General features: G+C 34.3%; 1 long non-coding RNA gene across 1 annotated transcript; it reads right to left on the bottom strand.

Moving 5' to 3' along the window:
* Nucleotides 1-59,984: 59,984 nt before the first annotated feature.
* Nucleotides 59,985-132,022, bottom strand: LOC115894630. The gene is made up of 3 exons (XR_004054776.1): nt 131,900-132,022; nt 71,054-71,115; nt 59,985-60,741 (listed from the first exon to the last, which is right to left on the bottom strand). It is a non-coding gene; the product is annotated as an uncharacterized LOC115894630 (long non-coding RNA).
* Nucleotides 132,023-144,179: the final 12,157 nt, after the last annotated feature.

Here is a 144,179-nt window from a genome sequence, read left to right as displayed (position 1 = left end):
TTGTTTTTGTCTCTCTTCCTGCTAGTAAGTGCTTTTAGGTTCTCAATAGTAAAATAAGCATTCTGTAGACAGAAATGGTCATGCTTCCTTTTTAAAATTATGTCAGATAGAATAATGATTTTATATGTAAATCTTTACTCTGGACTCTCATGATATTAGAACAGAAAGTTTTTGTTATCAGTTCCATTAATTAAAAATAAATAAAAATGTATTAATGAAATAAAAGTGTATTAATCTCAGATTAAACTGAAATGCAAGTATAATGATTTATTTGTAATATCATTTTAAAATAATATACATTTTTAAAGTATTAAGGGGCTCAAATACCATTTTAATGAATCTCTGTCTACATAACAAGGTACAATAACAAATTATACTAGAAGTTTTTCTAACTATCTTTTAAATTTTCTTAGAATTTTCTGAAGATTCGTTCAAAATTACACAAGTATGTCCAGTGGCTTCCTCTGAATGTATTTAATGCCACATAATATCAGAGATGTCCAGTAATATAGAATGGGCCATCACTAATATAGTTCTAACGTTGCACTTATAAGCTATTATAGCCGAGATATTTTGATCTCTTTTTTCAAAAAATGCCACAGCATAATTTTTTTATTGCCAGAACTTTGAATATTTTCTTTTTCTGTGGCAGGAGATATTTTATATAGTAGTTAATCTGCCCCTGCTATTTCTATACTTTATGTTTTATTTGTTTCTCCCACAGAAAATTTGAAGCACTCTAGAAATAGAGAAAGATTTTTCAAAAAGTCTTTTCTAGATTGAATCTATTGCAATGTTTAGCTCTAACTTTTGCAGGACCTCCTGGATCTAAATTTACAATCTCTATGACATCACACAAACAAAAAACAAAAACCTACACATTTATTGTGAATTATTTATTTCCCCAAATTTATAAATAAATTTAAATTTAAGAATTATGTACACATTATTCTAATACTAAAAAACAAAACTATTTGAAAAATCCAACAAATCAAACTTTCATTTTAAGAAAAACTGCATCCATAATTGATGATAATTACAGCAATGATTGACTGTAAAACACAAGTTCATGAGAAATATTATGTCTCTGTTTTCCTGGCAGAAACTACATGTGTTAAAGAAAAATGTTTTCAAACTACAACACATAGGGAAAGATAAGGAGAAAATAAGCTGATATATTTAACTGGCACTAGTGTAACTACATGTGCCTCTGCTTTTGAAAAATTTGTTGCAGAATATTATAACAACATCAGTCAAGGTAAGGACACCCCTCATGAGTGATTTGTATCTAAAAATAAAAAAAAAAAAAATACACATGCTTCCAAAAAAAAAATGGCAACGGAAGAAAGTTGTGTGAAGAATCACAAGGCTTTGTACTGTGATTTAAGAATAGGTTAGTTAAATCTCTCGCTCCATAACTGGTTGAAAGAAAGTGTTTATGGTTTCATATCCTAAGACTCTTATGTGCAGAGTCTTATGTGCAGATATATATACATGTATCTGTATATATAATGTGTATATATACACATATAATGTATAAATACATTACGCATATTTATGTACTTGCATAATGTGTATACATATATTATATGCTTGTGTATGTGTGTGTTGATAGATGGATAGACAGATAGATTCAAATACCTAGAAGATCTATAAGAAATACTTTCTATGAGCACACCAAGCAGCCTGATCATGATGTCTATGTATAAGTTTCCAGTGAAAAGATCCAGAAATCCTTAGGGAAGTGCCTGATTTTTGGCCTGGAGCAGAAAAAATACATGATAATCATGAATTGTACTTTAACCAAAAATCAAAAAATTACTTAAAAATAATAAGGATGTATCAAAAGATATACCTTAAGTAATACACGCCAAGCAAATCAGGAGAAATTTGAGCATTAAAACAGATAATGATATTTACCAATTTTGCCCATCAATTTCAATAAAAATGTTGAGTATATACTGATATAAATAAACTAGTAAACTTAGTCTTTAATGAGTTATTTGCATAGTTTTAAAATACCATCTCATAAAATACTTTATTATAAAAAGAAAAATAGTAATTTTGAAATGGAGAAATCTATTAGGTACCAGCTTCATCAAAGGATCAAAATAACATCATCAATAATTGGAAAATTTATATATTATACAAACTGAGGATGATAGCACTTCAGTGGCATTCTGCACAATCATATTAAATTGTGAAATGACTCAAATTGAGGACATTCTATGAAACAACTCTTTCACAATGTTCATAAGTGACAAGGTTATAAAAGTCAAAGCAAGAATAAGTAGTTTTTCTAGATTAAAGACTAAAATTAAGACATGACAGCTAAATGAATCATGATTCTAAACTGGATCTTTTTACTATAATGAACATTATTAGGACAATTAGTAGATTATGAGTGGGATCTGAGGATTAGATTTTACCAAGATATTGATATTAATTTCCTTTTTTGATTATATCGTTCCCATATAGGAAAATTGTATGCTTACAGAAAATACACTGCATAATATTCAGGAGAGATTGAATAACATATTGGCAACTTATCCTCAAACATTTCAAGAAAACGAAAGTTCTGTGTCATGTTCTTTCAAAATTTTCTTACCTGATTGTTTAGAAATGAAGTATTTATACAAAATTCTACTTCAGATGATAATAATACTGCAAATAACTATTTCAAAGAGCCAAATAGATGCATATGACATTGATATTTGCATATTAATGACACATGCAAGCAATGTCACTAATAACACAGCTCAGTTCTTTACCTCTGTAATGTTTCTATTGAGATGAACTGTAATAAACTAACTTGGGGAACTTTAAAACGGAAAAATGTACATTTTATAACAATGGAAACACCAAACAAAATTTAAATATATTATTTAGTTGCCTATTTTTTTATTTCTCTACTAAAGTGTCCAAAAATGGATGCTGATGCACAGGAGAATATCTTCACAACATTAGAGTGTGTATAACTTCCTAAATAATGTATTAAATAAGTAATGGTATGTTTGATGCTATTTACATGAAGAACTTTATTCCTCAGTAGCCATGATTAAGAAATAAAAAAGGAAGTCTACAGACCACATGGAAGATTACATTAAAAATGAAGATATCTGATAAAGGACTAATTTTCAAAATATGTTTGTATGTGTTTATCAATATATGTATCTGTGTATATCTCTGTCTATGTACCTATGTATGGATCTATGGATGTGTCTGTTTAAATATTATAAAAAAATATCAAATGTACATTGGTTCTGTATATTGGAGAAGGGACAATCTTCAATAAATGGTGTTGGGAAAACTGGATATTCATATATGTAAGAATGAAACTAGACCCCTATCTCTTGCCATATACTAAAATCAAATCAAAATGGAGTGAAGACTTAAATATAAGACCTCAAACTAGGAAACTACTGAAAGAAAACATTGGGTAAACTCTCCAGGACATTGGTCTGGACAATCATTTCTTGAGTAATACCCCACAAGCACAGGCAACCAAAGTAACAATGAATACATGGGACTGCATCAAGTTAGAAAGCTTCTGAACAGCAAAGGAAACAATCGACAAAGTGAAGAGACAATTCACAGAATGGCAGAAGATATTTGCAGTCTATTCATCTGACACAGGATTAATAACCAGAATATATAAGGATCTCTAAAGATGCAATTAGAAAAAGTCTAATCCAATTTAAAAAACGGGCAAAAGATCTGATTAGACGTTTCAAAAAAGAAGATATTAAAAGTGGCAAACAGGCATATGAAAAGTGTTCAACATCATTGATCATCAAAGAAATGCAAATCAAGACTGCAATGTGATATCAGCTCACCTTAGTTACATGCCTTTTATCCAAACAATAGGCAATAATGAATGCTGGTGAAGGTGTGAAGAGGGGAATCCTCACACGCTTGGTAAGAATATAAACTAGTACAGCCACTATACAGAATAGTGTGCAGGTTTCTCAAAAAACTAAAAATAAAACTACCATATGATCCAGCAATCCCACTTCTTGGTGTCTACTGAAAAGAAAGGAAATCAGTATATTGAAGATATCTGAACTCCCATATTTATTGCAGCACTATTCACACTCAGTAGCTAAGATTTGGAATCAACCTGTGTCCATCAACTGATGAATGGATAAAGAAAATTTGATACATAATCACAGTGGAGTGCTATTCAGCCATAAAAAAAATGTGATCCTGTCATGTGCAACAATATGGATGGAATTAGAGGGCCTTATGTTATGTGAAATAAGCCAGACATAGAAAGACAAACTTCGCATGTTCTCATATTTTTAGTTTGTGGGAGCTAAACATTAAAATAATTGAACTTGTGGAGATAGAGAACAGAATGAAGATTATCAGAAGGTAGGAAAGGTTGTGGGGAGGGAAGGGAAAGTGGGGATTGTTAAAGAATACAAAAATACAGTTAGATACAATGACTAATATCTAATATTTGGTAGCACTACAGAGTGATTACAGTCAGCAATAATTTGCTGCACATTTTAGAATAACTGAGGGAGTACAATTGGAATGTTCACAACACTAAGAAATGATGAATGCTTGAAGTGATGCATATCCCATTTATTCTGATGTAATTATTACACACTGTATGCCTGTATCAATATATCTCATGTACACCAGAAGTATATATGGATACTATATACCAATGAAATTTACAAAAAAAAATTAAAAATTAGAAAATGTACATTGATTCTACCAGTTTTGTTTGACATTATCTTTTAAAACTGAACATACATATTGCCAATGATGAGAATGCTCATAATATCATTATTTATGACACTCCCAAACTAAAAGCATCCATATGTCCACAACAGAAGAGCATACACTTTAATTTTGGCTGAAGAAATGCAACTTTCTACTGAGATATTATGTAAATTTTCCCCAAATATATCTCACAATTCAAGTCTTTTAACAAAAGAGGAAAACATGTACATGGGATTCCATGTGAAAAATAATGGGTAGATTTATATTTTATTCTAAACTTTAGATAATAAAATGGTCTAATATACCTTATGTTTAATATTGTTTAAAACTAAGAAATGAGTAATGTTCTAAATTTGTGGAATGTAGAGACATTTATTAGTTCGATAAACATTTCCACCTGAAACAACTAAAAGGTAAACAATGAAAACAAAACTATGTTTTATTAAAAAGAATCACATAAAATTTACATTACTTGTGTGGTTAAACAATTCTAAAATCTTAGGTTATAAGTAGAGTTGGAAGAGGCCTGGAATGGTAGTACCACAAGGTGGCAAGCAGAAGAACACTAGAATGCTCTTTTTTTTTTTTTTTTCTAAATTTGTATTTTAGGTTCTGGTGTACATGTGAAGCTTTTATTTCCATGAGTTATAAATATTAACATTATTATAAATTAAAACTAAAAAATGTGAAAGTCTTACTAATTTATAAAACTAATAAGTCCACTAAATTTTAAGAAGAATATCGTATTATTCTCAAAAGTAAAAATAGTTATTGATAAGATTTACATTTTTTACATTTTGAAAAATATGATTAATGCACAGTTTCATAGATAACAGCTGGAATCTCATATCTGCTTCTCCTTTCAATCTATTATGTATTGTTTTGATAGAAGTAAATGAAAAAATTCCATTTTCACTTAGGTATTTGGGAAAAGGAAAATATTTTAATAATCTTTTCAGACAATTGTAGATATTCTTAGACATACAAAATGGTTAACAAAAGATAGTTTCTTACAAGTTATTTAAAATGTGACCTGACAGCGTGCCAATGAAATTTTTACAGTCAATTTTATTTTAATCAATTTCTCTATCCTGTACATGGAATAGATTGCTAACCTATGAGTGATTTTTGTCACATTGAGCACTGTACATTGGAAAATATTGTTTTATTGCATTATATAGACAACAAATAATGACACATTGCACTTTATTGCATATTGATTTTTAAATATCGACATGAAATGTAATAAATAAAAATATTGAAAGTATTGCTATATTTGGCTATAAATTACTTAATAAAAAGAAAAATATATATCAGAAAGCATAACAAATACACAAAGGATAAAAACCATATTAATGTAACAACTTGGCAAGAAAAATGTGTATTATATATAACAATTTTGACTCAATAACAAAAAGAAATATATGCAAAAGCTACACACAGCCAGTTCACAAAATAAATATTAGTTCACAAACCTATAACAAACTGTAAACAATAAAAATTTCCTCAAAACCATTATATTAAATATTAAATTCAACATAAATGTTATGACATTTTTAACCAAAACAGGAAACATTACATTTAAAAGGAAAGGCTAATTTATATGAAGAGTAATATTTTAGCTTTATTTAAGAATATGTAAAATAATAGAATGTTGTTTCTATTTATTTGGTTTGTGTTGCATCTTATTTTTTATCTTCATGTTTAATTGTACCTCCAAACTTTTCTATTATAATCAATTATTACTTTATAATAGCCAACTTGAATATGATAGTTGTCCTAGAAAACATTATTTTCGAATTGATTTTTTTTAGATAAATATGACTTTATATATAAAGTCAGATGGTAAGGTCAAAGTAGAAATGTCTTTCTGTATTTTTTTACGTGTTACCAGTAACATATATGGCAGAATACTTTCTTCTTATATTTCATATGCATCGGTCTACTTCTCCATTCCATTCATTAGTATGACAACTGTTAAATTTTTGATTAATCATTGGTTAGCTCTGTAAAATACGAACAGGTGTGAATCTTTGAGTTGGAACTATTAGCAAATCACTCATGCTTTGTAAAAAGAGAAACCTTTTCAAGAAACCTTTTCTGTGATTTTATTATGATGGCATTTTAAATATCAGCAGTAGAAAACGTCCAAAGTAAAGTCAACGCTCTTCATTGTTTTCTTATGTCCAATATACAAATAAAGCAAGAATGATATATTTCAATCCTTATTTTAATTATTTGCTTAACCTGGACTAGTATACTTTTGGTAATACCTTTTCATAAGTGTATTTTGGAATATAGAGGCCTGCTTAAATAAAATTCTTGTAATATTATGAAGTACAAAAATGTATTTGGGACAAATTTGATTATGCCTGGCAATGGATTAGTGATACAGACAGGAGGTAGGAAAATACTGGGTAGAAGAGAGCGGGCCCCCAGCAAAGGTTCCACTCCCAAACCTGGAAACAAGCAGCCCTAATGGGAACAGGTATTTCTGTTTTCATGCCCAAATATTGCTTTTTCTAAAACCACTCTGGCTTGCCACACCCTCATCCTGTACCCATAAAAACCCCAACCCCAGACTCTATGATTAGAAGAGCAGAAGAGTGGCAGAGCAACATGACAGAGGAGGAGAGAAGAGAAGGAACATCTGAATGTTGAGAGGAGTTCGGCTGGGTACGGTCAGAGAAGAGATAGGAAGTGGGATGGCCAAACTCCAGGTGGAGATCTTCCTCCCACTCCATCCCCTTTCCAGCTCCCCATCCAACCCCTGAGAGCCACCTCCATCACTTAATAAAATCCCCGCCTTCACCATCCTTCCAGTCCATGTGACTTGATTCTTCCTGGACGCTGGATAAGGACCTGGGTACAAAGAGGGGGATTGTAAAAGGCTGTCACCCTGATGACCCACTGAGCTGGTTACCACTTAGCCATCCATGATGGCAAAGCCAAAAGAGCACTATAATACCAATGGACACTGCTGTAGGGCTGGAGCCCTCCTCAAAAAAAAGTGCCCTCCCTGTCTCACCTGTGTGATCCCCCTCCTGTAAAGGGTTTGAGTGCATGGCGGCCAAGTAAATGAGCCACTCCCTTCACAAGGGTTCCCTGGGAAGGGGTCAAGGAAATTCTCCTGTCTCATTCGTATTCACCAATTTTTTAATTTTTATTATTATTTTTTTTTATTATATTGTAAGTTCTGGGATACATGTGCAGAACATGCAGGTTTGTTACCTAGGTATACACATGCCACGGTGGTTTGCTGCACCCATCAACCCATCATTTACATTAGGTATTTCTCCTAATGCTATCTCTTCCCTAGTCTCCCACCCCAATAGGCCCTGGTGTGTGATGTTCCCATCCCTGTGTCCATTTGTTCTCATTGTTCAATTCCCACTTACGAGTGAGAACATGCAGTATTTGGTTTTCTGTTCTTGTGTTAGTTTACTGAGAATGATGGTTTCCAGCTTCACCCGTGTCCCTACAAAGGACATGAACTCATTCTTTTTATGACTGCATGCCACATTTTCTTTATCCAGTCTATCATTGATGGGCATTTGAGTTGGTTCCAAGTCTTTGCTATTGTAAACATACATGTGCATGTGTCTTTAAAGCAGAATGATTTATAATCCTCTGGGTATATACCAAGTAATGGGGTTGCTGGGTCAAATGGTATTTCTGGTTCTAGATCCTTTTATTTTACTAATAGATACCATATTTTTCCTCACTTAATCCCATCATGCCTTATTCCTCTTTTAATTGTGACAAATAATTCAAAGAAACATTTATAACACAACGTTATTCATATAAAGCGTTGAGTTTAAGAGACAAAATCAAAATGGGTAGTGTAGATAAAATAGTTTGAAATTTATTGAATATAAAAAATTGGTTTACAAACATTTCCATTCATAAATTATTTAACTTCATTTTATATATGGGATGATTCTCTCTATGGAAACAGTAACTTCACATTGCTATGATTTTAATCAGACATTTTAAAAATGTAAGTGAGATACTTGGGAATATTTGAAAATGTAATACATATTACATGGTATGATTGTGTACATACTGCACTTCTTGGATGCCATTGTCATTTTAGTGTTTATGTAGAGGAATGTTCTTTGTCTTAAGGAATGCATATTGACATATTTAAACATGGTGTATTTTAGTAACCTGATGCCTAAAATTTATTTTTCTATGTAACAAAAAAAGTCTGTGTATCCTGTGTGTGTGTATGTGTGTATGTGAAGAGAGAAAAAGAGAGAAGACTGAAATGGAAAAAGAACAAAAAGTGTAAACAAAAATACGTATTTTACATATATTTATACAGAAAAATATCATATAGAAATTATATATATTAATTTTAGGTATAAATATAAAATATAATTAAATATTCTATATAATCTACATAACTTTTTTCCAATTTTATCTAAAAAAATAAATGCTTTTGCTACCCCTTATGAATTATAATTGCAAATTTTGCCTTCTGATTAGTGTTCAACTCCAGAAAATAGTTTATTCTCAACATTTATTTAATTTACTGTAAAACCATGTATATCATCGTTACTTTCATAGTCTTACTTCCATTTGTTCTCTCCTGAAGGTTATCAGTGCTGTCTTCTTTTAAGAATTTTAATTATTTTTTAAAGCCTGCTAAACTCTCAGGAACTTTTACCATTATGAATGATCCCGTCATTCTTAAAATATGTCTTTTCACTTGTCCCCAGACATTCCTTCTTATGATTCTGTCCCCTGCTTCTACTAAATTGCCATCTACCACCCAAGGCTAGGTCTATGACTCTAAAATGAGAAAAATAGATGAGACTCTTTTGTGTCATATTGTGGAATGTATGATTTAAAGCTTGTCACATATTGAAGATGGAAACAATACATCATTATGTTATCTCTATTCTATGTTAAATAGACATTTTAGCCTTACTGCTTAGTCTTCCAGTTTTAGACTTTTTAACAATTTGCTAAAGATCCAATAGTTGATCAGTGCTTCACTTAAGGAGTATTGAGTACAGTATATTACCACCAGCAGAAAATGAATTTCCTTTTTCTTTTGTTCTTTAATATATTTTATTTGTAGACATAATTAAGACATAAACTTATGTGACATATTGAATTTATAATAAATCAAGATTCTCCATTAATAATGTATTACCCTTAATTTGTAAACCTTCCCTACTTCATACTGATTGCCTTGATTTTTTAAAGCTTAATATTATATTTAATATAATCTTTCCCCAATTTCCCTAAGTAGAGAATTGTTTTCCTGTAATCTTTTGTTTTCTGCTTTTATGATCTGTACAAATTTAATTCTTTTTGTATCTTACTTGCTTACCATATTTGATGAATAAGCCCTTTAAATTCCTCATGAGCATAAGCCAGAACTACTTACAGTTTCAAGTTTAAGATAGACTCACTTCTGAAATTACATTGGTGCAGCATTCACCGACAACCAATAATTTCTGGGTAGAATTTTGTTCAGTTAATAATGAAACTTCCCTTTAAATAGATTTTAGTATGTGGCAGGAAAAAAAAGATAAAAATACAACTTTACTTTCAATTATTTGCCATCTATTTAAAGATACGTTGTAAGGGCCTATCTTTATTTCCACATACAGTCTGGTAAAGCTGCCTTTTTTTGAAAAGAAGGAACCTCTTCTGTAGGCCAGATGCATAAACTGCTTGACAGATGTTGTATCCCTGCTTTAGCTTCCCAATCACTCTCTTAGATGGATTTACTGCTTTTCTGTGCAAGAAGTGTTGGGTTTCAGTAAAGATGCCAATAATTTCATATGCAGTGACCTTGGCATGAAGTAACTTTTCCAAAATTGTGAAACAGCAGCTGTGTGAATCTTCTTATTTATCTTTTTTATGCAAAATGTTTACTTTTTTTTTCCTCATAAATATAACTTCAGTAGTTTGGTTACCTTGAAGTTGTACATAAAGGGAAACATGTAAGTGTTCATGGTAATGAAGGATATTTAACTCATCAGGATTCTAACTGCAAGCATTTGCTTTGGAGAAATGCTAAACATTCACTGTGTAATGGGCAGAATAATCATAAAAGATCCATTATAGTGTGTTCCTTACATCCTTTTAGGTTGCCTTAGGGAGTAGACAGCAGGTCATAAAAAGTTGTTTTATTTAAGACTCTAACAGCTTTTCTCAAATCAGAAAAATCACAAACATTGATGTGTGTCCTCACAGTGTTCACATAATTGCCATTGAAAATCATGCTCTTAAAAAAAGTATATCTGTGATGAATACCCAGAAATGAGAATAAGAAAAATATACTCCTAATATTTTCTTCTCAAAATATGTATGTTAAGCTTGATAACATCCGTGTTAATTGTTGACTCAGTTAAATATACAATAACAAGAATAATATTCATCATTATAAGTGAGGCAGTGTGAAATCTAAAAATAAATATGTAATGCAATATAATGGAAACTTAAATTCCCAAAGCTATGATTGGTCATAGTTGGATGATCTTTAATTTTAAAGATTTGACTTTTATAGAGATTTTTTACCTTTCATTCAACTCCATTTTATAGTTTTAGCAAGTTTTGTGACACAATCACTTATATTGAGACTGTGTAGATTTAAGAAAGTTCCTTTTTAACCAGTTTTGTAAGACTTTCTGATCCGAATATACCAAGATAGTTTGATTTTCAGGAAAAATTAAGAGTAGCATTTTAATTTTATATATCTGAAAATGATGGCAACATAAATTAATTGTTATCAGTTACTCCAGTGCCTATGATTATAATTTAATAGAGACTATACAAATCCAAAATTTTATTAAATGTTAGAACATAATACAATGCAGAATCAAACATTTGTCCCTATAAAAATACATTAGTTTTTTGTGTCTGCCACTTAGTTTCATTTTGTTATTGATATATTTGAACCCTCATTCTTTTTCTTTAGAGATAGGGTTCCGCTCTGTTACCCAGGCTAGAATGCAGTGACATGATCTGCAACCTCTGTCTCCTGGGTTCAAGCAATTCTAGTGCCTCAGCCTCCCAAGTAGCAGGAATTACAGGCACGCACCACCACTCTGGGCTAATTTTTATATTTTTAGTAGAGACGCGTTTTGCTATGTTAGCCAGACTGAGCCATCATTCTTTTTATGTGTACATGTGACCTATTAGTGATTGTGATATGTAAAACAATTCAAACAATTAGTAGAATATTATTTTATGGAAAATAACAAATGAGAAAGGCCATAAAGTGATCCAGAATTTATTGAAGAAAACTGACTTTATTCTACTTAGTTACATGTGTAATTGGTTGTTATTTTTCTCATCAGGATAATGTAGATGTGAATGGTGAAGGTTCTGGAGACATCTAATACAGCATTTCATTGAGAGCAATTATATTAGCTATCTTAAGCGTTGGTTGCCTACATAATGAAACTTGTAGAGTAGAAACTGTGTGTGTATTCTAGAGAGGTTGTGAGTATTAAGGAAACTAATGCATATAAAATGTTGCCACTCTATGCTGAAAATATTAAGTATAGTTCATTGTGTTCTCAGAATGTAACTAAAAAATTGTTCAGTTCTGAGTTCAATAAATACTGCTGTTTGTTTTTTTTTTTTTTTTTTATTTGTGGTTATGATGTTAAAACACAGTAAAAATCTATTGTGCCTGTTGGTATCAAAATTTAGCATGTCCTTTTTTTCTTAGCCTTAATTCATGGTTATGTAAAAGCATACATACAAAAGTCTTATTTCTAACTCTGTTTTTCCAAATTGTTCCCATGGTCCCCTATAGAAAGCCATTTCATTAGTACCAGTTTATATTTCCCTTATTAAGTAAGCATATGCAAATGCACATCATATGCATATGCATGCACACGCGCGGGCACACACACACACACACACACACACACATATATATGTATTCATTAATTTTTTTTTGATGTATAATAGGTGTACATATTTTAGGGATTCATGCAAAAATTTAACCAGGAGCTGTTTCATCCTCATATTTGACTCAGGGGATATTCCTTGGATAATGTCAGTGCTATATATTTGTCTCTGGTTTTCCACAGTTGTGGGGAGTGGAACCAGTTTGCTTCTACGCCACTATTTTGGAACCAGAAGCGTATTTGTTTTTTTAAAATCTACAATATCATATGTAATACTCTTGAACTTTGATTTTTTAATGATAGCAACACAATAAATAATTTTATGAGTTTTTTTTTATATTTGTGCTAGAAGTATGGTAGCGGGTTTTAAGCAAATATGCATCTGGGAGCTACAATGTTAGGAGTGTATATACTTAGCATAGTTAAGTCTTCTTGTTGAATTGAAATCTTTATCATTATGTAACATTCTTCTTTGCCTGTTTTTACCGTTACTAAAGTCTCTTTCATATGATATAAGAATAATGACTTCTGCTTTTTCTTGTTTTCCTTTTTTGCCATAAATCTTTCCTCCTCAGTTTACTCTGAGACTGTGGATGTCATTACATGTGAGATGGGTCTCTTGAAGAGAGTAGAAATGTGATTCTTTTTTAAAATCCAACTAACCACTCTGTGCCTTTTATGTGGGTCATTTTGACCATTTACATTCAAGGTTAATACTGATATATAAGCTTTTGATCCTGTGGTGGTGGTGTCAGCTGGTTGCTTTGTAGTCTTGTGTAGTTTACTTTATAGGACCTGTGGGATATGTAGTTGTCTGTGCTGTTGTGGTGGCAGATATTGTTCTTTTGTTTCCATGTTTAGAATTCCGTTAAGGAACTCTTGTAACGCTGCTTAATGATAAAGAATTTCTTTAGCCACTACTTCCCTGTAAATTATTTTATTTCTTATTTGCTTATGAAACTTAGTTTGGTGGATATGAAATTTATGATCAGAATTTCTTTTCTAAGAAAGAAAAGAAAAATGCTAAAAATAGGCCTTCAATCTCTTCTGGCTTCTAGAGTTTCTGCTGAAGAGCCTACTGTTAGCCTGATAGAGTTCCTTTTGTAAGTGATCTGACCATTTTCTCTAGTTGCCTTAAAAGTTTTTCATTTTATATAGTTTTAAAATTTACTTTCATAAAGTTCTGAAAAGTTGTCTATCATATTTTAGTTTTTTTCTGAATTAATGATTATTTTACTTGTCTTATCTTATTTTGGTTATTTTTGTTTTATCTACTTTTTAATGTATTATCTTACCTACTGATTTTGTTGCTTCTTTTAAATATTGAGCATTTTAATTTACTTATTAACTGTTTTAACCTTACTACATTCTGCTTTTTATCTTTATTATTTTCTTTTACTATTTTGTCTTGGTTTGTTTTTTGTTCTTTTTCTAGATTTTTCGTTTGGAGTTTAATTCCCCTGTTTTTATCTTTTATTTTTTATTTTGTGGTCTTGGGGAATAAGGAGATACAGCGACTGCCTTGATCTCTGTCTACTCTTTTCTCAAGCCCAACATTTACTCTACACACACTCCACCTCAAAGGAAAGAGAATAAGTCAGAACACATAACATAATCTTTTTATGAACCAGATCTTCTGGTAGACAGGCTAATACTATTTCCTGGGAGGAGATAATTTGTCCACCGAATATACTTAGCTGGAGGAACATGACAAATTTTACATTCCATAGATAGAAATTCCACTATATGAGGTTGGTGGGGATATCCTTTCCTTTTAGTTGTTTCTTCTGACTCTCCTATCTGATTTATATTCCCTTTCTCCCTCTCACTCTCTTTTCTGCATTCCACACATTTCGTCAAAAATTCAATTTTGATTTAGAGTACAACTATAAAGTAAGAATATGAGTTTATTTCTATTAGGCTACTTATGCCCCATACTTACTCAGGCCTAATTTAAACTAATTTTTAAGCTTTGGATTTTCAAGGCAACACAGGGAGAATATACAGATATCTCTACTTAATATAAAAATCCAGTTCATTAAATCAGACTTTCTGCATGAAAAGATTTATCATGGATTTAATTCTTACTCTTTATTAACTTTTTCAGCATTTTACAGACATTTTTGTATGTACAGAAAATTTAAAAGAAATGAATCCTGCACACTCACATTCTATAACTATGATTTAACAATTAACATTTTACTATATTTGCTTTATTATCTATCTATGCATCCACCCATCAATTTTTATTTAATTCCAAAGGTGCAGACATTATTTTCATTCAAAAACATTTTTGCATGCTAGAGTTAACTAGAGTTGGATATCTTTAAGTGTTCTTTTTAAGGTCAAATTTACATAGAATAAAGGCAGCAATCTAAGTATACTAATATGTTTTAGAAAATGCATACACGATATTGATTCTTCCTATCCATGAGCATGGTATGTTCTTCCATTTGGTTGTGTCCTCTTTGATTTCACTGAGCAGTGGTTTGTAGTTCTCCTTGAAGAGGTCCTTCACATCCCTTGTAAGTTGGACTCCTAGGTATTTTATTCTCTTTGAAGCAATTGTGAATGGAAGTTCATTCATGATTTGGCTCTCTGTTTGACTGTTACTGGTGTATAAGAATGCTTGTGATTTTTGCACATTGATCTTGTATCCTGAGACTTTGCTGAAGTTTCTTATCAGCTTAAGGAGATTTGGAGCTGAGATAATGGGGTGTTCTAAATATACAATCATGTCATCTGCAAACAGGGACAATTTGACTTCTTCTTTTCCTAACTGAATACCCTTTATTTCTTTCTCTTGCCTGATTGCACCAGCCAGAACTTCCAACACTATGTTGAATAGGAGTGGTGAGAGAGGACATCCCTGTCTTGTGCCAGTTTTCAAAGGGAATTTTTCCAGTTTTTGCCCATTCAGTTTGATATTGGCTGTGGGTTTGTCATAAATAGCTCTTATTATTTTGAGGTACGTTCCATCAATACCGAATTTATTGAGCGTTTACTGCCCAAGGTCATTTATAGATTCAATGCCATCCCCATCAAGCTACCAATGAGTTTCTTCACAGAATTGGAAAAAACTGCTTTAAAGTACATATGGAACCGAAAAAGAGCCCGCAGTGCCAAGACAATCCTAAGTCAAAGAACAAAGCTGGAGGCATCACACTACCTGACTTCAAACTATACTACAAGGCTACAGTAACCAAAACAGCATGGTACTGGTACCAAAACAGAGATATAGACCAATGGAACAGAACAGAGTCCTCAGAAATAATACCACACATCTACAGTCATCTGATCTTTGACAAACCTGAGAGAAACAAGAAATGGGGAAAGGATTCCCTGTTTAATAAATGGTGCTGGGAAAATTGGCTAGCCATAAGTAGAAAGCTGAAACTGGATCCTTTCCTTACTCCTTATATGAAAATTAATTCAAGATGGATTAGAGACTTAAATGTTAGACCTAATACCATAAAAAACCCTAGAAGAAAGCCTAGGTAGTACCATTTAGGACATAGGCATGGGCAAGGACTTCATGTCTAAAACACCAAAAGTAATGGCAGCAAAAGCCAAAATTGACAAATGGGATCTAATTAAACTAAAGAGCTTCTACACAGCAAAATAAACTACCAACAGAGTGAACAGGCAACCTACAGAATGGGAGAAAATTTTTGCAATCTACTCATCTGACAAAGGGCTAATATCCAAAACCTACAAAGAACTCAAACAAATTTACAAGAAAAAAACAAACAACCCCATCAAAAAGTGGGCAAAGGATATGAACAGATATTTCTCAAAAGAAGACATTCATACAGCCAACAGACACATGAAAAAATGCTCATCATCACTCGCCATCAGAGAAATGGAAATCAAAACCACAATGAGATACCATCTCACACCAGTTAGAATGGCAATCATTCAAAAGTCAGGAAACAACAGGTGCTGGAGAGGATGTGGAGAAATAGGAACACTTTTACACTGTTGGTGGGATTGTAAACTAGTTCAACCATTATGGAAAACAGTATGGCGATTCCTCAAGGATCTAGAACTAGATGTACCATATGACCCAGCCATCCCATTACTGGGTATATACCCAAAGGATCATAAATCATGCTGCTATAAAGACACATGCACACGTATGTTTATTGCGGCACTATTCACAATAGCAAAGACTTGGAATCAATCCAAATTTCCATCAGTGAGAGACTGGATTAAGAAAATGTGGCACATATACACCATGGAATATTATGCAGCCATAAAAAAGGATGAGTTTGTGTCCTTTGTAGGGACATGGATGCAGCTGGAGACCATCTTTCTTAGCAAACTATCACAAGAACGGAAAACCAAACACCACATGTTCTCACTCATAGATGGGAACTGAACAATGAGATCACTTGGACTCGGGAAGGGGAACATCACACACCGGGGCCTATCATGGGGAGAGGGGAGGGGGGCGGGATTGCATTGGGAGTATACATGATGTAAATGACAAGTTGATGGGTGCTGACGAGTTGATGGGTGCAGCACACCAACATGGCACAAGTATACATATGTAACAAACCTGCACGTTATGCACATGTACCCTAGTACTTAAAGTATAATAATAATAAAATAAAATAAAATAAAAATGTTAATGGTAGAATCTAAGTAGTGGTATAGGGATGCTGTACAGTAAAATTCTTTCAATTTATCTGTATATGTGTATGTTTTCATAATAAAATATCAGAAAAATACAGCTAAGAATAAACAAGAATTATGCAGGAAAAAAAAAGAAAGAAAATGCATACACTTGAAACCAAAATTTCTATCAAAATGGAGATCATTACCATCACCCTTTTTGTCAATCTCTACCTCCAAATGCTGATAGGCAACCACTATTCTTTCCTTTGTCAGAACCAACTATTACTTTTGCTTGCTCTGGATTTCAAGTAACTTGAAATTATGTGTTATGAAATCTTGTGTAAGACATTTCACTCAGTTTAATGTTTTTGACATTTACATATGTAGTTGTATGATTTTGCATTTTTTAAAAAGAATAATAATATATTTCTCATGTCACAGAAAGACCCCCTAAGAGATTTCTGAGTAATACAACTAAGAGTTACCCGTCTATATGTAAGAAATAACTATCATGTTAGGATACAAATATTTTAAACAGTTTCTCCTGGATTAGCAAAAATACATATGGTTGCTAAATAAAAAGATCCCTTGTGTATAGTATGATTTCCCTTAGTGTCTCCTAATACATTTTATATGCATTAGCTTTGTTGATGCTTACAATGTTTTTCTAAACATCATTATTTGATTCTTAAACTCTGCAAATTACATTTGATATATAAATTAAGATAATCTCTGCATGTTCATTTATAATTCAGTGAGTTTTGTAAATATGCATATATTTTTTCCTGTAAATATTTCCTGAAAAACATTATAATGACAGATCTACTCCATAAAATATTTGGATATCAAAAACCAAGAGATCTTTCTCTAAAATAAAAAGAGTGATTGAGGAGATGTTCTGTAGAATATGTTTGTATTGGAATTCAAGTTTGCCTTGTTTTCAATTTTTTCTTTTTGTAGTAGTCTGCTAACTAATGTGTTATTTCTTCTATAAACTTTCACTGGAGGTTAGTCCCAGGACCCAGCATGAGTCCAAGACTCTACTCTCCCTAATATGGTCATTATATCCCATGCCTCTTGTTTAATTACACAATACATTCATAGCTTCAGCAATAACTTACCATTTCTTTTTCAATTATCAGTTTTTTTATTGCTCTTGTTTATTGCTATTTTCTTTACTTTTTTGTGAACTCCACTATGCATGTTATAGAATAATAACAAAAACATTGTATCAATAATGTTTAAGTGCATTTAATCAGTTATTTTAAAGATATTTAATCATAGTGCAAGAAATAGAAGTTGTTCTTGGTAAATGTGTTTTATAAAGATTATAGTAGGATATTTTAACTGTTTTTTCTCCTCTTTTTTTGTTTGGTTTGATTAAATTTATTAGCATTGGGTAAAAGAAAATTTGTAATGAAGCTGCATATTTCTGTATGTGCGGCCAATTTTACTAATGGTCTTTCTCCCCCCCTGCAATGATGTTTACACTGCTTATTATTTTATTATTGATTTATAATCATTAGCAATTTACTTTTAATTTTTAAACTTTTTATATAATGTATTATTTAACTACTAGTATAAATTGTTTTCTGAATCTTCATAGGACTTTGCTGATTTCTTTTTGTGTGAGTAATGTTTCAAAATTATCACCTCAAATATCAGCAAATAATGCAAAACAAGTAAATTTTTCAAACATCCTTTAGCTTATGCTAATTACACATTTATTGATAAAGCAACGACTTGTTTTTAGGTAGTCATACAATTTTTAGTTAGTTCAGGAGTTAGAAGTTTTAGTCTACAAAATAGTCAAGTAGCTATCAAGCTCATGAATATGAAGCCTAATGCAGTCATTCTTGGAATAAAGTTCCTTTTGCTCATCTGCTCACATTTTAGAGTATCCATTGTGTAACATAATGCCTGGCATATAATAAATGCAAGGCAAATTAAATATTTGGTGAATCGACTATTGTACTAGCATGATTTTGTAAAGCACTCAGCAATTCAGGGAAAGCAGCCTGTGTGGTTACTCACAGATGGAGACTGGCAATGCTAACAACATGACAACAAAATCAGTTGAAGATTATATTGTATTATTGAAAGGGCTGAAAACATTACACAGGATAATACATTCTGAACTAAGAGGAAAAATCGCAGCAAAAGTAGCAAAGAAATAGACAATATGAAACGATAGAAGACTGAACTCAGAAAGAAATATTTAAAGAGAATTAAATGTATGATGGCTTCATGAAATTTATTTATCCTCTTATTTAATGCATATTTCCTTCATACATAAAATTATCAAAGGTTTCTCTAGGCTTTATCCAGATAGCTATGCCTACTGGTACTCATAGTATGTAACTAATATCTTAGAAAAATTAGATGCTACTTTTTAGTATTTTCTCTTGCAATAATCTTTTCCATAAAATTGTGGATTATCCCTTTCTCTATTTTTCATCTCTTTTTGGAGGGTGTATCTTTTGAGGGTACATCCTCCTCTCCCCCAGTGTTTTCTGTTTTACTACCAGTTCTTGGTCTTGTTCTTAGCTAGTAGCCTCCCCTAAAGGGACATCAACTATAATTTATTTTCTTTTTTTTTTTTTTTTTTTTTTTTTACTAAATAATTTTCCTTTTATTGTTAGTGTATTGATGCCATTTTTATTGCATATCAGGTTATATATGTTTTATGAGGTTTTTTTTTATTTATTTTTATTATACTTCAAGTTCTAGGGTACATGTGCATAACGTGCAGGTTTGTTACATATGTATACTTGTGCCATGTTGGTGTGCTGCACCCATCAACTCGTCAGCACCCATCAATTCATCATTTATATCATGTATAACTCCCCAGTGCAATCCCTCCCTCCTCCCCCCTCCCCATGATAGGCCCCGGTGTGTGATGTTCCCCTTCCCGAGTCCAAGTGATCTCATTGTTCAGTTCCCACGTATCAGTGAGAACATGCGGTATTTGGTTATCTCTTCTTGTGATCGTTTGCTAAGAAAGATGGTTTCCAGCTGCATCCATGTCCCTACAAAGGATGCAAACTCATCCTTTTTTATGGCTGCATAGTATTCCATGGTGTATATGTGCCACATTTTCTTAATCCAGTCTGTCACATATGGAAATTTGGATTGATTCCAAATCTTTGCTATTGTGAATAGTGCCGCCATAAACATACGTGTGCATGTGTCTTTGTAGTAGAATAATTTATAATCCTTCGGGTGTATACCCAGTAATGGGATGGCTGGGTCATATGGTACATCTAGTTCTAGATCCTTGAGGAATTGCCATACTGTTTTCCATAATGGTTGAACTAGTTTACAATCCCACCAACAGTGTAAAAATGTTCCTATTTCTCCACATCCTCTCCAACACCTGTTGTTTCTTGATTTTTTTAAAATATCAAGCAGATAGATAGATGGGCCTAGGACTCCAATAATAGTTCTGAACTGGTCTTCTATGTGATAATTGAAAATAAATTATAATGATCGCCATCTCACACCAGTTAGAACGGCAATCATTATAATTTATTTTCAATTATCACATAGAAGACCAGTTCAGAACTATTATTGGAGTCCTAGGCCCATCTATCTGTCTGCTTGATATTTCCAACAGGATATCTCACCAACAATTCAAATTTAACACGTCTAAAGATGAATTCATTTTTAGTGCTCCTCTCCATTCCTGTCACTGCTAGTATCAAAGCCCTAATTTCCATCCATGTTTTTGATGAGCAGAGCCATCTTCTACAAGTTGTGCAAACTAGAAATTTAGACATCATTACTGACTTGTCCTTTGTTCTCTCCCCTGTATTTCAGTCAAATTCTGACGTTCATCTTCTAAACTCGTCTCCAATTCATCCACTTGATGCTATCTTCCATTACTAATTTCAGACAATCTTCCTATGTTGATTATTGGAATTAACTGTTCAAATGTGCTCACTTTTGAAGATAAAAGTGCTTACACCGAGAGACCTTACAGAATAAAAGTTGGACTGTTTCTGACATCAGAATGATCATATTTCTGACTATAAAGATCTTACCTCAACCGTTGTTCTTACTCTCATCCATTCTTCTCCTTGCAGTAAGAGTTAACTTTTAAAATACAAATTTATCAATAATTCCCTTGCATTGCTCTTAAAATAAATACTACAATTCCTAACATGGTCTATAAGGTCTTGCATAGTCTGGCTTTCAACTATATTTTCAAATATTTCTCATACTCCTCTTGCTTCTCATTTTTCTCACTCTGCTCCAGGAATCAGGCTTTTCCCTTTTTTACATTTTTTAATTTTCATTGTATTTTTGAGATGAAGCATTACTCTGTCACCCAGGCTGGAGTGTAGTGGCACAATCAAAGTTCACTATAACCTCCGTCTCCCAGGTTCAAGTGATTCTCTTGCCTCAGCTTCCCAAGTAGCTGGGATTGCAGGTGCGCACAACCACATCCAGCTAATTTTTGTATTTTTGCTATAGACAAAGTTTCACCATCTTGGCCAGGTTGGTCTCGAATTTCTGACCTCTGGTGATCCACCTGCCTTAGCCTCTTAAGGTGCTGGGAATACAGTTGTGAGTGCCTGGCTGCTTTTTTTTTTTTTTTTTTTTAATGACTGTGAACCTTTGCATTTCAGGATTTTGCATGAGTTGCAGCCTCTTAAAGATGCAAATCTTTCCTTCCACTTTGTGCACCTCATCTCTACTGTACATGCAAAGTGCAGCTGAAACATAACTGTATTTTCTCAGAGAAATCTTTCCCAACCCTCCTCAAGACCAATGTTATGAATTCTCAGAGAAGACTTGGTTTTTTCCTCTTCGAACTTACCTATTTATGTACAGGTAATTATACATAAATTATATGTACAATTAATTGTTTAATTCCAGTCCCCAACTAGAATGTCAGCTTCATACAAGAAGAAATTGAGAATGTATCATTTACCTTTGTTTATTTGTTTTCTTTCTTTTTTCTTTTTTTTAATTCCAACAATTTTAGGAGTACAAATGGGTTTTGGTTACAGGGATGAATTGTGGAGTGGTGAAGTCTGGAATTTTATTGGACCCATCACTCAAGGAATGTCCACTGTACCCCAGTAGATAGATTTTATCCTCACCCACCTCCAATCTTTCCTCCTTCTGAGTCTTCAACGCCCATTATACCACTCTGTCTGATTTTGTGTACCTTAGCTTAGCTCCCACTTATAAATGAGAACATGTGGTATTTAGTTTTCTATTCCTGAGTCACTTCACTTAGAATGATAGCTCTAGTGCCTTTTAAGTTGCTGTAAAATACATTATATTATTCTTTTTTTATGGCTTAGTAGTATTCCATTACATGTATCATGTATAATATATTTCATATATATTATATATATACACATATATATCCCACTTTTTTACCTAGTCATTTGTTGATGGAAACTTAGGTTGATTACATATCTTTTCAATTGTAAATTGTGCTGCAATAAACATGCACACATAGATGCATTTTTGATATAATGGTTTATTGTCCTTTGGGTGGATACCCTGTAGTGAGATTGCTAAATCATGGTAGATCTACTTTTGGTTCCTTGGGAAATCTCCATACTATTTTCAAAAAAGGCTGTACTAATTTACATTCACACCAGCTGTATTAGTCTGTTCTCACACTACTATGAGGAAATACTTGAAATGGGGTAATTTATGAAGGAAAGAGGTTTAAATGACTCACGGTTCCACATGGCTGGGGAGGCCTCAGGAAAGTTAGCAATCATAGCAGAATGGAGAGCAAATACATCCTTCTTCACATGGCAGCAGGAGAGAGACTGAATGCCCAGCAAAGGGAGAAGTCTCTTATAAAACTATCAGATCTCATGAGAACTAACTCACTATCACGGGAACAGGACGGGGAAACTTCTCCCATGATTCAATTATCTCCACCTGATCCCTCCTAGGACACTTTGGGATTATGGGAACTACAATTCAAGATGAGATTTGGGTGGGAACACAGCCAAATCATATTACCAGCAGTTACAAGCATTCCCTTTACTCCACAACCTCACCAGTGTCTGTTAATATCTTTGACTGTTTAATCATAGCCATTCTGAGTGGTGTTTGATGGCATTTCATTGTGATTTTAATTTTCATTTCACTGATAATTAGTGACGGGGCATTTTTCATATTGTTTGGCTGTTTGTACATATTTGTGAAATGTTTATTCATGTTATTTGCTCACTTTTTAGTGGGATTTTTTTTCTTGCTGATTTGTTTGAGGTAGATTCTTGATAATAGTCTTTTGTTGGACGTGTAGTTTGCAAATATTTTCTCCCATTCTGCAGGTTTTCTATTTACTCTGATGATTATTTGTTTGGCTCTGCAGAAGCTTTTCAGTTTAAATGGGTCTCATTTATTTATTTTTGGTTTGATTGCATTTGCTTTGAGGATCTTTGTCATACATTCCTTGCCTAGGTCAACATTCAGAATAGTTTTTCCTAGGTTTTCTTACAGATTTTTTATGGTTTTAGTTCTTAGATTTAAATATTTCATACATTTTTCGTTAATTTTTGTATATGGTGAGAGATAGGAATCTAGTTTCATTCTTCCACATGTGAGTATCCAATTTTTCCAGCCTCATTTATTGACTTTTCTGCAGTTTATATTTGTATGTTTATGTTTTGTATGTTTTCTCAAAGATAAGATGGTTGTAATTATTTGGTTTTATTTCTGAGTTTACTATTCTGTTGCATTGGTCTATGTATCTGCTTTTATGTCAGTACAAGGTTGTTTTGGTACTATAGCCTTGTAGTATAATTTGAAGTTGAGTAATGTGATGCCCCCACATTCATTCTTTTTGCTTAAGAATGCTTTGGCTATTTGGGCTCCTTTTTGGTTCCAAAACAGTTTTAGGGTTGTTATTCTTTCTAATTCTATTAAGAATGATGTAGATATTTTTATAGCAATTTCATTGAATCCGTAAATTGCTTTGAGGAGAATGGACATTTTCATGCCATTTGTTTTTCTAATTCATGAACTTGGGATATGTTTCCATTTGTTGATGTCATTTATAATTTCTTTCAGCAGTTTTCTTAAGTTCTCCTTAAGAGATCTTTCACCTCCTTGGTTAAGTGTATTCCTAAGTATTTTATTTTTGGAGCTATTGTAAAAATGATTGAGTCTTGATTTGATTCTCAGCTTGGTTGTTATTGGTGTGTTGCTACTGATTGTGTACATTGATTTTGTAACCTGAGACTACTGAATTCATTTATCAAATTGAGGAGTATTTGGGGGAGTTTTTAGGGCTATCTAAATATAAGATCATATCATCAGCAAACAGAGACAGTTTGACTTTCTTTTTTTCCAATTTGGATGTCCTTTCTTTCTTTGTTTTGCCTGATTGCTGTAGGTTGAACATCCAGTGCTATGCTGAACAAAAGTGTTGAAAGTAGACACCCTTATCTTGTTTCAGTTCTCAGGGGGAAAGCTTTCACCATTTCCCCTTTTAGTATGATACTGGCTTGGTTTTATATATATATGGCTTTTATTATTTTGAGGTATGTTCTTTTTATGACTAATTGGTTGAAGGTTTTAAAAATGCTGAATTTCATTGGCTTCTTTTTCTGCATCTATTGAGATGATCATACGGTTCTTGTTTTTAATTATTTTTGTGTGAGGAGTCATATTTATTGATTTGCATATCTTGAACCATTCCTGCCTCCCTCGGCTGAAACCCCATGATCATGGTGAATTATTTTTTCGGTGTGTTGTTAAATTTGGTTTGCTAGTATGTTGTTGGGAATTTTTATTGTTCATCAGGAATATTGTTCTGTAATTGAATTTTTTGTCATGTCGTTTCCTCCTTTGGCATTTGGGTGGCTTCATAGAATGAGTTATGGAGGATTCCTTCCTTTTCAATCCTAGGTCATAGTGTTAGTAGGATTGGTACCAATTCTTCTTTCCAATGTCAGTGGAAACTGGCTGTAAATTCACGCGGTCTTGGGCTTTTCTGTTGTTGTTGTTGGGCAGATTATGTATTACTGATTCAATCTCACTGCACATTTATACTTTTATTCTTCCTAATTTTAAATTTTAATTGCAGAAAAACATACAAAAATAGGCTCATAACATGTAGAAAATGTTACTGTCCTAGTATTCTCTGTTTACTTTGGTTTTGTGTTTCATTTAGAGTAATTAGTAAAGATCCGTTCTAAAAAGGATGGGAGAAGATAGACCAATAGCACAGAAAACATATTTTTATCTGCAGTCTAATTATCAAAATTTAACCTCTAGGAATTCTAACAAAATTACTCTCTCAAAACGGACTCTTAATTGACAAATCCAATATATTATCCTGAGTTTCTATCTTTGTTGACTTCTATAGTACTGACAACTACATAGTTTCTAAGATTTTTTCCCAAACCCTGCTATATCCTTTTTTTCTCTAATTCCTCTGATTCTTGAACTTTTTCTCAGTCAATAACCTACCCCCAAAAGATTTTATCTGTACCCCATTTTCAACATATTATATTGTAACATAATTTATACTCATCCATGAGATTTTCTTATCATTCTACTAGATTTTAAAATTCTCTGTTTTAATTTTTTGTTCATCTGTAGTACCTAGCATATTTGTATACACACTGTTTTTAGTAAATAGACACTAATTTAAGTTTAATAACTAAAGCAAAGATTTTAATGGCATATGTTTTCATGAAAAGTGGTGGACTCTGTTTCCCAGAAGAAATATTTTTATTTATCTATGGCTTACTAATCTTGAGCTTCAATCTGTCTGCTATAATGTTTGTTTATACAGTGCATGTGGTTAAGGGAACTCAATTCAAATATGAGTATATGCCTGTAACCCAATCTTTTATGTATTTATTTTTATGTTACATTGTATATCTTATCTTTTTTAGCTCTGTGTTACATTTATAGACAATCAAAAGTCTATAGCCACTGTGAAATGGGCTGTACGCCATCATCAATGATTTGAGAGTATTTCCAGTTTTTAAAATATATTTTATAGAAATGTGAGAGTTTAACATTTGAATGTTTTTAATGTTTCACATAATTTCTTATTGTTTTTATATTCTTTAAATAATGAATTCATGGTGAGCAAATTTTTATTTTGTAATTTACCTGCACTTTATCTGAAAAAATTTATACAATTTATATAGGCAATTATTTAATATTTCCTAATTATGCAAGTACTTGTTATAATCACTGTTTAATTCATTTGATCTATTTATGAGATTATGGAAGATAAGTTTTTAGCAAACTTAAATGCTTTAACTTAAAAGTATAATAATATAATTATGGCAAGGTAAAGCTTTTTATTAATAATGAGATGTTCTTATATAGGTAAATTATCTACAAAGATATTTAAGTAATTGAATTACCAAGGACTATATAGTATAATTGACTTCAACATTAAAAAAGGAATTTCCATCTGGAAATTTCTAAGGAAGTAATGTAAAGGAAGGACATCAAAGTATTAAAAGGCATGGTGAAGATTTCTCCTTCTATGAAAGTACACGCTGCAGAAATTTGGATAACTTACAACTAACTGAAGTAGTGAGTGATTGAAGTTATAGATTTTAATATTCTCTTGTGCTATATGATTTATTGTCCATCAGATAGTATATCCTACTTTAGAAGGAGTTTGGAAGTGACCATTAATTATGGCTGGGGGCCATTCTTCAGCCTGCATATTAAATGGTAAAGTTGCCAAAGGGTTTTCAACATATTTTCAGTCTGTTATGATTTTATTGTATTAGTTCCTGAAATAGTACAACAAAATAATCCCAAAATATTTGATCTATGTTAAATATATTTAAGGTCAATAAAAATATGATGTCTAATTATTTTGTCCTCCAATTTCACCCATATTTTATAAACAATGAGATTCATAGATAATGTACAATTTTTGTCTTATATAAACTAATATACTATTAATGGAAAACTAAAAATCTCCATGTTTCATTTTATAGAAGAAAAACTATTTTAAAAAAATTGAAAATGGGCCTCAAATCTTATCAACTAAAAAAAGTTAAGGAAGTCATTTTAAATAATAAATAATATGAAGTGGAATCACAAACATCATTGAAAAATAATTTTTTTTTTGAGTGCTGCCTTTATGCCAAGCCATTTTCTGAGTTCTTCACTGTACTTATTTTTCAAAACATCCCAGTTGGTTAGATCCGATTGTCACCTACAGTTCATATATAAAGGAGATTATAAACACAAACATTATCATATCAATTCTTATCATATTAAGATTGTATTGTAGGCCGGGCGCGGTGGCTCAAGCCTGTAATCCCAGCACTTTGGGAGGCCGAGACGGGCGGATCATGAGGTCAGGAGATCGAGACCATCCTGGCTAATACGGTGAAACCCCGTCTCTACTAAAAAATACAAAAAACTAGCCGGGCGACGAGGCGGGCGCCTGTAGTCCCAGCTACTCGGGAGGCTGAGACAGGAGAATGGCGTGAACCCGGGAGGCGGAGCTTGCAGTGAGCTGAGAGCCGGCCACTGTACTCCAGCCTGGGCAGCAGAGGAAGACTCCGTCTCAAAAAAAAAAAAAAAAAAAAAAAAAAAAAAAAAGATTGTATTGTTACTAAATTACAGAATTAGGATCCAAATATGTTATTCTGTCATCAAACAAGGCACCACAATGCCTATGATAGATGAAAGAGGGGTTTTTTATTTTCTTGGACAAAGTGGAGGTATTTCCTGATGAGAAGGAGCATACATGGAATAAAATATCTGGTCTAAGCTTTCCAAGCACAGGGAACAGCAAAGACAAAATTGCTGAGACAAAAATGAGCAAGACATTTTCTAGAAACAACACACGAAAGTGATATGTGTGGCTAGACAGTAAGTGGTACAAAGTCAAGAGACAGCAAGTGGTACAAAGTCAAGGAGGGCTTAGTGATATTTTCTATTGTATTTCTTGTGTAATATTCAACATTAGAGGAAGGATATATATTTCTCTTTAAAATGCGTGTCTGCCTTGCCTTTCAGTTGCAGTTGAAACATGGGAGAATAACAGTCATTTTATAGGATTTCTAGCAAGATCAATTGAGTTAATACACATAACAAACAGGCTCTGATGCACATTGAATACTCAATAAATATTAGCGGATATTATTATTTTCTAATCTTGATGAGGTTCTGAGTAGATCCTCCATCCTTAAAGACGTAGGTGTTTATTTCCATAAAATGATAATACTAGCACAAAAAAATAATTTTATACTATCAATCAATAGCATATAAAAGGATAAAAGTTACTTGCAAAATTTAACAAGTTTAAAAAAAGAGTGAAAAATAAAAAAAAAAAAAAGATGCTAAATTTTAATCTATAACAAAAAGGTGTCTAAATGTTTCCAAAGAAATGAGCAGATATGTTTAATAAAAGAAACACAGACAAGCAAGACAGCATCAATCAAATATGAACACAAAATAGTTACGAATCCATATATAGCAAATGATTACATGAAAGAGTGTCAAATGTATTTGAACCATAATTAGCAATACAGGCATAGTTGCCAAAAACAAAATCATTCTGTTGGACATTAATGTATATATAAAGTTAAGTAAAGCCAGATAAATAAAAATAGATATCAAGAACAAGATGCACTTTAATTTTGTGAATTAATAAACTTCATTATATTAAATTTAAAACTTTTATTAGAAAAATTATGAACAACAAATTAAAATCAAATAGAGCAATAGGAAATATGTTTGCAACTCATGTTATAGAGAACATTAATTAGAACAAAAAATATTTTTATCAAGAATTGAGTACATAGTTTGATAGTTTCATATTATATATAAAATATTTTAGTCCAGATTATGTGTTTATTTCTAGTTCAAGTATTTTTACTTTAGTATGAAGGCTTCATATTAACATTATTCTTCATAGAAAGCAAAGTTCTTCAAATATTCTGCAATATACAGGAAAAGAGTCTCACGAACTACATTTTCTATAAATTTACCCTTTATACTTGAATAGTTATGTCTGTAAAAAGAAATGCATAGAATATTTCTTTAAAACAAAAGTAAAATATAAGGTCAAGCACCCTATTAAATGAGACTTCTTTTTGGTTATATCTTGAAAAAGCAGTTGAGATTGCTTTTAAAGTAATATTTTAGGAAAAATATACATAGCAAATATTTTAGTTGCATTCCTTTTAACTACAGCAAAGATACAGAATTAATTTGTTCTTTGGGTTTTGTGTTCTGTCTTGTCTTAATATAGCTACACATATTTTACCACAAGTGTTTATTTCAGTGCAAAATTTTTAAACAAGGAAGAAATTCTTAGAATTTTCTGTTGGATTACTATAACCTGGGGTTATTTATTTACAGGAATGGGGGATAATGTGAACTGGTATCTGAATTCACTTTATCATACAAATTGCATTAATAAATAGATGTTTTTTATGTTTAGTAAGCTTGAAGACATGTTATATAAGATCATCAAATTAAGAAAAATAGAAATTTACTTATTTAGATATAACAGCTTATCAATCTATCAAAATATAGGATTATAGAAGCTCAACACTAATTTTCAGTAGAGCAATTTTTCTAACTACAGGAAAGTCATCTTGAATATTTTTATATGGGACCTTTGTAACATAGGATAGTAAAACTTCAAAAAATTTATTTTGAGTTCAAAGGAACTAGAAAGATAAAATAACCATGCTTTATTAAATACTGCATGAAAATTATGCATTTTTTGTTTCAAACACGTGTTAACAGCTCTCAGATTGCTATTTAAGAATCGTAGTCCCAGCTACTTAGGAGGCTGAGGCAGGAGAATGGTGTAAACCCGGGGCGCGGAGCTTGCAGTGAGCTGAGATCCGGCCATTGCACTCCAGCCTGGGCGACAGAGCGAGACTCCGTCTCAAAAAAAAAAAAAAAAAAGAATACAAAGTCTGTAATTTTTGAGTATTTCCTAAATACTTCAAATTAGAAGAGGCCCTGGGAATAGTCAGATGTTAAGTAATGCCTATGATTTGATGTTTTAGACACTGAAGTGTGGTGGTTTCCTGCTCCTGGGTTTTGAGAATTCTCAGCTTCCTAAAATGTGATTCTTGTTAACAAAAACCTTCGTGTTTTAAATTCTGAGTCTCTGATTCCATTTGTACCATAATGAAGACCAAAAATTTTTAAGAATGACTAAACCTATAAGATAAATGAAAACTACATTGATGTTAATAAAAGTTATGCACAAGAGTCATACAAATATTTAGCATAATTTTATTATTAACTTGCAAGAGTATTGAATAACTCATACATTTGAATAAATGAGACGTCTTCTTCTCCATATCCTAGGTGTATCAAGAAAAATTGAGCAAATGTGTATGTGTCTATGCGTGTGCACGTGTGTGTATATTGTTTGTGTGTGTGTATGTGTCGAATCTCACACTTATCTTCATAAATCCACAGGATGCTTTTTAGTACTTATCTTAATTGACCTATGTCTTCTCTATTATCTCACTACTTTTGAATTTTCCTTCTCTGTTTGTTAGCATTTCACATTAGTACCTTCTGATTTTAGATTCACAATGCCACTTTAAAATCGTACTTGTTACTTCCCTGTCCTCTATTCTCACCTCTTTTCTCTTTATTATTTCTTTTCTAGATTCAAATTTTCCATAATTTTCTTATTTATCCTCCCACTTTGCTGACCAGCTTTTCGTGCTGTATTGGAGTATACTCCCGCTATACTTTGCTATTTCTGAGTGTATCCTTTTGTTATGACATTTGTTTATATTCCTTTTTGGAGATATACTATATATTTTTATTTTTGTTGTGGACATATCTTTCTTTAGGAAAACATGATAAAACTATCTTCATAACTTAAATGGGCATGACTTATAATACTCTAAGCTTTATAATTAATAAATAATATGATAATATATAAGTCTCTCTTTTTAGTGATTGTGGAACATTTGATTTTGCCATTTGAGGTAATCTGTGTATTTTTATTTAAAATAAAGTATCTGTAGAGTAAAATATCAGCCTAATTCAATTTAATCTCATTGAATTCAGCCATTAAACTGTATTATAGAACTGTTCCTAGGTGTCTGTACAGACATATATGAACGTCCACAATTTCCTCCCTGTGGTGAACCTCGATATAGGAAAATGCTTGCAAATGTGATCACATCAGAGCAAGAAGACCCTGTCTGTGTAAATTTTCTTTGCCTTTACCAGCCTCTGCTGAGATGTCCCCTTCATTCTGTTCATTGGGATTTGTCTTGTGTGTTGTCTTTTTCTTACTGATTCTAGTCATCCATAATTTTAAGGCAAAGTTAATTTAGTGATTTATTTGGAGGAGATAAACAACGTGCTCTTTGTTACTTTCCCCAAGGGTTTCCTCAACCCTTCCTGACTGCAGATTATTTGAAGCCCATTTGGGTTTCTTTCTAGCTAAAGTTTTTCACACTGGAGTGTCTGCTATTTGACCTCTTTTCCCAAGATGCAGTGATTCTCGACTACATGTTTTGCTCTTCTGAATGGTGCATAGAGATATTTTTCAAATATTTTTCCATTCCATAGTAGAGTTTGAAGAGTTTTAGGGATATGGAGAGGAACATAGACCTTCTTTGCTGAGACATACTCTACTTTTGCGTGTCTACCTTGGTGTGTCTCTTACTGCTGCTACCTGGGTTGCTGCAGGATAAATGTAAGGCAATCTCCTTCCAGAGGCCTAGGAGGAATTTGGTATTCAGGATGCCCGATGCTCCTGGATTCTTCCTCAAATGATGTGGGCCTTCTATTGACTCATTACCTGGACACTCTGACTGGAACTGTGACTCCTTAGAATCCCTGGTAGACTACAAGTGCCAGACACTTTTCCTCAGATCCTCTCCAAACTTTTCTTCAGGTTAGAAATGTATTTTAATTGCTTACTGCATGGCGGTAAAATAACTTCATGGTACATATTCCATTATGTCTATCATCACAATTTGCTTCTAGGAATTCTAGTCTTTTAGTTTTTGATCAATATGAGTGTAAAACAAGCCATATCTTCCCCAAGTGTCTAGATATCACAAATACAATTCTTCTGATATCAGACTGATTGCTGTGAATTAAAACACTCATCTGATGTTTTGTTTATTTTAGTTCTTGTAGATATTCTGAGCCACTTGTCAGGGGTAATTAGTGCTACTGGCTCCAGGAATGAAAAACTATACAATTAGAAAACAAAACGAAACAAAACAAAACAAAAACCTAGCCAAGAAAAAAATGTTTCAGTTTAAAATGTTTAAGTGTTATTTTACATTGGCATTGTGAAAAGCTTCGGTCTAATCTTAGAGTCACTAAGACAGTCTAAGATTTGTTTTATAAGTAGCTTTCTCTCTCTCCCTCTCGGTTCTTATAATTCCTACTTCCCATCAGTTAACAGGGTACGATACAACTATACTATATGCTATTTTATAACTCTTTGCTTAAAATTTTTTGTATGATATCCTTGCATGCTCATTCATCTAGAATATTATCATTTATTTTTCCAGGAGTGTTAGCCACCAAATTGCCACTTCTGACAGAGATCACAACCAAAGTCATACTACAGTAGGGATGGGCTGCCTATGGTTTCTGGAGAGAATGTCTATCTCCAGCAGTCATTTCACTCAGACAGCCACCACCATCTTTTATGCTCTGAGTTAGTTCCAGTGTGCTTCACTTTCCCTCTACTGCAGTAACGAAAGTTATCTAATTTTATCTAACCATCCTCATACAGCCTCCCATATCTTCTACCAAACCCACCTCCAGATTTCTCTCTAGCTTAAAGGTACCCAGTCACTTTGAAAGTCTTTATTTGGGATCAGGTATTTTCATAATGTTAAAATTCATTCCTAAGAATTTTTTCCATATATATATATATATATATATATATATATATATATATATACACACACAATGGGTTCTCAAAAGTGTCTAATGATGCTATTACATTTCCCTGATTTTCATTTCTAAAACTCCAAGCTAAGTATTTCAGACATCACTAACTCTCCTTTTTCTGCTTATGCCATTACATAGTCTTTGAAGATTATCTTGCTTCAAGCAACGTTAAGAAAATAGAAGCCCCCAGATAAGATAGCCTCTTATCATCCCACCTCCGAATAATGAATACCCCTCTCTTTGGCATCTGGTGCAGCTTCCTTCCTCTTTCTTGCATTTGTTTCCAACTAAATGCATCTTTCTTTCTCTTTTCTTTCTTTCTTCTAAAAAACAAAACAAAACAAAACAAAACAAAACAAAAAAAGGGATACATGTGCAGAACATGCAGGTTTGTTAAATAGGTATATATGTGCCATGGTGGTTTGCTGCACCTATTGACCTGTCCTCTAAATTCTCTCCCCTCAACCCCCACCCTCTAACCCCTGTGTGCTGTTCTCCTTTCTGTGTCCATGTGTTCTCATTATTCAACTCCCACTTATGAGTGAGAACATGTGGTGTTTGGTTTTCTGTTTCTGTGTTAGTTTGCCGAGGATGATGGCTTCCAGCTTCATCCATGTCCTTGCAAAGCACATGATCTCATTCCTTTTTATGGTTGTATAGTATTTCATGGTATATATACATATCACATTTTCTTTATCGGGTCCATTACTGATGGACATTTGGGTTGGTTCCATTTCTTTGCTATTGCAAATAGTACTGCAATAAACATATGTGTGCATGTACCTTAATAATAGAATGATTTATATTCCTTTGGATATATACCCAGTACTGGGATTCCTGGGTCAATTGGTATTTCTGGTTCTAGATCCTTGAGGAATCACCATACTATCTTCCACAATGGTTGAACTAATTTATATTCCCACCAACATTGTAAAAGCATTCCTGTTTTTCCACAGCCTCGTCACTATTTATTGCTTCCTGACTTTTTAATAATCACCATTCTGACTGGCATGAGATGTTATTTCATTGTGGTTTTGATTTGCATTTATCTGATGATCAGTGATGTTGAGCTTTTTTTCATATGCTTGTCAGCTGCATAAATGTCTTCTTCTGAAGTGTCTGTTCATATGATTTACCAATTTTTTGATGGGGTTGTTTGTTTTTTTTTATTGTAAATATGTTGAAGTTCCTTGTAAATTCTGGATATTCAACCTTTGTCAGATAGGTAGATTGCAAAAATTTTATCCAGTTCTCCAGAGTGTCTGTCCACTCTGATGATAGTTTCTTTTTCTGTGCAGAAGCTCTTTAGTTTAATTAGATCCCATTTGTCAATTTTAGCTTTTATCGAAATTGCTTTTGTTGTTTATGCATCTTTCCTTCTATCGATAGCCAATCTTCCCATTTGTGCTCTAGATCTTCTTTCTCTTATCAAGGGATAATTTTCTTCACCTATCCACTTTCACTTTTACGTTATCGAGTTCTGCCTTTTTCTTGATGCATCCTACAAAGAAACACATTAACTCTGAATTATCCTGCTTGAATAAAGCAATGAAACCAAATCGAACTAAAAACAAAAACAAAATGTGAATAATTTTTCTTTGATTCCACCTCTGTTTGCCACAATTTCATGTTCTATTTCTTTGCTTTTTCTAACTGTTGTGCCAAATTTTTCCATATCAATTCTCTTTTAACCCACTACGATCTGGTTTATATTTATTATGTTCCAATGAGTCCATAAAAATAGCTTTTGTAAACGACACTAAGGGTTTTCATGTGGAGAAATACAGTGGACATTTTTCTGAACTCATTGTATTCTACCACTTGGCAGCTTTCCAGAGAATTGACCTTTATCTCCTTTCTAATATGTTCTCACAGTTTCTATGAAACTTCAACCATCTATTAGTGTGCCTCCTTTTCATTTTTTTCTCTAACATTTCTTCTTGACTCCAACCTTGCCACTATGCTTCTAAAAGATGCAATACCTCAAGGTATGTGAAGGGAACTTTTCTCTACCTCCATCAACCTTCTCTTCTTAGGTAATTTTGCCATTTCCCTTATCTCTAAATAGCATACATATTCTGACAACTTTGTAACTTAACTCTGTGTTTTAGACCTATCCTGTGAACTCCCCACTTACATATGTATATTCTATTGCCCATTTGGCATTTCTGATTCGATGCTTCATAGCCATCTCTAAATACATGTAAATTCAGTTAGCTAATCTCTCCTAGTCCATCCGAAACTTATTTTCCCTTCAGTTCTAGTAAAGCTATCAAAATGATTAAGCCAGATATAATAACCGATAATAAATCCAATATTTTTCTCACTTTTCTTTCAACCCATTTGCAAATTCTATCACTTCCATTCTTAGAATAAATATTGTATATGTTTACTTCTCTACTGCCGTTATCCCAGGCCAAATTACTACCATGTACTTGCTATGAATTGCATTATGTGAGCCTCCTAATCTATATTTCTATTTCCAATTTTACCTACTTCGAAATGATTCTATACACACCAGCCAGAATAATGATAAATTACTAAATTCGGTTATATCTCCCCTCTATTTAAATCCCTAAAATAATAATAAGAGTCATTCTTTTTACTATAGACGACAAGGACCCACCACACCTGTTCAGTTATTCGGCATCATTTCATTCCCCACCTCCTTTGATTGCTTTACTTCAGTGGCACTGGCCTGACACAATGGAAAAGCTCATATACGGGTCTTCTTGAAGCTCTTATATTGTTCCAAGCTCTACTAGAAGTCAGAACCTCTGTACCTACCCTTTCTATGTATGGAATTGTCTTAACATTTCAAATAGCTGATTATTTCCAATATTTTTGAAAACCACTGCCCAGTTCTGTTTAGATGAAGGACATGATGTAACTCACATCTTTAATAGATCCTCTGTCTTCTCTAGGGAGACCTTAGGATTTTATTGTGCTGTTTGTCGATGTTTATAGGGCAATCAGAAAATTCTGACAGCATCAAGGAGCAGGGTAGAAGTAGAGTGCAGAAATGGATTAATTACTCTTTACTTGAGATAGATAAGTAGGTACCCAGTTGTAACTAAATAAAAAAAAAAATGCCCTAGTACTGTCAAAGACTGTTTTTCTTTTTGTCCTTTTGATTCTCAGCATGACTATGCCTTTTTATTCATGACTTATGCTTATATCAGTGGAACAGTGACTTTTTTTTCTACTAGATCATTTTACTTCAATTATAAAAAGTGTTCTATTTCTGAAATTATTGAAAATAGAGAAAGAATATGTTATATCCATTAACTCAATCTTCATTTTTTGTTCACTTCTACAGAAATGTGTAACTGCGATATTTAAATTACTCTCTTGAAATAAGCCTCTGCAATACATCTATTGTCTTTTGCCCATAGAATTATGTCTCCCTTCATATTCTTGGCAGATATTCTCCAATTCATCTTTTTAATTTTCATTATTCTGTTATGTGAAGTGTGTCTCTTACTTTGTTGGTGGTTGGTAAATGTACATAAAAGCTAGACTTGAAAAGGTCTCTACACTTATAGAGGTGGAGACTCAAACCAGGCTCAACCCATGGATTCAGGCACCCCAGGCCAATTTTCATGCTAGGATGGTTCTGCAGCCTCAAGCTCAAAGCCTGCCCCAGCATAAAGTCAGCCACCATGGATCTAAGCTTTAGCCCCCAGAGACAGAGACTCAAAGCCCATCCCACAGACTTACGTTCCTAGCACGTCCTTATGAACTCAATAGACAAACCTACCACACTGGACCCAGATACAGGCTGGCATGAATAGATTCAAGTTGCAGGCCCATCCCAGCAGACTTAGACTTCAGGCCCAATCCTGCAGACCCAGCCAGAGCAGGCTGGCCATTGTAAACCCAGGTGTCAGGCTCACTGACGCGCTTACACAGGCACCAGGCCAACCCACCTGAAGACTCAAGCTTCAAGCCTCCTGCCAAATGGCCAGTCCAGAGTCTGAGCTTGTTGACTTGCAAAGGGATTTTTCTGTTAAAAACAACCTGTAAAAACCAGAAGAGGTGCCTAATTCTTCAAACATTAAAAACACCAATGCAAGACCGCAAGGATCAGAAATAATCATAGAAACGTGGCATTACCAAAACCATAAAATAAAACACGAGTAACCAACCTTGAATAAATAGAACTTATGAACTCTCTGACAAAAAGTTAAAAATAATCATTTTAAAGAAGCTCAGTGAGCTACAAGAGAACACAGATATACAACTAAAAGAAACCAGAAAAGCAAAACATGAAGAAATAGAAGTTCAATAAAGAGATAGAAATAATAAAAAAAAAAAAAAAAAGGGCAAACAAATTCTAAGTTGAATTACTGAACAAGGGAACTAAGAAATTCCATAGAAACTGCTATGGTTTGAATGTCCCCTCCAGAACTCACATTGAAAATTAATTGCTAATGTCATGTTATTGAGATGTAGGATCTTTAAGGGGTGATTAGGCTATGAGGGTTCTACCGTCATAAATTGATTAATGACATTATCATGAGATTGGGTTGGTTATTGTGGACATGAGCTCCTAATAAAAAGATGAGTTTGGTCCAATTTGTCTCTCTCATTCACCATTTTATCCCTTTTTCCATGTTGTAATGCAGCAAGAAGGCCCTCACTGGATGTGGCCCTTTGATCTTGAACATCCCAACTTTCAGAATCAATTGTCAACTAAACTTTCATTTTCTATGACTTACCCAGCTTGTGGCATTCTGTTTTAGCACCAGAAAATACACTAAGACAAAAAGCTTAATCAGCAGAATTTATCAAATAAAAGAAAGACTTAGTAAATTCAAAGACAGGTCATTTGAAATGACCCAGTCCAAAGGACAAAAGGATTAAAAAAAAAAACAAAAAATGACAGAGTGAAGTTAACCTACAAAACGTACAGAACATCATCAAGAAAGCCAATACTTGTATTACAGGAGTCCCTTAAAGATTAGTAAAAAGAATGAAGATAAAAGCTTATTGAAAGAAATATTGAGAGAAAACTTCCTAGATCTGGAGAGGGAAATAAATATTACAACCAAATAAACTCCCCCATACCCCAAACAGATTAAATATTTTTAAAAATTCACCAAGATCATATTATGATCAAATTCTCAAAAGTCAAAAACAGAATTTTGAAGGTAGCAAAAGAAAAGCAACCTGTCACAAACAAAAGATCCTCCATAAGACTATCAGGTGTTTATAAGCAAAAGTCTTTTAGACCAGGAGAGAATGGGATGACATATTGAAAGCTCAGAAAAAAAAAAAAAAAAAAAATGCTGCCAATCAAGAATAGTATGTCTGGCAAGGCTATTTTTTCAGAAATGAAGGAGAGATAAAGATTTTTCCAGACAAACAAAACATGAGAGTTTATCACTAGCAGACGTCCATTAAAGAAATGCTAAAGATAATTCCATAACTTGAAAGGAAATGATTTCAAATACAATGTGAAAATATATAAAAATGGGCAAACTCACAGTACAGGTAAAAAATAATATAAAAATTATAATACTTTAATACTGTAGTGATATTCATAAATGATTTTAATGCACTACAAAAGTGAAAAGACAAAATTATTAAAAATATAGCTACACTATTTTTTAATGAATACATGATATGTAAAGGATATAAATTGTGACATCAGTAACATAAAATGTGAGGGGAGGAGAATTTAAAAGCAGAACTTGAGCTCTTTTGTACATAAACAAACTTAAATTGTTATGAGTTTAAGACATACTGTTATAATTGAGCTTTTATGTATGTCACCCAGTAACTACACCTACAAATCCTTTAGTGTATACTGAAAAGAATAAAAACAAATAAATCAAAGCCAACCACTAAGAAATCATCAAATGATAAAGGAAGATAGTAAGGGTGGAAGGATGGAACAAAGAAACTATAAAACAGTCATAGTAAAAATAACAAAATCACAATAGTAAGTCCTTACCTCTCAATTACTTTAAATATAATTGGATTAAATTCTCCCATCAAAAGACATAGATTTTCTGAATGGATAAAACAATAACCACCATCACAACAAGATACAACTACATGGTACTTATAAAAGACGTACTTTAGTTTTAAGAATACACAGGCTGAAGTTCATGAATATTTTTAAAAAATACCATGCAAATGGTAACCAAGAGAGAGCATGGTTGGCTACACTTATATCAGAAAAAGAAAGAATAAACTTACATCAAGAACTTTAAAAGTGACAAAAAAGAGTATTATAAAATTTATAAAAGAGTATATTTACAGAGAGGATTATATTATTAGAGTATTCATTCCTTTCAAAAATCACATTGAAATTTAATCTCCAATGTGATAGTATTGGATATGAGATTTTTAAATTTTGATTGGATCATGAAAGCTTTGCCCTCATGAATAGATTTATTCATTCATTCATTAATGGATTAATGTGTTGATGGATTAATGGGTTATAATTGAAGAGAACAGGTGGCTTTATAAAAAGAGGAAGATAGATCTGAGCTAACACATGTTCAGCCCCCCCATCATGCAATATTCTGCACCACCTTGAGAGTTTATAGAGTCTCCATCAGAGAGAAGGCTCTTACCAGGTGTGGCCTCCTTGATTTCTCTGCTTCAATAACTGTAAAAAATAAATTAATTTCTTTCTGTATGAATTGCCCTTGTTTAGACATTCAGGTATAAGCACCAGGAAATGGACTAAAAGAGAAGATATCTATCTATCTATCTATCTATCTATCTATCTATCTATCTATCATCTATCTAGATATAGCTATATAGAGATATAGATGGATAGATATCTATGGATAGATATCTATATATCTATGCCACCCAAACTATCTACATAGATATATATAGATACAGATATATAGAGATAGACATATCTATCTATATATAATTTTATAACATACTTATTTGTTACCATGAGGCATACATCTATAGATAGACAGATAGATAGATAGATAGACAGATTGATAGATGATAGATACTAGATAGAGAGATAGATAATTATGTCACCAAAATTAAAGCACCTGAATATATAAAAGGAACTGAAAGGATAAATAAAAACTGAAAAGATAAACAGTCAGCAATACATTAATAGTAGAAGACTTTTATATCCCATATTAAACAAAGGATAAATCTTCTAGAGAAACCGTCAATAAGAAATCTGTAGAAATGAATAACTCTATAGACAAAATAGACCTAACAAACACATACAGACTACTCCATCCACCAGCAGCACATTACACATTGTTTTCAAGCACACACAGGACATTCTCCCGGATAGACTGTGTGTTAGGAAAAACAAAAACAAGTCTCAACATACTTAAAAATATTAAAATCATATTCAGTATTTTCTTCATTAATAATTGTATAAAACTAGCCATAGATAACAGAAGAGAAATTGGAAAATTCACAAATATGTGGAAAATAAGCAATGCACTCCTGAAAAACTAACTTATCAGGAAAGAAATCAATAACATAGTTAAATAATATTTTGAAACAAAGGAAAATAGAAATACAACACATCAAAGGGAATAAAATGCAGAAAAAGTTGTAAGAATTAACTTTATAGAAATAAATGCTTACCTTAAGAAAAGAGAAACCAAGATTGAAAGGGTTAATTACAGAATCTGGGAGTGGGAAAATGGTTAGAGGGTACAAAATCTTAGTTAGACAGGAGGAATATGTTTTATTCTCCTTTTTAGAGATATTGCAGAGCACGATTAATACAGTTGATACAGTATATTTCAAAAATGCTAATTAAATTTAAAATGTTCTCACCATAAAACATGTGAGGTATTTGACGTGATGTGCCAATTCTTCTACATTATATTCATAAATCATAACATCACTTTATACTCCATAAATACATACAGCCTCTTGTACATAAATATATACAGACAATTATGAATTGTCAATTTCCAATAAAAATTAAAACCAAAATTAAAATTTGTTCAGAAATGAAATTTGGATCAAACTCTTCTTTTATCAATTGATAAACTTTTATCTGTATGTTTTACTGCCACTTTACTAAGTTCTAAAATGAAAGGTATAAGATCTTTGTGTGTGTGTGTGTGAGCATATATGTGTGTGTATACATCTGTGTGTGTGTGTCTATGTGTGTTTATGCATATATACATGTATTACATTGTGTGTTGTGTCTACATGTTAGTATCTGGCATAATCATCCAGAAACACCTTAAGAAATTCTATTCTATTCAGATTGGCTTAGACAAGTGAGTGCTCATATAAAATGTGAAAATATATAGTGGGTAAGAAAATGCCTTTAGTTCACATGACTTAAGAACATTTTTCATTAATAAGCTAGTTTTAAATTTGTTGATAAAATACAAATCTTTTCAGAATTGTCAGAATAGGTTTTTGCCTGGGATTACTATTCACACAGAATTATATTTACCTCTTCTAATTATGTTAAGGTGACACAACTACAACTGCAGTCTAAAAAGAGAATAAGCTTTATTTTTGTAACTTTAATGAGTAAGACTAGTTTAATATTTTTGGCTTAATGAAAACAGTTGTTTCTTCCAAGTTATTGGCAAAATACTAATTTCTACAACTGTATAGAATTTACTGAGTTGAATGCCTAATATTCACAAGCTATAAAAACAGCTAACAGAGAAATAACTTAGAATGATGACTAGCTTTGTCTCATATCTCAGCTTTAACAAGTAATATAGTTTTTAACAATATATATGTTTGGTGAATGAAAATGGGAAAACATTTATTAACACACCTTTTATATAATTTGAATTCTTAAAATTGTATTTGATTATATTAAGTAACAGATATTCATTACACTTCTAGATCATTTTCAAATAAGGTAGAATACTAAAACATAAACTAATGTACAAATAAAAGTACATCCTCACTTTCTTAAATGTTATAAGAAGACTAAATATATTTGGGTCTATTAATACACATAAAATTTTTCTCATAGATAAAAAATGTTTCTAACATTTTAGAGATGAAAAAATGCTTATCTTTAAAATGCTAATATGTGACAGACAATTCAAACTTTTTCGCTTCCCTTGTTTTCAATAGAAATTACAGTTACTAAGAGTTAAAAATTATAATTAATATATAAAATTTTTTATACTAAGTCTACCAAAAATGTAAGATGTGTTTTTTTAAGAAAAAAATTATTACAAAGGTATAAATGTGGGTTTTTTTGAGAATTTTTTTCCCCAAAATCCAGATGGTGTTTAGAGTTGTTTCAAAGAGTAATTTTAGGAAAGAAATAGAAAAAATATATAAAGAAACAAGGACCACATACAGTGGCTCACACCTGTATTCTCAACACTTTGGGAGACTGAGGTAGGAGGATTGTTTGAGGCCAGGAGTTCAAGACCAGCTTAGGCAATATAGCCAGACTCTGTCTCTAAAAACAAACAAAAAACAACAACAACAAAAAAAAACAAGTTATAAAAAGAAAAAAGAAGTACATAGAGATAAGGGAAAGATGTGAAAAAAGTTATAAGTATTAACATGTATTTTTGGTGAGGTGATTTGAAATAAGACACTAATTTTTCAAAATGATTTTAAAAAATTGAGTAAATTTTTCAAAAAGCAAAATGACTGGTTATTAAAAAAAAAAAAAAAAAAAAAAAAAAAAAAAAAAAAAAACAGAAACTGGAAACTATAGGACCAAATTAAAGGTCTAAGCACATCATGAAAAGTGTGAGTACATCATGAAATGTTAATGAATGATAGATTTATGAGAGAAATTTGTGTGTGATCAAGCCAGCTATAATTAAAAGGGAATTATTTCTAAGTCTTTCTAAAGATTGAACTTTGAGATAGGTACAAACACATACTGATACAGAATTAAAATTGTGGTCCCCTATGTTAGAACAACAAGGTTTTCTTGAATTATTGGTATTTCCTTATATAACATTGCCTAGAGGTTTTGATTTAATACGCAATTGGTTTCTTTAAGCTTTCCACCATCGTCTGAACTGCAACTTTACAGTGTAGATCAATGTTTTCCTGCAGTTTAACTTGGTTTTGTACTCTTGGCTTTTACTTTGCTGTTTGAAATATTTCACGTAATCAGAAAATCTTCGTTGCTTTTACTAAGAATCCTCTATGCCCCTTCTTAAAGTAATAGTTTTTTTGTTTACATTCCCAAGAAATATGGCAAATTGTACACTTTTAACTTTAGACATACATTCTTTTTGTGTCTGATTAAAATTACGTGCCTCTTCATTAGGATCAACTTTCAAATTATCTAAACAGGCTTCTTATAAGGAGAACCAATCACAGTAGAGGAAATTTTCTTTATCATTTTGGTAACTAACCTGAGAAACAAAAGGTTTTTTAATATTTCCAAGATAATTTCCTGTGTTTCATGTTGGTCTTATTGGTTTACTTTGATTACTTAGACAAAAATGAGCTGTGAAACGGTTAAGGTTTTTTTTTTTTTTTTTTTTTTTTTCACATATATGTAACTTTCCTTATTGTTCTAAAAATCTTTCGTCACTCTGGTTAAGTGAATGACTATTATATCCCAAAACCATGTGATTCTATTTTGGAGAAGTGTTTTCAACTTTTTGACATTTTGCAGGCTTCCAAAGATCAAGTCCTAAATTAAGTCATTTTTTTCATCTCAAACTCATTTCACAGAACCTAGGAACTTGTATAAAACGGAGTTATTAAACTAAATCATACTTATTTGAGATGTTGAATTATACATGAATCTTTATCAAATGATAAGTGATACCAGATCTCTCAGTTATATTTATGAGTATATTATTGAATTAATTTTCCAAAAATTGTGTAAAATTTTTAAAGATCTAATATGCCATCAGTCATAATTCGAGTTACTATGTTGTTTGCCAAAAATAACTGTATTTTCTTATCAATTTTGAACCCATCAGATTTTTAACGACGGCTAATATAAAATTTTGTCATCTACATTTACTGTCTTAATTTTTCTCTGAAAGCATCTATGATTAGATTCCGAGAAAAGCCTCTAACAATTACTGTTTAATACACGTTTCTAATAACTTTAAGAACATACCAACAGATGAAGTAAAATTTTTCAAAACTCTAACGAAGAAACTGATAGGTACATAACATTGTGAATCAAAATTTAGCAAATATTTTAATACTACAAGATTGGATAACTGGTGAATATAATGTTTTTACAACTTTGTTTGTTTGTTTGTTTGTTTTGAGCCTGAGTCTCCCTCTGTCGCCCAGGCTGAGTGCAGTGGGGACATCTTGGCTCACTGCAAACTCCGCCTCCCATGTTCACGCCATTCTCCTGCCTCAGCCTCCCGAGTAGCTGCAACTGCAGACGCCCGCCCCTACACTTGGCTAATTTTTTGTATTTTTAGTAGAGACGGGGTTTCACCGTGTTAGCCAGGATGGTTTTGATCTCCCCACCTCGTGATCTGCCTGCCTGGGCCTCCCAAAGTGCTGGGATTACAAGCACGAACCACCGCTCCCGGCCTGCTTTTACATTTTTATTTGTAGCATTCTTTGATCTTTAGTTAAATGTTTTATTTTCCAGATTTATGACGTTTTGTCTTAAGCTATCTATAGTTTACATCAATTTGGTAAAGTTTACTTTTTTAAACAAAAGTGATAACATTTACTTCTCCCTACTTGATCTTTACAACATTCAGAATATATTCATGAGTATTCTTATTTCTATGGCAATATCAGGTTTTGCGTAAGTTCAGTAGGAATCTGCTCTCTTTAGTACAGGATGTAGTTGAACACACTGGTCATATTACCAAGGTTTTGACTGAAATGTCATAATTTAAATTGTTTATAAGTACTGCAGGCAAAATCTAAAGTCTACATGTATTTGATATCCTAGTCCCAAGAATATCTTAAATTTGAGATTTTGATGTAATTAATACCTACTTTGCTGCACTTATGTAAATAATCTGACCAAAACTGATGAAACTAAATTTATTTTACAAACAAGTTTCTTTTGCTCATATTATCATTGGTAGAAATTGAGATATCTATGGAGAGAAAAGTTTTGTTTCTAAAGAAAAGCTATAATATATCTGCTATTAGACTGTAGCTCTGTGCACTGTTTTCAAAGTTTTATTATCTATCTGTAGAGTAGACTAGATCCTGAATTCTTCTAGGTTGCTGCAATCTAACTTTATTCTATGAAATTACTAAAAATAGAAGCTACCGTGGTGCTAACGCCCTATAAGCTGAATGAATTTTAATAAATAAGTCTTGTGCCTGATACATGTACCATACAGAGTGCTCACTGAACTGCCTGATGTATAACCAGATATATTCAAAATGCAAACCAAAATCAGAAGTTGATGGCTTCACACTGTAGACAGCTTTTCCCAAGATGGCAGAGTAAGACTCCATGTTATGATGAGATTCTTATGAGATTCTTATCTGTCTTCCTGCCTACATTTTTTTACTTGGCAAAATAATGGAATAAGTGAAATTTTAAAATGAATTGCTTCCACTGGTATCGTTGTAGCATCTTACCTGAGAGATTCTTTATTCCACCTAATGAGTAATTTTGGCAACATCCCTAATACAACTATTGCTCTCTCTCTGCTTTAATTCAACCCAGTCATGGGATACTAGATGATAAAATTGCTGCATATTATATATTGGCTAAATAAGAAAATGTCTGTGCTATTGCTAATACTACATAATGTACCAGAATAAATTCCTCTGGGAAAGTGCGACCCACATCCACAAATAAGAAAACAGGCCACATCATGACAATAGGTCTCACCTAATTTCTCATGGTCATTTGATATATTAAATTGGTTGTTTTAAAGCCTAGGTTCATGGCTCAAAACTATCATGTAAACTGAGATGATCTTATTAGTATTAATTTTACTCTGTGTGTGTGTGTGTGTGTGTGTGTGTGTGTGTGTGTGTGTGTTTTAATTTTGTATGTTACTTGCAAATTTCTGCAGAAGTACAACTCCTAACACAATAGTGCTCACCCGGAACCTTAAAATGACAGCTGCTATGGAACAGACAAAATGAAACTTAGCAATGGACTACAGGTAGACCTAGCCCTAACCTGAGAACCACTTCCTCCAAAGGTCCCTTATTACTTAAAGGTAGCTAAAAGTGCCAGTGACTCTTATTTGCCAATTATGCCCTCCAATATGGAACAAATCAACAACCTGGGAAAGATCCATCCCCACACCAAGGGACAATCAAAGACTCATTACCGGATAACTGGTCAGAGAAAAGAAAAATTACCAAAACAAACAAACAAACAAACAAACCAAAACAAAAAGAAATGTGAAAGTTATAAGAATTAAAATGGTCACTTGTGTTAAAAAAAAGACGAGTGGAACCAGGGAAGGCTATAAGGTAAGGTTCTCATAGATGAACACCTGATAAAAACAATTATCACAAAAGACTGTAAAAACCACAACCTTGTACCAGGGCAATCAAAACTTTATACACAAAAATATACTTCTGTGAGGACATCTGCTCAGCAACTGCCTTTCTAAACTTGGACTGGTGCCACCCTTGTTATTGATCTTTGTAGCCAAGGATAATTACCTCAAAACAATTATGTAAATCCTCATTATTTTTTTTTTTCTTTAAAAACCTTTGACTTCCCTTTCCTCCCTCAGTATGTATACAGTTTACTATGGCATGCATATTCACATTGTAATGGTCACTTCTAAATAAATATCATTTTCTTTTAAAGGGCTTTTCTTTGTCTATTATTTAGGTTGATATCCACATCATATTTTGGACCTGCTATACGAACATCAGAATTAGTAGAAACCTTGGAAAATCAGAAATACTAAACAGATTCACATTAATTTACCTTGGATTTACTTTTAGTACAATATGCATACATAATATGGGTTAAAAATTTTCTGTAACTATTAATTCACAAACTCTTGTTCAGAGACAGAAGGACTTTCCTGGTGTGGGACACTTTGGGTTCTAGGACTAAATTGACCTCTGTTAGGTTGAATCATTTAGCCCAACTAGAAGAGTTCATTCATCTGTAAAATTAGCTGGTTTAACTAGGAAATCTCATTGCAAGTGATATTTGAGTAGGAAATCTCATTGTACATGAAGAGCTGAGTAAAAAGAATTTTTATTTAATATAGGCACACACTAAATCAATAATACATAAACTTTGTCCCTAGAAGGAATAATTTGTTTGTAATATAAGAAAATGATACAATATGTGTTTATTCAGTCATTGAAAATTCTTAAGGCCAATGTAATTTCACATTGAAGGAAATTAGTGTCAATTTCTAAGTCTGGCTTTAAAAGTTTATATTCAACCTGACACCTGGACAGAATGATAGTTTGAGCTCAAGGGTATACTTTATCATATCCATTTTGGATATTCATTTGTAATTTATTGAATTAAAATGATATTTGGTACCAGATTGGAGTTTTTGAGAAAGCAATTTTTTCTAGATAGAATTGGATAAGTTCCTTTTATTTTATTTTTTAATGCATTTTGTTATGTGGGCCTTATTGGTAACAGATTTAAATGTAAAACACAGTGTTTTGATTAAGTTACATCTTAGTTCAAATACACTATAAATCACTGAGGTTTGCTAAATGTTCAACATTTTTTCAATGAATTTGTTATTCAAATATTTTAATTCAGATCTCCCAAGTGTTTATGTAATGACTTAGAATCGTGTTAAATATTGCTCTCCAAAGTATTCATTTTAAATTTTCCCAAATGTATTCTGTCATGAAAATTCAGTGAATTGATATCTTCATAATTTACTTTGCCACCTAAACCCTACCGTATAAACTTAACACCTTCTATTATAAAAAGGAGAGCTACTCAAAACATTCTTAAAATCTTACTGTCACAGTCTGGTATATTTTCAGTAGATGCAAAAGTTTACAAACTAGGAACTCTCATTAGGTTAGTCCCAAATCTACATTCTGTGTTTTTCCTTCTGTGCTTACCGAACCTTTAGAAAATCATTTGTGTGATCCACTTAAGTATCATCTCTGCTATACTGTTAAGTCTTGGAGGACAGAATTTATATTATCAACATTTTTTTACTATCACAGATACTTATGATTAGCAGAATGATTTGGACAGTCTTATTTTAGTCAATATTTGTAAACAGTACATAAATAAATGCATACATAATGAATGCATGAATAAATGAATCCAAATCCCTTATATTTAGAATGCAACATTCACACTACTACAACATGTTGACACAGTTCTGGTTGGCAACATTTAATGAAGGCAGGTTCTGCTGTAAGAGTGTATAGAACTTCATTTAGGGGCTCTCAAGAGTTTTATTTTAGACTTCAAATTGTAAAAACCATAAGGTTTCTATGGGCAATGATGAGCTCACTCAATAAAGCACAGCTTGCCTGTTTGATTTATTTAGGCCATTGGATTCTTAATTCCAGATGTTTTACAGTATTGTATTAGCTATCACTACTCTTCTCCCTCTTTATTCTGTTTTAGTATAACATCCAAGGTCACAAAAGGAACCATTATGAGATGAACTTTGGTGAAATTCTATGGCCTTTTGGAAATTACTCTCAGACTCTCAATTTGGATTTGAATTGTTGATTAGATAACAATTGACCATGGTTACGTATTTAAGAGCTGCCGAGTGTAGGTTCAAAATTGGTGCTATTGTTCACTACAATTAATGAAGAGAAGGGATATTTATAGCACAGGACTATTTTCCTGAATTGGAGTGGAGGAAAAACAATCAATGAAAGTGTGGTAAACAGTGACTAAGAAGAGTGTAAACAGTCTATGCTGAAAATTCCCTGATTCTAGGAATCATTTTGCTCAGAACTAAAGGAAAACAGCAGTGAGAAGTAAGAAGACTCAGTCTTCCATGTTCACAACAGATAGAGTGTGGCTACTTTAAAAGGAAACACCAGCAATACAAGGAAGAATGTGATAAACTTAAAGACACTTTTTATCTCTTAGGAAAGTGAATTAACAAAAAAATCCAAAATGCTTAAATTCAGCATCCAATGTTCGTCCTTAATACGTTCGAGAGGAAATAATGTCAATGTTTTAAAAGTTATCTTACATCTGACAGATATGAGAGAAAAATAGGGAAGAAAATACAATATAACAAGAATTTCAGTCAAGTTGTTTTACTGCACGGAAAGAGAGGTCACCCTTTTATTACAATATAAGAGGTCAAAGCTTTTCGTGGTTAAAACAAAGTAAAAAACTGAGAGGTTTGAGAAAGAACACACATTGGAGGATAGAGGCTGAAGAAAGACAAAATGAAGGCTAAACAAAAATTGACAGTCTTTTCAAGGACATTTTCTAATTTCAAGAAATTGAAGAACATATGGCACCCATTTCTGGGATACAAAAGAAAAACTGCTGGAGTCTGTCTTCTACCATTGAAAATCTCCATTTCATTCAACATTGAAGTACCAGAAGCATAGCAGTAAATACATACATACATATATCCATTAATTGATTTTAAAAAGGAAAGAAAGACTCAGACAATTACTCAAGAATAAACATATTTCAGGTATCACAACCTGAAGGGGAAGCTTTGGTTTTCCCAGGAAATGAGAAGACAGTACCCCAATTAATCACCTGATAGAAGAGTTCCATCAATTGCAATTTCTATTCATGTATTTTACATTCTAAATAGTGCCACAAAGAGGCCCTGGTAGTGATTATGCATCCAAAAATGGTTTTACTGCTTTTCTTTACATTTGTTCCTTTACTCCTTTTCCTGAAAACAATTAAGTTTCTCCTATAGTCGGTGGCTGACAAGCATAGGCAAGCATTTCGCAGTAGGAGATGCATGTCTAATCATCACTTGTGGAGTTCTTAAAAATTATAAAATACCAAGTTCAACTTGGAATCAAATATGTTGGAATAAGCTGTGTACATGTGCATATTTAAATAGCTACAAAGGTGACAGCTAGGTGAGGCTTTCACTTAATACCTTATAACTAGTTGCCTTAAACATTGTTTTTGAGTGTTTCAATTTTGCAATTTTGCACCAGAAATATTATTTCCTATGGGAATTTGTGTCTAGATCATAAAAAGCAGTAGCTGTTTGCACTTGTTTTTAGAGAATTGATTTTTTTCCCTAAATATTGTGGAACTCACATTGGTGCTAAAATGCCCTTATGTATCTTGACCAGCTGCGACGTCAGCAAAGCAGGCACACAAGACTGAAGTTAGACTAACCGACTTTGCAGATGTTAAATGAAGATATGAGTCTAATTACGGTAGAGTATGACTCAAGTGGCTACAGCTGGGGATAAAATCCAGGCTCTCCTTAGCCACATGAGTGTGTCATTATAGCAAGGACTGAGCTGAATAAAGACATGATAGTGGAGAAATTATTTTTGAAAATAAATTTATTTGAAAGGAAGAAGAATGTTTATTTAGGAGGCTTTAATTCCCTTGTAGAAATAAAATGTTTACTTAGGAATATGTTTTGAAATTTACTTTTCTCACATTGCTTAGTTGCTGACAAGTCATGATAGTCAAAGCTTTTAAAATTTACTTTCATGCAACAATGTGATAGGTTAACCAATGCTTTGTATTATTTTTTAATAGCCATGACAATTAGGATACTTTTTTGTTTGTATGCTTACCAAGATTATGTTGTATTATTCCCATGATGGTTTGTGCCAGTTTTATCATGTATTTGATTATGCAGTTAAGTAATATGCAAATGAATGATGCATGAGTGTGGGGAAAATAGATTTATTTTGTTCTGTATGCACTAAGTGAAATACTTTGGAGATATTCCCTTAAGGCAAATCATTAAGAAGAAATAGCTGTCAAATTGGTTCTGACAAAGATTTTTAAAAGACTCAGGAGTGGTGGGAGAGTAAAGTGTATAGAAGGATTCTATACTCAGAATTATTTTCCAGATATCTTTAATGTCTCTTTAAATACGTAGTAAACTGAAAATAGATGCATTATGGGAGTCAAATATAAGAAATATTTTATTAAGATACATTATCACTGATGAATTATGTTTTTAAAGTTAAAATATAGAAATGGCACGTGTATCTTCTTAATTTATGAGTTAATATATTTGTACAATTTCTGCACCAATACATCCATTAAATCCAAGAAGGATTCTATTTTCTGGAGGCAATGTTAAGGGGCATTTAGAGAAGCCCTTGATCAATGTCATATACTGCTTATTTCATTGGTCCCAGAATGATCAATAGAAGACATGGCAAAGAGCAGGGAAATGGCCTTACCACAATGCTTGCAGAAATTCTCTGATTCTCTTGCCATCTCTTCCTCAGAGTTGAAATTAATGTTCCTAATTTACAACAGGTTTTACCTACACAATAATAAATTGGAGGGAAGGTTGAAATAAAATGTGCCCTCTAGAGTAGAGGATAAGATATTTATGGGCCAGGAGTGGTGGTTCACACCTGTAATCCAGCACTTTGGGAGGCCGAGGTGGGTGGATCACTAGGTCAGAAGTTTGAGACCAGCCTGACCAACATAGTGAAATGCCGTCTCTACTAAAAATGCACAAATTAGCCGGCATGGTGACTCATGCCTATAATCCCAGCTACTCGAGAGGCTGAGGCCGGAGAATCACTTGAACCTGGGAGGTAAAGGTTGCAGTTAGCAGAGATTGTGCCATTGCATTCCAACCTGGGCAACGAGAGCGAAACTCGGTCTAAAAAAAAAAAAAAAAAAAAAAAAAAAAAAAAAAAAAAAAAAGATATTTATGGGTAGCATCCTACTCTTTCTCCAAAGAGAAGTATTTATTTGGATAACTCACATCCAAGACTCTGATAACATGCACTTCATAGTAGAGTTTAAAGTTTAGCATGCATGAGCATGACTCCATTCTCTCCTTTTAGTTGAATGAGTCCATGAGTGCTAAAGAACACTCTCATACAGGGGGTTTTTGGCCATCAACATTTCTGGGTTTCAATCATGGAAGTCAAATTACTAAAGTCACTTGGGGATTGTCCCCTGATGTAGTCCTGCATTAGCTCCTTCTCTCCTCAAGGACAATTTGGAGTTAAATCTTTTACCATTTTACATGCAAAACTCTACTATATTGTGACTGAAAAAGATTTGAAAAGATCATCATTAAAAAAGTTTTGAACAAGAAACGTGTATATTTCTTAAATCATAGAAATATGTATAAAGTCATGCTTATAAAAGAAGCTTGTTATTAACAGTTTTGAAATAAAAATTGAATTAACATTTAACATCTTTCCTTATACCTCGCTTTAATAAAAAATAATTTCATAATACAAGCAATATAATAAATATAATTATTTTTAACAAATCGAGCTTTGTATAGGTGCCTCCAAATTCTCTCCAGAGTGCATTCTCCTCTCCCCAGCTTAAATATAATATTATTATTTTCTTAGTGTGAATATGCTGCTAAGATGGTTAGATGACCTTGGGCCAAGTAGAACTTACACTCAAGTTTCTTTCCTTAAGAAGAAGTTATAATGTGAAACAAGAACCCATTAAGATTCCAGAATGGAGGTTTGGAGCTTTACTTTAGAGTAGCAGACACTATTCATTCCTCTGATTACACCGTGTTATTGTTTTTAGGCTGATTCTTTAATTTATGCCTTTGCTGTTGGTATGGTAATAGGAGCATGCAAATATCCACCAATTGAGAAGTGCACTAACTCATATACTTGTAAGTACATATGGGGCTCAGAAGTTTTAAAACGTGTATTGACCACTCAGTCCAACTTTTAAAGCAATGATTTGTTTTTACTGAAGTTAGAATACTAAGAATATAAACCATCCAAAACTTCACAAAACGAGTCACTCATCTTGTTTCTTTTTCTAGTCTTGACATTAAAAATTCAGACATGAATTTGGTTTATCTCATTTTCATATGGCAAAAGAATGTGAGGAAAGTTTTAGGAAAATCCCAACTTTTGATCTTTTTTTTTTATTCCTGGAATACTGCAACAGTATCTGTTAATTGATTAAGTGTTGAGTGTATAATTACTGACATTTCTGGGAATTTGAAATCAGGGATCTGACCTTGCTTTTTTAGGAGGCCAGGTACAAATTTACGAATACCCATTGAAGATAATGATTTCAACTGTATTTGTATTAGGTGGTGCAAAAGTAATGACAAAAACTGCAATTGCTTTTGCACCAACCTAGTACCTCTGACCTTAATCCCCTTTGGGGCAATTTTCTTCTTTTTTCCAATGACAATCAGCCCAGCCCAAAAGGATCCTTAATCAGCTGTCTTGTCCTAGTGTTATTTTGGTAACTTCAAAAATCTTGAACTACATTTTGGAGAACTGACTACTTTTACAAGATGACATAACCTTTGCCTTACAATTTTATTTTTCCTACTGTTTTTCTAGGTCATTCAATATTCACAATAAAAATAACTATAGCTATGTTTCTTTGGCTTAACACTACCTACTGCATTTTGGACACTGGAGTCAATTTAAATTCTTCAGATGATGGCTCACATGTGATCAGTCACATGCACTATATCCCAGTATCTGTCATTTCCTCCTCTCTGTTGTCCACAGATGTTATTTTACGAAACCATTGAGTCCTGCTTGCTATATAAATTTTCTCCATCGTTCCAAAGTCAAACAAGCTGCTATGAAGAGATAAAACAAAAAAATAAAATTTCAGGCCAGTATCCCTGATGAACATTGATGCAAAAATCCTCAGTAAAATACTGTCAAACCGAATCCAGCAGCACATCAAAAAGTTTATCCATCACAATCAGGTCGGCTTCATCCCTGCGATGCAAGACTCATTCAACATACACAAATCAATAAACATATTCCATCACATAAACAGAACCAATGACAAAAACCACATGATTATCTCAATAGATAGAGAAAAGACTTTCAATAAAATTCAACATCCCTTTCTGTTAAAAACTCTTAATAAACTAGGTATTGATGGAACGTATCACAAAATAATAGGAGCTATTTATGACAAGCCCATAGCCAATATCATGCTGAATGGGCAAAGGCTGGAAGCAGTCCCTTGGAAAGCCAGCACAAGAGAAAGATGCCCTCTCTCACCACTGCTGTTCAACATAGTATTGGAAGTTCTCACCAGGACAATCAGGCAAGAGAAAGAAATAAAGCGTATTCAAACAGGAAGAGAGCAAGTCGAGTAGCCTATGTTTGCAGATGACATGATTGTATATTTAGTAAACCCCACTGTCTCAGCCCCAAAACTCCTTAAGCTGATAAGCAACTTCAGCAAAGTCTCAGAATACAAAATCAAAGTGAAAAACTCATAAACATTCCTGTACACCAATAATAGACAGAGAGTCAAATCATGAATGAATTCTCACTCACAATTGCCACAACGAAAATACAATACCTAGGAATACAGCTAACAAGGGACATGAAGGACCTCTTCCATGAGAACTAAAAGCCACACAGTGTGGGGAACGACAAACACCGGGGTCTTTCAGTGGGTGGGGGCTAGAGGAGGGAGAGTACTGGGACAAATACCTAATGCATACAGGACTTAAAACCTAGATGATGAGTTGATAGGTGCAGCAAACCGCCATGGCACATGTATACCTACGTAACAAACCTGAACGTTCTGCACATGTATCCCGGAATTTAAAGTAAAATAAAATTAGAACACAAACAAATAAACAAACAAAAACAGGCTTCCATGCATTTCAACCAATACAAAGTCATTATGCTTAACTGGGAAAAAATATATTTCTTCCAAAATTTTGAAGCAAATTTATCAAGCTGACAAGTCTTAGGCTTTCAGTTGTTTATAGAGACTTCAGCGATGATAGACCTTTATTAATTTAGAAATGCTTCTGGGCTAGTGTCATGTCCTCGGAATCTTGGGAGGAATCTGAAAAGTGTGGTATAAGAGTAATGCACAACTTGCAACAGGCTGCAATTACAAGTGACCCTCCCCTTTCATAGTTGCCTTTGATCCATGCACCAAGTTTAAGCTCAACTCTCTTTCATTAAGGAGAGGTTTTTACTAACAAAGTTCCAAGTCCTTCATACACATAGTGCCTTAGTAGGTTCACCAAGATAGTTTCCTAAGTGAGATATTCCTTTTTTTTTTTTTTTTTTTTTTTTTGATAGGGAGTCTTGCTCTGTCGCCCAGGCTGGAGTGCAGTGGCGTGATCTCAGCTCACTGCAAGCTCCGCCTCCTGGGTTCACGCCATTCTCCTGCCTCAGCCTCCCCAGTAGCTGGGACTACAGGTGCCCACCACCACGCCCGGCTAATTTTTTTGTATTTTTAGTAGACACGGAGTTTCACCGTGTTAGCCCGGTTGGTCTCGATCTCCTGACCTCATGATCCGCCCGCCTCGGCCTCCCAAAGTGCTGGGATTACAGGCATGAACCACCGCGCCCTGCCGAGGATATTTCTTATTTACAAGATACTCAATTCTTAGTTTTGCTCTCTGGAACCCCAATACACTCTCAATACTGTGAGATTTCTAGTTTTGTATGATATTATACTCTGTTTTATCTCATTTTACTCAAAATATAAAGTTCTTATTTAAGGCACATATTTATTTTGGAGTGTATGGAGTTGTAAAATAAATTCCAGTTGAGATCCAAAGATATTCGTTAACCTTTTAATAGTATGTTTAATCCCCATTAATTTTCACTATAATTATACATAAAGAGAACTTCTGAAGTTACTAGACATTAAACTCAAGAATTTCTAAGCTTTTATACATTAAAAGTAAAGCACTATTTTTCACAGAACTTCAAATCCCTGACATAGAAATTATGTAAGGTTTATTTTATTTTATTTTATTTTTTTGAGACTAAGTCTCGCTCTGTCGCCCAGGCTGTAGTGCAGAGGGGCGATCTCGGCTCTCTGCAACCTCCGCCTCCCGGGGTTCAAGGATTCTCCCGCCTCAGTCTCCTGATTAGCTGGGATTACAGGCATGCGCCACCATGTCTGGCTAATTTTTGTATTTTTTTGTAGAGACGGGGTTTCACCATGTTGGTCATGTGGGTCTCAAACGCCTGACCTCGTGATCTGCCCGCCTTGACCTCCCAAAGCGCTGAGATTGCAGGCGTGAGCCACTGCTCCCGGCCCATGTACGTTTTATATTTGGGATAGACGCTTATGTCATTGGGCGTATATGACAAAAACTAGTGCAGGAGCGTCAAAAATGCGTCCCTGTTGCTATATTAAGAAAGTGAGAAAAGTGTATTCTACAATATTTTGATTATTTGAATTACATAAAGATTGCTAAGTCATAAGCATTTAAAATCCTCTTATAATGAATTGTTTCATTCTTCCTCTCATTTTGTTTCAATACACTCCATATTCCAATTGGTTGAATCTACTTGGGAAGTTGTCTTTTGGGAATTCAAGAGTGCATGAATAATATTTGAAGGGCAAGAAATCTGGACAAGGATATTATCTCATGTTTAAAGTAATGTCTTATTACGGTTTTACACAGATAATGGAGAGGTATCATGATTCTTAAAATCCTTTCAATCCCCAAAGAAGAGTGAATTGTAAGTTCTTTAAAAGACTTTACAACATAGATTACATAAAATTAGCATTAATATTAGAGTGGCTATGAACATTTACATTATGTTATAAAATATTGTCTACAACCAATAATAGTATATCTTTCCTGACATATTTAAGTTTCATATGTATATTTGATATGTTTGTATGCAAGGGTAGTCTTACTCATTTGCAAAATAGAAAGATTCAGATACCTTTCAATCTTTATAAGCTCGGTGAAATATATATGCACCCCATATTTCCAAAAACAGAGGAGAAAGAAGAAAGGAATAAAAAATAGGCAAAAGGAAAATAAATAAAGCAAATTGTCCCAAACACAATGATTAGTCATATTCCTCCCCAAAACTTTGATATTTCTCTAATAGAAGAAAGGTCAATGATTTTTAGTGTATAAGCAAAATTAACAATTATAATTTATCAGTATTCTGAGTTAGAACAGTGCTGAAAATGTTTGATTGGATTTTAGATTCAGAGCAAGTTCTGATTATGGAATATGAGTTTTGGGTGATGAAGGACATCATGATTCAGCTTCCTCATGGCTCAGGGGAATCTGGTACCAAAGGAGAAGCGAGATCTATATTTGATGATTGTAAATCCAAGATATGCTTGCTCACTTCACATAATGTGTGATCATTCCTGATAATATAGATATACTTGTATAATGCTCATATAGTTACGTTTGAGCTTTAACAAAAATAATTCTGCTACTTTTGATAAGAAACCTATGTGTGTGTGTGTGTGTGTATATATATATATATATATATATATATATATATATATAAATTCAGAATATTAAACTAGTAAAATATGTTAGAAAAATGTGTTTTGCCATTATTTTGCACAAAATATTGGAAAAGTTTTTGTTGCTGAGTTATCAATTTCTACAGTTATATAAATAATGACTTAATTAACTTCCTACCAAATATATGTTCCCATTGCAGTGTGTTCTATTTTGGGGGGCAGGAGGGGGAGATGGGCTTTAGTTATGTCACTGACACACAAATGGCTACATTTGGAGGAAATTTTAAGACTTATTATATTATCTAGAAAATCTTTGTATACATAAAATGAATTCCAAGCAATTGTAAAAGAATTATAGTGTTGGAAACACTACTTAAATATGAGTAGTATAAGATAGGGCAAATTACCAAGAAACATCATTAATAATAAACACTTTTTGGAAGAGAGGAACAATTTTCTAAAAGAAAAAAAAAAGTCACTTATGTATTAAATCCAGAAGGTGGCAATCTTGTACTATTCATTGCATTATGCACATTTCTTGTCATTTTTTTCTCTCTCTTCTATACACACACACACTCTTAGATGTACATATGCGTATTTAGAAGTCTAAACACATAAAACTGCATGCATGCATCTATACAGTGGATACTTGTTCACATGGCAACATTGTAATACAACTTATATCATTGTCCTATTTTGCCAGGTGTATCGAGTTAATAGTATATTTTAGTACTTAATTTGGAATATTTTCAGAAATATATCAAGAAATATTTTTTAATGCAAAGTTAGTGCATATGTGCATTATTGAATAAACATTTTATGTTTCATCAATTATGCAATATGTATTAAAGCAAAAATAATTTTGTTATGGAAAATTCATTTTCAAAATTGAAATATAACCGTATCCATATATGCCAATTGTTTTTATGGTTTTATTTGGGTTGTGTACAGTGAAGCACAAGCATATCAAGTAAGATAGAAACTCAGTTGTAATAGTTTAATTATTTAAATGCAAATTTAACATATATAGTAAATTGTAAATCTAGATCAAGGAATAAACAATATGAGGGTGTCAACTATATTAGACTTCAATAAGACTTCAATAACTAATTCTTAGTTAAGTGAACTATTCTTAGGGATGATGTCTCCAGCAAATGTGTAACTACATGAGATCTAGAGGCTAGGTAGAAAAAAAAAAAGAAGAAAAGAGCTACAGACATATATGTGGTTTAAAAAATTAAGACTAAAGAACCAAGAAGTAATTTCAAATCAAGTTTTAAAATATAAATGAAATATGTGAAGTAATCCTACAGATGTTTAAAGACTTTATTTCAGTGTATTTGTGACAAAGCAAATTCTATTTTTTTCTAGGTTATACAACCAATTTCATTTATTTATGAATAAATTTTCTGTATCATTTTCTTTTCACTTATATGGAGACAATGTGGTACCATGGAGATAACATGGGGCTTTAGCCTAAAACCAAGCTTGATGCATGCTCTTGCCTGCTGTAAACTAGTAACCTGATCTTGAGCAAGTTACTTAACCTGTCTGAGAAACTCACAGCCTGTTGGGGAAATAAGGGCAACGTTACACAGAGTACAAAGTTGTTGTGTGTCGTAGTCCATACTTCATAAAAGTTTCTTTTATACTTTCAAGTTTTGTTCTTGGTGTAGTATTTATAATGCTAAGCAGCAATTTCAAAAACAATTTTACATTATGGCGTTTATGATGCTTTTACAAATCTGATTACAATACAGGAGTCTTTTTCTAAGTGCTCCATTTTTTATTTTCCCCAAGAAAATAAATTAAATTTAAATTCGTGCACTTAAAATTCTGTTTTTTGAAACACTCAATTTTCACAAAAAGTAGGATCATTTTTCCTGTGTAAAAATGGTTAAAATGTATATCATTTTTCTTCTTGCTAAGTTGTTAAAGAAATCTTACATAACTTACATTTGTATTCTTATAAAAATATTTCTAATTGGGTTGACAATAAGTTTTGTGGTTTGATTATCTTCTAGAAACTTTAAAATTGCATTGACATGTGTTTTTCATAAGATGTAAATGCACCCACAAACTGGTATGTATGATTAAGTATAAGTGAAACATTTCAAAAGCTGAATTAGATATAGATTCTCCCAGACTACTAAGTGGTATAATTGTTCTGGGTAGGTTTCTTGCATTAATAACCCAGTCAAGAGAAATATTAAATTTCCCAGAATGAATACCTGATGAAAAAGAAAAAAAAGTGGTGGTTTGGGGGGTGGGATTGTGAAAAGAATTATGAGCCACAGTAATTGACAGCAGCAGGATACCTTTAAACTTCTATTTTCTGAGTTTTTTCTCAGAAGGAAGAAAAATGAAGTTAAACATCATCCTGTTCTCTAGCCCTATATAGTGGCAAAGACATTTTTAATTACTATTAAATAAATTTAGTTGTGTTACTTTGAAGTTTAAATGCCACATCCAACTTTTAGTAGTTATTTCAGGTAGAATTGCATGAGAATTTTATATATTTAATTAGCTATTTTTTTTTTGATGATTAGTATGACTTATTTGCACATGAAGAATTATTGAAAATTAATTTAGATTTAATTTTTATTGGGATGGGCTCTGGAGCCCATCCCAATAAAATAACTTTATTTTAACCTATTTTCTTTTTATATAGTATATGAAATTATACTGAAATCTAAATAGCTTGAGTTTGACATAATTTTTAAAAATCTGAATTTGATGCTTCATGAATTAGTAAAGATTTACTCTAACAAGAAGTATCAAGCTTTTTTAGCCATAAAACCTAATGTGATAGCTGAATTTTTAGTTAGTAAAATATATTAATAATATTTAATGATATTTTATTAAACTGTAGTTCATATATAATATATTTGAACTAGTATACAGGTAATTTTTGATCAAGGTGACCACAATTTTTTTTTCTTAATAAGAAATGTACTCTAGGAATGCCTTATTGTTAACACGGGAAAGTGAACCAAAACATTATGCCATCATTTTTAACTTTTCATTAAATAATGACGTACACAAGCATTAACTTCAATACAGTTTCTTTGAAAGCTCTGCAGACTTATGTGAATTCTATTATTTGGTAAAATAATGCAACACCTAGGTCAATATGCTAAATAAAAATTTACAGAGGCTATATATAGAGAGATATTCACTTCAGTGTTCTCTCTTTTTATAATTTTTATATAATTTTTGTGTAATAGATGAAGTGTCACTATTCTCCCCTGGCTGGAGTGCGATTGCAGTGGCTCTTCGCAGGTGCCATGATAGTGCACTGCAACTTTGAGCTCCTGGGCTCAAGCAATCCTCCTGCCTCAGCCTCCCGAGTAGCTGGGACTCCAGGTGCATGTCACTATGCCCGGCTTTGCAGCATTATTTCTAAATGCAAGGAACTGAGAATAATAGTCAACAATATTTGAGTGATGCTTAGGATGATGAAATGAGATGACAGTCTCTTAAGAAGCCATTCAAAATGATAATTTTGAAAAATATTTGAGTGTATAGAAAATACTTGTAATAATCATTCAGTTATAATTTTACAAACGTTTGTTAAACATCCCCATGGTCTGAGCCCCTTACTGAGCTCTGAGTTTTGTGTCTTGCACATCGCTGGCACTCAGTAATGTGAAGACCAAAACAGAGTCTTTAGGAAGTCCTTCAGTTTGGTGTGCATAGAAAAAAAGATCTGTAATTTCATTCACACAATAAATTTATTGGTGGAGTGAATTTTGATGATCGTAATATTTTCATTTACAAACACTTTCAAGTCTCATGAATAGGCATATATTAAATAATTTTATAAATATAAGAAAATAAATATAGATACACAAACACAGACACACACAGACAGACTGACACACACAGACAGACACATACACACACATACAGTGCTCTTGTACCTTAAGCCACAGATTTTATCAGAGTTTAGATTCCAGACAAGGAAAGTAAATAATCCTCCTTTATCAACTGTAGTGCTGTAACACTAAAAGTCAAACATCATTAACAAAGTAGACACAAGCCGAACTACCAAATTGCTCTCATAATGTTAGAAAAAAATTATATTATAAAAAAACCCACACACAAAAATAAAACAGACAAAAAAAAACCCTAAACTCAAAAATCCTGTTACTCGTGTAGTTCTTACTGCTTTTTATTTGAATTGTTCTTTCTCTTGATAACTTTCTCATCTCTGAATCAGCACTGATATGTTCTTTATTAATATTTTCATTTCCTTCCCCATTAAACTCCTTGCAATATTAGGATCTAAACATATTTTATGTCTAGTTTGAATGAATACAGACAATTTTACATCACTTATTTCAGTATAATCTGTGTTAAATCATGTTAATATTTGCAAAACTTATTTGACAATGGATTTTATTAGAACAATGACACACAAACCAGCATAAAGCAGTGTTTATTTACAATATGTTATGTCATGTAATTTTCTAAAATTTAAAATTAATTTCCTAAATGTCATGATATCCATTTAATGTGAATGCTGCTGGTTAGGTTAATTCATTTTTTTTCTTTAAACTTCTTAATATCTGAACTTTTTTTTATTCAGAACTCACCTTATTACCTATAGAATAACTCAAAAGTATGTTAGATAACTTTTTACACAATTTCCAATGCAGTTTTCATATTCAAGTTTTAAAACTGATTATTTAGTAACAACTGTTGATGTACTCTAAGTGTTTGAATGTCACACCCAGGCCCATCTGAATCGAAGATTTAAAAAAAAAAAAAAAAATCTGAGGATCACAAGTTCAGAAACTTAGAACCGTATTTAGAAATTGCAAAGTATCTTTATTTAGCCATGATTTCTGCTGCTTTCAGATCAGTAGATGAGTAATACTAGCACACGACTGAAATTATGTGCATGGGGTGTTCTGAAAACCACAACCTCTCACTTAGAGAAGGAATGGCTCATAATTTCTCAATCAGATGTTGCTACCAATTGTACTGACTGGCACACCGTCTAAAAAAATAAATGCTTCTTTCCATTGCTATTCTCTATGATTATTTTTGTTGTCTTTATATTATTATTTTTTCTATTATTGTTGTTATCATTCATATATTTACAACCTGTGCAAATGGGACTCTGCTAGTACTGGCAGGCACATGTTCATGATCTTCATGGAAACTGTAATACAGAGGAGAAATACATGCTAAAAGCATTTGGGCTTGCAGGGTGCCCAGAAATCAATTGGCAGATACATAATAATGAAGAGATATTTGCCCACATTCAATACGCATATATTTTAGAAGGTATACAAATTCACAAAAGAGTCACTCTTCATTTTGATATACTTTGAAATACACATAATTACCCATGGCGTATGCTGGCTGTAATGATTAATTTTGTAATTGCGATTATTAGCTCTTACGAAAACAACATCTCTCACAATGTCATAATAATAAGTCTTAAAGAAAGTTTTTCTTTAACCATTCTTCTCAATAAGTCTATGGTGCTGTTATGTTAAACTATTTGACTTTGTGTGTGTGTGTGTGTGTGTGTGTGTGTTTTAAATACCATTGTCTTCCATTTCCCTAACTCTATCTTAGTATTTATTCATGTATTCGTGTATTTAACAAATATTTTTGTGTGCCTACGTGTGACAGACCACTTTCTGGCAAAGCTAATATAGCTATGAACAAAATATATAAAAGCCCTAGCTTTCAGAAAGTTTAACTGGGGCAAGACAAATAAAAAAATGAACAAGATATACAACACTCAAATGTAATGTGGATATAGGGGAGGAAGATCATACAAATGGAAACTGGATTCAAAAGGAATGGAGGTCAGTGGACTGATCTGTGAAAATGTGATATTCTTACAGAAACCTGAAGGAGGTGAGAGAGTCAACCTTGTAGATATTGGTATTGGTAGAAGGAAATTCTTGGGAGAAGGAACAGAGAGAGCAAAGGTATCACAGTTCGTTGTTTCTCCAACAAGAACTTCAAAGTAATAAATATGTTCAAAGTAAAATATATAGCAATACAGCTTTATTTATATAAATTATAATCGGAAAAACCAAAGCAATTATCTAGATTATTAACACATTAATTTCCCTATAGGTTGATTAGATGGGTATTCGTAAGTTACCCAGGAGAATATAATACATTTTATTGTTACAGTCTGATCCCTAATATTTCATAAAGTTAGCAAATGTGTACAGAGAAACTTTGTTTTGCCAGTAATTCTTTTGGGGCTCCAAACTCTCAAGGTAAATAAGTCCCAGGTTTTGCTCCCCAAAGAGTCATTCTTGTAGGAGAGAGAGACACAAGTATAATTCATGGTAATATAATTTAAGTATCACTATGGAAATGTACAGAATGCTACTGCAAGAGATGGATAGTTAATTTAGCTTAGGAAAGGATAGAAAGTGCTTCATAAAGAAAGATATGTTCTAGTGTGAAATTGTAAGAGGCTCAACATATTCAAGGCCAAGTAAAGGAGAGGTAAGAGAATTCATAAAGCAAACAAACAAGATAATTTAACATAATTGTCACATAACTCTTTTGAGGAAAGTAATTAAAGCTGCTTTATAGGAGTTGATTACTATGAGTTAGTGAGTGATCTTGTTTCCACATCAGCTAATGAAAACAATCATTATAATAAATTATAAAAGCTTATATTGACTGAGTGCTTTGTATGTGCAAAGTGAGTTTCATCAATCCTCAGAGCAACTCTGTAAAATGGGCACATTTGTAACTCCATTTTGGAAAACAGAATATTTAAATCAAGTAATCATTCAAAGGTCAAGAGAGTACCTGGTTGAAGCAGGAATAAACTACTTGTTCCTTACTATGAGGTCAAATTCTTAAGCCTTGCAAACTATAAGCAGTGGGAAAAGCTCTGAAACTGACTCATTGAGCTGAAGAAAATTACAGATGACTGTGTCCTATTCATTTTACAAACAAAGAACATTGAGTTAAATGAATTGGCTCCTTCTCCCTATTTACAAATTCGAAAGCAAAACTGGAAAACGACTCTAGTCTCTTTATTTGGTATTTCATATTTGACAAGATTTTCTAAAATAGTATTTTGCCCATTTGGAACAGATCTCATCTCTTTCCTTCCTATCAGCACATTTTCAGAACATGTCTGTTTAGTAAATCCTGATTCAAGAAACTTTACCCCAAATTTCTATTTTTGAGACCTTGGATACATTTATCTCTTTGGCAATGAGTTCTTCATTTTTATAAAATAAAAATTAAAAAAAAGTTGAATTGAATGTAATATCTTATACCTCTCAAAATCAATGGTAAATGCTGCTTTTTATTCTTCTAATTGTGCCCTTGGGTATTGCTGAAATGTCCATTACTATTGAAAATAATATTTTACATTTGTATAACTGAAAGAATCATCCAAATTTTAACACATTCACTTTTTGAAAAATAAGGTATCTGAATATTTTATTTTAAAATTCCCTGTACAGTGGAGAAAGCAGATATTCAAAAGGTTAATTTTAACACACTCATTCAGTAAGAGTAAAGAGAAATTCAACCACAGTTCTTCTGATTCAATGTCCGTTAAATACTCTGCTAAGTTCAGTGGTCTTTTGAATGAAGCACAGTTTTACGACCTATGATGTGACTAAATGAGAAATCAGAGCCATGAAACATGAACAAAAATCGAAAAGAGCAGGATCTGCCATCAATTTGGGAAAGAAGTTAAAAGTAAAATAACTACTGATGGAAGCATTTGAAATTGCTTGGAAAAAAATGGAAGCGAGCATTTCTTAATCAATCTTGGGATAGTTGGACACCTGATTTAAAAGGACGACTGATTGACTTCAGATCTGGAAAGCTGTCGGTGAAATTTTGTCATTAGAGTGTTATTATTCCATTCAAGGTTATTAATTCAACCTTTAGTATAACTTTAATGCTTTCTCTTCATTTGTCAGTTATTAGCTTTTGCCCTAGGTTGGATTTTAATTACATTTACTTTCTTTGTCATTAGATGTGATTTGCTAGGTCATTTTGCCATTTCAAAAATCAGTTGATGAGACGGCTGATGTACTTAATGAAACTTAGAGATGATTTTGTGTGAAATGATTCTCGCATTGTTATTTCAGTTCAAAATATGTTATAGTTTCTTTCTTGTTATATTTAGGATTAAAAAATCAATATGTGTGTCTGCAAGAAAGAATGTATAGACTACAGCAATATTTTGACTGTGATAATGCCATTCTGCTAAGATAGTTTATTATGGTGAGAGTATTATCCCAGAGAAAATCTTTTTTGTCATTGCCACTCAATGTTATTGAGAAACCCTTTTAACCCAAAAAATTAGTGATAGGCAACTTAAGTCAAAGACAATATATACTTTGTCCTATAATTTTTTTCTTATAAAAGTTTTTGAATGTTTATCCAGTTATGAGTTAAATCATTTGATAGATATGTGCATAATGCATATGTACATATAAAACAGTGCTTAGGGATATACTCTTTAGTATTCTTATGACATTTTATATGTGTATGTAAGTATGGATATATGTATGGCTGTTTGCAGCATACTAAAGTAAATGCCAGTGTAAAAAGTAGTGGAATGTAGCATGAGAACTGAATTGCTTTGTCTAGTGTCACTAGCCACATAAGCATTAGAAAACATGAGATAAGATGGCATAGAGATGCTATGAGCCAGTGGTGCAGGCTCTTGAAGCAAAATATTTGAATTCAATTTCAAACTTTTGTACTTATATAAGAATGAATTGGCAGAAATTGTTCTCTTTGTCTTAGTTTCCTAATCTGCAAAATAGGGATTATAAAATCTATTTTATAGATTAGGAGATATTTTTATGAAACTAATACAACATGAATTTTGTTCATATATAGATACATTGCTTATGTTTCCTTAAAAAATTATCACTTCTTGAATGCTGTTACTGTTATTACTATCACATAGCAACATTTTAAATTTTAATGTCAATTTTCCTCTTATATTACATGTATAAGTTATGAACCAAGGTTGTTTGTCAAAATATCTGCAATCTGTGAAGCATTTTTTTCTGTTTGTCTCTGCCTCCTATCTCTAGCCTACTTTGGGATTGTCTTAGGGTACAACTGTAGCAATAATGACCTGGAGGTCAATGACACAGTTCCTGTCCCTCTTAATCTGTGAGAGGCACCAAAAGGAGGGAGAACTATCAAGATACAAGAATATACCCTTTTTGTATTGTTCAGTAGCAAAATTTTGTGAGGAGAACAATACGGGAATATGATCATTCAGTTTATGCTAGTAATTTTTTAGAGACCAAAGTAGATATTCTTTTTCAACAGTTCAGAATTAGTAAACTATGGTTCTTGGAGTTTGAGATGGATTCTCAGCAAGACTCAGTCTTCTGTTTTGTACCTGGATATTGATTCTCATAATGTCATTGATGGACATTAAAATAGTATTTTTTTTTCTCCTTTCTGGCTCTGAGTCAGCTCTTCAAATGACCGTGAATTTATACTGAGCCAGAAGTGCTGAAGAAAACTTCATTACTGGCGGATAAAGTGCAACACCATCATTCATTTTTTAATTTAGGCTCTGCTTAAAGTGTTGGAGGTTGTAATCAATTACATTAACACATGATGCAATTTGACTCATTTGAGCAATTTTAATCAGGATTTCATCCTCATCATAGTGCTGAGACTGCTGTATTGAAAGAAAATAATGACCTTTTGATTGCAACAAGGGATGTTGTCTTTCATGATTTTGTTGGACCTTTTGGCAGCATTTGATGCAGTTAATCACGACATTTTATTGGCTGGTTTATAGATTTTGGTAGAATTTTCTCAAGTAAAATTAAAACCAATTCAAATGTTACCTCTCGGTGATCTATTTAAATATTTGTTCAGTAAGGTTCTTTGAGCTCTACTGTAGGGTTCTGTAAGAAAAGAGCTCCTTTCTTTTTTCTTCTTTCCTATTTATATTTTGTACAAATGCACTTTCTTATAAAAGAGTATTTTGGACTTTTATAACATCATAGAATGCTTTGGATAGTATTTAACATCTCTGGTTGAAAAATCAGTGAACTGTGTTTGCTGCTGAAATACCTTACATTGGCCAATTGTATTCCTTTATTAGGTATGTCTAGTTACACATCTCTAGCTCTTAATTTGGTTTTTTAGAGGGAGAGTGAGATTATATAGCATAGACATGTGGACATGCAGTAAATAGGAAACACGGTATTCTTCTCTAAGTCCAGATATTTTCAGAGGGATCTCAGAGGTCAGTGACCAAACTATCAATAAGGTAGCTCTTGACATCATGTAATACTTTATTTACCTTGGATGTTTAACTGTATCTACATTATATTTGCAATTATGCAGAAAGCAGCTGGAAGCCTCTTGATATTGTCTGACTCAGAGGCACAGGGAAAATACTAATGTATTTCATCTTTTGTGATTTAATTCATGAGAAACTTGAAATTTAAATGAATATTAAAGGATCAACAGTTGTTAAATATAAATGTATGTTTCTGGAAGAAAATGGTTAGCAATAGGCCTACAGATGATTCCTTCAATTCAATGGAGGGGTGTCCCCATGAAACAAAGAAGATACCCTGGTCAAATATACTCATAAATAGTGTAATGATGAACCTCTTACAAAAATGTTACTGGTATTTGCTGGTGAAAAAGCCCTTATCTATAAAATGTTCTTCAAATGTTGTACCTGTTTAATTGCTTAGTACAAGCACATGTAGAGCATAGGGATTTAAGAGCATGGCTCCCTGGTAAAGGTCCTGTATGCTATGTAAATATCAGAGTATAAAGTGGAGATGTATTACAACTAAAACAACTCTATTTTTATTTTAATCAGTGTAACTGCAAATATTGTTTAGAGACTTCGTATGTTATTCTGTTCTAGAACATACTGTCATGTAACAAAAAATAAATGCCTCAAAACAAACAACAACAACAACAAAAACAACAACAACAAAAAAACAAGTCAACCTCTGTGGCAGTCCCTGAACTTCTCTGCTTTGCTTGTACATTGTGACCATTTCTATGGCTCAGATTTTTCTTTTTTTTTTTTTTTTTTTTTTTTTTTGAGACGGAGTCTCGCTCTGTCACCCAGGCTGGAGTGCAGTGGCCGGATCTCAGCTCACTGCAAGCTCCGCCTCCCGGGTTCACGCCATTCTCCTGCCTCAGCCTCCCGAGTAGCTGGGACTACAGGCGCCGCCACCTCGCCCGGCTAGTTTTTTTTTGTATTTTTAGTAGAGACGGAGTTTCACCGTGTTAGCCAGGATGGTCTCGATCTCCTGACCTCGTGATCCGCCCGTCTCGGCCTCCCAAAGTGCTGGGATTACAGGCTTGAGCCACCGCGCCCGGCCTGGCTCAGATTTTTCATAAATCTCAAGTTCTGAGTGAGTCTGATTAGACAATGCAGTTCTTCTTTTTATTGCAGTTTCTCAGAGGATTGCTAAAGAAATTTTGTTTTTACTTATTTTCTATGTCTTTTTGGAAATAATACAGTATGTATTCCTTAAGATAATGAAATTAAATACTAAATATGATTCACATCATGGATAGTTATTTTAAATTGTATTTTAAATGAATTTGGAATTTTGTGTGAATAAGGATCCTTACATAAGTGGTCCTTTTTATTATAGTAGCAATAGTATTAAACTACTAATTATGTTAATATATTATATCTAAGCATTAATTTATCTTTTGATAATATTTCTGAATATGTCCCTAGGGATTTATAATTTTCAGAACATACTTTTTCATTATATTTATTCTGAACAATTTCTTCCTAAAAGTAATTCATTTTTATTTATTATTTACAGTATTCTGTTGCCCAAACATTAACACTTTATTCCTTGGTTGTCTGACTCTTCAACTCCCTAAGCCTGCATATTGTTTGAATCAACCTACTGCTTTTCCCAATCTTACTTCTGAATTTAATGAGACAAAAGCATGTGACAATGAGCTCTGAATTCACAAACATTTTCAATTTTATACAGCAATTCTTCAATATCCTTTAATCAAAACCCTCCTTGATTCTCAAAGCCTGAAGTTCACAGACTACAATTACACAGCAGATATCCTTACTGCAAACAAATAGCTTTAATAAGATATAAACTCCATCAATATTTTACCCTTTCAAACTAGAAAATTATCTGCATTGTAATACCACCTTCCCCTTAACCTTCTATCTTAAATGAAGGTGTTTTTGTTTTCCTGAAGTATAATTTCTCCATTTTAAAAAATCTGAAACACATACTTCCTTCCCAATGGGAGACTAATTCCATCAGTTGTCTTGTTTTCAGCTTCATTGTCATTCTTTCCCTGTCTAATTATTCTTGCCCATACCTCTCTATTTTAAATACAGTAGAACTAAGAAATAAACATAAGTACTGTGTGCATCTTGTGTAGCTACTAAAGTATTTCTCTTTCCCTCCAAATGGTACAAGTTCTTAAAAGAGTAGCCTATGGTTTATAATCTCCAATCTTATATTTATTTATTTAGTACCTTGCCTATTACCCAGCCAGCACTGTTCTTCCTGGTATTACCAAGGATATTTCAGTTACCAATTTCAATAGTTGTTGTGGTGGTAGTAGTTATTGTTGTTGCTTTGTATTACCTCATTTTTCTGAAGCATTTACTATTGGTGAGCATCCATGTTTTATCTAGTTTTTCTGATAAAATGTCTGGTCTCCTCTAACTTCTCTGTATGTTTATTGATTGTGTTCTTTCTTAGATCCTCACATCAGTTTGACTACTGAAACTTTAGTGCTTTCCAGGTTCTTTCACTGACCTACTCAATTCACTTATTTCCTTTGTTATTTTAAGAAGGTTCATGGCTTTTTACCAGTCCTAAATGTTGATAACTTCAAATCTCTCCCTTCTCCTACTATTGTCTTCTGAAATGCAGACCAAAACTTGTAATAACATGCAGGCTATCTACACTTTGATTTGTTTAACTTATCCAAAACTTTACTCGTAAGTGTTACTGTCCTCAAAACGTGCACGTGAAGACACCATCTTTAATCCACTCCCTTATATAAGCAGAACCCCAGAAGTAATCTAGGGAGAGGTTTCCATTATAGCATGTCCCAAATTCGTTGCAGGTATTGTTCATCTCTGCCCTCTTATCAGATGATTATCTCTCATCAAATGTAAGTTTATCTGTATACTCCAAAGTGTCATGAAATGTTACCATTTTGTTTGTGTCTTATGGTGTAAAAAATGCTTAGATTCTTCTTATATCCTCATATATGATATCTTAACAAGTCACTCGATTTGGTCACATCGATATATTAAATAACTCTCAAAACTGTTTCATATTTCCTATTACCTCCACCTCCAATTCTTTTGTTAAGAGCTTTTTCATATCAACCCTGGATTATGACCAGAGCCATTTAATTAGCCTTCATGAATCTAATGTACCTTCAAACTCAATCCAATCTCTATAGTGCTGCCAGAGAGCTCTTCAAAACCTAGCATTCAATTTCTTTGTTTAAAAAAAATCTCAAGATCATTATCCACTTTTAAAAGAGCAAATCAGTAAGGCACATAAAACACACCTTCATATTGCAGCAGCTGGCTGTACTGGCAATCTGGTCCTTTTACCCAAATATTCTAATGGTTCATAACACTTTTCTTCAAGAAAACCTTCACTGATTTCCCTAAGTTGGGAGACACATCACAGTGTTTTTCTATAATCCTAATTACAATAATATTTACCCTGTAATGTTTCAGTTTGCTCATGATCCAATTAGGCCATGGTCCTTTCAAAAACTGTGAATCTGTATGAATTAATAAATATATCAGCATTAAAATATCCTGTATTTATGAGTTAGTAATAGAAAGGCTTAAATATATAGACCACTTGTTTTAGAATGTTATTTTCTTTTCTGTCACTTGACTATATTAGCTGGCATATCAATTATTCTCTTTCAAGTAGTGCCAGTAAACACTCATCTCTAGCATTTGAATTTTGTTTCTGCGTTTTTGCTTTAGAAAGCACTATAGAAACCACGAAATTTCTAAGCAAAGAGAAACATAGTTTTGGAAGTAAAATTTGAACATAGACTTTGCACGTGAAACTTGAGATGAATCATTTTAATTTAATTTAATTATGTATACTTGTGGGGTAAAATGTCTTGTTTTGATCTATCTATCTATCTATATATATGAAGATTCAATCAAGCTAATTAGCATATCCATCACTTCATCAACTTAACTATTTTTATAGTCACATCATTAAAAATATTATTTTAACAAATTTGAAAGATACATTAGTATTAACTGTGGTTACCATGCAGTGCAATAGATCACTAAAATTTATTTTTTTCAGTCTAACTGAAACTATGTATCTTGTGATTAATATCTCCCTTATCCCCAACACTTTTCAGGCCTTCCTCCCAAACCCAGACTGTCTTCCTACTCCCTTTCCAAGAGATAAACCATTTCAGATTCCATATATAAGGTAAGATCACGCATTATTTCTCTTTCTGTGCCTGGCTTATTTTACTTAGCATGGTGTCCTCACATTCCATCCATGTTGTCATTAATGATAAAATTTCTTATTTTTTAAGGAGAGATAGGTTTTTGTTAGAATGGAGTAAAATCAATTGAGGCTATGTCTCAGGGGAGGAAGAAGATCGGCATGGCATGGAAAAATCTGAAGTCTCAGCAGAAATAAAAAAGAAATATATTTCAGACAGGAGGAACAGAGTACAGAATATATACAGAAACAGGAATTAAAATACGATTTATTAAAATATTTCCTAAACCCATATGTTAAAAATCTTTCATCTTTCAGTTGCAGTTCATCTTGTACTTACCTACATCTTCTCATTTAATTATAAAATAATATTATTTGCTATTTCTCACATTATGACAAAATTAAGTCTTTTAAAGTTTAGTTGATTATTTTTGTTATTAAAAACAGCAATTGCTCATTGTAGGAAATTGAGAAAAAATAAACAATAACTGTATTTTTTTAACTTTCCTAAATAATTTTTGACATTGATAGTTTAAATGTTTTAGAGTTCATTTGAGCCTCTACTGAAGCTCTCTGCTTAATTTTATAATCAGCAAATCTCAAGATATGAAAATTTGGTAGAAAAAGAGACTAATTTTATTAACATGTATGTGATACATAAGTTATATAACTCATTTTATTTTGGAAATTGTGAATAAGAGTATGCTGACGTAAATATCTCAAGGCTTTAAATGATTTACCATTGTGAAGTTATTGACGATCAAAATTATGACCATAAAATTTACTAATATTTTAATGTACTCTAATTATATTCTAACGCCTTGGAGAAATAAGACTATATACAATATAAATAACCTCAAGCAAAATTTAAATCAGAGTTTTTTTCGTTTCAATTTGAAATAAAATTCTATTAATCCTAAAGGAATTCCTACCTTTTTGTCTATTTGAGATTAAGAAAAAAATCCTAATTAAGACAGTATTTATCATATAAACAGTTGTTCAGGCTTAATAATAATAATTTATAAGTAACCTTATGAAATTTTAACAACTTGGTTCTCTAAATCTATATCGCTATTTATAATCCATCAAGAGAGTTTTAATGTTCAGACTCCCATCATGTGTTTCTTCCTTTATTTTTAATTTTTTTTGCCAGCTTCTTTTCCTGAATGATATAGATTCATATATGAAGCTCCAACTTGATTTTGAAGAGACCAGATAAGGAGTATAATTAGTAAAAGTAATAATCAATGAAATGATAAAAGGAGAAAAAAATGAAACACAGGAAAGCTAATTCCGAAGGGTCTACTTTTTCTGCAAGCAAAAAAATAGGATTCCCTATTTAATAAATGGTGTTGGGGAAATTGGCTAGCCATAAGTAGAAAGCTGAAACTGGATCCTTTCCTTACTCCTTATACGAAGATTAATTCAAGATGGATTAGAGACTTAAATGTTAGACCTAATACCTTAAAAACCCTAGAAGAAAATCTAGGTAGTACCATTCAGGACATAGGCATGGGCAAGGACTTCATGTCTAAAACACCAAAAGCAACGGCAGCAAAAGCCAAAATTGACAAATGGGATCTAATTAAACTAAAGAGCTTCTGCACAGCAAAAGAAACTACCATCAGAGTGAACAGGCAACCTACAGAATGGGAGAAAATTTTTGCAATCTACTCATCTGACAAAGGGCTAATATCCAGAATCTACAAAGAACTCAAACAAATATACAAGAAAAAAACAAACAACCCCATCAAAAAGTGGGCAAAGGATATGAACAGACATTTCTCAAAAGAAGACATTCATACAGCCAACAGACACATGAAAAAATGCTCATCATCACTCGCCATCAGAGAAATGCAAATCAAAACCACAATGAGATACCATCTCACACCAGTTAGAATGGCAATCATTAAAAAATCAGGAAACAACAGTTGTTGGAGAGGATGTGGAGAAATAGGAACACTTTTACACTGTTGGTGGGATTGTAAACTAGTTCAACCATTATGGAAAACAGTATGGCAATTCCTCAAGGATCTAGAACTACATGTACCATATGACCCAGCCATCCCACTACTGGGTATATACCCAAAGGATTATAAATTATTCTACTACAAAGACACATGCACACGTATGTTTATTGCGGCACTATTCACAATAGCAAGGACTTGGAATCAACCCAAATGTCCATCTGTGACAGACTGGATTAAGAAAATGTGGCACATATACACCATGGAATACTATGCAGCCATAAAAAAGGATGAGTTTGCGTCCTTTGTAGGGACATGGATGCAGCTGGAAACCATCATTCTTAGCAAACTATCACAAGAAGAGAAAACCAAACACCGCATGTTCTCACTCATAGGTGGGAACTGAAAAATGAGATCACTTGGACTCGGGAAGGGGAATATCACACACTGAGGCCTATCATGGGGAGGGGGGAGGGGGGAGGAATTGCATTGGGGAGTTATACATGATATAAATGATGAATTGATGGGTGCTGACGAGTTGATGGGTGCAGCACACCAACATGGCACAAATATACATATGTAACAAACCTGCACATTATGCACATGTACCCTAGAACTTAAAGTATAATAAAAAAAAAAAAAAATAGCCAAGTACCATATCTTGGCATTGACAGATTAATCAACAGTTTATAATATATTATACTCTCTTTTTAGGATCATCTCCCTCTGCTCCAGCAAAAATAAAATATTCACTCTCTTCTTAACTCCCATGGGATAAGAAACATACAATTCTTGCCACATTATCATTTTTTTCTTATTATTTTTTTCCTCTAATGAATTTAGTCTTACAGAAGCCCATCTTTCCCATTGCATTTATTCTAATAATATCAATTTATTTTTTCCAATTGCAAGGCAACAGCTTCCCAGGACCACTCTATTGTCCCACCATATTCTACTTTATATTATCAGTTTGTTTTAATGCACTTTATTAAATCCCACTTGCTGATAGATACAAAATATACCTTATGTATTTGGTAACTAAGAGATTAAGATTCTCCTATTACATATACTAAATACCAAGAAAAATTATATTGTCATTCATGGAAAAGGTATATGTAGTTAACGACAATTTTATGATCCAGATGTAATTTACTTACTGTATAAGAGTGTAATTATTTCTGTTTATATTTGTAATTTGCACTATTACATGGAATCAATATTATTTTACCAAGGATATGGCCATAAATAAGATTTATAATGTAGTTAACAATGACTCATATTAGTCAGATATACAATAATGCCTATGAAGCTATTCTGGAAACATGTTTTAATTTAAATTGAAAGCAAAAATGTGGCTAGCTCATAGAATAAGTATCCCCTAATTAACACCTTGAATAGGTGAAATTGTACTGAGATGATAACCAATAAACTGTCACAGAAATGCCTATTGGCAGAAGACGTTCAAAAAAGAACTAATTCATACTTTCACCTTAAGAAGTGTAATAGTGTATATTTTTTTAAAAAGAAGTTTTTGCCACACAAAATAACCTTATGTTTTATTGAGGATTTGATGAGATACATTGTAACAGTATCTCATAATCATAATGTTTATGATAGATTAAGAGAGCTTAAGTAAATGTATAAGGTGAGCATGCCATCATTGAAATAAAATTTTCTGAAAAACTGTATGGAATGTTTATATTATTACTATTGTTTATATTTAATCATTTAAACAATTTATTTTAATTTCAGCATACTCAATATTTAAAAATAAATTTTTAAAGATAATTTACAGAAGTAGATGTTATTATTTCAAGAAGATAGTGTATTCAGTACTTTCATAAAAATAGCTAGTTTAGTAGAAAATATTTCTAGTAAGATCAAGATTAAAAGTTTTATACAGAGATGTTCACTTAGTTTGAATGTATTTTATAGTCACAAAATATCCCATTATGTGTCTTATTCCATAGCCAGCTATGATAAGACAAAAATTTTGCTGAAGTTCTCTTGTTAGGACTGAGCAAATAACTTAAAATCTGTGCCTACAAACAGGCTGACAATATTGCAATTTTGATATATTAGCTGTTCTTTAAATTATATCACTAATACATATTTTTAAGATAAATATGATAATACATCATTGTTAGTGAATTATATTCTATAGAAAATTTTCACATTTTAACTGTTGTGTTTCATGTATGATGAATGCAAAAGTACTAAGGAAATATATATTAATGTATAACTACTTTTAAAAAAGAAAAGCAATAAACATACACACAGAGTAGTACTGCTAAAATTATCTTGAAGACTTACTTTTAGAGTTAACTCATGAAATAGAAATTTTCATTTGCTGCTCAAAATTATAATAATGTTGGGATCCCAAAGTACAATTTATCTAGAAAGATTGCCTCTCACTCAGCTGCATAGATCAATAAAAGCTTAATATTATTTTTTTAAATTATATAGTATACATACCTCAGATACATATGTTAAATAATGTTATTGAGTAAGCTAAGAGATAGTATATAAACAATAGAAGATAAGTATGCATCTATGCTATTCACTATAATAGGACTTTCTGCCATCACAAAATTCCCCAGAAGATGTCAATGCAAGGCTGTAAGATATTACATTCCAAACAGAAAACTGAACTAAATCAATGAAAGTCACTGGGGACATCATGAGTATAGCTACAATGTCAACTCCAAGTGAAAAGATGCCAGTAAATTTGTTTGGAGAAAATTTGTTAGATAAAACAAAATAATTTTAAAAGATAGTTACGTATTAAAGATATACTTTAAAAAGTAACATCACTATACAACTGAAAAAGTACTATTTATGAAGGTCTTTTAAAATATAATTTTTCTTTTACATATACTAGTGACCAAAATCATCCAAATAGGAGAAATGCTGGGAAAATTATTTGAGAAATAGGGAGCTGAAAATTTTTACTTTTAAGATTAAATATTATATCAGTTCAAATTTCCTTTTGATCATCTGTGTGTCTGTGTGTGTGTATTAAAAAGACACAAAAGCTCCATTTTATGAGAGAGAAGGAGAGAGACAGAGAGAGAGAGAGATGGTTGCACAACATGACAACTTATACAGCCATCCAGTGACCACACAGGGCCATTTCTACAAATCCTTCTCTACAGGGAGAACTTTATATCTGTTCAGTACTTGTTCTCCCTTGTCTTTCTAAAATCTTTTCTAGACCTTACTAACCTATTTACTGCATCATAAATTAATTGTGACAGAAAGAATGGAAGTCTGTATTTTTTTCGGTTAGAAAAAACATGTTATAAACAGTTGCCAATGACAAGTTTATAACTAGATGATATCCTAATATATAAACAAAACAAATAAAAAAAGGAAAAATTCACACATCTCTTAGCTATGCACTTTTGAAAAACCTCCAAAGAAGCATATAAATACCTCTCCAAATAAAACCAAGAATAGACATATATCTGGAAGACAGCCAGTAGTAATAAAGCTTCTCAAATAGAACTCCAGTGCATGTCACATTTGAGAAATGAGACCATGCAATGTGTTGCTTACAGTCCTCTATAAATAGTTTAGTTTACGTGTTGTGTGTGCATGTGTGTAACAAAAGATCATTTTAATTTTTATTAGTAAAATAGAAATTTTACCCAATAATTTATATTTTACTTAGGTTTCTGGTTATGTGTGAGGTTGAAATTACATTTCTGAGTTATACATATCATAGAACTGCCAAAATGTTTTCACATAATTAAAAGCAAATGGTGATCATTCAAAAATCATTCTCATAGCAGCTTGTACTAAATGTGAACACATACTGCTGAAACTAAAATCAACACAAGAAGACGTTTGGTCAGTGCAGAATGTGTAAATATTTTGATTACTGAATTCTTAATAATCTTAGCAAAACTATAAAATCACAAAATATAAAGAATCATACTTGAAAAGAAAAGTTGAGTTTACACTGGGAAAATTTCTTCAAAACCTGCATGCTTTTCAGTTTCTCATTTATTTCAGTGTTACTTGGGACATCGGTTAACAGTTTAATTCTATAGGTCTACAAGATTTGCTAGATCTTCAGAACCTCAACAATATCTGGTACAAACTGAACAACACCAATACATACTTATTGAATGGAGTATGTAATAGTTAACCATAATTAATCTTCAGATACTTTTGAAGATTTTATTAGATTTTTCTTACCTTTGTATAATAAAAATTGTGATATAATGTATTGATTTTAATGATCATCACAGTACATATCTTATTCTTTTTCCATATTTTATTTTGGGAACAATTATTTATTTGATAAAAATTTGATATTTCCTGTAACACGTGGTGTTATTTGAGGTAATGATGAACATTTAGAAGTTAAGTTTTAGAATCTAGTATCCTTGCCTCTGTGTATATCTTTCAACTTCTGAGATAACCTGAGCTTCCAAACTCTTTCATTTTAAGAAATGACTTCTTGGTATCAAATGTATGTGATGACAAACACATTGATTTAAGGTTTTTGAACATGATGGTTTGCAAAGCTAGATGATGTTGACAATATAAAAACTGCAATAAAACCTTGTCAATAGACAAACTCCAATAAAACATTGTTTAGTTGACAATCATTCTCAGTGAAAAACATGTTCATAAAAAACAATGAAATACTTTCATAACTAACCATGAAATAACTATATATTCTCAAAGCAGTTCACAGTATTGATATTTATTACCGTCATGCACCACTTAACAGGAATATGTTCTGAGAAATGCATCATTAGGCAAATCTGTTCTTGTGTGAACTCCATTGAGTGTACTTAAGTAGTATAACCTACTACACACCCAGGCTACATGGTATAACCTCCTGCTCCTAGGCTACATACCCATATAGCATGTTACTGTACTGAATACGGTAGGAAACTGTAACACAAGTTTAAATATTTATATACATAAATATATCTAAAGATAGAAAAGTAATAGTAAAATTTTGGTATAGAAGATAAAAATTGGCACATCTAAATAGAACAATTACTGAATGAAGGTTACAACATTGGCAGTTGTTCTGGATAAGTCAGTGAGTGAGTGAATGTGGAGGTCTAGGAGATAGCTGTACATTACCATATTCTTTATAAAGACTGTACACTTAGACTATGCTAAATTCATAAGACATTTTTCAGGTTTTTTTTAATAATTAATACTAGCTTACTGTAGGTTTTATACGTAATACACTTTTTCCTATGTAAATCTTTTTACTTTTCTGTAATAACATTTAACTTGAAACAAAAACACATTTACATATGTAAAAAATATTTTCTCTATATTCTTATCCTATAAGCTTTTATTCTTGCTGTTTTTCCTTTTTTTTTTACATTTTAAAAATTTTGTTAAAAATGAAGGCACAAATGCACACATTAGCCTAGGCCTACACAGGGTCAGAATCATCAAGATATCACTAGGCAACAGGAATTTTTCAACTTCACTAAAATCTTATGGGACCACCATTGCATATGAGGTCTGTCATTAATCAAAACATTATTATTGCAGTTCCTGATTGTATTTCAAATGTATTATGATTTGTTATCACTACATCCTTACCTATAGAAAGTCACCCAAAATAGAATTAAAACTGACAAAGATCAAGTTAACAACAAAAAGCAAAAGTAATAGAATATCAATGCCTGTGTAGTAGTTTACTTATGAGAGAGTATGTTTGTTATCATGGCCAATTTTCCCCATATTCTTTGCCTTCATCCTGTTATTGAGCAGATTTTGGTATCAAATACACATTTGTTAATATCATACCTGCTCACATAAAATAATTTTAGGCAATTTATATTAACAATTATATAAAATCACCAAACATACTAAAAAAAAAAAAAAAAAAAAGCCAATTGTTGACTGAAGCTCTATTTTGTATCAAGCAATGTATACACTTTTTTTATTTAATTAGCAAAATAGAATAAAACAAGGAAGAGAAAACTTTGTGATACACACATTCTTCCATTTTATAGAAAAAGGAAATGGATCACACTTGGTTAAGTAACTTGCTCAATTCTAAAGTGCATTCAAATTCAGAGTTCTACAATGTAAAATTCCATGCTTTATAAATATATACTAGTCTATCCATAATATATTGTCAAAAATTAGACACTAAGGATATAAGAGGAAGAAGAAATCCTACAGAGGACTCATTTTATTAATGATAAAATCCAAAATTTAGTTCTGAACATCTGAGGACCTAAAATTATTATCTACCAAAATTGTTTGCATAGCTGTTACTTTCTATATTCTTTAGGTTAAGATATGTCTTCTGGAGCATTCATTTTCTTCACATAAACTTTTGATAAGAGCAGCTTAGTGCACAAAACATTTTAAATCTTTGGCAAAATATATACGAGAAGTATTTTCTTGATTTTACTTCAAAAAGATCTGCATATTCTGAATACCAAGTGTATGTGCAGACAATACTAGTGATGCTTTATTGAAAAGGTGAGTGCATTTGAACTCTATTCTGGTCTTAAAGGGAAATGGAGAGTGTCAAATATACACACGCTTAGGAATATTAACAATATGAATCTGACCTCTTCTTGTCAAGCAGGGGTCAAATAAGCTAAAGTATCCAAATGGGTCATAGGTTAACATACTGTGTCATGGGCCTTATTCTGGAATCTCTAAAGGGCTGTACTGTGATGGTGCTCTAGTATGTTTCTTTCTCTATTTGATGTTAAAGGGATCAGAAATAGAGTTTCAAAGAGCAATATGAAAGTGATATAAGGTGTTCAATCCAAAGATTATGAAAGATGATTTTATGAAGAAAATCAAAGGTGCTCTATTTGCAACCAAGGCTATTTCAAAACTATTGAAAATATTTCTCTGGAATCAGAAGATATATATATGTAATCTGCTATAATGAATAATAGTTACAGGTGAAATCTAATTAAATAAAATATCATTGCAACAAAAACATATAAAATATAAATTGTGAACACTTTTCTGTACAAGATCTAATGCAAAATAAAAATCACTTACAAAACTTAAAAATAATAACCTGAAAGATGGGAGAAAGTTTTAAACTTTTAGGTTGATTGATGCTTATGTTTTCAAAACCTCCTCACAGACAGTATTTTTTAGATTTAGAAAGTATGACTTGCCTGAAATCATAGGGAGCAAAAGTGTCACTCTTTAAAATCGGCATCACCAGTTTCAATCTGTAAAATCTACTGTTGCTAATCATAACAGGAACCACCCTGTGTATGTTTAAATGCCTTTATAAAAAACATATATTCATGAATCTAATATTTGTAATAGACTTTTCGGGTAGATATTACTAGTATCATAACTTCATGTTAAGAATACTAAAGGTCAAATAAGTTTAACATCCCTATGCAGTACTATTTGCCAAAATCAGCCCTGAAATCCAGGTCTTTTAATTTGAGATTACATATTTTTCATACTATGCTGGATTGCTAGACTGTACTTCATACTCAAATCACTCCATTAATTTCAGCACAGTATAGGAAATTTATAGGTTCTTTGAAGTTTCCTGTATTACATTGGATAGAAATAATACACAGAAATTAAGAATTCCAAAGTTACACAGAACTCTTTTTGTAATAAAGTGTGTTTTTAAAATGAGCAAATAAACTTTTGCTTTCTTTATCCATTTACCACCAAAATCCTCAATACTAACCTTCCTTCATTGTCCTCACTTTCACATATTCCACAGGCCATTGTGATCTGTCTCTCCTTTTATTAATCTACCGAAAGAGCTCCTATGTAAGTCACTAAAAACTTGTTAATTGCCAAATACAATGACCTTCTCTCAGTTTTTACCTAAGTGACTTCTCTGAATCATTTTCAATCTCATTCATGTCATTCACAATCTTCTATTGAAAATTCTTTGATGTTGACTCAGCCTTTGCTTTTTAATTTTTGGAAGAATGTTTTTCAAACTTGTTAGATGGATCCTCTTATTCTATATCTCCAATCTGCCTACAGGGCTGAAGTCATACCTTCATTGACTTAATGGATGTTTCTCTGATATTTTACTCAGGAAACTAAAATCTTTCCAAAATCCAACCCACAGTCTACTCACAGAGTCAGGATTTACTTCTGATTCTGCAAGTAAATTAAAGACAATACTGCATGTAGATCTCTCTACTCTCTGACTTATTTCTCTCTACACTCATCCTCATCCACTCTGCTCCATCTAAATAATAACTTTTTATTTACTTTTCCCACTAGCTGGAATACTCTTCCCCAGGTTTATGCATGACTCTCTCTCAACTTCAAGTCCTCATATTTAAAATTCCTAGTATTCTTTTGTCTCCATCTCCTTTCTTGCCTAATTTTCTTCACAGACCTATCATCATTTTCCAGATTATATATTTTTTCCATATCTGTTTAACGCCTGTCTCCTCTACCAAAAATGAAGTACCTTCTGATCAAGGGTTGTTACCGGTTTTCTTTGTTGCTCTAGCCATCTGATATGACTTGCCCATGTCCTCACCCAAATCTCATCTTGAATTGTGGTTCCCATAATCCCCACATGTTGTGACACAGACCAGGTGGAGATAATTGAATCATGGGACGGTTTCCCCCATCCTGTTCTCTTGATAGTGAGTGAGTTCTCATGAGACCTGATGGTTTTATAAGGGGCTTTGAACTCCTTTTGCTCTGCACTTCTTCTTTCTGGCACCATGTAAGATATGTTTTTGCTCTTCCTTAATCTTCCATCATGATTATGAGGACTCTCCAGCCATGTGGAACTGAGTCCATTAAACCTCTTTTTCTTTATAAATTACCCAGTTTCAAGTATGTCTTTATTAGCAGCATGAGGACAGACTAATACACCATCTATAGCACTTTGCTTGGTAAATTCAACTCATTGTTGAATAAATTGGTGAAAGAATATTTCACTCCTTTCTTTTATATACTTTCCACATAAAAATAAATATTATTTGTGTCATATTATTTGGAACATAATTTAATTGAGGCCCACGGCATCGTATTTTGCTCTTTGTCAGTGTCCCTGTCTAAGTGGCATTAGTGACTCTTTGCTCTTTTTTCTCAGATCTAGTATCACAGAAACATGAGCAACATATTTCTAAAACACAGATTTGATCCTTTTAATCTCTCATAATAAAAGCATTTACCAAAGGACAAAGTTCAAATCTGTTTTCATTTTACAACAAGTTCTTCACAGTCTTAGCCTAATACACAGTTCCAACTCCTCACACTCTCCAGAATTATTTCCACATTGTAACTATACAAAAATAATTATTGTAACCTGATCATAGTCCTTTTTCACATGTGTCTGAGAGCTTTTCTTTAGCGCAAAGTTAACTATCCTTCTGCTATCCAACTGGAAAATGCCCTCTCAAGCTTTCAAAACATCTTTTATATGATATCTTCTCTGACCTCTTCAGGAATAATTATCACACATTATGCTGTTCTAAAATATCCATTCTTCCTGGAATTATTAGCATCATAATATTGTGCTTATGTAATTCCCTGGTGAAGCTATAACATGAATGAGAGACATTCAGGTGTTTATAGAAGGATAACAAGTTGAGAGTTGCAAAGAGGTAAAAATGACATATATTATGTAGATAGAGAAACCAGAAAAACCTGGAAGAAGATAAAGTATAGAAAATGAAAACAAGTATGTGATAGGAAGTATACTTGTCAGCATGTAACAATATGCTTCTGAGGTCTGGACAGACAGCACAATGAGGGAAAAGACAAAAATGAATAATTGCAAGGTTTAGTTTGTGTTAACAATTTAATAAAAAACTTTGGACCGTTATGCTTTTCTAGGACCTATACTAAATTTCAGTGCTACAAAGAATAGTAAGAAAGACAAGCATTCTTCCCTGAGGCCCCTGGTTGGCAGGAAAGTGGCTCCTAATTGGGAGATCAGTAAGTTTAAGTAGGCTCCCAGCAACAGGGCAAGGTAAGGAAGCAAAGTTCTAGCATACCAGTAAGGGAAAGGTTAGAACATCTTTTGTAGGAGTCTGGGGTAAAAGGAGGTTATCAAGCATAGAATTCATTAAATAATGTCAAGTTAGAGCTCCCGGTCAACAGCTGAGATACATTAGGGGTAGAATCCGGGAGCAAAGTGTGAGCTCAGTCGCTAAAATTGGACTGCTAGGTTCAATTCTGACTAATAGCAAGAATGATATCATAAGGAGCAACAGAATATGAGCCTTTAGCTAGTTAAATGCCTTCTAATTCACCTCTGGATTACTTCTAAGAACAAACACACTGCAGGGAGTTATCAAGGGCTCCCATAATGAAGATAAGATGAATGAAAATGTCAGGAAGAAGTACAATCCTATTTCATTTCCCCTTTAGGCTGTGACGCCCTCTATGTTAGAAACAATGTTTTATTTACCTTTATATCAGGATTTAGAATAACTGAGAGTACCTATTAAGTATACAGCAAACATCTATTGCAGTGATTAAACAGAATTATACCTTCAGTTACTGTGTTTTGTTTAATTTTACCATAGGGACATGGTGATGTGCTATCAAACATTACAATAGAGGCTATAAACACACAGAGTATATCAAATTAAGAAATGGAAAAAGAAAACAAAACACTTAAACCATGTATTCATTTTTCCTGATCTTCTGTGATATATCCTAAACGTCAATTTTTTACTACATAATTGCATGATGACAAAGTTTTCATGTGAGAGGAGAAAAAAAATGGGAGATGGAGATAAAAGATAAATCTGAAAATAATATAGGAAATAAATTCATATATCCTACTTTGATCATATGAATTATTTTGAAATCTATGTTTTAAATGTAAAAAGGGAAAAATATGATGACATTTGTCTAATTAACAGCTTGTATACACTTAATTATATGGTGAGGGATAAGGACAATATATTTTGGGGTACTGTGATTATGGCAACACACTGAAATTTGACTGCTAAAATTATTTCCAACAAAATTTGGACTATAAAGGGGATTCTATTGTTTATAAAAAATTATCTGCTGAGCATGGTGGTTTATGTCTGTAATCCTAGCACTTTGGGAGGCCCAGGTGGGCTTATCACTTGAGGCCAGGAGTTTGAGAACAGCCTGGCCAACATGATGAAACTCCGTCTTTATTAAAAAGCACAAACATTAGCCCAGTGTTGTGGCATCCTCCTGTAATCCCAGCTACTTGAGAGACTGAAGCAGGAGAACGCTTGAACCCAGGAGGCAGTGGTTGCAGTGAGCTGAGATCATGCCATGGCACTCCAGCCTGGGTGACAGAGGGAGACTGTTTCAAAAAATAATAATACAATACAATACAATACAATACAATACAATACAATACAATACAATACAATACAATACAATAAAATAAAATAAAATAAAATTCCCTGTCTCTAAGTAGGTGAGTTTCCACAGTCCAAATTTTAAATACTAATAATGCATTTAAAAATAGTCACTCTCTTTCAGAGATAAATGTGCACTTTTACTCCCCACTATATAGAAGTAGATTTTCTCTGTACCAGTTTTTTTCCTATATTATTTATCTTTATCTGACTTATCTCCCTAAGAACTAGGTATAGGGCAAATATGATCTTTCTGTACTTTCTTCACAACTCTTCTGTTAACATAGGTATAATTTAAAATGTAAACATCTATTAAAAAGCAAAAAATAATAAAAAGCCATGCTTTCTTACAGTTTTATTTTACTCTGCCCCTTATTTATCCATGTTTAATTTACCACTAAACTCTGAAAACTGTCAGATATCATTAAATCAGAACGTATTTTTAATTTGCATATATTTTTATGTAATGGTTGTATCATATGTTTTCTACTTAGTATTTCCTATTTTGGGGCACCTTGATTGCTTCTATATTTTTTTAAATAAATAACTCTATAGTGAATATAATTTTCCATAAATTTTTCTCATTTCTGAGTTTTGTGTGTTTTTGACTTCAATTTCTTTCCTTTTCTTCCTTTCTTTTCAGTCAATTGCTCTGAATAGGGTTGTTTATATGGCATAATGGATTTTTTTGAATTAACATTTCTAGGTTATTGGATCACAATTTTTAAGACTGATGCAACTGAAGATTAAGATAGCTGACATGTTAAAACAACCCAAATTAGAATTGACTTACTTTACCCATATAATTCATAAAAATAAGCATTCTTAATACAAAAACCATTAAAATGAGAAAAGAATCAAATTTGTTGACTGGCTGATAAAATCAACTGCTCCTTATTTTCTCCTACCCTCCTTCAGGGTTGCATCTTCTCTCAGCCCGAGAATTTTCCACCACATAGTTGTGTGTGACTAGACACATATGATTGCAATGGATTCTCTTGAAGTATTACTTGAATGTTCACATATGAGGAACAAGTTGAGTCTTAATATGTTATTACCTATGTATGATATTTGTTTTCTTCCCTAATCAGGTTATAGACATTTTGGTGCCTCATTTTGTACATCAGAAGCAAGCCTATGAATCATTTATTTATTTTCATTGAGAATGTGACAATAGTTTCTTCGTTTTCTTCTAAAACTATCTTCAAAAATATGCAGAAGACATATTTACATATGCTTCATCTCAGCTAGGGTGAAAATGTTTAGTAATACTCCAAATTGAAAAACAGTTTACTCTACATATATATTATATGACCAACTTATTCGGACCAGTAAAAATTACTTTGACTTTACATAGTACATGAACGTATTCACCATAAATTTAACCTTTTTCCTACATGTGACAATCATGACAAGTATTTTGTGTAAGAAATATACACTCAGATGCTGAAACCTGTTTTCATTTCCCCTTCTCTTCAGTTAGCTAATTATTAGCAGACCATTAGGAAATGGCTTATATTGAAGGGGCAAAGCAAGATGGCCTAATAGGAACAACTCCAGTCTCCAGCTCCCAGTGTGAATGAAACAGAAGACGGGTGATTTCTGCAGTTTCAACTGAGGTAACGGGTTCATCTCACTAGGGAGTGCCAGACAATCGGTGCTAGTCAGCTGCTGCAGCCCGACCAGCTAGAACTGAAGCAGGGGGAGGCATCGCCTCACCTGGAAAGCCCAAGGGGAAGGAAATCATTTTCCTAACCAGGGAACAGAGACACACAACACCTGGAAATTCGGGTAATTACCACCCCAATACTGCACTTTACCAAGGGTCTTAGCAAACGGCACACCAGGAGATTATATTCCACACATGGCCAGGAGGGTCCCATGCCCACGGAGCTTCCCTCATTGCTAGCACAGCAGTCTGCAATCTAAGGGAGAGGCAGCAGCAAGGTTGGGGAGGGGTGCCCACCATTACTGAGGCTTAAGTAGGTAAACAAAGCTGCTGGGAAGTTCAAACTGGGTGGAGCCCACAGTAGCTCAAGGAGGCCTGCCTGTCTCTGCAGATTCCACCTCTGGGGACAGGGCACAGCTAAACAAAACAAACAAACAAACAAAACAAAAAAAGCAGTAGAAACCTCTGCAGATGCAAACGACCCTGTCTGACAGCTTTGAAGAGAGCAGTGGATCTTCCAACAGGGAGGTTGAGATCTGAGAATGGACAGACTGCCTGCTCAAGTGGGTCCCAGACCTCTGAGTAGCCTAACTGGGAGACATCCCCCACTAGGAGCAGAACGACACCCTACACCTCACATGGCGGGGTACACCCCTGAGACAAAGCTTCCAAAGCAAGAATCAGACAGTTACACATACAGTTCAGCAATATTCTATCTTCTGTAACCTCTGCTGCTGATAACCAGGCAAACGGGGTCTGGAGTGGACCTCAAGCAATCTCCAACAGACCTACAGTTGAGGGTCCTGAGTGTTAGAAGAAAACTAACAAACAGGAAGGACACCCACACCAAAACCCCATCAGTACATAACCATAATCAAAGACCAAAGGCAAATAAAACCACAAAGATGGGGAAAAAGAAGGGCAGAAAAGCTGAAAATTGAAAAAATAAGAGCACATCTCCCCCTCCAAAGGAATGCAGCTCATCGCCAGCAACAGATCAAAGCTGGATGGAGAATGACTTTGATGAGTTGAGAGAAGAAGGCTTCCTCCATTAAATTTCTCAGAGCTAAAGAAGAAATTACATACCCAGTGAAAAGAAACTAAAAATCTTGAAAAAAGAATGGAAGAATGGACAACTAGAATAATCAATGCAGAGAAGGCCATAAACGAACTGACAGAGTTAAAAACCATGACACGAGAAATACGTGACAAATGCACAAGCTTCAGTAACTGACTTGATCAACTGGAAGAAAGAGTATTAGTGATCGAGGATGAAATGAATGAAATGAAGCGAGAAGAGAACTCTCAAGAAAAAAGAGGAAAAAGAAACGAACAAAGCCTGCAAGAAGTATGGGATTATGTAAAAAGACCAAATCTACATCTCATTGGGGTGCCTGAAAGTGAGGGGGAAAATCAAACCAAGCTGGAAAATACTCTCCAGGATATCATCCAGGAGAACTTCCCCAACCGAGTAAGGCAGGTCAACATTCAAATTCAGGAAACACAGAGAACACCACAATGATATTCCTTGAGAAGGGCAACTCCAAGACACATAATTGTCAGATTCACCAAACTTGAAATGAAGGAAAAACTGTTAAGGGCAGCCAGAGAGAAAGGTCGGGTTACCCACAAAGGGAAGTCCATCAAACTAACAGCAGATCTCTCAGCAGAAACTCTACAAGCCAGAAGAGAGTGGGGGCCATATTCAACATTCTTAAAGAAAAGAATTTTCAATCCAGAATTTCATATCCAGCCAAACTAAGTTTCATAAGTGAAGGAGAAATAAAATCCTTTACAGATAAGCAAATGCTTAGAGTTTTTGTCACCACCAGGCCTGCCTTACAAGAGACCCTGAAGAAAGCACTGAACATGGAAAGGAACAACTGGTACTAGCCATTGCAAAAATATGCCAAAATGTAAAGATCATCAATGCTAAGAAGAAACTGCATCAACTAACGAGCAAAATAATCAGTGAATATCATAATGACAGGATCAAGTTCACACATAACAATATTAACCTTAAATGTAAATGGACTAAATGCTCCAATTAAAAGACACAGACTGGCAAACTGGATAAAGAGTCGAGACCCATCAGTTTGCTGTATTCAGGAGAACCATATGCAGAGACACACATAGGCTCAAAATAAAGGGATGGAGGAAGATCTACAAAGCAAATGGAGAACAAGAAAAAGCAGGGGTTGCAATCCTAGTCTCTGATAAAACAGACTTTAAACCATCAAAGATCAAAAGAGACAAAGAAGGCCATTACATAATGATAAAGGGATCAATTCAACAGGAAGAGCTAACTATCGTAAACATATATGCACCCAATACAGGAGCACCCAGATTCATAAAGCAAGTCCTTAGAGACTTACACAGAGACTTACACTTCCATACAATAATAATGGGAGACTTCAACACTCCACTGTCAACATTAGACAGATCAATGAGATGGAAAGTTAACAAAGATATCCAGGAATTGAACTCAACTCTGCACCAAGCGGACCTAACAGACATCTACCAAACTCTCCACCCCAAATCAACAGAATATACATTCTTCTCAGCAGCACATTGCACTTATTCCAAAATTGACCACATAATTGGAAGTAAAGCACTCTTCAGCAAATATACAAGAACAGAAATTATAACAAACTGTCTCTCAGACCACAGTGCAATCAAACTGGAACTCAGGACTAAGAAACTCAATCAAAACAGTTCAACTACATGGAAACTGAACAACCTGCTCCTGAATGATTACTGGGTACATAACGAAATGAAGGCAGAAATAAAGATGTTCTTTGAAACCAATGAGAACAAACATACAACATACCAGAATCTCTGGGACACATTTAAAGCAGTGTGTAGTGGGAAATGTATAGCATTAAATGTCCACCAGAGAAAGTTGGAAAGATGTAAAATTGACACTCTAACATCACAATTAAAGGAACTAGAGAAGCAAGAGCAAACACATTCAAAAGCTAGCAGAAGGCAAGAAATAACTAAGATCAGAGCAGAACTGAAGGAGATAGAGACACAAAAAACCCACCAAAAAATCAATGAATCCAGGAGGTGGCTTTTTGAAAAGATCGACAAAATTGATAGAATGCTAGCAAGACGAACAAAGAAGAAAAGAGAGAAGAATCAAATAGGCTCAATAAAAAATGTTAAAGAGGATATCACCACCGACCCCACAGAAATACAAACTACCATCAGAGAATACTATAAACACCTCTATGCAAATCAACTAGAAAATCTAGAAAAAAGGATAATTTCCTGGGCACTTACACTCTCCCAAGACTAAACCAGGAAGAAGTTGAATCCTTGAATAGACCAATAGCAGACTCTGAAATTGAGGCAATAATTAATAGCCTACCAACCAAAAAAAGTCCAGGACTATATGGATTCACAGCTGAATTCTACCAGAGGTACAAGGAGGAGCTGGTACCATTCCTTCTGAAACTATTCCAATCAATAGAAAAAGAGGGAATCCTCCCTAACTCATTTTATGAGGCCAACATCATCCCTGATACTAAAGCCTAGCAGAGACACAACAAAAAAAGAGTATTTTAGATCAATATCCCTGATGAACATCAATGCAAAAATCCTCAATAAAATACTGGCAAACTGAATCCAGCAGCATATCAAAGTTTATCCACCATGATCAAGTGGGCTTCATCCCTGAGATACAAGACTGGTTCAACATTTGCAAATCAATAAACGTAATCCAGCATATAAACAGAACCAAACACAAAAATCACATTATTATGTCAATAGATGCAGAAAAGGCCTTTGACAAAATTCAGCAGCCCTTCATGCTAAAAATTCTCAAAAAATTCGGTATTGATGGAACATATCTCAAAATAATAAGAACTATTTATAACAAACCCACAGCCAATATCATACTGAATGAGCAAAACCCGAAAGCATTCTCCTTGAAAACTGGCACAAGACAGGGATGTCCTCTCTCACCACTCCTATTCAACATAGTGTTGGAAGTTCTGGCTAGGGCAATCAGGCAAGAGAAAGAAATAAAGGGTATCCAGTTAGGAAAAGAAGAATTCAAATTGTCCCTGTTTGCAGATGACATGATTGTATATTAAGGAAACCCCATTGTCTCAGCCCAAAATCTCCTTAAGCTGATAAGCAACTTCAGCAAAGTCTCAGGATACAAAATTAATGTGCAAAAATCACAAGCATTCTTATACACCAGTAACAGACAAACAGAAAGCTGAATCATGGATGAACTTCCATTCACAATTGCTTCAAAGAGAATAAAATACCTAGGAATGCAACTTACAAGGGATGTAAAGGACCTCTTCAAGGAGAACTATAAACCACTGCTCAGTGAAATAAAAGAGGACACAAACAAATGGAAGAACATACCATGTTCATGGATAGGAAGAATCAATATCATGAAAATGGCCATACTGCCCAAGGTAATTTATAGATTCAATACCATCCCCATCAAGCTACCAATGACTTTCCTCACAGAATTGGAAAAAAACTGCTTTAAAGTTCCTATGGAACCAAAAAAGAGCCCGCATTGCCAAGACAATCCTAAGTCAAAAGAACAAAGCTGGAGGCATCACGCTACCTGACTTCAAACTATACTACAAGGCTACAGTAACCAAAACAGCATGGTACTGGTACCAAAACAGAGATATAGACCAATGGAACACAACAGAGTCCTCCGAAATAATACCACACATCTACAGCCATCTGATCTTTCACAAACCTGAGAAAAACAAGAAATGGGGAAAGGATTCCCTATTTAATAAATGGTTCTGGGAAAATTGGCTAGCCATAAGTAGAAAGCTGAAACTTAATCCTTTCCTTACTCCTTATATGAAAATTAATTCAAGGTGGATTAGATACTTAAATATTAGATCTAATACGATAAAAACCCTAGAAGAAAACCTACGGAATACCATTCAGGACATAGGCATGGGCAAGGACTTCAGTCTAAAACACCAAAACCAATGGCAACAAAAGCCAAAATTGACAAATGGGATCTAATTAAACTAAACAGCTTCTGCACAGCAAAAGAAACTACCATCAGAGTGAACAGGCAACCTATGGAATGGGAGAAAATTTATGCTATCTACTCATCTGACAAAGGGCTAATATCCAGAACCTATAAAGAACTTAAGCAAATTTACAAGAAAAAAACAAACCACCCTATCAAAAAGTGAGCAAACGATATGAACAGACATTTCTTAAAAGAACACATGCATACAGCCAACAGACACATGAAAAAATGCTCGTCATCACTGGCCATCAGAGAAATGCAAATCAAAACCACAATGAGATACCAACTCACACCAGTTTGAATGGCAATCATTCAAAAGTCAGGAAACAACAGGTGCTTCAGAGGATGTGGAGAAATAGGAACACTTTTACCCTGTTGGTGGGACTGTAAACTAGTTCAACCATTATGGAAAACAGTATGGCAATTCCTCAAGGATCTAGAACTAGAAGTACCATAAGACCCAGCCATCCCATTACTGGGTATATCCCCAAAGAATTACAAAACATGCTGCTATAAAGACACATGCACATGTATGTTCATTGTGGCACTATTCATAATAGCAAAGACTTGGAATCAACCCAGCTGTCCATCAGTGATAGACTGGATTAAGAAAATGTGGCACATATACACCATGGAACACTATGCAGCCATAAAAAAGGATGAGTTTGTGTCCTTTGTAGGGACATGGATGCACCTGGAAACCATCATTCTCAGCAAACTATCGCAAGAACAGAAAACCAAACACCGCATGTTCTCACTCATAGGTGGGAACTGAACAATGAGATCAATTGGACTCAGGAAGGGGAACATCACACATCGGGGCCTATCATGGGGAGGGGGGAGGGGGGAGGGGGGAGGGATTGCATTGGGGAGTTATACATAATATAAATGATGAATTGATGGGTGCTGACGAGTTGATGGGTGCAGCACACCAACATGGCACAAATATACATATATAACAAACGTGCACGTTATGCACATGTACCCTGGAACTTAAAGTATAATAAAAATAAATAAATAAATAAATAAATAAATAAATAAATAAATAAATAAAAATAAAATAAAATATAATAAAAAAGAGAAATGGTTTATATTACTCTAAAATATTACTTCTTATCTAGTGAATCAGGTTGCTTGGAGATAGGTTCAGCTGACAATAACATCTCAAAAGAACAATATTATAGAGTATTGTTAAGAAAAAATTATGCTAAATTCCTTAACAAGTATTCAATACATGTTAAAATATTTTAATTTAATAAAACAAATACATGTGCCTATACTCTAAATTTCCGAAAGAAGATGAATTTGTGCTGGATAAAAAATAAATTGTTCTCATTCTTACTTTCAGTGTTTATGGATGTGTCTTTAAATAAATACATACATACATACATACATACATACATACATAAATATATAAATAATGGTCTCCAGATTGTGATGGTCATTTTCTATTTTATCAATTATAAGAGAACAGAATAAAATCACTTTAAACTATTCATTACCATCAAAGAAAATGAAATGCCTCAAATAAAAGGCATCTCCAGAATGCTGACAGTCAGGTTTGAGAGCAAACAATAGGCAAAGTGAAATAAAAAAGCAATGTAGAGTGAACACAGTAATTTATTCAGGTAATTAGAAAGAAAATTGCGTTCAACTGAGTACCACAATTGTTTTGAGAGGTCAGTAAGTAAAATTTGCAATTAAACACACTTTATTTAGTACATGAATAATCATGACTTCACTCTTTTATCTGTTGAGCATCAGAAAAATGTTGAGCAAAGTGAAGTTAAAACAAACTATCAAACAATATTTTTTAGAGTTTGTATACCAAACTTACTCAAAATTCCTTAAAAATTTGCCAATATTAGAAATTTGTGTTTTATCATCTAGCATTACATATCCAAGAAAGTGGCATTTGACATATTTAAATTATTTTCCAAGGTGAAGAACAGCTGTTTATCTTATGTACACTGTTTTGTTATTTTAGTATCCCTCTCATATGTTATATTTCTTATAACACTTGTATAATACAATTCTATAAATCCTAACTTTCATATGAATGAACGCTATTCATCTGAAATATTTAGAACTGTGTAAAACCTAAAAAGTATGGAAGTGATAATTTAGCGATTATTATATTCCATTCACTACAATAAAAGTATACATCACTCCCCTACTGAAGTTACAGCATACTGGCTTATAAATATAGATGACTCATTATTAAATCCCAGAAAACGTGTGCCTAATGTTTTCTAATCTCTTAGCTTCTACATTTAAGAATCACGTTTAACTTATACCCTTTCATTTTTAGATAATTGTAGAGCCATTTCAATTGATTAAAAGGATATCAGTCTTACAGGACCAAAGATAATTGAAGCTGCCCCTGATACATGGATGCAAGACTATTTTAGATACCTGAAAAAACTCTAAAGCAGATTATAGGATTAGTAACAGATCTTTTCTCTTACAGTGGGGGAAACTTAAGAGTGTAATCCAAAAGTGGAGCATATCAAAAGCAGCACTTTTTACAAGTTGGATATATAACTGCAAAAATTATTTCACTTTTTCATTCTTTCTCAAAACTTATCTGTTAAATGGCAATAGGTTTAATATTGGTAAGCCTCTTCCAGCTTTCAAAGAGTACAGAATGTCATGCAGAAGATAGATAAGAAACTAGCACTGAACATGTTGAATTCATCACTGCTGGGATCCCAAGTCCTGCATTAAGCTTGGTACTTTGCAGACATTCAATTCGTATATCGAATCAATGCAATATGTTTTATTTTGCTTACTTGTTCTTCCATCATATAATCTTTCTCTTGGTCATGAAACTGCCTCCAATGTTAACGATATGAAATCTCTCTTTCAAAGCATTGAGAACCAAGCAATAAATATAATTTACTAAATATTAGAGTGAATTGTGAACAAATTTATATGGAAGAGCAACTATCAGCCTGAGGTTTAAGGAAGGCTAAGATGCTTTCCAAGGAAAGGTAATTCTTGACCTGAGGTCAAGACCTGTAATTACCAGGTAATTCTTGACCTGGTAGAGAACATGGGTTTAGGTATAGAGAGAAGGCAAGAAGGGACAAAATCAGGAGGCAGCATGTGTGAAAGCCACAGCATGAATCATTTGAGTGACTAGAGTTCCAAAGTGTAAATCATGCCAAAGAAAATAACAAGAAAGAAAAGGTAAAAGGGAGAAGTTAAAGTCCCTCCCATTATACTCTTAGGGCTAATTAATTTGAACTTGATATCAAATGGTTTCTATAGCTAATGGAGAAGAATAATCATGGTAATGATTATCTTTGGTATTTATTTTGGTGATATTTATGTTTCACAAATATTCAAGTTAACATAGCAAAAAGGCATTAAAGGACAAGAAGACACTGCAGGGAGACTATGTAAAATAGGATGAAGTAATCCATAGGACATGGTAAGCTATCAACATTAGGAATGCTAACAAATTTATAGCTTTGTTAAATATTAAGTGATGAAATTCACAAGATTCAGTTATCAATTGATGTGGATGATAGAAGCCACAAAACTGTCCATAAAGTTCATGTATTCAGAGCTAAGAGAATGGTGATGCTGTTCATTTAGAAATGATATATGTTTGGACAGGAAGATTTGAAGAGATTTAATCCCAAGTTCTCTTTGAACATATTGTGTTGAGTAATATCTCTGTGACATGAAGGTTATTTATATGCCCAAAACAATTTGATACATGGGTTTGAAGCTTAGGCCTCTCTGACATAGACTAGTTCAAGTCACAAAATGAGACAAAATTTCTTTGAAGAATATTCAGTGAGAAATGCTTATGGCATGGGCAGAACCCAGAGGCAAACATGAGAAGAATCAGGAAACAGAGAAAGAGTACCAACAAAGTGTTTTTTTGTGTGTGTTTTTTTTTTTGTTTGTTTGTTTTTTTATTTTATTTTTAGGACACAGAAGAAATTTGCAAATGTGGGAAAGTGGGCCATAGAACCAACAGCTATGGTAATATACTTTGCGATCAGCAAAATATTAAATAAATGAGATTATTGGTAGACCTCCTTCCTAAAGTAGTTTCAGTGCAATAGTGGGTGTAAACACTTAACCAAACTGATTGGAGGAATGAAAATAAGCAATAGGAGAATGTGAGCTTGTGCAACACTTTCAACAAGCACATTTGAATGGAAATAAAGATGAGTATAACTAGTTTGACATCTTGGGTCAAAAATTAATTTTTAAGGTGCCAGAAAATTTAAAGTGTAGTAGAAAGGAATCAAAAAAAAATGAGAGAAAGATTAATGTGATTATATGGGCAGTGGATAATTGAAAATCTTTGGATAAAGTGAGGTCCTGAGAAGAACAAGATTATGAGATACAGAGCAAGGGTGATGGATTTAATCCTAGACAAGAGGAAGAACATGCTTTTCATAGGAATTATTTTCAAAGTTGATTGCTTTGCTTCCTCAGTGACACTTTTCAGTTTTTTCTGTTTGTTTTTGGCTTAATAGGCAAGTATATCTGTTGAGATTCAAGGGGAAAAGTCAGATTTATAGGCTATAGGAACATGATAAAGCTTAAAAATAAGTAAAGGTCAAACTGTTATATGTTTGCATACATTTATATGCAAATATGCATATACATATACATTTATATGTTATATGTTTGCATGCATACATGGGAAACTAGAAAAAAATACGTTTCTATTAGAAGAAACTTCAATGTTACAAATTATTGCCTGTGGGTTTTCAGCTCACTTCCTGTTTCTCTGAACTTGCCTGTGTATTGTGTTTGAAAGAGAAGACTCACAAGCACATTCTCTAACACTCTTTGCACCTAGAGAACTCCAGTGGGAACATAGAGGTAGGATAGGAATTGAATGTAATAGCAAACAGTTTCAGTGCAGCCCTCAGAAGTTCAAATTGCTTTTTGCAACTCCTGGCAGCATGGTTTCAGGCAGAAGCTTCACCTGCAAGAGTCACATCCCCCTCCCCCAGAGCTGAGCCAGCCCCCTAATTGCTCATGAATCCTTTTCTCTTTTGCTTCTACAGCCCATCTAGCAACTTTGCAACTGATTTCCTGGATTTTCTCAGTATCTGAAGTTCTAGAGTGATTTCTGCATTCTAGACTTGACACCGACTGATACAATTGCCTGGAAACAAATCAGAACTGCATAAAACATGAATTGTCTGAATACAGGGTAAAAACAAAGATAATTAATATATTTTTACTTAGTAATTAAACAATTACCAAAAAAAATCTACATTCCAAGTTCTAAGTTTAACTGAACCAAACACAAATATGCAGTGAACACCTTGCCTTATGAATTAAGTCATCAGAATTTCACTTTTGGAAAAAAGAATTTAAATGTTTAATGAGCCTCATCAAATAATACACCATCTAAATTTAATGAGAGACAAGCTATATTTTTGAATATATTAAATTTTCTGAAATTGTGGTAGGTAGTTAATGTTATCACTCATGCTGTTAATAACAAGTCACATTGGCACTTTGGTAATGAGTCCACCTATTTTTTAAGATTCAGTATTTCTCAGTTTAGCTCAGTGAAAATTTTGTTTTATTATCATATTAATAGCATTAATTACATATTAATATAATTATTATCATATTAATATCATATTAATAATAATGAGATGTGCAATATCTAAATACAATTATCTCAGCTGTTTAAAGCATTGGGATTGGGAAGACATTGGTCAAAGGATACGATATTTCTATTAGACAGGAGCAATGAGTTCTGCCAATCTATTGTACAATATGGTGACTATAGTCAATAGCAATGTATGGTATACTTGAAAATGCTGAGAGTAGATTTTAAGTGTCCTCATCACAACAAACTATGTGATACAATGTGTATGCTAATTAGCTTAATTTAGCCATTCCACAGTTTATGCCTGTATCAAAGCATCGTGTTTTATACCATAAACATATACAATTTTTAATGTCAATTAAAAATAAATAAATACAAATATACTTTAAAGCATTGCTGCTGAGAATCTGATTGCAAGTGTAATTTTTCATATGGGTGAGGTAAATTTCTATGGGGAAAATTATTTTTGTTGTTTCAACCTGCACTCTTCACCCCAGCCAGCTGTTTTGTTAAAAACGTAACGGTATTGGTTACCCAGTTCTGGGTTATAAACTGCCCGCAAACAAGTCTTTAGTATATCAAATAGTTTCTGAAGCTCAGGCATCTGGAAGGGGCTTATTTAGGTGGTTCTAGTTCAGGGTCTTTCACGCAGCACTAGTTAAGTTGCCAGTTGGTGCTGAAGTTCCTCTTCCAAGCTCACTTGTGTGGCTCTTGTGGGAGGGGGAGGATTCAGGTCCTGGCCTCTTCCCGTTCCTCTGTAAAGGCTTCTCAGGACATAGTTTCCCTTATTGCAAGATATCTGAGACAGAGAAAGAGAATGTGTCAAGGAGATTTTTATGATTATAGATTCTCCAAAGTGAAAACCTGCAGGATTTTGTAACTTACTATTAGAGGTCGTATGCCATCACTTCTTGCATGTGTTTTTGGTCACATGGACCTATCTAGGTCCAATGTGGGAGGAGTTACAAGAGTCTAACCACCAGGAGGCAGAAATCATTGGGAGCCATATTGGAGACTGTCTTCCACAATGTCCTTTCTTTAGAATTGCTCCAAATAGGATACAACGATTTGGGGGAATGAGAATTGAATAAATGTATATTTTAGGTTGGGAAAATGTAAAACATTTTCTATGTGAATTGCCTGCCATCATTCAATTTTTACTACCATCTTTGCTTTTGAAAAATGGTGTATTATATATGCACTAAAAATTGTACCCAGACGTGGGAGAAAACGAGAGAGAAATATTTCAAATTGTTTAACAAGAAACAATATAAAATAAATAATTTCTGCTCATAAGTATAGTTTTTAGACAGAAATCACTAGTAGTAAGTGAAAATTTTCTTTCTATAGCTGTTATGTTATATATTTAGAAGCTTATTTAATTCAATAACATTTAAATATACTGCCAAATACATATAATCTAATATATGATTTTAAAAACATTTTTTTCAATATACAAAACTAATGAACACAAAAGATAAATTGGTGTGTATTGAGATAACAGGATTTTTATACTTTCTTTGGGTTTCTTAAAATGGAATTCAAATAAAGCATGAACTAAAGATGTCATGTCTTATTAATCTTTCCATAACAATCATAGGTATTCTTCACTTCTCCAATAGAATAGAATATTATATTTTTATTCCCTTTTTTAATGTTGGCAATTAAATACTTAAGTCATTTACTTTCACCTCTTTTTTTATTATTATAATTTAAGTTCTAGAGTACATGTACACAATATGCAGGTTTGTTACATATGTATATATGTACCATGTTAGTGTGCTGCACCCATTAACTAATCATTTACATCAGGTATATCTCCTAATGCTATGTCTGCCCCCTCCCCCTCACCCCACATCAGGCCCATGTTTCCCTTCCTGTGTCCAAGTGTTCTCATTTTTCAATTCCCACCTATGAGTGAGAACATGCGGTGTTTGTTTTTTTTGTCCTTGTAATAGTTTGCTGAGAATGATGGTTTCCAGCTTCATCCATGTCCCTACAAAGGACATAAACTCATCCTTTCTCATGGCTGCATAGTATTCCATGGTGTATATGTGCCACATTTTCTGAATCCAGTAAAAATAAAAATGCATGTGTCTTTATAGCAGCATGATCTATAACACTTTGGGTATATACCCAGTAATGAGGTTTCTGGGTTAAATGGTATTTCTAGTTCTGAATCCTTGAGGAATCGCCACACTGTCTTCCACAATGGTTGAACTAGTCACACCAACAGTGTAAAAGTGTCCCCTTTTCTCCACATCCTCTTCAGAACCTGTTGTTTCCTGACTTTTTAATGATCGCCATTCTAACTGGTGTGAGATGGTATCTCATAGTGGTTTTGATTTGCATTTCTCTGAAGGCCAGTGATGATGAGCATTTTTTCATGTGTCTGTTGACTGAATAAATGTCTTCTTTTGAGAAGTGTCTGTTCATATTCTTTGCCCACTTTTTGATGGGGTTTTTTTTTTTTTTTTTTTTTTTTGTAAATTTGTTTGAGTTCTTTGTATATTCTGGATATTAGCCCTTTGTCAGATGAGTAGATTGCAAAAATTTTCTCCCATTCTGTAGGTTGCCTGTTCACTCTGATGGTAGTTTCTTTTGCTGTGCAGAAACTCTTTAGTTTAATTAGATCCCATTTGTCAATTTTGGGCTTTTGTTGCCATTGCTTTTGGTGTGTTAGATATGAAGTCCTTGTCCATGCCTATGTCCTGAATGTTATTGCCTAGGTTTTCTTCTAGGGTTTCTATGGTTTTAGTTCTAACATTTAACTCTTTAATCCATCTTGAATTAATTTTTGTAAAAGGTGTAAGGAAGGGATCCAGTTTCAGCTTTCTACATATGGCTAGCCAGTTTTCCCAGCATCATTTGTTAAATAGGGTATCCTTTCCCCATTTCTTGTTTTTGTCAGGTTTGTCAAAGATCAGATGGTTGTAGACATGTGGTATTATTTCTGAGGACTCTGTTCTGTTCCACTGGTCTATATCTCTGTTTTGGTATCAGTATCATGCTGTTTTGGTTACTATGGCCTTGTAGTATAGCTTGAAGTCAGGTAGTATGATGCATCCAGCTTTGTTCTTTTGGCTTAGGATTTTCTTGGCAATGCAGGCTCTTTTTTGGTTCCATATGAACTTGAAAGTAGTTGTTTTTTTTCCAATTTTGTGAACAGTCATTGGTAGTTTAATGGGGATGGCATTGAATCTATAAATTACCTCAGGCAGTATGACCATTTTCACGATATTGATTCTTCCTATCCATGAGCATGGAATGTTCTTCCATTTGTTTGTGTCCTCTTTTATTTCATTGAGCAGTGGTCTGTAGTTCTTCTCGAAGGGACACATTTAAAGCAGTGCGTAGAGGGAAATTTATAGCACGAAATGCCCACAAGAGAAAGCTGGAAAGATTTAAAATTGACACCCTAACATCACAATTAAAAAACTAGACAAGCAAGAACAAATACATTCAAAGGCTAGCCGAAGGCAAGAAATAACTAAGATCATAGCAGAACTGAAGGAGATAGAGACACAAAAAGCCCTTCAAAAAATCAATGAATCCAGGAGCTGGTTTTTTGATAGACCGCTAGCAAGACTAACAAACAAGAAAAGAGAGAAGCAGCAAATAGATGCATTAAAAAAGGATGAAGGGGATATCACCCCCAATCCCACAGAAATACAAACTACTATCAGAATACTATAAACACCTCTATGCAAATAAACTAGAAAATCTAGAAGAAATGGATAAATTCCTGGACACATACACCCTCCCAAGACTAAACCAGAAAGAAGTTGAATCCCTGAATAGACCAATAACAGGCTCTGAAATTGAGGCAATAATTAATAGCTAACCAACCAAAAAAAGTCCAGGACCAGACAGATTCACAGCCAAATTCTACCAGAGGTACAAAGAGGAGCTAGTACCATTCCTTCTGAAACTATTCCAATCAATAGAAAAAGAAGGAATCCTTCCTAACTCATTTCATGAGGCCAGAATCATCCTGATATCAAAGCCTGGCAGAGACACAACAAAAAAAGAGAATTTTAGACCAATATCCTTGATGAACATTGATGCAAAAATCCTCAATAAAATACTGGCAAACTGAATCCAGCAGCACATCAAAAGTTTATCCAGCATGATCAAGTGGGCTTCATCCCTGGGATGCAAGACTGGTTCAACATTTGCAAATCAATAAATGTAATCCAGCATATAAACAGAACCAGAGACAAAAAACGCATGACTATGTTGAGAGATGCAGAAAAGGCCTTTGACAAAATTCATCAGCCTTTCATGCTAAAAACTCTCAATAAATTAGGTATTGATGGAATGTATCTCAAAATAATAAGAGCTATTTATGACAAACCCACAGCTAATATACTGAATGGGCAAATACTGGAAGCATTCGCTTTGAAAATGGGCAAAAGACAGGGATGCCCTCTCTCACCACTCCTAGTCAACATGGTGTTGGAAGTACTTTCACCTCTTTTTTTTTTAAGTGTAAGAGTTCAAGTTTATAAGAAGTCCCACTATATCTTAAAAAAAGAGTTTTTGGTGTTCAATTTTGTAAATTCCAGTGTGAATGTATTTTCACAGAGCATATTTAGGGGAAATTTATGTTTTAAAATATTTGAAGGTTTTTCTTTTTTTTATGGCTTATTTGAAAATTAATTTCAGTAAAAACAGACAGTAGTATTTAAGAAAAATAGAATATTCTTATGATCAAAAGGTGACTAAATTATTATATATTTCATGTATTCTTTAAAAAACATTATATAGTCTCTCTTTTTGAGGATGAAAGATACACTCTATAGTTATTAGTTCTAGCTTGGGATATTGCTATTTCAATCTTCTCTACACTTACTAATTATTTTGTTTATAGTGAATTATTACCTTCTAATAGAGTTGTGTTTGTCACAAATTTATCACCATAGATTGCCAGCTATTTGGTAATCCTATTAGTTTTGCTATGTGTAATGGGAAGTTATTTTTAAAGTATATTCAGGTTTCATTCTTTTTATATTATCTGAATTATTGTATTATTTGATACCATCTGTGTTTATTTTTATTAATATTTTACTGTTAATATTTATTTTGACACGTTTTTTATTTTCTCCTTGTTAGTCCCTTCTCTTTTTATTTTTAGCATTAAAGTATTGTCATTTGATTTAGGTGGATATGCTTAGGTGGGTATCTTCTTGTTTACTATTTTCTAGAAGGTATTTTCTCTATTTTATTTTCACTCTTTCTTATAGTTGTGTTTTAGGTTAGTCTCTTTGGAAACCTGTATAGTTTCCAAATATAATCTAGTTCAAATATAATCTGATCATAAATTACTTATAAAGCGTAAATTCCATTTGTTTACATTTGTTTAATTACTGATACATTTAAATTTATTGATTCCATTTAATCCATTTAATCTGTCACTTTTAATGTGACATCTATTGTTTAGTTCTTTTCCCTTTTTTGTTACATTCTCTTAAAGTGATAACGTTTCTGTCCTTCCATTTTGTTACAGCAAAGAGGTCCTGATGCAGACCCCTAGAGGGCGTTCTTGGGGTCTCATGCAAGAAAGAATTGGGTGAGTACATAAAGTGAAAGCAAGTTTATTAAGAAAGTAAAGGAATAAAGAATGGCTACTCCACAGACACAGCATCCCTGAGGGATGCTAGTTGTCCATTTTTATGGTTATTTCTTGTTGATATGATAAACAAATAGTGGATTATTCATGCCTCCCCTTTGTAGATAGACCGTAAGGGGTAACTCCCTGACGTTGCCATGGCATTCGTAAATTGTCATGGTACTGGTAGTCCTGAGAACAACCAGAGGTCACTCTCATCACCATCTTGATTTTGGTGGGATTTGGCTGGCTTCTTTAATGCAATCTGTTTTATCAGCAAGGTCTTTATGACCTGCATTGTGTACCGACCTCCCATCTCATCCTGTGACTTAGAATGCCTTAACTGTCTGGGAATGCAGTCCAGTAGATCTCAGCCTCATTTTACCCAGCTCCTATTCAAGATGGAGTTACTCTGGTTCCAATGACGCTCACAATGTTTCCATTCCTAAAGTGAAAAATATAGATCATATTCCCCCCTATGTTTTCCTGATTATCTGCACATAATATACATATATAATTGTCAATTTCTCCAACAAAAATAAAGTTTGCTGTTTTTTTTTTTTTTCTTTTTCTCCTGAATTACTTTACATGATCTATTTTTTTTTTTTTTTTTTTTGAGATGGAGTCTCACTCTGTCGTCCAGGCTGGAGTGCAGTGGTGTGATCTCGGCTCACTGCAAGCTCTACCGCCCAGGTTTACGCCATTCTCCTGCCTCAGCCTCTCTAGTAGCTGGGACTACAGGCGCCCGCCATCGCGCCCGGCTAATTTCTTTCTTTTCTTTCTTTCTTTTTTTTTTTTTTTTGGATTTTTTAGTAGAGACGAGGTTTCACCGTGTTCGCCAGGATGGTCTCGATCTCCTGACCTCGTGATCCGCCCGCCTCGGCCTCCCAAAGTGCTGGGATTACAGGTGTGAGCCACCGTGCCCGGCCACATGATCTAACTTTTACCTCACATAAAGTTGTCCTATAAACTTTTTAAAATTGTCTAATAAATTTTTATCATACTTATTAAGCTATCTGCTCATTATTTTGTATTCGCAGTACTTGCTTTTACAGGTCTTTTCGTTGGGAGTCTAAACTTACAGCTAGTATTACTTCACTTTTGAGTGATCTTTAAACCAAGTAGATATTTATTCATTCATGAAAATGTTTATGGTTTCTACTTTGCACGGGCACTCTTTTAAGCGCTTGTGGATCAGGCAGTGGACCAAACATATAAAGGCTGGACCTTGACGTAGCTACTCTTCATAGTTGGGGCGGAGTAATGATAATGAACACAAAAATAGAACAAAATAAAATAAAATATGACATAGAATATCAGGTATAAAATATTTAAAAGCTAAAAAGGAAAGACTAAAAATCTATTTTATTTTAGATATAGTGTCAGGAATGATTTGGTGAGGGAATTGCTTTTGGGAAAACTCACTGAAAAGTGGGAGAAGAAATCTAGGTGCAGAATGCATCAGACCAAAGGAGGATATCATCAAATACCAGTTTTCCCCTTTGTTAAATAGAAATAAATCCTAACGGGTCTGTAACAGTAATCAAATTAGAATAATGATGTTATTTTGTTAAACAGAGTCTCGTACAAATAAAAGATAATACTTAAATGCCATGCAATTTAAGTCGGAGGCTCTCAAATCTCAGCGTGTAGCAAAACAATCTGACGTGTTTTTCATTTCATTTCATTTCATTTCATTTCATCTTTCTGTTTCATTTTGACATAGACGTTCTACTCACATGGTGCAAAAATCAAAATAATAATTTCAAGTGTATAGTGAAAAATCCAGCTACCCCAACCTCCTCACCCTGATATGTCCCCCTAAGCGAGTAATCACTGCTTTTAGTTTTGTGTGTATTTTACCAATATCTTATTAAAATCCAGCAACTAAAAGCTTTTACCCCACTTTCTTACATGAAATATGGTATTTAATATACACTGCTGTATACTCCTCTAGCCTTTGGCAACCAACATTTTAATGATTTAATAAATCCAAATCTCTAAGAACAGATTGAGATAAAAAAGCAGTGATCAGACATGAATTAGGTGCAGATGATCTGCTATAACACTTTGAGGGGTTATGAATTATCAATATCTTTCAAAAGATCTCCAATATGTTAGCATTTGAATCATTCCAGTAACACGGAAAACACAAATCACTGAAAGTGTCATGCAAAACAACAAAAGAATAAGACTGGCCAACACACACACACACACACACACACACACACACACACACAAACACACACACACACACACACAGCTTAATTGTATAGCACGATCACTAAATCATTTTAATTTCTAGAACCATATTAGTCAGGCTTCATCAAAGAAGTAAGTATATTAAGAACAATATAAACTAAAGGATTTGTTGTAAGGATTTAGCTTTATTCAATTATGAAAGCTCTTCTGTTTGTATAGTAGCAGGGCAGGCAGTGAGAAGTGGGAAGGGGAGAGAATTTGAATGCGAAGAAGAAAGTGAGGAGGAGCATAAACAAACTGTAATCTGTGAGAACAAGCTGGAAACTGCTTTGCTCTCTGACTCTCTTTGAATCTTCAAAATAGTGACCTGCCAGAGAAGCTGGTTCCCTTTATTACATACCTGACCCAGGAGCAGAAGAAGCCAAAGGAATATGCACCCAACAGCTGCCCCAGGAGTGGAACATGCTGGCCCAGGATTCAGAAACCCTGAGCTGGAGTTGCTGAGGGCCTGATAAGGCAGTAGACCAACATATAGTAGAACAACATGGCTGTGTGGTACTAGCAGCTGGTGCTCTGTGCCTGTTGAGCTTTCATTTTTAAGTATAAAAAGGATATGGCTGCTGCTTCTTGGATGCTCAAGTTCTGTTTTGAGGATTTTACACAAAATATTTTCTATGGCTGAAACTAACCTGCAGCCGTTTATTGTTCCTAGAAATTTAGTCCTACCCTATCTAAACTGACATAGTACAAATCCACTAGGGTTTACCCTTTGTCAATTTGACATCAATATATACCACTTGACCATGATTAAATTTAAATTAAGGCAATAACAAAATTATCTCCTGCCTAACATAATGTAATCATTGTTGCACAACTGAAGATATACCAAGTTTTGCCTCAAAGGAGGATATACTCTTTTTATCTGTCTTCATAGATGTTAATTATTCTTGTTGAGTTATATTTCCCCTTTAATAGTCTCAGTAACTTTTTTTTTTTTTTTTTTTTTTTTTTTTTTTTTTTTTTTTGAGACGGAGTCTCGCTCTGTCGCCCAAGCAGGAGTGCAGTGGCCGGATCTCAGCTCACTGCAAGCTCCGCCTCCCGGGTTCACGCCATTCTCCTGCCTCAGCCTCCCGAGTAGCTGGGACTACAGGCGCCTGCCACCTCGCCTGGCTAGTTTTTTGTACTTTTTTAGTAGAGACGGAGTTTCACCGTGTTAGCCAGGATGGTCTCGATCTCCTGACCTTGTGATCCACCCGCCTCGGCCTCCCAAAGTGCTGGGATTACAGGCTTGAGCCACCGCGCCCGACCAATAGTCTCAGTAACTTATTTACTGAGATAAACAATTAACTATTATGCCATATTATGTTAGATGGCAGGAGATTGAGAGAAGAGAGAAAGAAGTGCCAGTTACACACAAAATACTCATACTAAAATAAAGAATAAATATGCAGAACTTTTAGGGGCTGTATTAGTCCATTTTCACACTGCTGATAAAGACTACCCAAGAATGGCTAATTTATATATGAAAAAGAGTTTAATGGACTTACAGTTCCAGGTGGCTGGGGAAGCCTCATAATCATGGCAAAAGGCAAGGAGGAGCAAGTCATATCTCACCTGGATGGCAACAAGCAAAAGGAGAGCTTGTGCAGGGAAATTCCCCCTTGTAGAACCATCAGATCTCATAAGACTTGCTGGTATTAATAACTGTTTTGTTCTACTACCAGTTCTGTAGTCACATGGACATAAAAAACCTTCTCCGCTATTCATGAATTTTTGCCTGGTGGTGTGACTCAAACTTTCAATACACAGATGTTTCAAGTGCAGGTAACTTAAAGGCTATATTTTAAGAGTAACTGATTTATGAATTTCCTCCATATAGTCGCAAATAAATCGGGTTTATAAATGCAAGGAATATACCACCTCTTGGGAGAGTCCAGCAAATTATCAAAACAACGGAACAAGAATATGCCATACATACATGTACACACATTTCTATGTTCCATGATATGTAGAAATTATAGCACAACTTTGACATTTCTTTATATATCTACTAATTTGGGAGATAAATCTTCAAAGCACGTTGTCATGTAACACTAAAGCATAAGCAAGGGCAAGCCAAGAACAACTAGGCTATAATATTGACAGGTAGATGTCACTCACTATCTTAAAGATTCACATGTAAATATCGCTCTCCTTTCAATGATCATATTTATGCCTCATAAAATTATAAATTCAATGTCATTGTTGTTTTCAAATAGTTGAAACAGAATTTTATACATAGTACATATTTACTAAGTAAACAAAAATCTTATATGTTGAATGCCAATAAAGTAAGAAATTCATGGGGTGGAAAGATTTAGAGCAGAGATTTTCCCCCAACAAATGGATACAACTCTATTGTTCCTGACACGTGCTGCTATTAAGACTACACTCTGCTAAATATTATAATTAGTAAATAACTTGTTTTTTTTCTGGTAGCCTTTAAGATTTTCTTTTTATTTTTGATCTTTCAGAGTTATTATATATTTGACCAATATGCATATTTATTTATAGTTTTTGGTAACTGATCTGTGCTTTTTAGATCTAAGAAATTCTCTGGGAAATTAAAGCAATGACTTTTGCAACTTCTCCATTGTTTCTTATATTTACTTCCAGAATTATTGACTCTTGTGGAGATCTCTCAATCTAGTCTAAATCTGTGAACATAAAGTCTTTTTGTTCCTCTTTTGTCCTTGGGAATAGACTTTTGAAGTGGGACATGTTTAGTGCTCTCTGACTTGTAAGAATCAAATCCGATCATTGTTGTCAACCTCAAAAACCAAAGAAAATCAGACTGGTATCCTCGTCTCTATGTATTATTTCAAGTTGATTTTTAATTTTCTGATCAAAGATTAAGCAAGATCAATTATATTTTTTTTTAAGAGAATTCATGAGTTCTTGTTACTGCTATTTTTATCCTTATATTTTCTTATCACTATTATGTGTTGGGAACAGAGAGAATATATCGGAGTGATCTGAGCCAGAATACCATTAATTCAGCTTCTAACCCTGTATTTATTACTTATTATCTTCTTTCCTTTAAACACATTTTTGATTTTTGAGATTTATTTCACTTTACTTTTCTGTTTCTTTCCTCCTCTTCCCTTGAAACCTTTCTCATTAAAGCATAGGTCCTCAGGGGGCAGGAGCAAGATGGCCGAATAGGAGCAGCTCCAGTCTCCAGCTCCCAGCACCAGGGACACAGAAGACAGGTGATTTCCGCATTTTCAACTGAGGTACTGGGTTCATCTCACTAGGGAGTGCCGGACAATCAGTGCTGGTCAGCTGCTGCAGCCCGCCCAGTGAGAGCTGAAGCAGGGCGAGACATCACCTCACCTGGGAAGCCCAAGGGGGAAGGGAATCCCTTTTCCTAGCCAGGGGAACTGAGACACACAACACCTGGAAAATCGGGTAACTCCCACCTCAATACTGCGCTGTACCAAGGATCTTAGCAAACGGGCACACCAGGAGATTGCATCCCATACCTGGCGGGGAGGGACCCGCGTCTGCCCACGGAGCCTCCCTCATTGCTAGCACAGCAGTCTGGGATCTAACTGCAAGGCAGCAGTGAGGCTGGGGGAGGGGCGCCCAGCATTACTGAGGCTTAAGTAGGTAAACAAAGCTGCTGGGAAGCTCAAACTGGGTGGAGCTCACAGCAGTTCAAGGAGCCCTGCCTGTCTCTGTAGACTCCACCTCTAGGGACAGGGCACAGCTAAACAACAACAACAAAGCAGCAGAAACCTCTGCAGATGCAAACAAGTCTGTCTGACAGCTTTGAAGAGAGCAGTGGATCTCCCAACATGGAGGTTGAGATCTGAGAACGGACAGACTACCTGCTCAAGTGGGTCCCTGACCCCTGAGTAGCCTAACTGGGAGACATCCCCCACTAGGGGCAGACTGACACCCCACACCTCACAGGGTGGAGTACACCCCTGAGAGGAAGCTTCCAAAGCAAGAATCAGAAAGGTACACTCACTATTCAGCAATATTCTATCTTCTGTAGCCTCTGCTGCTGATACCCAGGCAAACAGGGTCTGAAGTGGACCTCAAGCAATCTCCAACAGTCTTACAGCTGAGGGTCCTGACTGTTAGAAGGAAAACTAACAAACAGGAAGGACACCCACAACAAAACCCCATCAGTACGTCACCATCATCAACGAGTAGAGGCAGATGAAACCACAAAGATGGGGAAAAAGCAGGGCAGAAAAGCCGGAAATTCAAAAAATAAGAGCGCATATCCCCCTACAAAGGAATGCAGCTCATCGTCAGCAACGGATCAAAGCTGGATGGAGAATGACGTTGACGAGATGAGAGAAGAAGGCTTCAGTCCATCAAACTTCTCAGAGCTAAAGGAGGAATTACATACCCAGTGCAAAGAAACTAAACACCTTGAAAAAAGAGTGGAAGAATTGATAACTAGAATAATTAATGCAGAGAAGGCCATAAATGAACTGACAGAGATGAAAACCATGACACGAGAAATACGTGACAAATGCACAAGCTTCAGTAACAGACTTGATCAACTGGAAGAAAGAGTATCAGCGATTGAGGATCAAATGAATGAAATGAAGCGAGAAGAGAAATCTAAAGAAAAAAGAAGAAAAAGAAATGAACAAAGCCTGCAAGAAGTATGGGATTATGTAAAAAGACCAAATCTATGTCTGATTGGAGTGCCTGAAAGTGAGGGGGGAAATGGAACCAAGTTGGAAAACACTCTTCAGGATATCATCCAGGAGAACTTCCCCAACCTAGTAGGGCAGGCCAACATTCAAATTCAGGAAATACAGAGAACACCACAAAGATACTCCTCCAGAAGAGCAACTCCAAGACACATAATTGCCAGATTCACCAAAGTTGAAATGAAGGAAAAAATCTTAAGGGCAGCCAGAGAGAAAGGTCGGGTTGCTCACAAAGGGAAGCCCAACAGGCTAACAGCAGATCTCTCGGCAGAAGCTCTACAAGCCAGAAGAGAGTGGGGGCCAATATTCAACATTCTTCAAGAAAATAATTTGAAACCCAGAATTTCATATCCAGCCAAACTAAGTTTCATAAGCGAAGGAGAACTAAAATCCTTTACAGATAAGCAAATGCTTAGAGATTTTGTCACCACCAGGCCTGCCTTACAAGAGACCCTGAAGGAAGCACTAAACATGGAAAGGAACAACCAGTACTAGCCATTGCAAAAACATTCCAAAATGTAAAGACCATCGGGGCTAGGAAGAAACTGCATCAACTAATGAGCAAAATAACCAGCTAATATCATAATGACAGGATCAAGTTCACACATAACAATATTAACCTTAAATATAAATGAACTAAATGCTCCAATTAAAAGACACAGACTGGCAAACTGGATAAAGAGTTGAGACCCATCAGTTTGCTGTATTCAGGAGAACCATATGCAGAGACACACATAGGCTCAAAATAAAGGGATGGAGGAAGATCTACAAAGCAAATGGAGAACAAGAAAAAGCAGTGGTTGCAATCCTAGTCTCTGATAAAACAGACTTTAAACCATCAAAGATCAAAAGAGACAAAGAAGGCCATTACATAATGATAAAGGGATCAATTCAACAGGAAGAGCTAACTATCGTAAACATATATGCACCCAATACAGGAGCACCCAGATTCATAAAGCAAGTCCTTAGAGACTTACACAGAGACTTAGACTTCCATACAATAATAATGGGAGACTTTAACACCTCACTGTCAACATCGGACAGATCAATGAGATGGAAAGTTAACAAAGATATCCAGGAATTGAACTCAACTCTGCACCAAGCGGACCTAACAGATATCTACCAAACTCTCCACCCCAAATTAACAGAATATACATTCTTCTCAGCACCACATCACGCTTATTCCAAATTTGACCACATAATTGGAAGTAAAGCACTCCTCAGCAAATGTACAAGAACAGAAATTATAACAAACTGTCTCTCAGACCACAGTGCAATCAAACTGGAACTCAGGACTAAGAAACTCAATCAAAACAACTCAACTACATGGAAACTGAACAACCTGCTCCTGAATGATTACTGGGTACATAGCGAAATGAAGGCGGAAATAAAGATGTTCTTTGAAACCAATGAGAACAAACATACAACATGCCAGAATCTCTGGGACACATTTAAAGCAGTGTGTAGCGGGAAATGTGTAGCATTAAATGTCCACCAGAGAAAGTTGGAAAGATGTAAAATAGACACTCTAACATCACAATTAAAGGAACTAGAGAGGCAAGAGCAAATACATTCAAAAGCTAGCAGACGGCAAGAAATAACTAAGATCAGAGTAGAACTGAAGGCGATAGAGACACAAAAAACTCTCCAAAAAATCAATGAATCCAGGAGTTGGTTTTTTGAAAAGATTAACAAAATTGATAGACTGCTAGCAAGACTAACAAAGAAGAAAAGAGAGAAGAATCAAATAGACTCAATAAAAAATGATAAAGCGGATATCACCACCGACCCTACAGAAATACAAATTACCACCAGAGAATACTATAAACACCTTTATGCAAATCAACTAGAAAATCTAGAAAAAATGGGTAATTTCCTGGACACTTACACTCTCCCAAGACTAAACCAGTAAGAAGCTGAATCCCTGAATAGACCAATAGCAGACTCTGAAATTGAGGCAATAATTAATAGCCTACCAACCAAAAAAAGTCCAGGACCATATGGATTCACAGCTGAATTCTAGCAGAGGTACAAGGAGGAGCTGATACCATTCCCTCTGAAACTATTCCAATGAATAGAAAAAGAAGGAATCCTCCCTAACTCATTTTATGAGGCCAACATCATCTTGATAACAAAGCCCGGCAGAGACACAACAAAAAAAGAGAATTTTAGACCAATATCCCTGATCAACATTGATGCAAAAATCCTCAATGAAATACTGGCAAACCGGATCCAGCAGCACATCGAAAAGCCTATCCACTATGATCAAGTGGGCTTCTTCCCTGGGATGCAAGCCTGGTTCAACATACGCAAATCAATAAATGTAATCCAGGATATAAACAGAACCAAAGACAAAACCCACATGATTATCTCAATAGGTGCAGAAAAGGCTTTTGACAAAATTCAACAGTCCTTCACGCTAAAAACGCTCAATAAATTCGGTATTGATGGAACATATCTCAAAATAATAAGAACTATTTATGACAAACCCACAGCCAATATCATACTGAATGGGCAAAAACTGGAAAAATTCCCTTTGAAAACTGGTACGAGACAGGGATGCCCTCTCTCACCACTCCTATTCAACATAGTCTTGGAAGTTCTGGCTAGGGCAATCAGGCAAGAGAAAGAAATCAAGGGTATTCAGTTAGGAAAAGAAGAAGTCAAATTGTCCCTGTTTGCAGATGACATGATTGTATACTTAGAAAACCCTATCGTCTCAGCCCAAAATCTCCTTAAGCTGATAAGCAACTTCAGCAAAGTCTCAGGATACAAAATTAATGTGCAAAAATCACAAGCATTCTTATACACCAGTAACAGACAAACAGAACGCCAAATCATGAATGAACTTCCATTCACAATTACTTCAAAGAGAATAAAATACCTAGGAATCCAACTTACAGGGAATATGAAGGACCTCTTCAAGGAGAACTGCAAGCCACTGCTTAGTGAAATAAAAGAGGACACAAACAAATGGAAGAACATACCATGCTGATGGATAGGAAGAATCAGTATCATGAAAATGGCCATACTGCCTAAGGTAATTTGCAGATTCAATGCCATCCCCATGAAGCTACCAATGAGTTTCTTCACAGAATTTGAAAAAACTGCTTTAAAGTTCATATGGAACCAAAAAAGAGCCCGCATTGCCAAGATAATCCTAAGTCAAAAGAACAAAGCTGGAGGCATCACACTACCTGACTTCAAACTATACTACAAGGCTAGAGTTACCAAAACAGCATGATACTGGTAACAAAAGAGAGATATAGACCAATGGAATAGAAGAGAGTCCTCAGAAATAATACCACACATCTACAGCCATCTGATCTTTAACAAACCTGGGAAAAACAAGAAATGGGGAAAAGATTCTCTATTTAATAAATGGTGCTGGGAAAATTTGCTAGCCATAAGTAGAAAGCTGAAACTGGATCCTTTCCTTACTCATTATACGAAAATTAATTCAAGATGGATTAGAGACTTAAATGTTAGACCTAATACCATAAAAACCCTAGAAGAAAACCTAGGGAATATCATTTAGGACATAGGCATGGGCAAGGACTTCATGTCTACAACACCAAAAGCATTGGCAACAAAAGTCAAAATTGACAAATGAGATCTAATTAAACTAAAGAGCTTCTGCACAGCAAAAGAAACTACCATCAGAGTGAACAGGCAACCTACAGAATGGGAGAAAATTTTTTGCAATCTGCTCATGTGACAAAGGGCTAATATCCAGAACCTACAAAGAACTCAAACAAATTTACCAGAAAAAAGCAAACAACCCCATCAAAAAGTGGGCAAAGAATATGAACAGACATTTCTCAAAAGAAGACATTCATACAGCCAACAGGAGCATGAAAACATGCTCATCATCACTGGCTATCCAAGAAATACAAAACAAAACCACAACGAGATACCATCTCACACCAGTTAGAATGGCAATCATTAAAAAGTCAGGAAACAACAGGTGCTTCAGAGGATGTGGAGAAATAGGGACACTTTTATGCTGTTGGTGGGATTGTAAACTAGTTCAACCATTATGGAAAACAGGATGGCGCTTCCTCAAGGATCTAGAACTAGAAGTACCTATGACCCAGCCATCCCATTACTGGGTATATACCCAAAGGATTACAAATCATGCTGCTATAAAGACACATGCACACGTATGTTCATTGTGGCAGTATTCGCAATAGCAAAAACTTGGAATCAACCCAAATGTCCATCAGTGACAGACTGGATTAAGAAAATGTGGCACATATACACCATGGAATACTATGCAGCCATAAAAAAGGATGAGTTTGTGTCCTTTGTAGGGACATGGATGCAACTGGAAACCATCATTCTCAGCAAACTATCACAAGAACAGAACACCAAACACCGCATGTTCTCACTCATAGATGGGAACTGAACAATGAGATCACTTGGACTCAGGAAGGGGAACATCACACACTGGGGCTTATCATGGAGGGGGAGGGGAGAGGGATTGCATTGGGAGTTATACCTGATGTTGACGAGTTGAAAGGGTGCTGATGCGTTGATGGGTGCAGCATACCAACATGACACAAGTATACACATGTAACAAGCCTGCACGTTATGCACATGTACTCTAGAACTTAAAGTATAATAATAATAATAATAATAATAATAGTAATAATAATAATAATAAAAAGCGTAGGCTCTCAATTATATATCTTTTTGTTGTTGTTGTTGTTGAGTCTCGCTCTCTCACCAGGCTGGAGTGTTCAATGGCACGATCTCGGCTCACTGCAATCTCCACCTCCCAGATTCAAGCGATTCTCTTCCCTCAGCCTCCCAAGTAGCTGGGATTACAGTTGCATGCCACCACATCCAGCTAATTTTTGTATTTTGAGTACAGACAGGGTTTCACCATGTTGGACAGGGTGGTCTTGAACTCCTGACCTCGTGGTCCACCTGCCTCGATCTCCCAAAGTGTTTGGATTACAGACATGAACCACCGTTCCTGGCCCATATATATATATATATATATCTTAAACTTGCATTTATATGTATATATCGTGTTCAGAGGCATTTCCTGTTTGTTCATGTAGTAAATCTCTCGTTGGATTAATATGTATTATGCTTGATAACAGCTGCATAGTTACATTTGCTTAGAGTAGAAAAGAAGGTTGAGAGTGTTTGGAAAAAAATAGACAAGTTTTAAATGTTTAAGGTAATAAACATCCTCTATGAAATACAGCAGAGAGAATACTGTAAGTCTTAAATATTTAAAAAACCACAGCGTCTCATGGTCAAATCCTACACATATTATCTCTGAGGAGTTAAACCCAAAGTAATAACATAAAAAAGTCAGAGAAAACGCTGCTTTAAACAATTAAATAGGTAATGACAGAATTATATAAACATAAATTTTAAAAGAATCAAAAATAGACTGAAAAAGTGGAGCAAGCAGAAAGACCTGTGTAAAATTAATTCCCAGGACAAGAATGTTCAAACATGATAATAGTATTAGGCAGGCAAAGAGAAATGTGTGTCATCCTTGACAAGAAAAGATATATGCAAATGTAATCTTCACTCAAGGGTCTGCATGTTAACAAGCACAGCATAGCAACTAATCAGTCTCCAATATCCTAGTGCATTGTCTCCTGCTGTAGTAGTAATGACCTATATTGTGCTGTTTCACTGAGATATAAATATGTAAATGGAGAAATTTTGTACAATTATTTTAGGACACCAGGTTATTTAAAAGGTATAAAAATACTAAATAATGGGTAAGAATGGCTCTGGGTTCTAATGTGTTTTCTTGTTTCTTAAGAAATTAATGATCCCTTTTACCTTTTGCAGTTTTCCTCTCACAAAAAAACAACAGAAAAAGTAAAGCTGTAATGTCTTTTTAGGAAATTCATCTTTCTGCAGGGAGAAGTTACAGCAAACAAAGAAACAAGAATATGTTTAGCCACAGATCATGCCAAGCCAGATGGGAGATAAAAATTGCCACCTTTTCTATATAAACTAGTAAAAAAAAGTACACTAAATTGTCTTGAAAATAAAATAAATGAAGTGAGAACTAAATTACTCAAGTTAACAAATATGTATTGAGTATCTAGTTTTGTCATAGATTTGGTATAAATCAGTAGGCAAAGCAAACACAGATGTCTTTCTTCGGGGAACACACATTTTGGTAAGACAGGACAAAAAGTTAACGCTAAGCATCATAACTGTATGTCAAGTATATAGTATGCTAGAAGGTGTTAAAGGCTATAAAAAATAAACAAGTAGTTCATACAGATTGGCAACACTGGGGCTGAGGGATAGTTTATATTCTAAGGAAGATGCAGGGTCAGCCTTACTGAGAAGACAGTGTTTGAACAGAGATTTGAAGATGAAGGTGTAGGGTACTTAGATTTTTGAATAATAGGAGTTCCAGGCAGGCAAAAATTGGTACAAAGGTGTAGATGCAAGAGTCTTCCTGTTGCGTTTAGGTAACGAGAGGAACTCTGTGCACCGAGTGGATTGAATGAGCAGTAAGTTGAGGAATTAGTGGGAAGTGAAGTTGGAAAAGTAATGCTATTCATAGCATTTGGATAGGGTTTTCATACTAGATCATTCTTTGTTGTGGGAAAGTTTCTGAAAAAGATTCTTTGGTCGGGCAAAATTGAATCAGATTTCTGAATTCTCTGGTAAGTCAGCCCATCTGTGCACTTCCTTGTAAAATCCAGTTTTAGCAAAGAACCCTGCTAATTTAGCTTAGCAAGAACCACCCATCCTCAAGATCTGATCATCTTCAATATCGGATTAGGTTCTTCATTTACTACCATCCCTCACTTGATGTCTTATCACTGTGGCCTGACTTCAGAAAGAATGTTGTTGAATCGATTCAGCCAGAATCCTCCCTGATGTTTCTTTTTAGCAATTTTTCATTCACCGATCCCCACCCTGCTCCTTGACTATAAATTCCCACTTGTCCATGCTGTATTCAGAGTTGAGCTCAATGTCCCTTCCTCACTGCAAGATCCCATTGCAGTGGCCCCAGTGCCTATTGTAATAGTCCTGGATAAACTCTTAGTTAGTAAGCTTTAACAAGTGTCACTGAATAATTTTTTTAATAGTTATGGTGTATTCCAATATGGATCCATATTGTGAATCACCAAGTAAGGTATAGATTATAACTTTTCTCAAACCAATTTTTATATGGTTTTATTCCTTTATAACCTATGTGTAACGTCTTATGAGTCTAACATTTTAGAGAAAATGCTTTGAAATAAATTAATGACTACCCAAATCTACTGTAACTTCAAACTTAGAAAACTCAAATTTTTATCTTCATATTATTTGACCTTTTGAGAAAAAAGTACTTACTTTTTTATTTAATCATATTTTCCATATCTGATCCTTAAAACAAAAATTTCATAAAATTATATTTTCGGCATATTTTCAAAATGATCCACATAAGATCCTTCTTCATTCCCACTCCCATCGTTATTTTCTCTATATACGTGGTTTCAGGTCTACTTTTACTTCTGACCTCCTGATTTTGAGTTTAATGAATTTTGATCTATTTGCATATTTCCATCTGCAAATTGAAATGTCTTGAATTGTATTTTCTCCTATCTCTTATTTTTCCTCCTGTTGTCACCATCAGCATCAAAACACTTCCAGTCTTCCAGGTTAAAAATATAAAAATAGTTTTAGTTTCCCTTTTCATTTATACATAATATTCAGTTGGACTCCAAATTTTGCTGCTCTTAGCTTTAGTGTTTCTTGAAAGTTTTATTTTTGTTGCAATTTTATTTCTGTCCTCGTTTTCCTTAATCATTCTTATGAACTATTAACAGAATTTTGGCTAGATTTTCTGTTTCCAGCCTTCTCTGAATTTTGTCATTATGTCATTATGGTGGGCCCTAATCCATATAACTGATATCCTCATAAAGGGTGAAAATTTGGACAAAAGAGACTATAGATGTATGACTATGTGAAGGTACAGAGAGAGCATGACTGTGTACAAACCAAAGACAAAGGCCCCGGAAGAAATCAGTCTTGCTGACACCTTGATTCCAGACTTCTAGTTTCCAGAATTATGAGAAAAAATAAATATATATTTTTATAAGCCACCCAAAGTGTGGAAATTTGTTATGGCAGCCTTAGCAAACTAATTCAAACACACTTCTCAGATGTGCATGGGCAGCTCTTCCCCTTATCTTTCCACTTTCTTCTACTGGGAACTGAAGTTTTTAAGATGCTGATCTAATTTTTGAAAGGTACTGATCCTCTGTTTTCTGTTCTGGTTCTCTGTCTCTTCTACTTGTTTAGAAGTTAAGGTTGATGGCCTACCTGCTGCTATTTCATGAGTTGCTATAATTGAGGATGTTGTGGTATTTCCGCATCAATAAATGTTTGGGTTGTTTACACCAGATCTTTCCATTTGAGGTATCTCACTGACTGGGTTCTTATAGGAAGCTTGGTACAGATAGATAACACGGCAGATTATGTAATGTACATTAATGATATTAATGCAGCTACATTCATTCAGCACAGGGTGTACTTTGGTAGGATACGCCAACTCAGCAATTTACTCATCAGCAAAAAAGGCTTTTACTTTAGCTCTTAAGAAAGTAATTTTGTGTGCATTGACAGTTGATGTGGGTAATTGTGTGTAGCTCTCATCAGTGACAATTTGAAATAGGAGTAATATAATCATCTGGGTATAGCTTTACAGAATGAAAAACCATTTAGTTATCTACACATAGTATATCATCCTAAATCTTGCAGTCAATGACCACTTACTTGTTAACATACCGTTCCTGACAGTGGTCATCTTCTAGTTCAGTTTTTACCTTATATTGTTCTAAAAACCCAGAGTATCAGTGACTAGAGGAAATATTTGGCTTCAGAGTGTAATAAACACATATCAAGGGCTTGCTGCGTTATGCAGCCTGCTCTCATCTCTCGCCACTTTTTTAGCACAAGCCGTTATTAGCACTAGTCATTTTAATAATGACTATAGCATAAGCCTGAAAACTGAGTAAACTTAGAAACCCATATAGGCATTCTTCCTGTCAATTCAACAACCTGGAGTGCTGGGATTCTGGATGGGCATCTTATACTAGGACTGTCATTCACAATAATTAACCAACTGAATTTACCAGTCATATTGCTATCTTTTAACTACCCTACGCAGCCTCTAACAGAACTTCTGTTCCCCTAGTTGTACACTATACCCCTATATCATTGTCTCTTTGCATATGCTTTTCTATAAATCTCTACTTATCAAAAGTGATCTGACTTTTATAATCACCGCTTTCTCTCATATTAAAAAAAAAAAATCTTTAGAAACAGGTCACTCTCTTCTCTAGCCATCCAAAATACTTTGTTTCTACTGACGTGTTTATCAATCTATTCACTATAGTAAAATTCATTACTCACATATCTTTGTATCTTCTTAAACTGTAAGCAATATGGTGCTCTTGAAATAAAATTCTCTGTATGTGACTTTGTGACTATATTAACTTTTTTGAGTCTTCACTTCTTCATTTGTAAAATAGTAAACAAAACTTCTCATATATACTATAACTTTGATGGGATTTAATAACAAAGTGTTTGGAAAGTCCACTGTATTTAAACTCCAGAGACATCTACAAATTTCTTTATATACACTATATAAAGATATATATAGTGTACATATCTTTAAAATACTCCTCAAAATATAAATATCAGCCACATGCTTCCCATAGTAGGTACTTAATAGGTATTGTTGATCAAAAGAGTGAAGTTTCATTTCCTTTTCATTCTGTTTCAATGAAAATACAGACCAGCATGTATTCCATATGACTGATTTTGTACTTTTCAGCACAATATCCTATGAAGAACAGTCACTCAGTAATTGTCTGTTGAGTTGTAAATCACAAAGGTTTTCACAACAAAAGTAACAAATTTAGTTGACTTTTCTAATCAGTTATTCCAAAATGAATTTTCTTTTTTAAAATCATTTTTTAAGAATTCTGTTCATAGCTGTAAGGCCAGATAACAATCATTAGCATTTATTGACCTTTTGGAGTAGTAATTTAATCTTTGGGGGAATAAAGTTGATTAATCACAGCTTGACATATTGAAATTTGGCATAATTATTTCCCAAAAGTGCTTATAGGGCAGCAAGTTCTAGGGCATTTAGTATAATAACTAAGGCACATATTACAAATAAAATGTGTTCAAAAAAGTCTTTCTGAAATTTAAGGTCATCAATTTTAGTAAAGTCCTTCAATCCTGGAATAACCTTGCAATAGTACAGAGAATTGATCATATGTATTAATCTCACCTCCATTCAAAAATTTCAGAAAAAGTGTGGCTAATAATTTAAGTACAAGAAAAAGGGTAAATGTATAATAAAAATGAGATTTCAAGAGACTCTATAAGTGGAAGAAAATTTTAAAAAATATGGCCAATATTAAAGATTATATCACTTGACAAGCATTCAATAACCTAACTTAACATGAAGAGGCTGAAACACTAAAACCTATATTTTTGGTGCCAATTAGAGAATCTCATAAAATTTCATCGATAACTTATACTCACGGTAAACTTAAATTTGGAACGTAGTCAAATGGAGCTAAGGGACAGAACTGGACATTCGTTTTGCAAACTGAACTAAAGGCAGTAAAATTCTGGTAGATCTCCAATTCAGCAAAAACTTCTTTCTGATTATAGCAGACAGGCTGTCCTAGTCCATTTGTACTGCTTTGGCAAAAGGCCTGAGACTGGGTAATTTGTAAGCAAGTGAAATGTATCTCCTGTAGTTCAGTAGGCTGGGACATTCAGGATCAAAACTTCAGCATTCACTGTTTGGCGAGAACCTTCTTGCAGCATCCTCATATGGTGTAAGGGCAAAAAGGGCCTAGCTATCTCCTTTCAGACCTTTTTGAAGGTCAGTAATCCCACTTATGAGGTCTCCATCCTCCTGACTCAATCACCTCCTAGACGTCTCACTGCTTAACACTATTGCGTTGGAAAGTGAGTTCTACTATAAATTTTTGAAGAAGACACAAGCATTCAAACCCTAGCATAAGCCATGGATTTAGAAGCAATGTTTTTATCAGAAATCTCCGAAGCTGGTAGGGTGATTATTGGTTCTACAGCTTCTGATTATGATAGAGAACAGCGTCTAAGGAAATCCATTGCAAAACTGTGGCTTTAGAAGTCTGGAATCGGCCTAGAGTAAGTTTTTCAAACACTCAAATAACTTAGTAAGCTATCAAACGCTATGAGATAAATTGTCCATCTTTATGCTAGCTGAAATGGATTGTGTTCTAACCTGTATTCTATTTAACTGAATAATTTAATCAGAAATTTCTTTAACAGTACACAAAATATAGAAAATTGGGTTTTGTTTTCTGGATAGTTAGGTTGAAAGAGATTCAAGTGTACATTATAGATAGGATATTGACTTTTCACATTATACAGTGACAAAAGAATTAATTCGTTATCTCTACCACCTAAAATGAAGTTACTGTTGAAGGAGATGCTTTATTAGATATGGCAGCTGCTATGATAAAATCTTACAGTGAAAATGATGCTTATCTTGCAGACTGTTAAGTTACAGTGGATTTTCAGTGCTTGGCTTTACCTGGTAACTTAATTAATTTTATTTGAAAGTTAGTTAAGAAAACACTTGACTCTGGGAAGTGCAATGAGGACATTTGGATGGAATTAAATAATGGTGAATATCACAATCTTCTCAGAGTCTCTGAGACTTCTTTCTCATCATAAGAAGCTTTTCAATCTTTGCTTTGGAAGGTTATCCTTGTTTATTTTGTAATGGCCTCACTTAAGGTTAAGCCTTCTCCAGACAATCACAAGAGGTACCAGGCTTCCCTACATCCCACTTCCATCACTCCTCATAGCCACTAAACTCCAACCTGCCACTTGATGGGCAAGAAAATATCTGACCAAAAAAAAAAATAATAAGAAGAAGAATTTTACTTAGTAAATAACATAGTATTTTGCTTATCTTCAAAAGTAAAAAGAAAAAAAAATGATGGAATGTATATGAGACCAGTTGAAAATAAACATAATATTAAATTGAATTATTGTATGGAAATGAGAGTTTGAGAAAAGTTAACAAAGATTATGGATTACATATCTTAGTTTATACCACTGAGAATGGTATAATATATTTTATTGGTTAGTACATTGAATCAAGAATCAAACTTAATCTACAGTTACTGAAATTGTTATGCCTGAAATTCTTTGTATTATAAACTGAAAGAAACTCCAAAATTTGGAGAGAGAAAAATGTTGCATGTAATTCATAATATATGACTTTTTCATAATTATGTATTCAATTGACCAAGGAATTGTTTAATTCACAATGAGATTGAGAAATATATCATTTAAAACACTCCAGTGATGATTCTGTATAGCACAACAGTAAATATGTGAGATGATTAAAATTGGCTAATTAATTTTAGTAGGGATGATGGGATCCTAGAGTGTCAGGAGCAAAGAACCATCATCTGACATCCACAGGTGATGTAATTTTCTCACTTAAAGAAAGACTTGGCCAATTAACTGTGTAAATATGCACTCAAGGAAGAAACATTTGCAGTTATTCGGTTGATAATACACATTGTCTCTGAGCTATAGGTAATCCGTAATGATTCAAAAGATGAAAACTGTGGTCCACTAATCAAAGTCCATGTTGAAACGACTCTATATCACCATAGGTGTTGTTTTCTTTTCTTTCCTTTCTTTCTTTCTTTTTTTTTTTTTTTTTTTTTTTTTTGTGTGTGTGTGTGTGTGTGTGTGTGTGTGTGTGTCTGTGTCCTGACCTGCAGGACAGTCGAACAGACCCTGGAAGGGGGAGTGGGAATGGAGGAGACAAGAAAACACAAGAAATGGAGACAAGACAAATAGCCTGATCAAGTCTCGTTTAATGGTGGCAGTGCAATGCCTTATATAGGCTGGCAGAGGAAGAGGTTGGGCCAGGGCGGTGACAGGAGGCTGGGTTTACTCAAATTACAATTGCACATGCACCGTTGGTTGATAATTTTCCCGGGCGCGGGATTGCGCCTGCGCTGTAGGCTGCGTATCTTCCTGGGTGGGAAAAATGTTTGCGCATGCACGGGAAATGTTTACACGCGGGCGGGAAAGGTGAGTGGTATGGGCAGAAAAGGTTTGCACGCGCACGGGAAAAGTGAGCGGCGTGCGCGGGAAAGGCTTTAGGCGCATGCAGGAACAGTTTATAATGAAGAACCCGGAAATGTGCCATCTTGTCTCTGCTTTGTGGAGATCAAGCAACAGAGGTCGGCTAATTCCGGGCCTCATGGCTCCGGACATGTCCCCCTTTTTTATATATAACTGTGGCTAGAAGATTGTCCCTCGGGAACTGTGCCTGTCTTAGGTTGGAGTAATGCATCTCATCACTGGTACCCGTCATGGGATTAGGCAGTAGCTTATGATGGCCCTCCTGTCTTAGGTTAGTGAGAGATGATACTCTCTTACCCGTCATTGGCTGTCCAGTTCAGCGCATAGGGAAGGTGGTTATAATGGGTGTGAGTATGAACCACCTCGATCTTCTTGTTCTAGGCGATGATAATGGACCTGTATAGGTTTCGCTTGGATAGCCTCGACTTGTTGCTTAATGAATGTCAGGAGCTTATTGAAAACCAAAGGTCCTACAGAGAGTAAGAGCAATAGGCAAAGCAGGGGGCGCAGGAATGGCATAAGATAGGGAAGGAGTCCATGGAACCCAGTCCAAAATGGGTTATCGGTTATTTCTTTTCGTCGTTTTTCTAGGTCTTCTTGTAGATGCCTGATTTTATCTCTGACGATCCTGGATTTTTTGACATAGAAACAGCACTTCTCCTGTAAAGCCATGCAGATGCCTCCCTGTTCTGCAGTTAGTAAATCTAGACCTCTTCTATTTTGGAGCACTACTTCTGCCAGAGAATCTACCTGATCTTGTAAATCTTGTATAGTACTTGAAATGGCCTGCATATCTGAGATCAATTGGCGAGACAATTTGGTGTATTGAGTAACAGAAACTCCTAGGCCTGTAGCCCCAGTTGTTATGGCAGTAGTTATGCCTAATCCTGCAAGTAAGGGGATAAATTGTATTGCCCTTTTGTTTCTTCCTAAAAAGTGATCTATAGCTGGGATAGGTACAGGTTCATCTCCAGGGATAATGTCTATGTCTGGCAAAAGTGTGGCTAAGACACAGCATCCTGTCCAGTTAGTAGGTAAATAGGTATAAGCCCTATTATTGCCACGTATAAAAACTGAGCTGTTTGGGGCACAACGATTGGGAAATATTTGCTATGGTGGAACAATTATTGAACTCATTGAATCCTACATTGAGATTGTAAGTGTTATTAAGGGGAGGGGAGTAGATGCAAGAGGAACTAGGAAATTCTAAAGGCTGTATTTTAAGGGGAGGGATTATGGTGCAAGGGGTATTGGATGTATAATTTAAGTCATTGCTGGGTATGGCAAGAGGAATGGGATCTCCTGATTGCAGACACAGCCAGCAGTCATTAGCTAGACTAGAGTTGGAATTGTTAAGCAGGTTATGAGTAGCGGTGAGGAGGTTAAAGGTCTGGGCATCAATTTTCTCTTTCCCTCAGGCTTTGGGCAAGGCTAAGGGGTGGTAGTGAATTTCCAGGTATAGGGACCTTTGTAACTCTTCAAGATTTTTGTATACCCTAATTTCTCGGGCCTTGTCTTCTGGTCCTCCTCCGTCAGAGATATGAAGAGGGGGGTGAATATTCCAGCAGACAGGCTGTCCTACAATTCCAGTACAGCCAGCTGATATAAGGTTATTGGTATTTCCTAAAACTGTAGGGACATTACTGGCCCCTATAGTAGGGGTTCTAGATCTTGTTAAGACAGCAGTATAGTATGTTTTATTGTCAGAGGTACATTCTAGATAAGTAGTGTAGCAGGAACTATGCATAGCAGCCTTAAATGTGTCACAAGGGCAGGTTGTGATACCCCTCCGCTAGATAATCTTGGGGTTGACACACACTTCCACTTAAGAGAGTTACTAGGCAGGTATGCTGTGTAAGCGGAGCAGGACATGGTTGAGATGTATGTATTTGGAGGGGAGGTCACATATCCCCCCAAACAATCAGAGGGCTTACCGTGTCATTGTTGTATATATGTAAGCGCCTCATGGGGATTACCGAAGCCGGCATATAACTGGAATGCTTGGCAAATCAGCACCATGGTCCAGAGGGGCTTGTAGTTGGAGTTCATCTCTGCAATAGAGAAAAAGAGTACTCTCAGGGAGAAAATTACTCCCTGGATTGGCTATTGTTAGGTACCTGTCTTACCAGTCGCTCTGGTAGCCATCTGGCTGCATCATGAGTTTGAGAAAAAACACAAACTGAGCCTCTTCCCCAGATTAACACTGGGTCTGGACCATGCCATGTGTTGTCTAAGGGGTCTTTCCACTTAACCATGCCAAATTGTTTTTTGGACTCAGAATGCCAAAATCGATCGGCTGCTGATCTCTTCAGGTTATCCAAATTTAAAAAATTTAAAATAAAAAGTGTGTGATTAAGGATTTTCCAGGGGTGCTCTTAGTAGGGTACAATTCTCCCTTTTTTATTTTGTCCATGGTGGTTTTTAAGGATAGGTGTGCTCTTTCAACTATTCCTTGTCCTTGAGGGTTATATGGAATTCCAGTAATGTGTTTTATTTGTAATGTAAGACAGAAGTCTTGAAAGGCTTTGGATGTATAGCCAGGACCATTGTCTGTTTTCAGTTGTTTAGGCTTTCCAACTATGGAAAAACAGTGTAGTAAATGAGCTATGACATGTTTGGTAGCTTCTCCTGTTTGTAAGGTGGCTAGTATAAATCCACTAAATGTATCTATACATACATGGATGTATTTTAAGTTACCGAATTCTGAATAATGAGTGACATCCATTTGCCAGATCACATTGGGAACTAGTCCTCTTGGGTTAATTCCTAAGTGAGGGACTGGCAGGTATGTTATACAGGTCTGGCATTGTTTAATTATTTGTCTTGCTTGTTCTCTAGTTATTTTAAACATCAGTCTCAAAGTTTGACCATTAAGATGGTGTAAGGCATGAGTAGCCTGTGCTTGGACTAGGTTTGTGTTTGTAGCTATGGCTACCATCTTGGTTGCCATATCAGCCAGTTGGTTGCCCTGGTATAGAGGTACTGGTAATCCTGAATGAGCTCTAATGTGTCCAAGAAAGAAAGGTGTTGTTCTATTATGTATTATCTGTTGGCATTGTAAAAATAACTTGGCTGTGTCTGACATGTTTGATTTGTGCTACGGTCTCAAGTAAAGGTATTGAATGAGCTAAGTATGCACTATCAGTATAAATATTAAGAGCCTGATCAGGGAAGGCTAACAGCACCACGATTAGGGCTTGCAATTCTACTAGCTGAGCTGAAGTATGGCTGGTTTTGAATTTAACAGTGGTTTCAGCAAAGGTATATGCAGCAGTTCCTGTGGATGACCCATCAGTGAATACTAATAAGGCATTGTTTAAAGGTGTTTTACTGATGACATGAGGGAAGACAAAAGCACGTAGCTTAAAAAATTGGATAAGCTTGTTTGGCGGGTAATGGTTATCTAAGTTACCAGCATAAGAGGCGCAATCAATTGGCCACGTTTCAGTATTTTGCATCAACCAATGGATTTGTGGCTTAGAATAAGGTTGTATGATTGTAAAAGGTTCAATTCCAAAATATTTTTTGCTATTGTCTCTACCTAAGATGATTAAATCGGCTATGGCATCATAATAGGGGAGTAATACCTTTTTGGGTGATGAAGGCAAGTGGACCCACATAATAGGGTTATTTTGCCAGAATAAACCAGTAGGTGGCAGTGTTGTGTTAAATATTAAAAAGGTTAATGGCTGTGAATAGTCTATGTTGGTAACAAATTGCTCAGCAATGGCCGCCTCTACTTTATTAAGTGATAAAAGAGCTTCTTTTGATAACGACCTAAGGGACTTAGGGTTGGGGTCATCTCTCAGGGTGTCGAATAAAGGTTTTAAGTCTCCTGTGGTGAGTTTTAAGTATAGCCGGAGCCAATTTACGTCTCCAAGGAGATTTTGGAAATCATTAAGGGTTTGTAACTGATCTTTATGGATAACGGCTTTTTGATTGGTAATTTTAGGTCCATTTATTTGAAAACCCAAATATGTATAAGGGTCTTGTAATTGTATTTTTTCTGGGGCAATTTGTAACCCCGCTGTAGTTAGTTCTTGCTTGAGTTGAGCAAAACACGGTAAAACTTGTTCTCCCATTTTTCCTGCTATGAGGATATCATCCATGTAATGTATAATGTATATTTGTTTCCATGTCTCTCTAACTGAGTGTATGGCTGTAGCCACATATTTTTGACACAAGGTGGGACTGTTGGCCATACCTTGAGGTAACACTTTCCATTGGTATCGCTTCATGGGTTCTTTAAAATTTATAGATGGTAAGCTAAAGGCAAATCGTTTTTGGTCAGTAGGATGAAGGGGAATTGTAAAAAAGCAATCCTTAAGATCTATGATAATTTTTAAATATCTTTGAGGGATTGCAACTGGAGAAGGTAGCCCTGGCTGTAAGGCACCCATAAGGACCATAGTAGCATTTACTGCTCTTAAATCTTGTAAGAGTCTCCACTTTCCGGATTTCTTTTTTATGACAAATATGGGGGTGTTCCAAGGAGAGTTGCTTTCTGTAATGTGTCCTGCCTCTAATTGTTCCTGCACTAACTGTTGGGCAGCAGCAAGCTTCTCATTGGTTAGTGGCCATTGATCAACCCAAACGGGTTCATCTGACTTCCAAGTGATTGGGTCAGCACTTTTTTGGGGTGCAGGCATGTCAATGGCTACGGTTAAAAATTTCCAAGCCCCCATTTATCCAATTTTCCTATGGCTGGGATTGGCTGCAAAATGCCATCTTCTCTTTTTCCTAACCCTTTCCCAGGGTGGTAGCCCTGAGCCAACATTTGTGCAGTGACTATATCATTTGGGCTACACATCATGACCCTCATTTGGGAGATAAGATCTCTACCCCAAAGGTTAACAGGCAAATCAGGGATAACAAATGGCTTAATGAGACTGGAATTTCTTTCTTGATCTCTCCAGGTGAGATATTTGGAACTTTGTCTAGGGTTATTACTTTGCCCGATTCCTCGTAAATTTGTTAAGGTCTCTGAAGTGGCCCAACTGGCGGGCCAATCTTGTTGTTTAATAATTGTTACATCGGCCCCTGTGTCTATCAGTCCTGTAAATAACTTTCCATCTAGCCATAAGGTGAGAGAGGGTTTTTGATTAGTAATGGACTGTACCCAGTGGATGTCTGAGGATCCGAATCCTCCCTTTCCCCTTAGGGGCGATTGGGCTTTACTAGCTGTTTTTAGCAATGGCAACAGGAGTAACTGCGCTATTCTATCCCCTTGAGGAATGATAATGATGTTGTCAATAGCCTTGGCCATGATTTTGATTTCTCCTATATAATCACTATCAACTATTCCTGGAAAGACCTCTAGGCCTTTCATGGTGATGCTGCTTCTCCCTAGGATTAATCCAAACATGTTTGAGGGTAGGTGTCCATACATACCCGTACTTAGGGCCTGGGGTCCCATTTCAGGGGTTAATACTATGTGGGAGGTGGAACAGAGGTCCAATCCTGCACTTCCTGGGTTTGCTCTACTAAGTTGTGAAATGGATTGTTGTTGGTTGGTACAAAACTGACCGCCCCATAAGCTTGTTTCGGGGCCTGGGGCCGGCCCCTCAATCCATTTCCCTTTTGAGGTGTTAGGGGATTTCCTTGATTGTCAGTTCTAGATTTACATTCGTTGGCCCAATGTTTTCCTCTTTTACACCCAGGGCAGAGGCCTGGGGCTTTTGCCTCTAAGGTCTTAGCTAGCTCTCCCTTACAATCCCTAGCAAAGTGTCCCATTTTTCCACACTTGAAGCACCCCTTGCTATTCTTATTTTTACTAGCAAGGAAGTCTTTTACAGTGTGTCCACTAAAAGCAGCAGCCATAGCCAAGCCCTGTTGATATGAAGGCCCCATGTCTGAACAGAGGGGGATGTAGCCTGTTAAGTCTGTTTTCTTTCTATAAGGTCTGATTACTGCCTGACAAGCTGGGTTAGCGTTTTCATAAGCTAGCTGTTTTACATAATCCACCCCTGCCTCGGCATTTCCAAATATTCTGCTGGCCGTGGTTAAAAGTCTATGTACAAAGTCTGCAAAGGGCTCATCAGGTCCTTGTTTGACCCCCGTGAGGGAGGCTCCTGGATCCCCTTTAACAGGAAGTTTTTTCCAGGCTTTGGTAGCCGCTGCTTGGATTTGAGAAAACAGTCCGGGATTGTACTGCATCTCAGCATCGGTTTCTGTGTAGTTACCTGAGCCAGTTAGCATATCAAAATCCCAACCATATCTGGCTTGTTGGTTTCTCTTGGCCGTATCTCTACAATTCTCATAAAATTCTGACTTCCAAATCAGATGGTTGCCTCCGGAAAGAACTGCTCTGACTAAGGTATTCCAATCTATGGGAGTGAGCCAGTTTTCGGCCACAGATTCGACTATGGCCAGGGTGTATGGGGCAGTAGCTCCGTATTGCGAGACAGCAGTTTTTAGTTCTTTTATTACAGTAAATTCAAACCCATTGTGATGTCTCCAGGCTCGGCCCTGCGCATCTGTAGTTTCAGTTCCTGGAAAAACGTTTCGAGGAGAGGAATCCTCCTTATCCCTACTACCAAGCAACTTTCCTTTTGGGACATGCTGTCCTGGGTCTCTGAGGGTGAGAGGGTTTCTCTATTCCTTTAGGGTATTGAATGCTCTCACTTCCTGTCCTTAACTTCTGCAATCTAGTAATTAAAGACTGATGTAGTTCTTCGAGCTTTGTTTGCTCTTCAAGTTGTGCAATCTTTTCTCTAAGCTCCTCTTTTGGGTCTATTACTGCCATAACTGCGGGGGCAGAAGCCTTAATATAGGGAGGGGGGTAAGTAAAAGTTCATGGACAGTCATAATTATGATATTTTGCTGCCTCTTCCTCTAAATTATCCCAGTTTACTTCTGAAGGGTTAAGGTTATTTTTACTTTTGCTTTCATTAGTTGTAGGTAAAACTGGGTATTTTTTGGCCTTTTCCTTATTTGATGTTTCTATATTCGTTATTGAGGGGACCCCAGCCTCTTCCTCGTCGCTTTGTAGCGATATAAGGTCTATTTCTTTGCTAGGTGTGGATTTTTCGAGGTTGGTTTGGGAGCTGCCTCTTAATATTTCCTCAGTCTGAGTAACCACCACCATTACCTCAGGATCTTTCTCTTTTTCCTTTTTATCTATTATATCTCTGATTAAGTTCCAAAAAGAAAAAGCTGTCACCGGAAACTTTTCTGGTCCAAAAGTACTATAATAATCTTGAAAACAATCTCCCACCCTATGCCACCTCTTTATGTCAATGGTTCCCTCTTGTGGAAACCAAGGGCAGGTATCTTTTACAAAATCAAAAAATTTAAATAAATCATTACTTTTAACCCTTACTCCTCATGCTTTTGGGGCCTCTTTTAACTGCCCTACATAAATCTGATGCTGGCTTAATTCTTGTCCCATAATCAGACACTATTACTCACCTCTGGTTCCAACGCGGCAGGCTGGTTCTTCCTGGGCAGAAAAATGTTTGCGCGTGCGTGGGAAAGGTGAGCGGTGCACGTGGGAAAGGTTTGCGCACGCACGGGAAAGTTTCTAATGAAGAACCTGGAAATGTGCCATCTTGTCTCCGCTTTGCGGAGATCAAGCAACAGAGGTCGGCTAATTCTGGGCCTCATGGCTCTGGACATTTTTGATGGAGTCTCACTCTGTTGCCCAGGTGGGAGTGCAGTGGTGTGATCTTGGCTCACTGCAACTTCCACCTCCTGGGTTCAAGCATTTCTCCTGCCTCAGCCTCCCAGGTAGCTGGGATTACAGGCATGTACCACCTGGCCTGGCTGATTTTTATATTTTTAGTAGAGACAGTGTTTCACCATGTTGGCCAGGCTGGTCTTGAACTCCTGATCTCAAGTGATCCACCCACTTTGGCCTCCCAAAGCACTGGCATTATAGGCATGAGCCACCACATCTGGCCAGTTTTTCCTAAGTTCATCAATTTATCCAATGAGTACTTTCCCAGATCCTGAATATGTTATTCATATACATATATTTGACAGTTAACAGAAATAGAATCTTGTTTTCCTGACCTTAGACGTAAGAGTTATTTTAGTAAAACGAGAGAAATGGAACCTCTAGAACTTAACTTCCTTAGTAAAAGAGCAAGTGATAGCAATACATTTCTGGGTGAGCTGCATAAATAAGTGCTAGTGTTAAACACCTGAAAAGTGTACATACTATACACATATTTAGCTTACTTAACTGGTCTGTACAGACGTGTCCTGAAAAATTACTCTGGAGAAAATTAATACATCCCCTGATATGCAACTCTCCATCTGCTAACAGCTTTTTCTCCATTCTTTAAGGGAAAGCACCAGATGTAATTTGATTAAATCTATCAGAGAACAGCAGTAGACCCTCATTTTCTTACCTCTGCATTACAGTAACTCTCCTGTTAAAGTTCTGAATTAATCCAGAGGGATGTTGATCGTTTTACTACTCCAAAACATAGCATATTGGTCTATAACATTTATAATGTCAAGACCTGATGGGAAAAAAAGAAGGAGGTATCCTGAATGAGTTGGCAAGGCTTACACATTCTGAAGGCTGAGAGAACTAATTCTCAGAGTCTGTCTCCTAAGTGAAGTTTCAAGGAGTTATTGTGTGTATGTGTATGAGTGTGATGTTTCTTTCAAGGTAAAAAATACAGATTGTAGCTCCATTCACCCACTACTGCTGAAATAGAAGCACAGTGATTTTTAGGACGTTTTTAATTTTGGAAACAAAATATATCATATAGTTGAATTGTTCTGACCCATTTTACTGGATAAATTGAAAGACTATTAGTTTTTATCAGACCCTAAATCAAGAAGATGCTTTCCACCTTGTCCAGAGTTCACTTCAAGCAGCTCAGTCACCAGTATTAAAGACTTAGTAGACCAAGTTGAAAAGACAGTCAGTAAACATCACAAGTATTAGCTATACTGTAAAGCAAACACACAAACGTTTATTAATTGCTTTGTAAAATAAGTTGAAAATTTACTGTTACAATATAACAAACGTAAGTAAAGAGAAAAAAGATATAGAAAAGAAATATACTGTGTACAATGTAATCTCATAGATTTAAAATGAATAAAGATTGATGATACTTGAGAAATAAAAAATGTTAAATAAAAGAGGAAAATACCATAGATAAAAAACTGCTATAATGATTACACGTAAAACGTTCAAGTATTTGCTTAGAGAATGACATGAAGCACTTATTCTATACTTACGGATTGATTTAGAACACTTATTTGTACTTATATTTGTCAACAACTTGTTGAAGATCTACTTGCCAGAGATCTTTCATTTTCATTTTGCCTCTTTACTTAGCTCAGCACAACTACATGCACAGAATATTCTCACCATTGTGCTGCAGAGAGAGGCAGAGGTTCTCTGCAGCATATAATATAAAACACATATTTTGGTATGTTTTATATTTTATATAGATAGTGATGAACCATAAATTATGTCTCCTACCAAGCAATGATCATGACTTTCAGATGGAGATAGGAAAATTTACTGCTACAAGCCCTGGGCAGAGGTGATAACATAATTTTCACTCAGGTAAAGACTAGATATTTAGCTGGTGTGGACTCTTGACACCCCCCTACCCGCCCCCCCCCACACAATCTTGTGCACTGAATCATGACCTTTCCTTAGCCCGATTGCTCAACTTTATCTTTCAAAGTAGTCACTCTTAGATCCTTCTCTCATCTTAAGGTTTCACTATATTCCAGCCATACTTGTTTCTATCCTTCCACACAAATCTTTTTCACTTTATTCATTCATAATAGCTTATGATGGAAAATGTAGTTGAAAAAGTGCATTGCTTAGTTTAACTATAAGTCATATCAATAAAGAAAGATGATTCTGCCTTAAATAAAGGTAGAAAAGTTTCATTCTTCATAAAAAAAAAAAATCAGCAAGGGTATCAATTCCTAGAGATAAAATAAGGGAGATACTTCTTTCTATCCAAGGAATGTGGTTCTTTCTGTCAGAACTACTCAAATAATATTTTCTAATGAACCAACGTAAGGCTAAAAATTAAATTTCCCTTGCAAGACTGTTTAAATATTCACATTCTGCTACCCAGCTAAATGTTTTGGTTTTGTTTTAGAAAATCTGAAGGAAATTTTTCTAGTCATAAGGAAAACATTCTTTGTGAAATTAAAATGATACATATTTTCTTAATATAAACTAGTAATAACTTGAGAAGGATGTTTTGATTATTAAAAATGGCTGTTTTTGTACATAATACATTACTTACATGAACTTGAATTTTTTATGACCTGGGGAATATTGAGTTGTATAAGAATTATGTTGGATTTTTGTTAGATAAATGGCAAGTGAGAGAGGGGCAAGAGAGTTTCATTGTATAGTTCTTATTGTAGACACTGAGTGGTTTTGTTGACAGATGAAGACCAAGTGGTTATAGTTATACGTGAGTGCAGTATACAACAATATGAAACAAGAACAGCATAAAATCAAAGTGCTTTCATACAGGGAAAAAGAGAAACTACCAACAGAGTAAACAAGCAACTAACAGAATGGGAGAAAATATTTGCCCACTATGCATTTGACAAAGTTCTAATATTCAGAATCTATAATCTACAAGGAACTTAATCCAATGAGCAAAAAGTAAGCAACTCTGTTAACAAGTGTGCAAAGGAAATGAAGAGACACTTCTGGAAAGGAAACACACATGCAGCCAAAAAACATATGAATAAATGCTCCCCCCAAAAAACATAGAACAAATGTTCTAATGTAATCATTAGAGAAACGCAAATCCAAACCACAATGAGATAATATCTCACACCAGTCAGAATGGCTAAAACTAAAATGTCAAAAAATAACAGATATTAACAAGGTTGTGGAGACAAGAGAACACATGAACTGTTGGTGGGAGTGTAAATTAGTTCTGCCACTGTGGAAAGCAGTTTGGAGATTTCTCAGAGAACTTAAAACAGGCTACAATGTGAACAAGGAATCCCATTATTGGTTATATATACAAAGGAAAATAAATCATTCTACCAAAAAGACATGTGCATTTGTGTGTTCAAAGAGCACTATTCACAATAGCAAAGACACGGAATCAACATAGCTACCCATCAGTGGTGGACTGGATAAAGAATATGTTACATATACACCATGGAATACTATACAGCTCAAAAAAGAATGAAATCACTTCCTTTGTAGCAACATGGATGCAACTGAGGCCATTATCCAAAGCAAATTAAAGCAGGAAGAGAAAATAAAATAACATATGTTCTCATAAGCAGAAGTGAAACACTGAATACATATGGACATAAATATGAGAAAAATAATCTCTGGGGACTACTAGAGGAGGGGGGTGAGGATTGCAAAAACTATCCACTGGGTACTATATTTACTACCTGGGTAATGAGGTAATTCATAGTCCAAACCTCAGCATCACACAATATACCTATGTAACAAACTCACACCTGTATCCACTGAACTTAGCTAAAAGTGGAAATAAAAATTTAAAAAATAATGATATGAAACATATAATACATTGTTGAAACAGGTTGTTGTAAAAAAAAAGTGATTAAAAATAAAGTATAATAATTGTTAAATTTACTCAGAATTGTGAAAAGTAATAGAGCTAATGTAAAACTTGTAGAAATACACGAATCTGGCCAGGCATGGTGGCTCACACCTGTAATCCCAGCATTCTGGGAGGCTGGTGCGGGTGGATCACAAGGCCAGGAGTGTAAGACCAGCCTAACCAATATGGAGAAACCCCGTCTCTACTAAAAATACAAAAATTAGCTGGGTGTGGTGGCACATGCCTGTAATCCTAGCTACTCAGGAGGCTGAGGCAGAAGAATCGCTTGAACCCGGGAGGTAGAGTTTGCAATGTGCCAAGTTTGCGCCACTGCCCTCCAGCCAGGGTGACAGACCAAGACTCTGTCTCAAAGAAAAGAAAGAAAGAAAGAAAGAAAGAAAGAAAGAGAGAGAGAGAGAAAGAAAGAAAGAAAGAAAGAAAGAAAGAAAGAAAGAAAGAAAGAAAGAAAGAAAGAAAGAAAAAGAAACATGTGAATCATATTTTATAAAACAGAAGTACAAAAATTGAAAAAAAGTTATTTTTGTTTTTGATACAAAACAAGACAAAACTAAGAAAACTGCAAAAACATGAAGCCATCGTTATGCTTTAAATAAGCTAGGAATTTCAGGTTACCTGATATATCTATGTATATTCATTCATGTGCTTGAGTATCTGTACTATATATGCATGCACATATACTTGTATGTGTTTACACACAGACATACATACATAGGAGTGTGAGAGAGAGAAAAAGAGGAGATTGAGAGACAGATACATTTATACACATATGCAACTTAACTATTTTGTTTTGATATGTTGACCAATGTGTTTGCTTAGACATTAGCATCTTGCTAAATCAATTGATAATGCAGTTTTTTTTACATAGGTTTTAGGCACTCATATTTTGAAATACATTTTGTTTCCCATCATGAGAGGATTCACTGCATCTTGATTAAGGTTGATAGTTAAGGTTAGCTTGTGTAATTTTATTTCAGACAATCTACTAATCAATTCCTATTGGGTGGAGGTGCCAACTAGCCATTAACTTCGAACAAAGCATATATGAAATGACCATGAATAAACAATTAACAGCTTTTTGGGACATAATTTGTGGTAGTAACTTTTTGATGGTTTGTTAATATTTTTATTTTCTTTTTCATTACTTTAAAATTATTTAACTGCAGCCTTCTTTAAATATTACTTTTTATATTTGTGAAACAAAGCTTCCTCCATGAGATTTGTCTTTGAACATAGATAGGAAGTATTCATGTTATTATTTATTTTTGTGTATTTAATAAATTAACTATAACTTTTAATAAGTGCATCTTCATCAATTCTCTAATCTCTAAATTACTTCTTTATATTTTTAATCAAAGTGCACCACTTATTATTAATGAGGTTCCATGAAGAATGAGAAAACTGTCTAAAACGTGTTCTGCTTTTTATATAATAACCTAATTTTATATAACAACCAAATTTTCATTAAAATTTGGAAGTAAACATTATGTTTCCAGTTTTACAAATGAAGTAAAACTATCTCCCCTTTTGCTTCTCTACTCATTGTCTCCCCCATCCCACTCCCATAGATATAGAGGAATATAGAGGAATGACCACAACCATTGAAAATTCCATTACATGTAAATACCCAAAAGAGGGCATTCACTGTTGATGAGAACTAAGGAATCAATTAGACAAAATAACTTGGCCAGTGGTTGGTCAGCAACTACCACTATTGGCTATCCTAGAGTTAGCACAGAAAGCATCAGAATGAAGTAAGTATGACAGCAGTAATGGCAGGTATGCAGTATCCTCACAGCATGAATTCCAATAGTGAAGTTATTACCACTTTTAATGTTCAATCTCTCAGCAACAAAAATACACACTGAGTCTACAATCCTTGAGGAGAGACTCTGGATACTTGGGGGCAAATGGAATATTTTGGATCTTTTCTAGCATAGAAGAGGAAGCCATCCATTTTTGAAAGGAAGAAACACATATTCCAAGAATATTAATTATGTTCTACATTCTGACCCTTAAGTAGCATCTGTCTCCAGAGACTTAATTTTTTTTTATTCACCTGCACAGAATTTCACATGAGATGTCAGATCAATGCACATACTTTACACAAAAAAGATGCATGAATGCACCCATGTCGATGGTATCCATTGAGTATTTCACAATAATGACATCAAAAATCTAGAAGCATATGGGAGTAATGGAATGCCCAGTCAAATGCATGACAAAAGCACCAGTTTGATACTAATATTTTATAAGAGTGAGATACCACCCTGCAGAGTATATCAAAGACTTTTAAATGGTGATTCATCCCAGCAGGAAGAATGCATGATTCACAATTCAAGAACTGGAAGCAGGTATAGGCCTACTTTTTTAAATGATTTTTTTTTTTTATTTTCAGTTTTTATGGGTACATAGTGTGTGTATGTGTGTGTGTGTGTGTGTGTGTGTGTGTGTTTGTATCTATCTTTCTATCTATCTATCTATCTATCTATCTATCTATCTATCTATCTATCTATTTATCTATCTATCTATCTGAGGAATTATCCCACTTACCACTATCCTATGTAGTGTTCTTGGGATCAATATAGGTGAAAATTATAGTAAGGAGGCAAGATTAGGCAGAAGGAAAATCTGACTTGTGTTACACATTCAGCAAATAGCTTTGGATGGTGCAATTGAAAGATCCTTTAAGAGTTTTCCCATTTCAGATGGAGAGAGCAATGGACAGACTAGGGAAGAGGCATGAGCCTGGGGAAGTACTGCAGTGACGCTTGTGGGTTTGGAGATTTTTTTTCTAGAGGGGAAACATTTCTATTGTGGGAAATATAGCAAGAAAAACTACTGCTTTTGTTTGGGTATTTCAAGGACTTAGTGCCAAGGGTCTGGCAGGAAAAAAGCGGATTCTTCATCTTGTCAGGAAAAACTGAACCTGATTATCAAGAGGAGGTAGGGAGGAATGTATTGACATTTAGGTAGGCTATGTTTTTTTGTGCTTTTTGATACTCCTTTACCTAATTTTGATGTTTAGTGAATAAATCCAGCAACAGTGAGTTACAAAGATTATGCGACTTATGGCTCAATTTCTCACGTATGAGGATGCACGTCATGCCAACAATAAGCCCACAAAGACCATTAAAAGTTCTGTGTGAGCATAAGAGGAATCTGAGACAATAGAGGAAACTATGAGTATTGGTTATAGTTCCAAGGGCAGCTGCAATGCCAGGGACTCTATCTAGTTCAAAACCTAAACTGTCTTACTTCAGTTTGACCCAAGAAGTGATACATGAGAGGGCTGAAAGAAATATTTCCGGACTCTATAAGAAGAATGTATCTGAGCAGTACAAGAGTAGATTGTGGAGGAAGCTATGATGTACTATGACTCCACTACTGAGGACACTGCCAGAAAAGTGCTCTCAGCTGTCCTCTTTTCACTGATGAAAAAGTACATCACCTAGGATCAGACCTCTTTCCTTGGACAGTCTTCATCCAGTGACTAATCAACCTATATTAGTTCCCTTGTACCATATTGGAACAACTCTGAAGGGGGCTCCCTATTGGGTCAACCATGTCATTATTGAGCCTGCACCCATAGCTCTGCCCAATCCTGCTTTCTTACTCTCTTGTTTAACAGCTACAAAAATCTAGTAAAACTCTTGGGTGGTAAATGCCATCTCAATGTCTGCCTTTCGAGCAATCCAACTTAAAGCACTTATAAGAAATTAATTGTGAGGCTGGATGAGGTGGCTCAAGTCTGTAATCCTAGCACTTGGGAAGCAGAGGTGGGCGAATCACCTGAGGTCAGGAATTCGAGACCAGTCTTACCAACATGTAGAAATCCTGTCTCTACCAAAAATACATAATTTAGTCAGGCGTGGAGGTGCATGCTTGTAATCCCAGCTACTTGGGAGTGTGAGGCACGATAATCGCTTGAACCCGGGAGGCGGAGGTTGCCGTGAGCCGAGGTTGAGCCACTGCCCTCCAGCCTGGGCAACAAGAGCGAAACTCCATCTCAAAACAAAACAAAACAAAACAAAAAAAATTGACCGTGTACCCAGCAATGTTTCAAATATTATATATATGTACTATATATAGTACACAATATTATATATATTTTATACACATGCATACATATATGTAAATTCTCTTTGTCAATAGAAACACATATATGAACGTATTATTTAATCAACTAGACAAGAAGTCTCTATGCTATTATAGAAAACGTCCTCAACATAAACAGTTTTTAAAAACTAAAAATAAACTATTTGATACATCATGTGTATAGACACTCATTTAAAAATTACTGTATTTATTATTGTAGTCTCTGTAGTCATAATCATTTGATGTAATAATAATTTTTTGAATATATTTGTCAGGAATTCAGATTTTCTTTGGTGTGAAAAGTATACATAAAAGATAAAATAACCTTATTTTTTTCAGTACCTGAAAAAGTTTTGCAGGTATGAATGTTATTTGTTGTAATATTGACTCTATTCTTAATATCTGTGATAGAAAAATAGAGAGGAATAGGAAGTACTATTTTCTAAGAACTCAACAGTATTTTCTATCATTTGTTCTTCATCATAGTTGCTAATACTAACTCCTTTATTTCCATCAAGGAAACATTATTTTGAATAAATACTTTTTAAGGCAATGTTAATTTATACTAACATGGAAGTGAAAATAAGGTGTGACAGAAACCATTAAGGATTCTTACAGGAGGATAAAGAAACTGTAGACATTAACACAGTTTTATTTTAAAATTAAAATGCATTCAATTTAGAAAAAAAATAGAAAAATAACTTTCTTTCAGTAGCAAGTTTTTTGGGAGTAAATTGTTCCAATTTAGAATTTTCTTTTGTTATGATAGAAAGTACAGCAAAATGCCAAGGGTGATAAAATGTATAAGCCTTAGATAAAAATCACTGCTTTACTATTTAATCTTTTCTCCTCTCTCCAAGGTGATGTACAACAGTTTTTCTTAAGACATTGTAGGTAAAAATAACATTTACGCATGCAAGAAGTATCTGTTTACTTTGATTTTTCCAAATTGACAGATAGCATTGTATGTTTTTATTGTGTACAACAAGATCCATTAAAGTATTCAGTACAAGTATACATTTTGAAATGTTTAAATCTAGCTAATTTACTAATACAGTACCTGAAAGATTTTACTGTTTTTAAGATCAATAACACAATTTATTATTTCCGTGTAATAAAGTATGATTATTCCTTGGGCCTGAAGAAATTTTCAGTTTTATATTTATATAATTTTACCTAGAAAACAAAGTACTAATGCCTCTCAAAATTTCTTCCAAAATAAGAAGTGATTGTCCAGAGCTACATCAATGACATGAGAGTAACTTAAATGACATAAATTTTAATGAGAAATATCAGAAAATTATTTTATCAATTTGCAAACATTTTAATAAATAAATGCAGTCTCAATTTTTTTTTCTTTATAGTATGGAGAAGAAGAAGAAGAAGAAAGAAATGTAGATTATTCTATTATTTAGCTGAGAAAAGCATGCAATTATATATAGTAACATATGAAAACATCTACTTGCTTACTGATATACAGATGAATAAAGGTTTACTTAAATTTGTATAAATGTTATCCCTGGGAAAGAATTTTTTTTGGATAAGATATGGTAATAGCCCCGTAAATTATGCAACAGTCACTATGAAAGTGTAAATCTGGGAGAAGCTGAAGTGAAAGACTTCTCCCGGTATTTCATTTCTTTGTGTATTCAACAGAGAGTACAGAACCTTATCCAGTAGACATTTCAAAAATAATCTACACTTATCTTTTAAAATATGGTTCCTTTGTCACATTATGTTATTTTTACATTATTTTTCCTCAGTGAGTAAAGTAGAAAGTATACTATACTCATTTTGTACTCTGTGAAAACTTAAAAGTAAATGATAAAAACATATTGATTAATTTATTCAAATAAAATACCAATGCCTTGATAATTCAGAAATTGTATGTATTCAAATGAGCTAGATTAGCTATATGTATATGCTGTTGTCAAGCTTTAAAATTTTACCAATGTTATTTCCCACTTTTTTTTTTTTTTTTTTTTTGATGTACAGGTATTTTTATTTTTTATTTTTTAGAAAAGTAATTCTGGTACAGATGGGGTTTCACTATGTTGGCCAGGTCTCAAATTCCTGACCTCAGGTGATTTGCCCGCCTCAGCCCCCACTTTTTTTAAAAAAGCACAGTCAACAAGTAACAAAGGCAAGTAATGATTGTACAATATTTTAGAATATATGTAACTGATGACTGAATAATATCAATGATACATAAAGATCTTGAATCAACAAAGAACAGCTAAATCACCCAGTAGTAAAATTGTCAAATAATACAAAAATGCAGTTCAGAAAAGATAAGGACAAATACAAATAAGTATATAAAAACATACTCATATTGCAAGAAAATAGAAAACATGTAAATGTGTGTGTGTGTGTGTGTGTGTGTATGTTTGTGTGTATCTGTGTCCTAACTGGTTTACTATGCTTTCCCTTTCCAAAAAAAAAAAAAAAAAAAAAAAAAAAGATTTATTGTCTCTGTTATAGTGTCTTCTTCTCTAGTCATCTAATGATTTGTTAACCACTTTCCACAACAACAATACTGATTACAAATATGCAAGAAATAACCTAGAAGTTTTGCAAAAATCCCAGGAAGGATATCACAAATGTGATAATACACATAACTTTTCAGGTATGTTGAGTATTAATCAAATAAGCAGTTGAGAATATGGGAAATGGGATGCATACATATTTTTTCAGAAATTTGTTCAGCAACTGCATGAATAAAACAAAGGATAAAGGGTGACTACAATGTTATTAATTGGTTGATGTAAAGAGATTCAAATAGTGACAGCAATAGAAATGCATTTCCAGAAAAGTTTTTGAACACTTCTTGTTAAATTATCTCGTAGGTATTTTAAGAATTATATTGTTGCATGAAACATAAATACTTTTTCCATGTGTGATCTACTTAGTAATTGTGGTATATAGAAAATAAAACTATTTTTGTACATTAACTCTACCACTTCAATATGGTATCCAGAAATTTTTCAACTCATTTTCTTGGAATATTCATGTATAAAATAACAAATAAAATGATTATTTTGAATTTTATTTGCTAAATTCAGCATCATCACTTCTCTTATTACATTAGTTTCTTATGTAATATTTGAGTAATAATAGGCCTATTCGGGTTACATTCATCCAGTGTTGCATTTTTAAGCTTGTTTCTAATTTGTTATTTGACATAGATCTATATAGCTAAATATCTATCTATATTTTATCAAAGGACATTCTGCCATCATTATAGATTGTTTTTTCTATTTCTATTATATTTTTTAATAGACTATATTTTCTATTTGCTTAATATCTTGAAATGTAGGAATATATTTCCTGTGATTGAACCATGAAATAAAGTCCAATTTACTATGTTGCATAATCCTTTGAAAGTTATTCTGGCTTCTACTTTCTAATATTTTATTTAAGATATTTGCTTCAGTATTGTTCTGTACTTTTAGGTTTTGGCATCAATATAATACCGAATTTGTTAAAGGAATTTGAAAACTCTTTTATCCTTGCTGGCCTCTAAACAGTTTAAGTAACATTTGGCATTATCTATACCTTGAAGTTTTCAAATAATTGGCTTTCGAACCTGACGCTCTTTGGGAAAAGTAATTATTTGAGAATATTTTCAATTGCCTCTAAACTAATTGCCTGCTCGAATTTTCATTATTTTTACTGAATAATAATACTAATAATTAAAATACTAATAATTAGAATATATAAAATAACTACAAATACATTTGGTTTATTTTATAATATTTCCTAATATAAAAGACATTACTGAGAACCAGCAGTAACTATTGAGAAAGAATAATTTAAAAAACTCCTAACCAATGCAAAAATGGGTAACACCTGAAAATGAACTTAAGAAAAGTTTTGTGGTACCTATGTAAAAAAGCAACTTAGAAAGTATTCATGAAGATGGCCGAATAGGAACAGCTCCAGTCTCCAACTCCCAGCGCGAGCAACACAGAAGACCGGTGATCTCTGCATTTTCAACTGAAGTACTGGGGTCATCTCACCAGGGAGTGCCGGACAAACGGTGCTGGTCAGCTGCTGCAGCCTGACCAGCGAGAGCTGAAGCAGGGTGAGGCATCGCCTCACCTGAGAAGCGCAAGGGGGAAGGGAATCCCTTTTCCTAGCCAGGGGAACTGAGACACACAACACCTGGAAAATCGGGTAACTCCCACCCCAATACTGCGCTTTAAGCCAATTGGCACACCAGGAGAATATATCCCACACGTGGCCGGGAGGGTCCCATGCCCAGGGAGCCTCCCTCATTGCTAACACAGCAGTCTGCGGGGATCTATCCGCAAGGCAGCAGGGAGGCTGGGGGAGGAGCTCCCGCCATTGCTGAGGCTTAAGTAGGTAAACAAGGCCGCTGGGAAGCTCGAACTGGGTGGAGCTCACAGCAGCTCAAGGAAACCTGCCTGTCTCTGTAGACTCCACCTCTGGGGACAGGGCACAACAGGGGAAGCAGCAGAGGGCTGTGCAGACGCGAACGACTCTGTCTGACAGCTTTGAAGAGAGCAGTGGATCTCCCAACACGGAAGTTGAGATCTAAGAACAGGACAGAATACCTGCTCAAGTGGGTCCCTGACCCCTGAGTAGCCTAACTGGGAGACATTCCCCACTAGGGGCAGTCTGACACCCCACACCTCACAGGGTGGAGTACACCCCTGAGAGGAAACTTCCAAAGTAAGAATCTGACAGGTACACTCACTGTTCTGATGGAACGTACCTCAAAATAATAAGAGCTATTTATGACAAACCCACAGCTAATATCATACTGAATGGGCAAAAACTGGAAAAATTCCCTTTGAAAACTGGCACAAGATAGGGATGCCCTCTCTCACCACTCCTATTCAACATAGTGTTGAAAGTTCTGGCTAGGTCAATCAGGCAAGAGAAAGAAATCAAGGGTATTCAGTTAGGAAAAGGAGAAATCAAATTGTCCCTGTTTGCAGATGACATGATTGTGTATTTAGAAAACCCCATCATCTCAGCTCAAAATTTCCTAAAGCTGATAGGCAACTTCAGCAAAGTCTCAGGATAAAAAATTAATGTGCAAAAATCACAAGCATTCTTATACACCAGTGACAGACAAACAGAGAACCAATTCATGAATGATCTTCCACTCACAATTGCTTCAAAGAGAATAAAATACCTAGGAATCCAACTTACAAGGGATGTAAAGGACCTCTTCAAGGAGAACTACAAACCACTGCTCAGTGAAATAAAAGAGGACACAAACATATGGAATAGCATACCATGCTCATGGATAGGAAGAATCAATATCATGAAAATGGCCATACTGCCCAAGGTAATTTATAGATCCAGTGCCATCCGCATCAAGCTACCAATGACTTTCTTCACAGAATTGTAAAAAACTGCTTTAAAGTTCATATGGGACCA

This window comes from Rhinopithecus roxellana, chromosome 18, assembly GCF_007565055.1.
Source record: "Rhinopithecus roxellana isolate Shanxi Qingling chromosome 18, ASM756505v1, whole genome shotgun sequence".
Taxonomy (NCBI): Eukaryota; Metazoa; Chordata; class Mammalia; order Primates; family Cercopithecidae; genus Rhinopithecus; species Rhinopithecus roxellana.
Note: the sequence above shows the minus strand (reverse complement) of the source record. Positions and strands in the feature narration are given on the sequence as shown.